Raw genomic sequence first — 142,479 nt, 5'->3', positions numbered from 1 at the left:
TCTACAGCTTTATCACAGTTGGCAAATTGACATTTCTAACCCTCTGTTAAACCATTACGTTTCTTCCAACTCTTCCAGGGATGTCCTTTGCGGTGAGAACTGTTTTTTCTCTGAAATGCTGCTTACCAACAATCTCATGCTTTTACCAAACTGAATCATATCTGATTTATCTCTGAGGTTGCATCATGTTACTGAATCTTATTGGAATTATAGAGCTCTCCTTCAGTACTGCTTTGCTTGCATATCTAAGCAGCAGGATACTAACTCCCTCTTTCAGATTAAATACACTGGGCAAAATTTTCAGCAGTGCTTGTATGACTTGAGACCTCCTCTCCCCCAGCTGACGACCAGTGAGACACAAGCTTCTTGGAAAGATTCGTATAATGGTAAACTTATCTGACATCATAGCCATTCCAGCAGTTATCTTCCCTATCTTGAAGATGTAATGCTATTTTTCTTTGCTTTGTTACTTACTTAGCTGCCATACCAACTTACAGAAACTAAAAGTTTAAGTTGATAAACAAGCACACAATTTAGTGGAAATTTAACCAAGCCATCAAGAAGAAGGAATTTCTGACAGTTTTATTGTGCGAAGATCTCTGTTCTGGCATTCTGCCCCATCCCCTTTCCCCCACCTCATGAACTCCTGCTGCTGGTGACAATGAATCACATTAGTCTGTTCTGCCATTTCCTCCTCATATTTCTATTTTATGCTGACGGGAACAGGAAAGAACAACTTTGTTATAAGGATTTATTTGAAAGTCAGTATCTCAGTTACTTTCCTGCATTTAGAATCGCATCTTCTTGATTCCTGGTTTCTCCCCTCCTGGTACATCAGAGGCGTATTAATTCAGTTCTCTTAACATCTACAGACACAAATGTAGTGTAGTAATGGGGGATATAGCAGTTAAGTTCTAACATCTTTAATTATTTTTACTGAATTGCCTCTTCTTTTAAAATTCGCAGTCTTGTTAAAAGTACATTTGAAAAAACCCACAAATTTGCTACCAGCCATTTCCAAGTAATTAAATTCATTAATCCAAACAGGAGCAAGGGAAATAAAACTACTTTCTCCTTCATGCTTTTTTCCCCTCCTCTTACTCCATAATTACAAATGCTCTTATCCCACTAAATATTATAGCCAGCACTTATTCATTCTATTTTTGCTGCCCTTATCTTCCTCTTGCAAGCCTTTAAAACAATAATTGCTCTGAAATTGGAAAGACAGACGGTTCCCCACCATAAACCTAAAAACCTCCCCCCCAAACCTAAAAGCCCCTCAGAATCCAGACTGTTTGCAGTTTCTGCATTCTTTACTTTCTACACATTCAGATTTGCAGTTTTGCTTTTTCTCCAGCCTACTTCCACCGTAACTCTGAGTGTTTCTTTGTTTCTATCATCACTGCCATGAAAGGTGTTTAGGAAAGGCGAGGCAGAAACTCACACATCCCCAAAACAGCCCTGTAAAGATGTATGGTAGCAAAGTCTAAGTGCAGGTTCTAAAGCCCACTCCAGAGCCGGTTGCACAGTGATTCAGTGACTGACTTCCCAATGAGACAGAGCCAGACTTGCACAGCTGTGTGTGCTGGCACACTTACAGACACAGAACAAAGAAGAGGACAAGATGGTGTGACCACAGGGACTTGCAGCTCTGCCACCCTGCACTTTCTGTCCAGCTCACCTGAGCCACAGGCCACACGAAAGCTCCATCTTCAGCGCACTCCAGCCTTGCTTAGCTTTATAGATAGATTTGTGCTCTACAGAAATAAACAGATTAGAAGAGGCCTGGAGATTGGTAGTGTTAAAAATATGCCCAAGAACATGCACACACACCTTGTCAGCAGCCACTGTGCTCCTGGAAGGCCTTGCACAGTTCCTGTTTACATACAGGGAAGTTACATACCTCCCTTCCTCAGCACACTGATTACCACGCTATGTTTACAAAGGAAACTGCACTTTTGTTCCTCCTTGATGCCCTGAGGGACAGCTTATCTAGGTCCCAGGCCTGCTGTCTCGTTCAGGAAGAGCTGAGCAGCTCTTCCAGTGGGTCTCTGGCTGCTTGTCCCCGTGCATCAGCCATGATTCACCCACCACACGAGGCATGGCACACGCCACACTGCTGCCCCCAGAGACAAGGGGCGGCCATGACTCAAGCCAGCACTGCCTGGCAAAACCACTTGCTGAACCATGTCCCAGGCAAACACCCTCGGTGAGAGAAGTCCTCATGGGCACACGCAAAGATGAGGCCTGTGGACACTTCAACCTATATATATAATAAAGCATGCCTTTTCAAAACACACTGATGTCTTGCTAACCAACAGTCCATTATGCTGCAGAGGACAAAGCTCTGGGCAACCACCAGCATTTTTTGCTATGTCCTTTCCAATCACCCTCACACTGTCAAGCCAAGGGGCTCCCACCTTGGACACTGAGGGTCAGCTACTAATTTTAGGGCCCACAGACGGTCAAGAGGTTGCATGAAGGACTCTTGCCTTTCTTGTTGGTATGCGAGCAAGACAACTCCCTTTGTTCTCTTGCCCCAGGGAACAAATGACCAACCTGCTAGGCCTGGCCTCCTCACTTCTACATCCAATGGAACTGGAGAGGAGATGGTGACTGTGGTGATTCTCCACTGGCGTTCAATGTACCCAGAGCCTTAATGCAAGTTTCTAATACAAACAACATCAGAAAGTGGAGAGTAAACTTAACAAAAAGCTAAGATCACTGAATACTGAACCAGAGTGAGGATAATGCAATGGAGAGCTGCAAGGGTCAGAAGTGAGTTTCAATATAGGAATTTTGTTTTTAAACAAGACCTTTTAAGAAGTACAATGATTTTGTGTAAGGAACTGCCATGAAACCTTGTGTCTGAGCACAGAAAGTGTTTTTGGTACCAGAAGAGGCCTGGAAATTCTCAGTCACTTTGAATTAGCAAGAAAGAAGGGATCAGTGACAGCAGCTTCACACCTAGCAGTTCACATTTAGGCCAATAAATAACCAGCTTCTTCACAACAGCAACAATCCACTTTTAACACCATCGAGCCACCTTCACCAACCCTTCAGGATTCAGACACGGCGGATAAAAAAGCAGAGATGGCCACAATGCAGCTTTTCAATTAACAGCCAGAACACCCTCCCCTCAAACCTGGGGGCTGTGGTAATCCCCTTTTTGAAATGCTAATGTCATTACAACCATAGCACCAGAAGACAAGTGGCGAGGCCTGGGTGACAGAGCCTCTGCTGTGCCCTTACACAGATGATTTAAACTGGGCCCTTTGTAACTCTCCCCCTTAGAGCTCCCTGCCTGGAATCATGCTTGACAGGAGCTGCAGCTGCTGTCCGACCCTCCCGACAAGCAGGGAAAAGTGGAAAGATCAACGCGATGAATTCATGCGTGTGGGGCGCGGGTCCGGGGCGCAGCAGCGGTGCACCGGGGCATTGTGTTCCCAAAGCATGTACGAGTCTAGAGATCAGCCCGGGGAAGGCTCAAAAAGAGGCAAGGCAAGAGGTTCCCAAATGCTCCCTTACCAAATGATTTCACAAAAGTAAGAATCATTACAGCTGGTCATTAGACTCGGTACAACAGGTACCTGTAGAGAGAAGCACGGCTTGAAGAAACATTATCATCATAAATACACCTATCCTTGCACCTCAGGAACCAGCTCAGCCTCAGGGAAGAAGCCCACCCATGGAGAAAGCTTCTCCAAAGGGATAGAGAGCTGTCAACTTTTCTGGAAAAGTAACTGGAATTAGTTGCTCTGAGGAGATCAGAGGCCAGACTGGGCTCCACAAGTTTGATCCTGCTGTCACATCATATGTAGCGACTGACAGGTGGTTACTGCAGGGCTTTTTAGTCTCGTTTTCAATTTATCGACTCTGATACCAGTCAGGGGATCACTACAGGATACTAGCTTCATGTAATGGTTGTTTTTAAATGCTACAGGATTTGTGAAAGAAAAAAAGTTCCCTACAACTTACTATCTCTTCTCTACTGCCACAGGAAGAGAAAGGTGACAGACCCCTCTGGGAAACGTGTTCGGTTTAATTTGTGCAGGGTGCACACTGTCAAGCAGCTTTGAAATGCTGCCACCAAACCCAAATCATTTAAAAAAGAAAAAAAAAAAAACACAAAAGCTTTAATTCTGCAGGCACCCTCCCTTGGTGCTAACTAACCAACCGAAGACAGGAGAGAGATTTCCTCCATTTAAAGCTGCTAATTAAGTTAAGAGTTCAGCGGATGGAAACAGACTTAGTGATAGATGCTTCCCTGCTGTCAGAGGATGGAGAACAGACATCGATTTTCATCCTCTCAAATTGCTCCGCAGTGCCTGATGCAGCCAACCATGAAATACTCCTGACCTGCCTCAGACAAGTGGCAGGTGGCCAGAGGTATGCAGTAAAATAGTTAAGCCTTTGCTCATCTTGATCGTAGCCGGAGAATGAACCTCCCCACAACACCCCTAATTAGCAGCCTCTGCCAGGCTCTCCCGGTTCTGCTGATGGCAAGAATCAGGGATGCTCAGTGCAGTGGGAGGCAGGCTGCAACCTCCCCTTCCCTCCATGCAGTCACACTGCTGCCTGCTCCAGCACACCAGTCTTCACGGCATCAGCACATGACCAGCACTGGAAAGAGGTAGTTAAAGTGGAACCAAGCCAGACCGAGGCAACGCTGACAGGAAAAAATATACATGTATAAAATAATCAGTGCTCTGAAGAGGTGCTGCAGCCCTGAGGAGTCTCCTGAGTTAGAGACAAATGCCAACACCATCAGTTCTCCGAGGTGCTTAGAGGAGACAAACCTTCTCACAGGGACTAACCTCTTCCAGCACAGCACTATCAGAGCTGAAACTGTCAACCTAAGGATGACATTCGAGTTTGAGAAATAAATGCAAATAAAGAGACTGAAAGTGGGAAGGTCTGAAGGTTAAAATTATGTTAGCTCAAGGACATCTACATCACAGCAATATTAATTTCTACTTTGGGCTGTCAATAACATTTACAGCAAAACTAGCTTGTTGGGAAGGCAAAATTGAGGACTAAAAATACAATAGTAAAAACAAACACTGCATCTTCATGGGTTTCACCAAGAATTGCACTCAAAGGCAAGCTCATGGCAGCCTGTGACTATGTTAAGATTTTTCAGCTTTTGTATTAAAAATTAATAATTTCCTCCCTTTAGAGAAAATAGCAGCTGAATCTAAGCACCCAAATGATAAAACCTCTATCTTTTGTATCTTGTAAGCCAATTACATCCAAGAAAGTGTTTACAACAAAACCAGAAGGTTGTCCTAGAGGAGTATCCCCCAAGGTTACTTTTGGTAGGGAAACTAAAACCAGTGACATATTGGAAGGGCCATCATTATAGTAACACAAAACCTCAAGGATATGGTCCTTTGCTTGTACTGAAGAGAAGCAAAGACACTCTGCAGCACAACACATGGCTCAGCACAACTCTGACAGTACCAGTCCTTTTTAATAAACAAGTAAGTTGGGGAGAAAAGGTGAACTACTGGAGACAGGTTACATAGCAGGCACATCCCCAGGAGTCTGAGTTTCAAGTTTGGCCACTATGATGGTAGGAGTGAAAGGGGCCAGATTAAACAAGATGAAAGGCATACTTTCCTCCCAGCAAGGATAAATCAACAGCTCTGATTTTGGTACGACACAGAGTTACTTTCCAAAAGACCTCTGCAGCATCAGGTAAGTCCCCTGGCCAGGCTCCCTGATGATGCTGGTGGTCCAGAACAGACACACAGCAAGCACCAGAAGCCCCACACCCCGCTCTGACACTCACTTCGTTCCACGCACACAGTGACACAGACCCTGCTCGGAGAGCACTGCCATCAGCAGGGAACAGTACTTGGTGTTGACAGGGATCCAGGGTCCAGCAGCTTTAATAGGTTTAACTTGTTTACAGTAAAGATTCCTCTACAGCGGGTGTAGCAGACAACTGCAGGATGGGGGAGAGGAGCAAAGCTGCTTTTAGCTATAAAACTGCAGACAAACTAAGAAAAGCAGAACTTCCTCAGAAAGTCATAGACATTTCTCTGAACACGGCAGCAACTTCCACCTGAAATTCCTCTTTGTCTTTTGTTTTACACAGAGGTCAGAGCCCTTGTGGGCAGACAGCCAGGGCTCCAGTAACCCCCATCATCATCCTGCTCTGCTCCTGCCTGGAGGAGGCTCCAGCCTCAGAGCTTTGGTCCCTGGAGGGCACACATGCTTCGTAACCCTGAGTTCTTAAACTCTGCCACAGTCTCATTAGTCAGTCAGTGCTGCTGCATACAAAAAAGCCTCAAAAGCCTAATGCATTAAAGGCATATCCCTGTATACTCCTGCATTAAGACACTTACCTAACCATTAAAAAAAAAGTATATATTTCTACTACAGTTCTCCCTCTCAAGGCTGTACTATTCTCAACCACTCTAATCAGCTTGCATAACTAAAATTAAAACACCACCTTCTTTCAGGACTTACACTACTTAATCACCAAGCCACTAATTGGCTTTTTAAACCACCAGGATCTTTTCACAACTCCACCTGTGGAAGCCTTCACCTTCCTGCTTTCCTGAACTCCCTGTCCCCCTCCTCTCCTTCTGAGGATCTTCTGCTTCACTCACCTTCAGTCTACTCTGCCATCTTCCTACAAATCTCAATCTGTTTGTAGTCCATTTCTAGGCTCAGAGAGGCTCCAGAGAGGACTAGAATATTTTGAAGGAAATAGAGCTACCTAAAGCAGAAACACTTCTCAGCAGCTGACATTTCCCAGACTGCAAAGTTGCCTGAACAGCAACACTGGTAAGATCACAAAACTATTTTATTCTTTCTGATGCACAGATTTATGGATGCATAAGGGTGTGTCCTGCGTGAAACTCATACACCATGCTGGTCCTTTTCTCAGAACACAGAAAATGTTCCTCTAAGCTGCAAAAGCAGCTTCTGGCTTCCTCATTATACCTCTCCATGTATGTGAGGCCTATCACGTTCCTTCCCTGACCTTGGGCAGAGAACTCAATACATCCTCCAACAGAGCTGCACACTCCAATCTACAGGAAGTCCACATCTCTCAAATCAGACACGATTCTCCTTTCACTCACAAAGGGAAAAAAAAAAATACATCTCAAGAAGCTGCAGCAACGTGTCTCTCTGTTCACCAAAAGGACAGATTTTCCCCTCTGAATTACAATGATGGGCTAGACATAGACCTCTGAGCCCACAGCATTTAAAGATGTTCTTTTGTTACCCTTCTATTCAATTCTTTGCCTTATGCTTCCCCTGAAATGCTTCTCTTGCCACACACCAAGCAGATAAATGCACTCACCCTTGCATTCCTGGCACTGTCCGTCTCTAGAAGGAACACACGACCATCTCCATCCAGCACGAGGCAGGCCAAGGTATACAAGCACTAAGTGAGCATCCCCACTGCCTCTTGAGAGTCTCCTCGGCACAGGAACTCCCAAAGCTCCAGTCCTCCTTCCATTATAAGAGGATCACTGCACTAGGCTGGGCCAGAAAGCTCAGTTTATTCTTTAACAGTTTCAGTAACAACCCCCTCTAGCCCAATCCACCTGGCAACCCATCTAAGCAGTCGCATACCTACGGGAATATTTCAAATCCCTTAAAAGACTTCACATCTGGAAACAAACAATTCACCAGTCCTCCAGCTCCAATACAACACTTTGCAAAAGCAGAGACTCAATTACCTCAGGGGAATTCCTGCTTGCAGAGGAAGAGAAACACTCCCCAGAGGTTTTGTTCATTAAAAGGAAAATGCTTTTTTAGATGCAGATCAACACACACAGATAAACAGGTACAAACTCATAAGACATAATCCTGTCACTTGCACAGATGAAGGGGAATAGGTCCAACAAGGAAGGAAAAGCATTCAACATAACTGGAAAAAGCCATGCTTTAACTACCAAGGTAACCAATTTAGGAGTCAAAAGGGACACAAGCAGCAAAGGAATTGCAAATGGCACAAGGTAATGGCAAGGAAACTGTCTTCTGTCGTGTTGTAAGGACCTGCTTGGTGTGTGGCAAGAGAAGCATTTCAGGGGAAGCATAAGGCAAAGAACTGAATAGAAGGGTAACAAAAGAACATCTTTCCTATGAGACTAGGAAAAAAAAATAAATTCTTCCCAAATGATGGAGTCAAGCAGAGAAAGAGGAAGGACTCCGATAAGAGGAAGTGGCTTGTCTGAAGACAGACAAGTCTGTATCTTCAGCATAGCACGCAGCAGACATTAGGGGACACCGATACAGAGATGAGTCAGAACCTGGACTAAACTCACAAATAACTTTCTCTTGAAGAAGGAACCATGCCATACAACTCCTCTCCCTGCTCTCCCCTACAGTGAAACTCCTGCCAGTTTCCATCTTTCTCGTTCCAGCCCAAAAGCGAAGCCAAGACGCGTTAGCTGGACCAGCCAATGCTTGAGCTATTTCCTAAAGTAGCTTATTTTCTGCTAGAAACCCTGGCCAAGAACTGAAGGCACCTTCATACTAGACGTGTGTTACACCAGTCTTGCCAGGAGTCAAATTTAGACAGATTAAAAATTCAGGATTCAGAAGACTCCATCTGCTCTTTTTCTCCCCCTCCCACTTTGTGACAACCAGAATTTGGTAGGTGGTAAGATCACCCTCCCACACCTTTAAATAGTTCTTTGTGAATCCATTCCCATCGGACCCTGTTCTTGTCTTCTCTTTTTGTGGAGAAGGGGAAGATTCAGACTAAGCAGATCACATTTCAGAGTTCAACAAAGATTTACACAAATTTTTATATATTTAGAACAGATACAGACAGCCAAATAAGCTTCCCACTTCCTCCCAAAATCACATTCCTCTGTAACATGCATACAGGAAAGGTTTTACTTTTTCTGAGCACAGGAAATGAAAAGCTGAGTATCCAATGCAATATATCCAGTCGTGCTCCGTGATGAGATTTTCGCCTTTCTTGATTAAAGAAAACAAAAGTTTTCGTGGTTTTTTTTTGGCCTCAGTTTTGCCCTCCCTGCCTTCCCAATCCTCTCTGGCAACCTCTCAAAACTTTCACGGGCTTCATATCCTTCTTTTCGTGTTTTAATGAAATATTTATTCTATTTGGTTTTCCTTGAGTCATGTGAAGTTAAATGCTATGCGGATGCACAGAGATGCCTTCAGGCACAGTGGAACATAAGAAGTTCCTCTGAGGGCAACCATCCCTCCCAAATACAAGGGAGGAAAATAGAAATGAGCATCTCAGCATCCAACACAACACAAGTAAAATTGTGAATCCTAGCTTATTACTGGTTAACATAAGAGGTTAAACACCACACTTGGTTCTCACAGTACAGCAGTGAATGAGTCTACTCACATGTAGGTCCTTTGGACTTGCTGAGCCAACCTAAAAGGACAAACAAAAGGCAAATTAAGGGTTATTATTATGCTTGCTTTAATTCATCCTTCAACCATTAGAACAAGTTGTATGCCTACCTGAGATTCCTACTACATCCTTTACGTGAGCTGCTTAAATAGCACTGCCTAGATCAGTGCAGGAACAGTGTGTTACTTGACTAGATTAGTTTTGAGCCCATCCGCATCTTCCTCCTAGCCACCTTCACAGCCCAGACATCATTCTGCAGCTCCTCACCATGCTCTTCTGTTCCCCTCTACTCTTAATAAGCTCTCCAAAGGGAATAAAAAAAGGAATCACACCCAAAACTCCACCCTGCCCTTTTCTCTCTGTGGGGAACTACATACTTCTTTGTGCTGACCCAGTAATTTCTCCAAACCCGCACTTATATAAAGCATTAAGGTTGGAATTGAAGTCCTCTGTTCGTGCATGACACCTCCTCACATTTCTGTGTGGCTATCCAATGCTGCACTGTCCTTGTTTTCACGAACACTGAATTCGTCCCTAGCGGTATAAACGCCTTCCTTTCAACCGCGTAATTAGAGACAAAGGAAACCTCTGCTTCATACAGATTCCCAAAGAACAGGGACAAGTCTGGATCTGCTCAGTGGCTGGAGTGCACTCTAACAAGCTGTTCCATGCAATGCAAACAAACACCAGCGGTATCCAAGAGCTTCTGTGCAGAATAACCTTGGCACTGAAAAGACCTTAGCACAGCATGCAGCAGATTGGCTGCATTTGCGTCAGAGACAACACGCAGGAGTGAAGTCGCTTCAGTTTATTCAAGATCGATTTATCTCTTTAATGGCAACTCTAAAAATTAAAGAGCTTGCTTTATGGTATTTCACACGTGATCGGTCAACAAAAATCAGGCTGTGTTTAAATCTAAGTGCACTTCAATTCACCAAGTCCGCATTATTAATTTTTAAAGGTTAATAGCTAAGCTCTCTATGGGTATTGATATTTGCTTATTTCGGAATGTATAATACTTTTACTGACACCTTTACTTGCATTTCTCAAGACAGGTGGTGTTATTATCAGTAATGAAAAGCCCAGCCTACGTTTTGACAGAGCTGGTTATGAATCCAAGAGAAATTACACCATTTAGAACACACATGATAGGAAGCTTTCAGAATATTTTAGAGACTGCAAGTTAAAAATTTAATGAGCAATTTATTCTGATCCACTGTCACCCCTCCAGAAATAACCTGATCAGGCAGGAGGACCACTGTGAATGAGATAAACACACAAGGCCTTTGAGAGCTTGGGAATAACCTTTAAGGGACACAGAAGGGAGGCAGGAAAAAAAAATTAAAGCAACAAAGAAAGAATGGAGAAGCATTATGGTTCAGAAAAAGAGAGAAAGTGGCTGTTACTCCTTTCCAACACTTGAACAATTCCCTGTCTCTACCTATTAGGTAACCCAGCTCTCAGCTACATTCCAGACAAACCCTCAAAGAAAACAGATGAGAACAAGAATTAAGCCTTGGCATTTCAGATTCTTGCTTCCCAGGTCTCTTGTGCTCATTCATTCCTAATTTCCCTCAACTAATCTTGGAGAACTTGCTAGAGGGGAAAAAAAGACACATCAGTGATAAAGCTCAAAAAATATTTCTGAACAGCACTGAAGTCTTCCTAAATCCGTCTCTTCTGACACAGCTTAATTGTTTGCCCATCACCAAATGCTGCACTTGTTTTGTGCCAAAATATGTGCAGTGGTTATTTTTATATTTGTGATTATATTCCCGTGAAAAGGGAACAGTTTCCCCAACCTCTGCAGTGTGCTTAGTGACCAAGCAACTTATCATACTCATCTCGTGGCACTCAGGGATATTTGGATAGATTGCTTCAGACAAAGTGCTGAAGACTTTTGTTAGAAATCCATGCATAAATAAAGCCCATTTATTACCAGAGGAGAGACCAAACGTTTGCTGACTGGAAATCAGCCTGCCCTCTGCGTTTATCACGTGTAAAAGAGAACACGTTCCTGCCCAGAACATGAATATGTATCTAGGCCTCCTGGAAGTCAAGCAATAGCATTTCCAAAGAGCAAAATGATCGCAATACAATATGCATTATATGGTTTTAAGCATATGAATCGCAAGCTCTGCTTTGTCACTTCGAGCCGAGCCAGCCCATTGTCTCCATGCTTGTCTGTCTTTTTATGAGAACATTCTTCATCTTTTGTAGCAATTGTGAACATGTCACATCGGCCCCGCGTTTGAGATAAGCATTACCACCAGGAGATTTAATACAACCTCTTGCTTCACGTTAACACCGCTTCGCTCTGCGTGTATTTGCTACATAAACTAATAAGATGAGGATAGAGGGGCGGCTGGGGCAGGAAGATGAGGGAAAGATGATTTTCCAAGCGCCTCGCCAGCCCTCTTTGTGCCTCCATCTGGCCCCCGGCGCCGGGGCTGCCGCGCTCATTAGCGCTGCTGACGGCTGAGGGGCCGCTGCAGGTGCGGCTCCCCGGGCCTGACATGGCCGTGCAGCCCCATCCCTCCCAGCACCCCGCAGTTGGGTCGCAGCCTCCCCACCTCACAGCCTCCAAGCCTGTGGGGGGAAGGATGGAAGCTCAGCCGGCCCTTCCCCTCCTGCAGGATTTATTTCCCCCTTTGTGTCTTGCCCTCTGCTGTATGCTTGGGTTTCCCCTCCGCACGCGCTCACTTCTCTCACATCCCCCTGCAGGAAACGCTTCATGCCTAGCCACCATAATCCTATTTAGCCGATGATCTGCCTTGAGCAGTTTACCACAGCTGGTTTCGGGTCCTGAAGCGAAAGGCAGTACAGGAAGGGAAACAATGCAGAACCACTCTAGGGTCTCACCATATGCTTAACTAGTGCCTTTGTTAATATGACATGGGATGCCTCAGAAACGATCCCAAAAACATTTGCCAGCATCGTGGCTGCCCTTCCTCTCCTCAGCAGCCGTGTGCAGTGCAAGGCATTTGCATACTGATTACAGACTCGCTCTGAGGTGCTGCAGTGTGTAATTGGAGTTTCAGGCAGGGATGGTGCGTCCCAGCCCCAGGCGGCGAGGCGGATCTGGCAGGCCTACAGCTGAAAAAGGCTGTGGCATCAGCAACAGCAGCGAGGCTGCAAAAACCCAAGGACAGACCAGATTGAAAGAGACCCCGTCCCCTTCCCCCTCTTACTATCTGTTCTTGCCAATCAGTCACATGCACTTGTGCTTCTCTCCTACACCTCTCTTTACGTACAAAGCCAAAATCATGCCAGGAAGAGATAGAAATCTGCTATACCTCATTTCAGCAGCCTCTCCCTTCTAACCTGAAGAGCTAGAAATATTATAAGGAGACCAACTCCTCCGGAAATTTCCAGCACCAGCAGACATTTCTATACAGGATAACCTCTGCTTTCAGCGCATCTGGCCATGAACATTTATGCTGCTCTACCACACAGAGACCAAACCAAAATTCACTGGAGCCAAGGTATATCGGTCACTGAATATTTTCAGGTACCATATCTCAAACAAAATGGGACTTTTTAGAGATAATACTGAGAACTGAGATTTTGTTTTCAAAGATAAGCTGTTGATCTGCACCGCTACAGCTTCTGAAATCAAATCTGCCTTTTTAAGAATAACTTCTCTTATAGCTCTGTGCAAGAACACACACCTAAAACGCACATACAAACTTATTCCCTCCATCCCATGCCACTGCTCATCAGTCACCTCTCTACAGACAAACTGCATCACGGCTGAGAGAAAAGACCCTATTTCAGGGTATCATTCCATTGCACTGCTATTTACATTATTCATCATACTTGTCCACCAGATAAAGAAGTTAGCATGGGGAGGAGCAAAAACCCAAGCTGCAATGACCTAGCAGAGGAGTGTAGTTTGTGGTTGCTGAGGTGTTGGAAGGTACCGCTCACGTAAACACTGCACAGACTCATCAGCTGTACAAAGAGCTGAAAGACAGTCTGTGCTTCCAAAACTACTTCACACAAGCAGTAGCTACAGGGCATACAAGTAAAAGCGTCTACATGAGAATATCACTCAACTAAAATGTGGTCCATGCTCGCTCTTCAGACAGTCCTGGCGCCCCCAGCTGCAGTAAAGAGATGAGAATGCAGAGAAAAAAAGCTGGGGGAATCAAAACAGTAAAGAATGAGCACTCATTTTGCTTGTATGCAAGACTAGTTCATTTCAGATACTGCCCTTTGTTTAACAAGTAGTGGTCGAATTTTTCCTGTGAGTACTGAAAGGTGCATGCAAATACAACCACTTCCAGCTTCCCCATAAAAATAAGGCCATCTGCATACTTAGACATCTCCCCCTCCCTGCAGTATAGGCAAGCAAAGGTTTCACTTACCTGTGGCCTGTGCTTCCAAGATAAAGGTACCAAAGATAACTAGCAGAAGAAATAACCCATGGCTGGTCAAGGCAAGAGACGATCCTGTGTTGCTCTTTGGTGCTACCATTCCATGGCACATCTTTTACCCACCAAAGTTTCTTTTAAAAAATTCCCAAAAGATCTGGTTGATTAGGAGCACCTCAATCTAGAACAAAAAAAAACAAAGACAAAGAAACAGTAAGTGTTAAGCCAAACATCTACGACATCCAAGGGGAGGGAAAGGAAAATCATAAACACACATGAGCAACCTTTTGTATTTTCTAGCATTTAGAAACCTTACTAAGTAGGTATCCACAGTTCACATGGAAAAATAAGAGCAGAAGAAGCAATCTTGTGCATAAGAGATATTAAAAGGAGCTGTATTATAAAGAGACCAGCTCTTTTCACTCACCTTCTAATACTTCAGGTATGAAGGCTGCCTTAACTTACAATTAGTTTTAGGTCTTCCTTTCAAGATAACCCCAGAGGATATAGCATCTGGAGGATTTGTTCCAAAATAGTTTAAAGAAAGCCAGCCTTCCTACACCCCCCACCTTTCAGAAGACACAGCAGACTGTACTAGACAGCTAGGATAAATAAATCAAATGCTCCCTCAGCCACCTGGAGAGGCGCAGCAAACCTGACAGCCAGCCAGCAGGCAGGCAAACACACGCTTACGAGGAGGAATGTAAAACAGCTTGCAAACCTCAGGTACAGTGTTCTGACAGTACACAGCACAGTAATTAAAATTGCAGGATGTGACACTGCTCATACCTGAGGACTGACAGATTCAGCCAGAGCCTATCAGACGCTGTCGCACTGAAAACACATCAGTGTGCAAACACACAAAGCATAGTCGGGAAATTGAGAAAGCACAACCTGAACCCCAGTGCAAGCTGAACCCTATTTTTAATGAAGAAAGGGAGAATTTCTTCTTTTAATGAAGAGGGAGAAAACTGGTATAAAGCCAACTGGTCAACACTGGGTTAAAAGAAAAAACAGACGGAGATGCATTTCAGCGCTTCTATCATACTGTTCCTTACATGAACACACAAAGCTCAGGGGGAAAAATACCTAATTTTGCAAAAGTTACTGTTTCTTTACACTTGACCACAAGAATACTTTCAATTTTGAAGGAACCTCCCTTTCAGCCACAGCTTCTTTAGTTAACTGGATATTTACACCAAAGGAAGATTTTTTGGGGGGCAAGTTTCAAAATTGTTGGATAATTCCAAATAAATTTGAGAGGTGTAGAGGCAGGTATTTTCCTTTTTGATATCCTGTGCAAACAGATATGAGATCTGGGGAAGGCAGTATAACTTTTAGATCCTTACATAGTACTTACAGGAATTCACGACACACCAGCACTGACCAGAGATGCACATGATTCAAACAGCCATGACTGACATTTCAAATTAGGCAAAAAAAAAAAAAAAAAAAGGAAGTAACTGCATTATGGGTGGAAATACGTAAATTTGTTGTTATAACTGGAAGTCATACTAATGAAGAGGGGGGTTTCCCTAGCTCCATGTCACTACTTTGCTCATACCTAACTCACAAAAGGGCTGTCTTTAAAATTTTGATCTTTCAAGTCAATTAGCCTCTAGCACAGAAGAATTCTTTGTCTGTGCACACCCCCGCCTTGAAACATCATTTCAAGATGACATTTAAAATGCCACATGGCAAGCCTGGAACTGATGCTACAATCAACTCTGTGTCTGCCCCCTTGGTTTCCTGCCTAATTCGGAGGAGGAGGGAGAGAAATGAAGTTATCCCACTCCATACTTGTAACACTGCCAACAGATTTCTAATGTGTCCCACTGATGAGGATCTGATGCTTTGTTCACCAAGCTCAGCCCTCCTACAGTGCAGAAAGGATTAAGGATGCTGCCGCTTACCTGCTAGATTTCCTTCAGCAGCACAGACTGTGGCATCAAAAACACTCCTCTGAAGAAAGCCAAGCCAGCTACTCTGTACATTTTCCCCCTGCATGCAAGTCAAGCCTCCCACGTGGATTTTAAGTTCACATCCAGCTGGATCACGGCAGCATCTGGCCCGTACTCCAGCCCAACAGCTGGATGTTTTCTTCCCAGTGGCTGCTGAACGCTGAACTACAGCCCTCAATGCAGCATGCCGTCCTCAGCGAGTGGCCCTCCTGATTATATCAGGACAGGTCTGCCCTCTCCCTTCCAGTTTAATGAAGCCTTATTAGTATAACAAACTTTACAAGTCTTACGAATGTACCTTTCAAAGGCAGCCCTCCCTGCCCTCGGAACAGGGCTGGCTGGGTGACACCGACAGCAACTCAACAGACAGAAGTAGGGAAGACAACATACAATTAGGGCAAAATTCCCGGAGACACCTGGGGTGTGCTGCATCATCACAGAGGCGTTTTCCTCTTCCAAAGACTGCACGTGGAAGCCAGCAGTCTAATTTTGGTCTCTGAACAACAACCAAGCGAGAGATGCCTAAACCAAGAATTTCTTCTGCAGGACTCAATTATTGCCAATTCTTGATTTGCTAACAGATTGCTGCAAAGCACACGGCTGCTTCTCCTGTCTTCTACCGTCAGGCAGGGTTTCCCCATCTCCTTTCAGTTCCCAGTCACCTGAGTGCTCCTGGGTTATCAGGAATCCTGTCTGTCAGATGCTGGGCTGCCCTAGGAGGAACACCGTAAGCTGATGCTGCTGTGCCTACAGGAACATACCACTAAGCTGATTTAGCTCAATGGGGGAATTGCAAGAGACAAAGGCAGCAAAACAATTTTGTTGAAGATAGCATTGATAACCCCCTTGGAATTGTTAAAAGACAATGGGCACGGGTACTGCCTGGGAGAATCCTCCCTCAGGCTTCAGCCAGGTTACAAAACTTGTTCCCAGCTTTTTTTTTTTCTTGGCAAAATTAGAAGATGAAAGAGATTCTGGCTAGATAAGAAGGTATCCTCTCTTCCCAGAGGGGAGCTGGTGGTTGGGAAGCTATTTAGGCATTCAACTCTCTGCAAGTTGATTGTTTCAGCACATTGCTTGCACCTGCAGCTCAGGGGGGAACAGCTTTCACAACAACTTTACAGGCCTCCACCTCCAGAAGTTGGCTTGCAACATCCAAACCAGCTAGCTAAGGAGCTGCAGCACCACAGTGGCAACCTTTTAGTTCCCCCCCCAAAGGTAGCATTGCAATTTAATGCATATCACTATCTACAACTCCATGCTGCAAGCTAGAAAATTATCCTCTCTCTCATCCCTCCCTCCCCACGCCAGAGAAACCGAACCACCCAACTCATAGCAGCTCCTGCTATCTGGTCTGACCACTGTTGATAAAAATAAATAAATAAACAAGCCACAAAGAACCCGAGTTTGCTAGACTGACAACTCTTATCTCAGGGCCCAGCTTGGCGTGCTTCTGAGAGAAAATAAAAGCTAACAGGAGGAAAAAAGCCTTCTCCCTGTTCGAGCATTGCCAATACATCGCAAAGCACACACATTTATCAGCAGAAACATACTCTCAGGGAGATAGCGTAACAATTCACAGGTTCCTGTAAATCAAAGCGGTTCCCCTGTTTATACACAGGGCTAAGGAGCAGGCTGCTTTCCTAAGTGGGTCCTACCAACACGGCAGAAGCCTACAGTAGCACGAGGATAAGGAGTTGGAGCGCTTTGGACCTGTTTCACATGCCACAGCCTAAGCTAAGGGGTTATGGGAGAATTAAAGTTCAAACAGATGTTTTCCAAAATAGTATTTAGTATAGTCAGCAATTCCCTTAAATACAGTAAGGAGAGGAGAGGAGATTTTTCTTGGTTAACTACTTCAAGCCATAAAGGTTGTTTTCTTTCCAACACATGTTTTTCAAAACACCTAAATCCGGACAAGAAAATAAACTGCCCTCCGTGGCCGCAAAGCCAACAGCCCACGCCCTCCCGGGGAATGCCCTGAACAAGGGAAAAAGCATCCCTCGCTTCTGGGTACAGCCACCCCTGCTCTCCCAGCTTCCTGGTAGGGCAAGGCAAGGTTTTGCAGCACGCAGCCTCCCCAGTGACCCTCCAGCATCAGTCCCTCTCGCAGCGCCCCTCCAGCAGGAGCCAGCTGCTCCGACACCACACGGGTTGGCTTCTGCAGGAACACCCCGGAGCAGGCATTAACCTCCACCAAAATCACGCCAGCCAGACTTCCCACTCTCAAACCACAGCCAGCCCTTTGCAAGGATGACGCACTTGCACATGGTAGAAGCTAAGTTGTTTGGAGACCTCTGCCATTTCTCTTCTAGACCTTCAGAAGCTGCCAATTCAGACCCTTCAATACAAAATCACTTCATAAGCACGCACACATTTTCCCAGGATTATGACTAATTCTCTGATTTTTCCCCATTTTGTCACAGTAGCGCTCCTAGGTTGCCATGGAAGAGTGATCCTTGGGGGTCACACACGCTCAGGACACAAAAACAAAGAATTCGGGCAGTTCTGGTGCACCAACAAAGGACATGGGATGTTGGGGTGCAGGGACAGTCTGAGACACCCCAGTTGCTGGAGATGCCTGGCAAGGCTATGCCCTGTGTCACTGCTGCTGGAAAACAGGTCTTTAACCTGGATTCTCCGCAGTTTGCCTGAGAAGTGTTCAAGTATGTTTGGAATGCTACTGGCTTGCTTTTAAATACCATGCTTCAAATTCACCAAAAGAAAAGGAGTTATCCTCACGTGCATCAAAAAAATCTCTATTTTAACCACTTTGTTTCCCCCTTCCACCTTAGGGAATAACATTCAGAAACTGTTTGGTACCTCCTGAATGCACACCGCACAGATTGTACCAGCGAGATGAGTGCCTTGTATGCACAGCGTACCCTTTGAAAAGCTAAGCACGAGGATTGTTCTTGCCTCACGGCCACACTGCAAGTGGAACCTGACATGAGCACTGTGGTTCAGAGGGTTTAACCTTCACCCTCAATTGCTGTTTTTATTTTATCCTTATTTTGCCTGCCTTCAACAAGCAGCCAAGCTTTAAAACAAGAAAGTCATCCTTTCTGCTGGCTGGTGAGAAAAGTTACAGAAAAAAAAGTCTAAGTGACAGCAGAAGAAAGGAATCCTTAATGTACCTACTTCCCATAGCTAAACCAGTTTAACTGAAAGCTTTTAGAAACAGTATCGTATTTTAAACATCTTGGGATAACTTAACAGATCAATTACCTATTAAGTTTAAGTAGACACACAGAAAGAACAAAGCATTCACAGTTACCTTAAGGCTGTTTACCTTAAGAAACTATCTTAATTGTCTGACTCTTCAGCCCAGCCAACTCTCAGTTATCCAAGGTAATTGGAAAAGGTGGAAGAGGAAAAGAAGAAAAACTAAATAACCCACGTAAAGTCAACACCTCCCCAATAACCAGATAATTTAGAATGTGTGTGCTCAGCAACTTAAATTTACACCTTCACCTTTGAATTATAAAAAGGCAGATTTTTGCATAGGACAGGCACAGCATAAATGAGAGGGCTGAAATGCATTTATCCCCAGCTACTGTGCCAAATCTCTAGGACAGACAGAGCCACTTATGTCAGAGACTGGAATCAGAGCACATCCCCCTGCAAATAACAACCAGGCTGCAGCCTGTAGCGGGACCTTAATTGTTGGGTTTCCCACTTTGTTGCCCAACTGTGTCAGAGGGCCTGGTCAATGGCCTGCAATTCAGCTGTTTTGTTCATATTTTTATTTTGTTTTGCCATATAAGTATCTTGCTTAACCTGTTACCAAGGTTTCTGAAACACCAGCACATTGTTGCTGCAGAACTCCCATTTTCAAGAGGGAACATCAGGTTGCTCAAAAAAAGAAAAAAAAAAAAAAAAAAAAAAAGTCAACAACTTCTTGGAGAGCTAAATTCTGAAACTTCATTTTAATCAGAATCACAGAATGGTTTGGGCTGGAAGGGACCTTAAAGATCACCTGGTTCCACCCCCCTGCCATGGGCAGGACACCTCCCACTAGACCAGGTTGCCCAAAACCCCATCCAGCCTGGCCTTGAACACCTCCAGGGATGGGGCATCCACAACTTCTCTGGGCAACCTGCTCTGCCTGCATAATAATTAATTTCTTCTGAATATCTAATCTAAATCTCCCCTCTTTCAGTTTAAAGCCATTCTTCCTTGTACTATCACTACTCTCCCTGACTAAGAGTCCCTCCCCAGTTTTCTTGTAGGCCCCCTTTAGGTTCTGATCTCTGATAAAAGGCACACATCTATCTCCCCACAGCACCATTAAGGCACACTTACGTTTTAAGCCAGGGAACTGGGTTTTTCATTATCAGATAAACAGCCCATTACAGCTGGGAGAGTCGCAGCAACACTGCTGGCCCGAGTGAATAACCCTGCAAGATTCGCCAGTCTCACAGCTTATTGCCCAACCTCCTCCTCTCTACCCTTCCCACCAGTCTAAAGTCCTGTTGGCACCTAGGCCATGCTTTTGCACCACTCCCTTGCGTGCCTCCTTCTCTCACTTCAGGACATCATCCTGAGGTCAGCCAACCATATTTTTCTGTGGGCTAAGGGCAGGGACCGCTTCCACCTCCATCGATCCTCCTGCCATGCCAGCAGCTGGGTGCAAGCCTTTCTGTATGGGCTTCTCACCCACTGTGGCCCAGAGAAATGCACAGCAGGCTCAAAGAGGTTCCTCAGTCAATCAGAAATGAATCAGAAAAGCTGCAAAACTGAAATTGCAACAGTCCTCTTGTCAGTAAGGAAGAAAAAGAGGCAGACTTCTCAAAACAAGGTGTGCAAAACAAGGTATAGGGCCGCCAAGGGTACAAAGGGGCAGCATTCAGCACTCTTTACTCATCACGGGACAAAAGGTCTGAAGACAGGAGCTGGTAACACACTTGGGGTTAATCCTTCTTCAGCCCCATTTGATGGACAAGTGAAGTTTTAAACATAAATGAACCCAACAGATCCTGACATACTGTGGCTGCTCAGGGCACCTTGCTCGCCAGCTCTGTTCTTAGTTATTCAGCCAACAGAAGGGAACGAGAAGGAAGGCCTAGAGCCGCTCTAAGAAACTCTTGTGCACATCCACACAGCAGCAGAAAGAATAAAACTTCAGATCCCTTCTGCCTTACCCCAATTATTTTTATGTAGTATCCCGCTGAGAACCACAAGACACGTTTGGGCATTTTGAAGCAGCTTCACGTAGAGGAGGAATTGATTGGGGTTAAGCCAGCAAAGTGAGGAGCCCCTGATCCTCCAAAGAAAACCTGAGCAAGCATATTTTCACTGGCAACCTTCGAAGTCCATTGCTATTTCATTCTCAGTTGTAGTTCACAGATTTGCACCTCCTACAGTCTAAACTGCCATTTCATTCCCTGGGCACAGATTTAAGAGCCAAACGAGCCACACTACCCTGATCTTCTAAATAGATCTGTGCGCTGCAGCACTAAGTTCCATCTTCACAGGAAAGCATCAGAGCAGGCCTCTGAAAAATGCACTTTTCTCGAGGACCGAGTACATCAGACCTCCAGCTGCGGAGGACAGACCATTAGCGAGGTACTCTGAGCTGTCAGCAGGCAGTAACTGAAACACCATAGCTGCTGGGCTGTGAAATGGTTTCTGTTGAAGAGACTTGCTTTCCCATCCTGTGACAGAGTAAAGGGGACACCACAGCAGAGCTTGCTCCAAGACCTGGTTTTCACACTTGCAAATGGCACTCTCATACCTTTAGAAACAGAGTCAGAGACAAACAGGTATAAATTGTTTCAGCCTTGTGAAAACCCTTCCCCATTTTCAAGTGCTGTGGTTGACATGCCAGGTCTGCCAGTTGCAAAAATTTCAGGTTTTAGAACTGAAAATTATCTGATTTTCCTTGCCTTGGAAAGTCAGAGAGAAAGTCATAGAATCATAGAATAGAATCATAGAATATCCTGAGTTGGAAGGGACCCTTAAGGATCATCAAGTCCAACTCTTGACACCGCACAGGTCTACCCAAAAGTTCAGACCATGTGCCTAAGTTCACAGTCCAATCTCTTCTTAAATTCAGACAGGCTCGGTGCAGTGACCACTTCCCTGGGGAGCCTGTTCCAGTGTGCAACCACCCTCTCTGTGAAGAACCCCCTCCTGACGTCCAGCCTAAATTTCCCCTGCCTCGACATCATCAGGTGTGAAAGTCCTAGACATCATCAGCTCCTTAAGTTTTAAGAAGTTTCCCTGAAAGTCACAAGTTGTCACTGGAAAATCTTTCCATTTTACTTGGGAGGGTGCAGAGAAAAGACCAAATCTGATCATCCTTCCAAACCACGGAAGGAGAAGGAACTTTCAGGCAGCTCAGTTGCTGTGAACTTCCAGGCACCAGTAGGAAGGAAAAGCAGAGTGGTGGAAGGACAGGGGAGAGAGTTAGAGAAGTTAATATACACAACACCTCCAATGCACAGCAGATTTCTGTGCTGCTACAACAATGCTTATAGTGATGGGATCATGTCATCAATGAATGATGAGAAACTGGTTATTAAGAAGAAATACTGTATCTACTTTACTGATTTTTTGGGGGAACTTACTGGCATTATTATTAAATTACTGGGAATTTACTGGCAATATGGGATACAGTAGACACTGGGGGATAACGGAAAATATGTCTCAAGAAATCAGCTGGGAAAGATTGCATTTTTTTTTTTTTATAAATATGTCTTTATTTGGAAGAGCATTCCCTTTGGAAACTATTGTTTCAGCATTTTTCCCCTGCCGCACTGCATCACAGAGGCTTGGTTTCATATTTTCAGCTTTAATCAGTACAACAGCACATTTACAGAGGACCATATGCACAAAATGTTCCAGAAAGCTTTCCAAAAATAATAAGTCCTAAAAAAGAAAACTCACAGTAAACTGAAATGGCTTCAGGGAAGGAGAATAAAGAAAAGCCATGGAAAGGCAGAACCTCTTATAAGCACATAGAGGCTTGAAATGATACGTTTAGTAGGAACAGGATTCTCAAAGAGGCATTGTATTGGTTGGGTTGCTTTTATATCCAGGAGGTTTTTCTCATTTATGCAGCTGTGTTAATCTGTATCAGGGAATACACCACAAGGTGCGTATACACTAAAGGTTTATTTTACAAACCCTCACTGCCAGAATGTAGTTCTCCCCATCCACTTGTTGTGCTTCCATTTCCAGTAATGTGGCTAAAAGCATCAGTCTGCTGTACACACCAAGCAATACAGCCATTCCAGGAGGACATCCAGTTGGGAAATCTTTTTCCTAAGTCTCCATATAACTTCAGGAAGTCAGTTTTACATTTACTTAGTTATCCATGATTGTTTTTTTTTTTTCATTTTATTTTTTGCATTCATCCTTTATATTTATTCTTAAGAGCAGACCATCTTCAAGTCCTTTAGGAACTGCCATCCCATACACGAGAATGTCCACTCACCACTTCTAAAGGATGACGACACTCACTGGGTAGCACTTATTATTTGTATCACAGTTTATACAGAAAGTTCCTCACAACAGACATGTTCCAACACCAGACCCCTCCACGATAACAAATCCTTGATATCCGGGCATCTGTCAGCACAAAGCTGTTTTCAAAGATAAACGCACACAGAAACCGCTCTGAGAAATAAGAAATAATTTGCTGCTTCACAGTAGCAGCAACGCATTAAATGTTTCCTGTGGAAGATGCACCATTCTCACACCACAGCCATACACGCACTTGCTCCAAACGCTCCCTGTGACAGACTGGTTGCATGGGTGTTGGACACATCTCAATCTGCAAACCCAGCCACGCTTCTCTTTGGACAATGTGCAATTTAAAAAGGAAAATCCAGTTTTGCCTTCTCTAACTGTTTTCCCTCAACAGGCTACATTTAATTTGATTTTCTAACAGGGGATCAGTGTTAATTATATACTGATTTGAGGAGCACAAACTGGACCCATGAAACCAGAGAGGCACTCAGAAGGATCACTGCCCACTAATTCTCACGGGTGAGCATACACACACCGAGCAAAGGGGCTGGGTGCTCAGAGCAGAGCATCCAGCACAGGTCACTTTGCAATAGTGCAGCAAACTGTTTGTCCTGTGACTTACAGCCACGATTCAAAAGTTGAGCATTAAAGATTTCCATCATTCAGCTGGGGTGGGAGAAAAGAAACAAGCCAAAAAGGAAAGGAGTACGAGTCCCCTGGATAAAACCCGTCATGAATCCTGTAACCTGCATTTCAGTGGAGGCCAGTTTGATGCTCAAACTTCTCCCCTGTTTATATGGCATCAGCAGTCACTCAGCTTTTACTGACCACCAGTCTCATCCACCCCTTGCACATCAGTGCTGCCCTAACTGGTGCTGAGTTCCACAGACTTGCAGGGGGAACAGGGTCCTTGCAGCAGCACAGCACTGAGGCTGGTGGCAGCAGGAGGGGAAAGGCACAAAACCCCCCCCCTCAGCTTTGCTGCTCAAGGCTGCAGTGCGTGGAGCTGCTCCAGCTCGGGTGAGCAGCCTGTGCTGCCTGCTGGGCCGAGAAACCGCACAGGCTTCTTGTTCCTAAATCCTCCTCTGTCTTCAGGGCATTAAAATGTAGCAGAGAGAATTTACTGTGTGTTAAGACGCCCTAGATCAAAACCCTCCACCTAAATCAGGGCTCTGCATAGCCTGGTTTCTATGCAAATTAAAAAAAAAAAAAAAAAAAAAAAAACCTGGGTGAGAGCACTCCACTATAGCCAAAGGCAACACAGGCCTGCCTGGTTAGAGGTAGTCAAATGAAATCTAAGTGGGAAAAGAGGGAAAAAGTTACAGAAAGCAGGATGGCAGAAAACAGCAACTGGCTTAGGCAGTACAACTTAGGTTTTTGTGCAGCAATGCAAAAGGCTGCAAAGTGCTGCATAAAGGCAAAAGCAATGCTTGTGTCAGCCATCCTACGTCAGAGGAAGGAATACCCAAGAATTAAAGGACACGGGTTATTTAACCTTCTGCCTAGCACCTCTGCTTTTTCAGCAGACAACCCAGGACCACATAAACACCGCAAATATTCACCCAGCCTCCAGGGAAAGCCCTCCCAAAGAGCAGATTCCCTCCCGATACTCAGAGGGGTAAAGACAAACACTGGATAAAGCAGCAGGCCTCTTGCAGGGAGACCACAGCCCAGGGGTGAAGCACCCCATCAGAGAGAGCTGCTGAGCAGCTGCCTGCAAGGTGCCGCTGCCTGCCATCCCCAGCCAAGCACATCACCCCAGCCACTGCCACCTCTGTGCCCTGGAGGGGCTTATCTGGATTTGGAGCTTCCCCAAGCACCCTGGGCAACTACACTCAGGCCACCAATCTATTGTCACAAGACACGTGCTGGCAAAAAAATTCCCAGTGACCTCCACTCAGCTTAACCAGAAACGTGCAGCAACTCCTTTAAAGGGTTTTTTTTTTTTTCCCCCCAGGCATTTTGCAAACAGCTATGAAGCTCTTGCCTTGGCCAATAATCCTTAAGCAATTTCCTGTCTCTGGAGGCAAGATTTGCCCAGAGTGAATTGATTAAATAAAGGTTATTAAAATTAGTATATAGTAAGCTGGTTTAACAGTCCCCACTTCACATTTTTACCTGTAACACACTGCTCCAAGCAGGAGCACAAAGTTCAGCTATAAAAGCTTACAGGACAGCGGAATTAATATGCAAAACCAGCCAAACTGTAAGATGAAGATTTAAAATGCCTTTCAATGACAGAGGATTTTCATGTTCATTTAATCCATTTTCAAGCGAGTTTCTCAAAGGGAATTCACCCAATTCCTTCATTACTGTACTTCTAAGATTAAATTTGCTTCCCCATTTTGTGAATCTGACACGCAATTTAGTGTTAGAGAGTCAGCATCCTTCTCACCAGAGCTGTTCTCCTTTTGCCTCTGCAGCCTAAGACTTTGATGCAAAACAAGCTAAACCCACCTACTCCATCTTTCAGTATTACCAACTCTCACTTCTCTTAAGGCCAAACATTTTAAATAAAAGCCATGCAGGGAGACAAGTGTTAGCTCCTACAAATGCTAGGGGTATGCGTGGGGTAAGCAGTTAGCCTGACAGCAGCATCAGAAACTTGCTCAGCAGTCCCCTGACATTTCCTAAAAAGAAAGCAGTAGTCATCTGATGAAGGAATGAGAGTAAAATAACAGCACTAGAACAGTTTAAGAGGAACAGAGCAACCACTTAAGGCATGCTTTACACATACAACAAAAACCTGCACCTTGCAGATAGGTACAAACATCCACATATCAGCACCTGTCTTTCATGCACAGGTTTATGTAGATTTTTATTCCTCTCCACAAGAGAAAAAAATTAGGCAGTTTCCAGAAATGGCGTGTGCACAAAAACTGACAGTAAATATTTATTTTTTTTTAAGCTAGCCTCGTTTCTCTTCACTACACGAACAGAAAAACAACTGTTAAAAAAAATAAGGTGTTAGCTGCAGCTCCATCTAAGAACTTGTATTGTGCATGTCATGTACAGCAGTGCTCAGAGAAGCTGGTGGTCTGTCATTTGCAACTGTCCAGGCTTCCAACAGAGCCTTCAACATCGCTTAAAAGGCCACTTAACAAGCTTCACTTTGTCAGAAGGCGAGCTTCCATGTGTTTTATACGGATTCTGGTTCACCTAAAACTGCCTTTCTGGGTGAGCAGAGCATGACATTTAACAGATGTAAGCAACGCAGTTGCCTCTCAGCAGCAAACTATCTTCTTTGTCTGCCTTTGCACTTCTGGGTCTCCTTTCCCCATGAAGCAGTCATTGTTTCACACGCAGGGCTTGCCTGGGAGAAGGAAGTGGGAGGAGGACAAAAAGAATCCTGCATTGTGGAAAATAAATAGCTCCATTAAGGCTCCAAAGGATGCTGTAAGGCACATTTTGAGGAAACCACTTTCCTTATAGTACACTGCAGAGCACAATAGTTATAAGGAGCCCTCTTTCCCCAGCAGCCACATCCCCTTCCCTAACCTTTAGCAACAGTACTGCAGACAGACATCACCGCCCTCTGCAGCCCTCCCACCACCGCCAAAAAGTGCCTCTGCAAGTCACTGCAGAGGGTGTCTCACAACACCCCTGCAAACAGAAAGAGATCCCAGTGAAGCACTATTACTGCCCCTTGTCAAAGTGATAGATGGACAACCCGCTGCCAGCCCCATGACTTAATTTGGAGAGACAAAGGTCAAGTTTCACCTTCACTGCCAAGCACGACCATGCTTCATTTACACCAAGGGCACCCATAGCCTTCACAAGTTCCTTGCAAGTAAACACACTGATTCTAAATAAGCTAATTATACATGTATTTCGGCTGCGTTTGGTATGAGACAGATGTAATAGGGCAGGAGTTTCAACTCTTTGCAAAAGCACTCCCATACACCTTGCTACAGGGTGAAATGAAGATTTCTGACCAAGGAAAGCTGCTGGCTTCTGTCTTCAGACCAAGAGCAAGTTTCAGCCTCAGACCTCTGCATCACAGAACACCGAAAGTTGCTCCTGTCAACAGGTAAAGGCTCTCAGGAGGGAGGCCTCTGTAGAGCTGAATGGCACACCCTCAATAACACCAGCATCTAGAAAACACTGAATTATTCCTTGGAAACACTGGAGGTCCTTCATCCTGCAAGGACAGAAGCAGAGCAGTTGAAGGTCACGGTGTCAGCAGCTGCAAGAGGTCCAATTCCAAGTTTTCTCTCTTTTTTAGGGGGCGAGGGTAGGAGTGGATGGGAGGAACAGAAGTAGGAATAATCTCGACTGTTGGACTTTCTACCCACACACAGCCTAGAGACTCAGAAAGGTATACCACAGAAGGAAGTCTTGATGTGATGCAAATGATGTAACACGGGAGAGAGAGAACCAGCCACGTGAGGGCCTTGTCATTTCAGAGCACAGTAATGCTCGATCCCCACTGCACTTTCCTGAGAGCGCACAGTTCACCTGCAAACCAATCATCAAAAGCTGACTACACACATTAGGTCTATCCCTTGGCTTGCTCTCCTCACCTACAAGTAGCCAGCAGACATTATGCAAGCCAATTGTTTGACTAGAATAGAGTTGAAGATTTCCCCATAAATAACAAATGGGGGCAAAAAAGTTGGCAGCTTCCACAGGTCTACCAGGTCTGGTTTTCTATGTTTGAATGCTGACATTTTCCAAAAGAAATGAAAGCCACACACTTACTCAAGAGCAGCATCTCCTTTGCCTTACATAGACCGCATTTATTATATGATAAACTGGCTGTCAAATATAAAAAGAAAAGGTTACATGGCATTTTAGTCGCAGGATCTTTTCGTGCTGTGCATAAAAGCCCCCAAGTCTCTCACCCTGCTTCTTCCTCTTCTGCATGCATCTCCCTCATCCCCCTCCCAAGGAAAGCCTCTTGGCTGAAATGTCATACCCTATCCCATTCTCTTTAACACATGCTTTTTAATCTTTATGACACATTACAGATAATTGTTCTGCCTTGCTGTGGAAGTATGTGCAACAGGACAGATGCACACTGGAAGCTCAGGGCACATACCAAAGGATAAACCTTTGCTTCAGACAGGTATGTGAGTAGGGTAACAAAACCTTCTCGAGCATTTCTTGCCTCATTAGCATTTGCAGTGCAATGGGAGGCACAAAAGTCTGAGACTACAAATGGGACCACACAGTGCTAGGTGCTGGATAAACCCAGAACAAAAAAAAAGACACTGAGCTGCCATCACAGAGAGAAACCACTTGGTTAATCTGAGCCATAAGTGGTTCCCCGTGATCTTACTCTCAACAGCAGTTTCTTAGAATTTAACCCCTGGAGAAATCCAGAGCTATTTGGTCTACTGCAAACGTGCAGAAAGATCTGAGCCACGCCTGTTCTTAATGCTCTCTTTGTTCATTACTCTGAATTCAGAGGACTGAGAAGGAAATTAAAAGGTCACTCAGATAGGCGAGCTATTTCTGTCTCAGAACATGCCAATAACTCGGCTCGGATGCAAAATTCAGAGAGCACGACTGCTTCCTCAAATTCTTATCAGTAAATATTCAACTCCCTTTTTATTTTTACAGCTACAATCACTGACATCAGATTGATTCTTGTTAATTTATAAAGTCAGATTTATTTCAGGGATAAAGATTAGGACTGCATATGCATTACGTTCTTTGCCACTGGCTCTCCCTTTCTGGTTCCCAGCTCTTTCCCCTCACCTTCAAGCTTTAAGACAGCCTCACCACTGCTTTCCTTTCTCTTTTGTTTCTTAAGATTACTAACACACCCCCTTACCCTCCCCACATACACTTCAATACACGCTTCACACACAAGCAAACCTTCCCTCTCCCCCAGTTCCTTGTGCTACTTCCTCAGCTGAACTCATTAGCGAGGTCTCCAGGACTTCCCATGACTGGAAAATTGCCCCTGGGCATATTGGAATGAGTTTGTAAGGTTTTGAGGGCAGTTACTTTGTGCATTTTGCAGAGGTGCTGTGCAGCTGCAGCATTTGCAATCGAGGGACACATGCGTGCATAGCTCCCCCTCAGCTGTGCTCTCGATTCTCAGCGTGGAGATGTGCTGCATATTGGTAACAGAGGCTACACTCCTCCACCTGAGGGGTTAGCACCACCCCACAGGTATCTGCCAGAGGTTTCCCTAAACAAACACAACTTGGAGCACAGGATCCTCCTGTTCGAGGGAAAAAGGAGTAAGCCTGCTCCTTTCTAATGCCAGATGTACTTTCAGAGAGCCTGATGCTTACCCTTGTGCCATGGTATTTAATTTTTTTTTCTTAGTTGTTCCCCAATTTAGTTATGCCTCCTTAAGAGGAAGAACCTATGCACAGTCCTACACCCTCACCCTTGCCCGAGATGAAGAACTGCTACCGAAAATACCTTCCAAGGCTTGATACCAAGCCAAAGCACGGCTGCAGCATGGACAATAGGCTACTGCAATAGCAGTGGAGAGTAAAACACTCAGAGCAGTAGGACAGAAACCAAGTTCACTACTAACCACCTCCAATCATCTTGAATGTGAATCTTGTCCCTCAGTTTAAGCTTTTTTTGAGAGGTTGTACATTTTGGCAGCAGCACCTTAAAGACCTTTGTACCACAGAGGAAAACATTAAGAGATCTGTCTCTCTGATACCTTAACATTTATCTGGCCTCTACTTGCATTTCACCACTCCCAGTGTGGCTGTTCCTCTCCCGATTAAGGACAGAGATGAAATAGCTGCCTCCAATAGCTGCCTCCCTGCGTTTTTGTAACTGGCCCCAGCGGAGTCTGTAGGATCCTGGTCCTGCTCCCAAACACGGCTATCAGCAGGTCTCGCTCACGGGGTTTTCTCTTCTACTGAGGAAAGCATTAAACTTTTAGCGCAATCTATTGCAACCAAATCACTCTACCATTAATCCCGATGTCCCCAGATGCACCTTTCCTCCCAACAAACAGATCCCTAGGGTTCAGGCTCCTACACAAGCAGATACTTAACACAGCGTGGCCCATGGCCTGGCTCTGCCCAGAGGCCTGACCAGGCAGCCACAGTGCTCGGGGCCATCCGCAAGCTGCACCATTTTGCACCTGGACCTGCCTGCAAGAGCACCTTGCCTCAGCGAATGTAGCTACTACTAGGCCTCAAGTGCTACAAAGCTCAGCACAAGAGGATCACTGTGGAGCCACCATCACAAGTGGCTTACAGCCCGAAGAGAAGCCAGCCAGCCCCAAAGTAGCCCGAAGCTGTTCTAAAACTACCATTTTCTGAGCACAGACAGGAAGGGCTGTTCCGTACCACATCCTTCTGCAGAACATGATATGGGGCAAACCCCTTGGGCCCAGAGAGGACCATCTTTCTGTCCTTCTGGTGAAGGAAGCTGGGGAAGGTAGAATTCCTCCTCTAGAGGTCCATGCTTCCCTAGGGGGAACCAACCCACACCACTGCCTTCCACAGTAAAGCACCAGACAAGCATGTCAGTAGGCTGGGCAGAAAAAACAAGCTAGTGCCTTTTCTGTGCACTGTATCAGCTGGTGAGCACAGACACCCCTCTACACACACACACTGAACTATTCCAGTCTTTTATATATGGAGAAAGTTGGTATCCAGATTCCATAAAAAAAGGAGAACAAGAACTATTTAATATTTCTATTTTGCCTTAAGCATTCCCATCAGCAAACATCTTACTACCCGAGGGGAGAACTGTCCTGTTAAACCACAGCAGGTTCTTTGATAGTAACAGCAAACCCTCCTCCACATTACAGAAATCAAATAAATAAATAAATAAATAATTCTACCATCATATTCTGTTTGACACCTTTCTTAGTAAATACATCACTCCTGACACACATTGATCTTTACATGCAGAAGACTAGCAGGTCACATCCCCTGAAAGGGGGAAAGAAAGAAATTTTGACCAAGGCTAGATTTAAAGAAAAAGGGGAAGAATTGTCTTTATCTATACCTGGTCGAGATGCCATCAGCTCACAACCCTGCCTGTTCAGCTGTGCACACAGGTCAGCACGGCAGCAGATCTTTGACACTGTCTTGGGGGTGGAGAAAGGTGTCTCTTCCCACCGAACCTCCCCAGGAGATGCAATTTCTGAAGAGCTGAGTCACTCTCGCCAGCAAGGACCAAAGTCTCACTTGTGTTGTGTCAACTGCTTTAAACAAACAGGAACCCCACGCAAACAAAGACACCAGGAACAACTCCTCACGGCTGCACTCTTCCAATCCCTGCACGCCAGAGCGGGGGACGCTGCGGTCTGCTTGGCACTCCCTGATGTTTGTCTGCTGTGGCACATCACCACGTGCCTACCCTCCCTTACTAAAGTGGAACACTACTGACAGGTACAAACAATTATACCGGTAGGGAAAATGTAAAAAACAACCATTTGTGTGGAAAAATATACCCATTTTCCTCACTGAAACAACAGTGTCCTGGTATACAAAGTGAGGCAGATTCGCACAGAAACTGCATTCACAAGCAAAACAGAGCTAAAATAAGCCACCACAAGGAAGGTGGGGTGGAACATTGTTTTATACTGAAGAACAAAGTTCAGAGGCCATAAGTAGCAGGAAAACAGAAGGAGAAACTATTCAGCTGAGCACACTGAACCAGAGTTTCAGGGTCAGTTACCATCTATACACACACACTTCAGTTCCACAGCTCAAGCAACATTTTATGTATGTTCCCCCATGCCCTTTATTTTTCAATGCCCATTTAGAAATTCAGAGCAATAACCCGATACGCTGGAGCTGTGCTATTACAGCCCACTGCAGACAGGATAGAAAGAAAACAAAGAGAATTTGTGTAACAAAGCAAAACAGAGCAAGAGAGGAACATCTGCTACGTTTACCAAGAGCACCATATGGTCTGTATCTGAGGTACAGGGAATGAGTTCATTCATATTTAAAAGCAAAAGTAATAGGTCACTCCTTCCAAGATAACTTCCAAGATAAGAGGGAAAATGCCTATTTTCCAACTCCACTCCTCCAGTCCTATCATCCCCAAACCAGATTTCCAAACCAGATTTGGCTTTCTGAAGAACTGGTGCTGCCATTGCTCTGGCCTGGACAGCCAAGCTCAGAGCACTTCATTACAAGACGCCACGCAAGGAGGGTGAGAATGCCCCTTTAGTGGTTTTGTTCAGCCCTAACACAGCCTGCTTTATCCACAGTCCAGTCAGAGCTGCAGTGCTGAATGACTAAATTTTGTCAGTAGATTACAGCAGTGCTCTGGAGCTATGATGCATTTGGCAGGAGAGTTGATGGTTAGCACAGTAAATCTTAACTGCTATCCTGGAGCCATCTTTAACTCCTGAAAGCTCTGCCCATAATCGCAAATAGAGGTGGCTCAGATCTAAGCACCCAAGAAATATCCTTCTGCAACAAACGTGGCAGCATTGCTTTCTAATGTCCTGCCAAACACAGGCACAACAGCTGAGAAGTCTTCTGCTCCAGCAGTGCTACCCCACAGGGGTCTGCCACACAGCAAACTTATAATACAGGACACAGAAGTCAAGGAGAATGATCTCCATACATCCTCATCATCTCTTTAAAGAACACGTCGGTTTCAGTTTTCTTCTATTTTATCACCTGTTGGTAGGTATCACTTGGCTGTGAAAGTGCTCTGCAAGTAGGTAAGACCCCTGGTACTAACAGTCCCTCAACAGCTGTCAAGATACAGCACACAAGTTCATTCATTTTTTGTAGAGTCCCTTTGTCCCACTAAGGCCTTGCTATATTTGCTGGCTCTTTATTCTTCCCAAAACTTGACTCTGCACTTGCTCTCTGCAATTCAAGTGTTCACTTTGTCGATTGAGTTTTCATTGCAAGAAACGGATAGCAAAAAAAGGATTAGAAGGATTTTGCAGCAGTGCTGAGCAGCCTAAGCCACAAAGAATGGTGTACAAAAGCCTGCTCTGACAACCAAGTGCCAGGAGTAAATAAAATGGGAAATGACAGGCCAGATTAGCAAGCACCAGCGCTAGCTCCCAGATCCACCCAGGTCACAACATGTCCCAGTCTCCCCTCTCCATCCCTTTAAAGCACTCCAGCCTGAGTCCTGGTACACGGCTGCCCTGACTTACACATCGCTGTGCATTTGCCTCTCTGACCACGGAAGAGAGCTTGGCAAGAAACCCAGGGATGAACGCTCGTACAAAAAGAGCAACCCACAAGTGTCTACAGCAGAGCCAAGCGTTTGCTCAGAGGTACTCCCATGTTCTTGGTGTGCAGCTCTCATATGGACTTCAAGTCCCTTGCCAAGCAGCAAGGCAAAAAAGCAGTGCAGCAGAGATGCGACACGGACAGCAACTGTGCCTGGTTAACAGCCTCACTGCCAGGAAGTGCAGGAGGAAACTGAGACCCGATATCTGAATTTTACCTATTGCCAAGTATTTACTTAGAGGTGGGTGTCAGACTCATCTAAGGATCAGAAACTCCAACATTATGCTTATAAAGCCCTGTTTTTGATGATACTGTTATAGCATTAACTGTTGTTTTCTCCCCTGCTTCCTCCCATGTTTCCTTTACTGGTGATCCTGCTGCGAAAGGACACAGGTTGCACTGGAAAGCAGCAGAAGCGGTGTACTCCTGTGATTAGCAGCCTCCAGGATGTAGCTAGGGAAGTTGAAAGCTGAAAGCAGACTTCTGACTTCAAGGCCTTCTGCGACTCAGGAAGCCTGTGTCACACACAGCCTAAATTATCCCTGTAGAAGATTTGCCATGCCATCAGAAGTCACTCACAATCAATTTCTAGCAAGATCCATACTCTAGATTTTTTCCATGTGAAATGGAAAACCTACTGCCAGCAAAACCATCACAGAATTAAATGCATTTCCAGACTGGGAGGGGGAAGCAAGAGGGTGTAGGAGGGGTATGGAAATCAATAGTCTTGGAAATCACAAAGACTAGCACAGCTTTAAGCAAGTCAAAAGCCACTGGGAGAGATTAAATACAGACTTCCATAACAAACACTTCTACAGTCTCTTTTCTGTCTGGTATCATTAACTCTGCTTGTGGCTAACTGTGATAAAAGCCACAGCAACTCGTTTCAGAAAAAGAGGATTTTGTGGAGACAAAATCTAGGGCTTTTTTTTTTTTTTGTGTGTGTGTGTGTGTGTGTGTGTGTGTTTTCTATGTGGAACTGGGGATATCTTATGTATTACCTGAACCTATAGGTGCACGTGGTGTTCACACCACACTCTGCTGCAAGCAGCAGTGGAAACCTGAGAACAAAGGAAGGTCAGAGCAGACCAGAAGCTGTGTGGGTGACCCCACCACGTGCACACAGGACTGCAGGAAGTGGCAGAGGTCAAAATGACCGTGCACATGTGGCACCTGCCCTCTGCAAAGGGTGAAGGGGACAGAGAGAGAGGCTGGTATTTCACAGGGCAGAATTATTTCGCATTTTCTTTTCCCAAGCCTGCTTTCTCAGCTCTGCAGTCCCAACGTTAAACTTCATTAACAAAAAGAGGCACAATTATTTCCCACTTAAGAGCAGTTAAGCTTTGCCTCAGAAAGTCTCACTTTGATCCCCTAATTACTGTATGGATGACAAATAAAAGTGTTTTTTTTTTTTTTTTCTCCTCTCTCCCCATAAATTAAAAGGAGCTTCAGGTGTTAGAGATGCCCTCAAGCTGCTTGGCCATGGTCTGAACTCACCTGACTCCCGATTGCTCATCACATTGTGCAGAGTAGAGAAGAAAAACAAACACAGTCAAAGCCTTCAACCCTGGGAAAAGCACATTTATTCTGCAGGATACCAAAATGGCTATATCTGTGTCACTGGGCATACTATGATCTGAAAGGAGAAAGTAGCATTTCACCCTCCAAACTCTCACAGTCTTACATGAACAGATGTAAAGCAATTTTTCAGACAAAGGTAGGATTTCCCAGTTGATAAAGTACACTTAATAGTCACTGCCCACTAGACATACAGAAATCTCAGAGCAACAGGATTTCTGTTTCCTGAACACTAATTGAGCTTTCCTGGAGGAGGAAGCCATTCTGTTTGATGCAAAAGCAGATGAGGTCTGGCTTAGTGCTACTATGGGAAGAGGTACTCAAACCCACCTTTTCCCAGACCAAACACAACTACACCTCAAACTCAGGCAACAAAACAACAACAACAACAAAAAAAGGGACAAAGTATCTTGGCTTTTTGTTCAAGAGATTCATGCAGATCTTACTCTGTGGTATAGCTGTCCCATGCATGCTTGTATCCTAGATAAATTCAGTGGCTTATTTAACAGCTGCTATAGCAAAATGTGCATCTCCAGTCTGCAACACCACCAAAAGCAAAGTCAGGCACTCCAGAGCCCATCACCAGCTCACTGGCAGCAGTGGGGACCCCACTCTGCTTCTTCCTACCTTAATGTTTTCCAGCTGAGAAGAGCATTTCCACAGTAAGACCTAGTTTCCTTTCCAAGCCACGTAGCAGCCCCGTATTCCTGAGTTTGGCACTTACCTGAGACCAAATGACCAGATGAACGAAGACGTGTGCCCTGATACAGTGATGCCCACATCTGCCACCCCTCCCTGTGCACACACGGTGCACAAATTCTCATCCTCCCATGCAAAAACAGGGTCGTGGGCTCCCCAGGCACCACCTGGAACACCAGGGGTGGCTGGCACAGCCCTTCGCAAGCAGCTGGGAGCCTGGCAGCCTTACAGCCACACACTGTAAAAACCACAACATAATGAAGTTGCGCACCGCAGTAAAAGGCACGCAGCAGCCACACATTACACTGGAAATGGACGTTAATTGTGGAAGTAAATCCACATACAATTTTTATGCAATGAGTTCTAGCTTCTGTATTTTAGCCCTTCTTATCCCAGAAGGCATCAGAGAAGTTCATCCCAGGTTACAGAGGGCTACCTATAAATAACACAGCCAAGCTATCCAAGGGTAAGCCTCACCCCAGCAACATCTTCTCCACAGCAATATCAGGGAAAAAGAACAGGTTTAACCTTTTAAAATCAGTAAGCTAAACAGGATTGAATTGCTTAAAATAGCTTTTGCAAAACACACTAAAAAGGAAAATCTACAGACAAATAATACTCCTGATCCCTGGGTTTACCACTGAAAGCATGAGAGACTTTAGAGGTGTTTGAAAACAACATCTTTATACGTATGGAAATGCTTTATCTATCCTAACAGATTTATGTACTATAATGCTTGTTTTCATCGGAGGATGAAGGGGAGACGACAGGAAGGGAAAAAATTTGTCTTTCTGGGCAAACATGATTTTACATTATATGGGACAAGAACTTAAGAAACCTTTATGCACATAGAAGAAATGGGCTAGTTATAATTACTTACATTTTTCAATGCTCTTTTTTCCCCTCCCTTCCTTCACTGCATGCTACTTGCCTTTAATTGTCATTTGTGTCCCCGTCTGAGAGCATTGCCTAGCATGCTATAGATTACATCTCAATTACAGACAGACACAGAGCTAAGGAAATTGATCTACTGTGAAAAAAATTCATGTGATCAATGAGCTCACCCAGCTCATTGCTCCATTTCCTGCAGATGCCAGAGGCTTTGACTGGCAGGAAGCACGCAGAGAAGCCCAGGCAACAGCCACACAACATGCATGGCACTGTGCAAAGCTTGCATTAATGCTGCCTGGACTAATCACCTTTCCTAACCTCCCTTGTTTGTTTGTTTCCTTAAAGACTAATAGAGCCTCCTGAGCAGTCTGTTTTCAAAGTCACTGTAACTTAAATACCCTCCTCAGCATCCGATTCCTGGGTGGCAGGCCCAGCATCACCTACTGCTGAGCACACTCACCAAAGGACTCCATGTACTCTATTTCCAATATTCTCATTTATTTCTCTTCTCTGAAAAGGAGAGAGCATTTCCACAGCAGTCTTTCACGCATCACATACAGAGTGTAACAATCGCCTTCACGGTGCAGGTCTGAAATAACACTACTGAATTCATGGGCTCATCCCAGCATAACTAATGAGTTAAGCCAGCTTCAAAAGGCCTGCTTAAAATACCTTATCACCTCCTCCTTAGCCTCACCCTTCTCCAAAAAGTTGCCTCTACTTGAAAAACAGGCTGCCTGCTACACTTACAGCAAATTCTACTACCATCACGTACAACAATTTTGGCTCTGTATCCGAAAAGGACACAGAAAGAATGCTAGGATGATCGTGAGTCCTAGAGGAAACAAAATAGATAGAATTTATTGATTTCACATTTAATATTGTTCTTCATGTCTTGAACGACAAAAGAAGAAACTGCACTCCTTACTGCACCCATCCTGTAAAATCTCCCACCTGTGGGCATTATATGAACAGAGCGCCTAGCATGAAGTTCTGAAAGTGAATAAAGTGGTGATGCTTTGAACTTCTCTGAGGTGCTGTACAGCACCTACGTCTATACCCACACAGAATTCAGGATATGTGCTTGTCCTTGTTAAGGTGCTGTATTGCCTAAGCCAAATAATATCTCTCAATAGCTTGAAGTACCACTTTACATAGAAAGGTGGTGCAAAATTCCTCTATGTACTTGGAGCCTGTTAAACACTTGCAATAAAAAAAAAAAAAAAAAAACACATAACAAGGTACACTTGAGACAGCAGGAACCTGTTATGCCACAGTCACATGAACACTGGAGGACTGTTACATACCAGCTTGCTTTAGCAAATATGGTTCCTTGTCACTAAGTACCTCAGAGAAATCACATCTTAAATTCAGTAACACTTGTCTGGAGCAACACCTGGAGAGGCTGCAGCAAATGCACAATTCTGCAAAAAGCAGCATTTCTGATCAAATCCTCCTCTTCAGTCAGCGCCTACCAATGCACTAGCACCCTGCTGGAGATGGCAGAGAAGAATGGGCACAGGTATGCAGAGCAAGCAGGGCAACAGAGAGGGACTTGCAAGAGGCAGCGCACACCCAGGCATTACCTTCACATCCAGGTTGAGAGAATCCAGAAGCATGAGTGCCAACTGTTTAACATTCAGTGGCTCAAATGCTTCAATTTCTTCCAATTTCAGAGTTCAGTCCCTTTCAAAAGTCTTGTGTGTATACACATCTACTTTCCCATCTTCCTGTTCAACTTCACACATTATGCAACGCAGCCTCGTTTTAGTTCAAAAGAGCCCAAGTTTTTCTGAAGAATCTAACAAACACCTCCTGCAAATCATCCATATTAAAAAAGAGGCAATGACAGGTTTCAACCTACACTGCAACAGACCTATCTTCAGGTGACATACCTCTCAAACAGGAGATTTACTACAACAGGTTTCTGTAACAAGCTGTTTTTCAGATGAATATTTCACATCAACGGCTTCCTCCCAGACTCTCGCTGCCATAAAACTGCTGCTCTACCGATATAGAGGTGAGTTTCTGCTCCCAAAACCCCTCTCTATAAGTTACACATCAATAACTATGATGCCCATTAACAAACAGCTGTCTTTCTTTGCAACTTTTATGACAGATTTGCTGAACCAGAGAAGTCTGCATTTTACCTCACCGCAGAGCCCTTCCTGTTGGAAAAAAGAGAGGATTCAGACCAGTAAATGGCAGACCAACCATACTGCTGATTTCTGTGAGCAGACACAGCAAGGACATGGGTGACACCCATTCCCCCAAGCACCTTCATGTGAAGGTCCCACCCCTTGTACAGAAGAATCAAGTCAAGCTATACATCTCACGTGAACCCAGGTCGCCTCACCACAGCTTGTTTTAGAGAGCATAGAAGTCAGAAGCACGACTCCCTACCCAAATCAAAGGGGAAATACCACCCTCATGTTGTGCTGAGTCCCACCTCCCACCCAGAGGTGAGGTGAGACATATTGCCACCCACGTTGACCCTTGATGTGTTAGTTAATGGCTAAACTATGCTAATTAAAAACTCTAGCTTCCCACTAAGGGATAAATACGGATGAAAAATTAAAACCAAGAAGAGTCTGTAGGTATGTTTGGAGGGATGCTGGTGTGCCCACAGCAGAGCAGCCAGCACTGATACACACACCCAGGTGTTAGGCTTTCCATCTCCCACACTGATAGAGCAGACATGGGGGGAAAGACATGTAAGTGCAGGCTAGAGAGCATCCGAGGCCTTACAGGAAACTCTGAACAGGGTCTGTTCAGAAACGCTTCTGCCATCTCCCTTCTGTTCTCACTTCACAGGGTAAAAATAACAGGAAAGAGGAATCCTGTCTTCTGCACTGCAGCCTCAAGTTCCTTCTCTCTCACACACCTCCACCCCATTTCAGGATGGGTGTTCCGTATCGTACAAGACCAACATTACGTTGAGAAGTGATAGATTGCTATCTGTAAGCACAGGGCTCGCACTCACAGGAAATGCCCTGCAAAGGCCAACTGAGAGCAAAGGAAAAAAAGATAAAGCCCAGCCACACATACGCATCAGAATCAAAGAAAAATTCCTGTTCAAAAGTGCTCATAAACCCCTTCCTGCAGCTAATGCTTCCATGCAAGTTCACTTCAGGGAGACACTGAGCTCCTCACCTGTGTACAGTCACTAGCAAGAAGTTTTGGCTCTGGACTCCCAGCCCCAAACGGTTTAAGTCAGTCTCCTCAGATGGGTCCCATCAGAAGATGCTTTTCTCTCTCCTCCCCAGTACTCTTTCACACACTTGGAGTTCAGCTTACCTAGACATTTCAAACCGCAAGTTTTTGGGCTACGCATACAGATTTTTATATCATCACTTCATGCCTTTCCAATTCCGCATGTAAGAAAAAAGCTCCATCAAAACAGAACACCAGGCTGATACACATCTGCTAGCTGAGCGGATGCACTCAGTTGCTGTCTTCCAGGGAAGCTCTTTAGCCCGTCTAAATCCCTCCTGTCCCGCTGTTCAATGCTGACACTACAGAGGGTCTCAAAACACCCTGCAGGGAGAACAGTCCCTAGTGAAAGACAGCAAACCCCCTTACAAATTCACCAGAAGGCCAGCTCAGCCGGACTCAGGACAGATTATCCGCTGAGGATTGTCACCAGCTATTCCCAGAGAACCTGCTATCACAAACCAAGCAGCTGTGCTAGGAGACCTGCTCTTACAAGCACAAAGATGATCTTCCCCTCAGCTTTGTACTGCAGAGGAAAGGCTAAAGAGGCTAACTGGGTACACTTCAACCCTTCCTTTCTTGATCTGCAAGGTATTTTCCTAATGCCTTTGTCTGACCTTCCATGGCAGCCCTATCCAGTGTCTTCTCTACAACCTCCTGCCCATAGCCACAAACAGAAGTTGGTGAAAAGGCATGGTTTTTAGTAAACTATTTTTCTGTTAAATGCTAAGTCATATATCACTATATGCCTAGCATATAAGTTCTTCTCTCTACTGCCATGCAGGTAATCTTTAGACTGGGAGGAGATCATTGGCATAAACATAAATACATAAACATAAAATACATAATATGTAAAATAAAACAATACATAGCTTGCATATACATTCCTCCTAGAAAGACTTAGAGGCCTTTGGAGTCATGATCAAAAGTTAGTCTCCTTAAGGGTTTTTAAAAACATGTGAGAAACAATACCTGTTTGCTCTTGCCAAGGAAGGAGGAAAGAGACAAAAGGAAGAATGCCTTCTAAGTTTCACCTACGTGCCTACTTGCATTTTTTCAGTCGCATGTCCCAACATGTAGCAAAGGATGCCGCTACCTTCAAGCCCAATGTAGCTTTCATCAACGAAAAGCTATTTTCTCACACAACGATATGAAAAATAAGCACACACATCCACCAAGACGTGTCTTTAAGTGAAGTGTACAAGTACCTCTCGGAAGCATCCAGAAAATCTCTAAAGATTTCAACGAGCACTCCTAGCGAGACCCCTCAAAACTCAAGTTAAGCCTTTGCACTCAAGGTAGCTGCTGCAGAAAACAAGGACAACAGGCCAGCACAGCAAGAGGCAGCAGAGGAACTTAATGCCTCATCGCTGCTAGCAGGATCTGGGGGATGAAGGGGGAACAGGAGGAATTATCCCTATTCTGATTAGCATCAGGACAAAGGCTCACATTAGTTCCGTCAGCACCAGGACTCTCCTAGAGCACTGAATAATAACCTTGTTGAAAGCATTAGAGGGATTTACTCCCCCCTGCTCATTATACATCCCTTCTCTTAAAAAAAGTCCAAATTGTAAGGTCCAAAGAACAGCTTGATATTTAATTCCTTGAAAGACATATCCAGGTAGTTTCTTGCCACTGATTCACAAAAAAAAAAAAATAAATATCTTTCTGTGGCATCTTTTCAAGGATAGCATTTGGAAGCAGGCACACACACAAAAAAATATTTTTTTGTTCTACGGAAAAGATCAGATAGGACAGGTGGCTTATCATGCAAGGTTAACTCTAGAAGACAAAGGAGGTCAACAGCTTCTACACCACCACCAAGGAGTGGTAAGGGGTAAAGAACACCAAGGAAAAAAACATGTTGTGATACTTGTGATAGCCAAACAGCATAAAAAAACAGGTTATAGAGGTATCAGGAAAAAGGCTGAGGCATGGCTATAAAGGAGTCGGTTCCTAATAAGGCATTTCAGAGCACTAGATTTCGAAACAGGAACTAATGCACGCAGATGTCTCGTCACAGAAGAACAATATGGAAGGCAGCACAGCGTGACTTTACAGAAAAGTCATCAGCATTTGGACAAAAGTTTAAAAAGCAAAGAGGAAAAAACAAGTAAGCACATTAACTTTCATCTTACCTGGTGTTGACACGAGCTGGCATCCAACAGTTGTCAAGTCAGTATGATAAAAGTGACAATTCCGTGATGATAGGTTGATTCGCACACCTAGGAATGCACAAAAAAAAAGTAAGTATCAGCTATGAATATATACATAAGGGATAAGAGCAGCCCTGGCACATAAAAGAGTCACAATGCGGTGGGTAGAAGCAGTTCTATTATGTTTTTAGGACACAGGCGCACAGATATGCTTGATTCAGGCATTACCCACAAAATCCTTACCTGGGTTTGAGATTTACGGCACAAGTTATACACAAAGAACATTCAACAGCACCCGCACACAACCCATTTAAAAACCTCAGGAGGGGAATGGATCATGGTTTCAAGCACAGCAGAGAGTTACTGAAAGACGTTTTTCAGCAGTACCCGAGCTTCATGAATTTTTTTTGATGGGACAAACTTCTGAGAAAAGTTACCCAAAATACACAAAGTAGAATTGCATCAAGTCCAGCTACCAGATACACATACACACCTTCACAAATAAAAAAAAAGGAGCGACCACAAATTGCACATACTTCCCAAACAAGCATAGGAGAAAGGATATTTGCTTCTGTGGAACCAGAAAAACACAGGTGTAACTTACAGAGTCTTATCCCCCCACTCTTTTATTTTAGGATTAATACTAACATCTCAAAGAGGTGAAGAGAAAAGGTGGTTATTAGTAAGGCAACCAGGAAACTTTCTCTGCTGTGGAAAGCGCAGCATCTGACGGCAAACTGGGCAAGCCGAGTGTCCAAAAGCGAAAGTAAAAGCTCTGCGGCTGGAAGAAGCAATTTCTGCCTCGCCTGTTTAAAGCTCTTGTTTGTTAAACGTCCCATTATTTAATGAAACGTGACATTATTTAAATGTCAACTTAGTGAGTTTCAGAAGCATGCAAGTCCTGCAAGACAGTCATGCAGCAAACCAGCAGCTGACTGGAGCTGGTCCCGCAGCTAATGAAATTAAAAGCAAGCTCCTCTTTGTGTCTCTCACTCGAATTATCATAAGCTTACCAAAACACACACCCCCGATCATACAACCCAGCTCCCCACACCCACAAAAAAAGAACAGATCTCTATTAGCAGAGTTGTACGGTTTTACAGCCTCTGCTCTCAAATCCTACGATGAATTTCCAGCATATTTTTTGTTGCACATCAGAGAAGCAGCTTGCAGCATTTCAGGATCACACAGCTCTTTGCAATAATGCCGTAGTTTTATAAGGACATACCATTAGATTTCAATTACAGGAAAAGCAGGAGCCTTCATCCCCTGAAGCAAGCAGGATGCCCCTTCTGCACCTTCAAAAGGAGCGAGGGGCCCTTGGAGAGCAGCTGGGTTCAAAGCATCGTCCCCCCACGTGCAGCCACTGGGCCATCAGTGGCACACGCAGCAGCAGGTGGGCAAGTGAAGGTTTTACACCCTCAGAGTGAAAGTTTTACATCCCCAGAGGGTTGCTCTGGACTTTCTGCACTTCTCTTTTTTAGGCAGAGACGTCAGTCGCCCTCGCAGGCCTGTGTCGCGGTGCAGAAGGGGTTCTCCTCAGGCCACGTGCCGACACTGAGGGAAAACCTATACAGGCTATTTTTGCAGCAGTTTCTGCCTCAGCTTTCAAGTATGATGTACCCACACACAGCACAGGATGACAAATTACTGTAAGTCTTCTTCACTGAACATCAAATTTCTTTCACATCTGGGATCATTCGAGAGCAACACACACCCACCATGCATTCCCCCCCCCCTCACCTAAAGAGGTTTTAATGCGATTGTATCAGGGCAGGCTGCTTCAGGATCTATTCCTTGAGAACTTTTCAGAAGTTATTTACAAAGAAAAAAATCATGAACGTTTTAAATGGGTTAAGGACATTCAAGCATTTAATTAATCTATACATTTAGAACTAGATATCCAAATTACAACTCCTTTCAAATGCAGCTACCTTAACAGCTACTGCTGAAAATGAGACAAGGTACAAATCTATTGAAAGGCCTGTATTTTATTTACAGCATAAGAACACCACTCTCTCAAGCTCTCTTAAAGAAATCAGATCTTTTTTTATTTTTTAAGACCATAGCATAATCAGGATTTCCCTCTTAAAAGATACATTCCCTTACAGTCCTGCAGAGTGATCCAGTATTCCAAAGCAATTTTCTTTGTTCACCTATCTTCATCCTCAGGCAAGATTCAAACTTGGTTTTGATCACAGACTCTTTCAATTCCCACTCACTTTATTACAAAGCCCCATTAAACCAATGCAAGAGACAACCAGGAGCAGCAGCAAACCACAGAAACGTTTAACTACAAACCAGAAGGAAAATGAGTTGAGAGAAAACATAAACAGTTTTAAAGTTTAAACAAAAATCCAGAACCATTTTGAAGCAGTGTAAGCTGAGGACAGAGATGGCATTAAACCCAGTTCACTTCTGAGCAGGAGGTTAAAATGGAGCACACTTCAGCCTAGCAAGTTCAAGCATCTATGAGGAGAAGTCATTCACAGAGCAATGAGTTTACATCGCTGGACCGAAAGCCGTTCTAGTTCACAGCATAAATACGATGCAGTGTTTCCCCCAAAGGCTTCCAGAAGGCAGCTCCCCTTTTCCCTGCTCCTACCATCTCCTAAGGCTGCGTTTCACCTTGCCTAGCACATTACGGCTGCAGAGGGGACAAACGTCCCCTTCCACTTACTGCCCACTTGCAACTGGGAAGCGAATTTACAGCTGGGTGGGCTGGCTGCCAGGCTCGCCGTTTCCCTTGGGGAATCACCAGCATGACACGAGACACATTGATCCTTTTTGCCGTGGAGAAGGTTCTCAGTGCATGCTCCACTTTCCGGGCCTGCCCATTGTTCAGAGCTTCAGCAGAGAAAGCCAGAAGCTGGGGGAAGGGGGCAGTGGAAGCCAAGGGCAAGAGGTAGGAGTTTTATACCTCCAACTTCTGATCCTGCAGCTCTTCTACAGCATGATCCTCCTTATTAAACTGCCTTGAATTATCACAAATACCATCAGTTTGAAACAAATATATTAGGAAGCAAACAATAGGCCAGGCTGTCGCTGGTCTTTGGGAGCCTTCAGAGGAAAAAAAAAAGGCATGGGTCATGCCAAAGCATGCTTTGGGCATTACCACAAGAAAAATTCTCTTTATTAGCATCGCTCGGCTCTGTCTGAAAACACCCTGCCTGCAGCCTGCACCACAGAGCGCAAACACCATGCTTCCTGCGAGAGAGCACCAGTTTCCACTGCTGGTACCAAGACAAACAGCACACAAATGCTGGTACAAGTATTTCTTGCTATACACAAAAGCTCGCTTCCTGAAATTTATAACAAGTGTCTCCACTGGCTAAGCTTACAATCTTAACCTTTCTGTTCAGCAAAGAAGCCTGCTAGCAGAGTCCAGGAAAATGCTACATGACTACAGAAAGGCAAAGCCTGGAGAATTACACAGGACTGAAAGACAGAGAGCACTTCGTTGAAGCCATCTACCTGTCCCCAGCTACTACCCCTGCATTGGGGGTTCAATCACTGCACCTGGAATAATTCCATTAGCACCCAGAGCAGCTTCAAAACAGATTAAATGTGTATGATGGCATTTCAAGAGACCTGACACTTGTCACGACAGTTGGATAAACATAATTAGAGATCACTGTATTTCTGGCAAGAGAAATCCCCTGCGACTGATACCACACTACGAGCTAACATCTTTGCTACGCATGCACTAAGTCTTCCCCTTTCCTGCTCTAAGAAAGGCCTGCGTGTCTCTACTCACATGCTCCTGAAGCAGAAATCCACCCCCGCTACCCCTTGCCCCCAAATCTTTCAGGAGAGGAGCCTGCAGAAGCCTGATGAGCTGGGATCAGCTGCCTGCTGCAGCCTACTGGGGCTCAGCAGCCACGGGGAGCCCCTGCAGCAGGCAGGGAGCTCGGCAGGAAGCGGGCTGGAAAACACTGGAGGAAGGAGACTTGCGAGAAACTGACCTTTCACGCGGATCCTTGCAGGCTGCTCTGGGAAGATAGCAGATTAGCGAGAACAAATACAAAGGAAGAAAGGAGGAAAAATAAAAAAAGACAGCGGTGGCGCGACACAGACTGTGGGTGCTGTGTGAAACCTGCCTGCGCTGACAGGGGCTGGCAGCTTTTATCTGTTTTCTCACAAAAGCAGAACAAGAGACGCATCTGGGTGGCGGGGCAGCTGGTAGGTGTGGTATGAGCAAATACGGTGATAAAAAGGAGAAGTGATGCAAGGGGAACAGCCGCAGACAGAAACCCAAGCAGCTAAGGGGCTGCACAGCGAAGGAGCTGAGGTTATGACCACTACAGATTGCTCTTGCTGAGAGCCGAGGCAGCTCTCCAGGCAGGAATAAAGCAGCTGGAAGCAGGCGTGATCAGAAGACAGAACTAATCCCATCAAAACCACTACGCTGCGGGCAGGACAAACCTCCAGTGACTTCAGCACCCTCTGCTTGCCGGTTCCCCCAGCAGCTCCTGCAAGCTCCAGCAACCTTCACACGCTGCTGGTAGCTGCCTGGGAGCTGTTTCAGCAGCTCAAGGACACCCAGCCCTCCTCAAAGACCACAGGTGGCCGATTTGCATGACAGCAGAGAGAAGGTGGCAGAACCAAATCCCCCCCCACTACCGTAAGGCAGCTGGGAAATTTCAGCTTGCAGGTCATTACTTTCCCAGGCTTTGAAACATCTGCATATGCTAAAAGCTGTGAAAGCAGCAGCGCGGGGACAACCGGGTTTTTACGGGGACTGCTCCAGGAGGAGGCTGTGGCTTCGCTGTCATGTGCTGCCCTGCTCTGCGAGGAGCTGCGATACCACCGAGCGATGACAGCCACCTTCGGCTTTAAAAGCCGGCCAGAAAGAGGCAGCCAGATTACATTACGGGTCCTCCAGGCACACTGCCTTCATTCCAGCTCCCCTTAAAGAAACACACCTTCCTCCGCCGCTCCATAAAACACCCGTTTATGTAACGAGCGGGTTGCGGAGGGCAGATCAGTCTCCAGCAGAGAAAGAAGTTTATTTCCGTCTGGGAGCTGTGCTCGCCAAACCCTCACCGGGAGCAACACGCGAGTTATAACACGGCAGGAGCGGGACCTGCAGGGCTGCCACTGCCACCGCCGGCCGCCCGCCCGCAACGCCGGGAGGAATTGGGAACGGAGACGGGCACAGCGGGGCACGAGGGGAGGAAAACGGGTGGGATGTGCCAAGAGGGCTCCGATAAGGCACCGGAGGAGGAGGTGGGGGGCAAAACCAGCGAGGAGCCGCAGCCTCGGCAGGCAAATCACCGATGCGCTGGGGCAGGTCCCAGCCGGGGGGAGCCCCCTGCGCGCAGCACCTCCCGTTACCACCTTCTCCCCCGCCGCCCTCCCCGCTCGCACACCCGCCCGGCTCCGCGTCCCCCTCTCCCCGGTGAAACCCAGCCGCGCGCCCCCACCTTCAGCAGCTCCCGCCGCGGAGCGAAGGAAGGACGCAGCACGGCCACCGCTCCCGGTCCTGCTCCCGGCCCCGCTCACCGGCCGCGGGGCTGGGGCTGGGGCTGGCGCTGGCGCTGGGCGGCCGCGAGTCCCGGAGCCGCCGACCCGCGACCACGACGCCGCCGCCGCCGCCAGGTCCCGCCCCGCCGCCGCCGCGCGCCGCCGCGCGACACGCCCCGCCCCGCGCGCGGCGGGCGGGGAGAAGGGCTTAAAGGGGCCGCGCGCGCTGTGCCGGAGGTTGGAGGTTGTGATTTTTTTTTTTATTTTTTATTTTTTATAAACTAAGTAGGCTTTTGGTTTTATTTTTTTTTCAGGAGGAGTTGCTACGCTGCATCGGCACAGCGATCCGTGTAGGGCGCTGTACTGTTTCCAGCGTCGGAGTGGAGTGGAGAGGAATGATGAATAGGAATAGGAATAGGGATAGGATAGGATAGGATAGACTAGACTAGACTAGACTAGACTAGACTAGAATAGAACAGAACCAATTGGAATGGAATGGAATGGGGAAAAAAAAAAAAAAAAAAAAAAAAAAACCACCTAAAATTGAACAGAATGCAACGGAATGGAATAGAATTAGAACAGAACAGAATGAAATGGAATAGAATGGACTAGAACAGAGTAGAGAAGAAATAGAATAGAAAAGAAATAGAATACAAAAGAAAAGAAAAAAAGAAAAGAAAAGAAAAGAAAAGAAAAGAAAAGAAAAGAAAAGAAAAGAAAAGAAAAGAAAAAAAAAAAAGAAAAGAGTAGCGTACAGTAGAATAGAATAGAATAGAATAGAATAGAATAGAATAGAATAGAATAGAATAGAATAGAATAGAATAGAATAGGAGTAGTTTGGTTGGAAGGGACCTTGAAAATTACACTACATTACAGCCAGGTGCAGAGTGCTTGGAAATCCACAGGCACCGCTATAGGGTGAGTAAGGCAAACAATGGCTGCACTGAGGGATAATGCCAATTTCGCTAAGGAAGATCACTGAGAATAGAATAGAGAAGTTCATTTGGAAGGGACCTTCAAAGATCGAGTCCAGCTCCCTGACCACCTTGGGGCTACCCAGAAGTTAAAGCACGTTACTGAGGGCATTGTCCAAACACCTTCTGTCTGCTGGCTTATCCAGGGCATTAACCACCTCACCAGGATGCCTGTTCCAGACCCTGACTATGATAAAAGCATTTTTTCAGCCAGCAGCCAATGCTCCAGAGGAATTCAACAGAAAGCACCTGCCCCTGGCCTTGGGGAAGGTCTGTGTCCCCTGGCAGCCCCCTCACACCCATGGCTTGAAACCAGCCGAGGCAGCATGGTGCTGGGCAGCCAGGTGGCCGATGAGCATCCAGGGCTCTGAGCTGCACCATACAGAGCACAGGAGGGCACTTTTCCCAAAGCATTTTGCTTTCACTAGCCGAGCACATGAAGCCCATGGGCAGCCGACACCACAGGCAGGTCACAGCGACTGAAGCAGGAACTCATGCCCAGGCCAGCGGTCACAGTCCCACAGGCAGCCCCAGCCTGGGGAAATGCGGCCTGGATCCCATGATGGATCCTACAGACACTCTTCATGTTCAGCAGGGCACTGCTTGTTTCTTAATACTCAGGGCAGGCGCTCCAGCTGTTCAGAAAGGATGCAGAAAGAGAAGCTCACGGCCAGCAGGGTGCTGCGGCAAGGCCCAGCTCGCAGCCCCAGAGCCCCTAGGGATGTGGGGCTTGGAGCCATGCAACGCTTGTCATGTACAGAGAGGCCTGAACCGAAGGAGCCTGCAAGAAAATCCTCTCCTGGAAACTACCCAGAGCTTTTCTCTCTGAGGGAAACAAACGAGGCCTTAATTAATTTTCTTTCAAATACAGCAAATTGACTTCTGCTCCAGTTGTGCTAGATTCAAGCCACTCAGCACAATGGTATTAATTCCACTTCACTTAAGGGCTAAATGTTCAGAGCAAGGAAAAGGGAGTTTCCTGTACGTCTTGTTCTCATTGAAGTCAACAACCACACCACGCCGGCTTTCAGGGCAGAAGCTTCTTCAGAGGCTGCATTTCTGAGGGTGGCTGTGACATGCCTCTGGGTTAGCACGGCACAATGCAGGGTGCATTAAAGGCACTGCATGAACAAGTTGTCTGTTCCCATGTGGATTTTTAAAGATCTACCACATCCTGCCTCCGATTTAATTTTTAGAGGTCTTTTTTCAAAGATATCTGTTAGGACACTAACAGGACACTTTCCTAAGGCTAGCCTTATGGTTCTCTGATCATCTTAACTATCTCCACCATCTCAAACTTCATATTTAGGCAGAGTAACAAAGCAAAGGACCGAATCTGTCCCTGTCTACTACCCATCATCCTAAACCCTTCCTTCTTTACAGTGAAAAGTACACGTTCAGGTTCTCCCTTGAAAAGTGCCCAGTTTACTCACAGGTTCTCCTTTCATCAAAAACTATAATTAAAACATCAGCAACTGTTGACATATTCTTCTTCAAAATGAAAGATAGTTGTAAATATTTTTCTATTGCAGAGTAGATTTTTGTTATGGGACATTTGTTAACTTCTTGGATTCTGATCTGTTCTTTCCACATGACCTTGCATCATCTGGCTACATACAGTGACTCTTTATACCTCAAGGAAGTGGTAGATCTTCACTTTCTTTCAATAAAAACTCAGCACTTTTTAAGCTGCAAAGCTGTATATTAAAACAACCGTCCACTGATTTTCATATTTCCTGAGACTAAATCTGGCATAAAAACTGACTGCAAGCATGGTCAGTGGTAGGAAGATTTCCTTCCAGAGGTCCTCCAGCTGGCTTTATTCCCAGGTACCAGTCCAATAGAAAATAAAAATCTATTTGGCACCTTGCGCCATTGCAGTCTCTCACTTTTCTGGTGGAATGGTTTCCTTTCCCCAGGAGGTTTTGGTGACGTGGGACTTGGGTGGCAGGACATTAGTCTGTAATTAATCAGAAGCACTGCTGATGGAGTTTACCTGTACATGTAGTCAAGGAAGGCTTGGTAGCTCCGGTTCTCATTAACCAGTGTTTTATCAGCAGGGGCAGCTTTGCCCTGGGCAACTGTATCTCTGGGCGTGTGATGTGACTGCCCATGTGTGATCACTCTGCCCCTGTGAGTGTTATGTTTTTCTTTAATTTCTCCTGAATTCTGCAGGCAGGCATCACAGGTTTAACACTTCTTTGCCTTTCTCCTCAGGCTGTAATTTACATCCATGCAGGCTGAGTGCAACCTCCTGTACACTCCATATGCATGGCTATACACCTAACCAAGCAAGGAAGGGGCCAGCTCCCAACTCCTGACCCTGCTGCCCTTCACTCCCAGATGAGAGCAGCAGCAAGTGGCAAATCTCCTCCTGCTGCCTCCGAGCTCCTTGGCAATGCACCATTAAGCAACACTAATCTAGGAATGCATGATTAGCTCATATTTAGACCAGGACATTAAATGCTATACCATGGAAAATCATGTTTTGGTGGTGGCTCCTGTTAGGGAAATAAGGAGGGATGGAATATTTTTGCAGTTGCCCTGGAGATATGAGAGAAATATACCTAATCGATAAAATCCATGCCATGGTCAAGGTAGAAATCATACAGGAAGAAGAGAAAGAATCTTTTAGTATTGGGCTAATAAACACCTGAGATTAATTAAAAGTAAAACAATTTAAAATCTCCAGTCTTAATCTAACAGTTTATTCTCTTTGATTACACTTAGCATTTTGCTCCCCCTGAAGAATGTCACCAGCAATGTCATATTTCACGGTTCTTCAATAGTTTCACGTTGTGATTTCCAGGCTGTGCTAGAATAAATAGCACAGCTTAGAAACTGAAACAGCATGGAAGACCGATCATTTGCTCAAAAACAACAGTTTTCAATTAAATGAATGGAATGGAATTGCATTTCAGCTTCAGCTTGAAAATGTAACCGGAGTTAACATGCATTATTCGTGTTGATTTTATACTCAATAGCTCATGCTTATTAGAGACTGTTTGGTGTCAGTGCTTGCTCCTAATCTTATTGGTAATGGGGTTACAGTAGTGGTAGGACCCCAATCAGGGATCAGAAACCCCTTGCTCTAGGTGCTGAACATCACTTCCACAAAGGCATTCCATGCCCAAAACTAAGTGCCACACTACAGCCCTGCCTACAGTACGGATATTTCTGCACATGGTACAATGAGGTCTGTCCAGACTGGATTTTGATGAACATTAAAATTAATAAAACCCAACAGAAAATTTGCCTTTTCCCTAATGAAAAAAGCAAACCACAGAATTTCTATATGGACTCCAGTGCTACACTCTGACCTCTCACATAACACAGCCCTTTAGACATCCTCATGCTCATTTCTGAGTGATTCATCTATTTGTTTGCCGCATCTTCAGTCTGCTCTGTGACCTTGGGGAAAATCTAGCCTCCGTGATTCACTATGTGCAAGCACACCACAACACCCTCATGACTGTGAACTCTCCACAGCAAGCTCAGCCTGACCAGGAGAACTGGATGCATGAGGGTCAGCATCATCATCTCCAATTTGGTTTGGTCCAAAACACGCCAGTATTCTAATTTCCCCCAAAATAGCCACTGGCAGTGGAATATCCCCAAAAGCAAATAAAACCTACTCCCACATCTATACTTGTTTCCATGGAAATATGCAGTGACAAAGTTTTTTCCTTCATTTTCAGAATTCTGTCTGCCAGCCTACCGTATTTTTTCACGCAGCCCAGGTAGCTGCATAGGTTGTACCCAAATACAAAGAGTACTGCAGGTGTGCCAAACCTGCACAAAGCCAGGTAGGCAGCTGCTCGGCGCGTCCCCAAGAAGCACCAATTAGATGCTCAGTAAGACGCTTTTTTGAGCAGAGATGAGATGCCAAACAGCACATTGTAGCATTATGCAACAAGATAAATGCTATTAACAACTCACCATCAGCACAGCTTATGTGCTAGCCTTAGACTCCGACTTTACATTACAGGGAAAGACATTGTATTTGTAATACAAGTCTGTCCCCAGTGGCTGCCAAACATTTTGCTGCTGGCGGTGGCTCTGCACTGTGTCCCACCATATGTCGCTGTCTCCAGCTACCCCCTCATGCCCCATCTCTTTTCTGTGTCCCTGTTCTGTGCATCTGTCCATCCAGAGGCTCCATTTCCCTAGGGACACATAAAGTGGCTGAGAGCCAGCCACAGATGACAGCAAGAAGCAGAGCCTCTGGGCTATGAGCAGTAGGGATGATTCCTTGGCTTGGGACAGTTGGTTTGCAACAGCCTGGCGGGGGGCTGCAGAAAAGTGCCTGCCACCCAGGGCAGGAGGGAGGCTTTGCCTGCATCGTGTGGGCAGGCAGTTTGTGGAACAGGAGGAAAGCAAACACCCATCCTGCCGCCTGCAGAGGAGAGGAAAGCCAGGCTGTGCCACGTCTGCAAGCAAAGCAGAAGCAGGGAGCGACAAAACAAGAGGCCAAGCATGGGAGAGGATCAAAGGAGATGGGACTGAATTCTCCCAGAGGAGGACTTTGGCTGTTGTCAGGTTGTCACACAAACATTGTGGCACGCTGACTTTCAGTCCCTGGCTACCAAACAAGTCTCACAGGACTTTATATTCAGCATTAGCTTAGAGGAGGGCTGCAAAATGACTCAGCTGGACAGGCTGTAGGACTGAAAGGAAAGGGTGATGGCAAGTGGCAAGGGACTGTTCAGAGGGAAGGCACCAAATGTGTCATCGGGATGGGGATTGGTAAGACCTTAGACTCAGTGCCTAATGAAGTCTTGAACTGGTACAGAAAGCTTGCAGCTGACAGAGGAAGGCTGTGCTGCAGACACTCTGCTGTGTCTGGGAGTGGTGCAGGAGCTGCCCCCATGCTTCTTACACTCTGCTCCTCAAGGCTGTCACCTTCTCCCATCCCCAGGGCTCAGGAAGGAGCAGGACTGATCTGGTGCAAAACCAAGAGGAGTCTGAATGGGAGAGAGCAGGGTGAGAGCTGGAGTGGCTGCACAATAGCTAGGTCAGGGCCCTCCCAGCAACGGTTTAAACAACATGAGAAAGAGAAAGCAGAAATTGCAAACCAGATGGAGACAGGAGTCCATGTGGAAAACAAAAGCTAGTTAGCAAGGAGGAAAAATATCACCAGCTAATATCCCTATGGCAGAGGGCGGAACAGTCCGAATGTGCTGAGCGAGCCTTAGGAGAGCTAGCAAATTAGAGAAGGGGAGATGTGAGAAGGAGAAAGGCACCGGCACCAGGGCTGCGTACACAGATGCTCTGCAGGAGCCCACTGGCAGCAGCGGCCAGGAGGGCCTGACGCGCTGGCAGGAGCTCAGAAGAAAGGCGATAGCTGGTTGCACAACCACGGGGAATCGGTTCACAGCGAGGATATGTTTTCCTTGGCTCTGGAGGGATATGGAAACGGTTTACAAACATTTGTAAGGCACAAACCCAAGCAGTAGAGAGGTGTTTAGCCAAAAGAAAAAAAAAAAATAAATATAAAAAAAAAAAAAAGCAAATTACTTACAAGAGAAGATAAAATAAAAAAAATAAAAAATAAAAATAAAAATGAAGAAAAAGGAAGCAGAAAGTAGCTAATAACAGTTTACCAAGGAGCTCTCGTAGGTTGTGAAATAGCTCTTCCAAGGAGACTGGGGGAAAACCCAAGTATAGGCAGTTTTAAAGCTGGACTGGAAAAGATTAATTAATACATGTGCAATGAAGAGCACACAGAAGAATTTGTCAGCATGATATAAATATTTCCACCTCCACTATCTGTAGTCACGATTTTCCACTGCCCTGCATCTATAGCTATCATTAACAGCGATGCAAAGGAGGAAATTGTTTATTAAAGCAGGAGGCTACCCTTACAGTACTGCTCAGCCTGCATGCGTGGATTTCTCTCATTTCCAAATAAAAGAGAATTAGGGTTTATAAGCGCGTAAGGGAAAATGACTCATTAGCAGTGATCCTCTACAGCTCCTCCAGAGGTCTCCTCCTGCCCCATCCCCAGTCTCCCTTATCCTGATGAGATGGGGACATGACTCTATGTTTAGACCGTATGTGCTAATATCTCCTAAAGTCCCTTCTGCCTGGTTCTCAAGCTTTCTGCTAACCTCCCTTCCCGTTGCATTTAGGAGACCACTTAGGGGAATCCTAAAGATCCACAAGGAAACCTGAAAGATCAAGGCCCAACTGCAGCCCCGTTGCAGGCTGAAACAGCAACCTGTCAAAAGCCCCAAGAAACCCTCACCTTACCTGGCATGCACACTTACCAGCTTAATATTTTCCATAAAAAAGAACACAGGCACAGCTCGACAGCTACCGTGCTGCAGCTGTTATTAATGGTTAGCACTATCAGTCAGTGGGCTGGGCTCTTCAGACAGCAGAAAACTCTTACCTGGCCTGAGGATTTTTCACATAACTAATCACCAAGCTTTATAACCATCCCCTACAGACTATGCTGATGATGAATGAATGAAATTAGATAAGTCAATGTGCTTCATTGCTGGAGTTTGCCCACTCACTGCAGATGCATCATCACTGTGTGCATCCATCGGTACAGGGGATGAGCTCGATTCAAAGTCTTTACCCACACAGTATGAAACCACCACTGGGCTGCAGCTCTCAGCTTCCTCGCAAGGACTCTGTAGCCCTTTCCTGGCTCTTTCTGTCTCTCTCTATCCTTGCCTTGGGCCATCCTGGAAGCCCCTTGATGAGTGCCTCATCCTTCCTTATTAAAACACAGTAGATTAAGCTGCGTCTTAGCAGTTAAATGACGGATTGATGAAAAACACTGAAGTGGTAACACAGTGCATTTGCTGCTGCTGTCCTCTGCCTGACTAAACCAGTTGCTCCACTGTGTGGCACAGATGCTCTGCAGCTCCGCTACCAGCAATGATGCCCTCTGTGCTGAGAGGTATTTCTACCTCTGCTGAGCCCCGGATGGCTGTAGGAAGAGCAGGTCTGAAATAACTGTGAGGAGCCTGCTCCAAGTGGGTGCTGTGCTGCCTCCAGCACCGCTCGGGTGCCCTCCGCCTCGGTCCTGGCACATCCCTGCAGCGAGCAGTAGCTTGCATTAGCACTACAGGGCAGGGGGTCGTGCCTGCAAACTGCTGTGCGCCGAAATCTGAGCTCTGCACTCCCCACCCCAGCCCTGACACAGACCCCCCTAAGTGCCCCAAGGCGGGCACCTTCATCCCTGGGGGCCCCGTTCGCCATCTGTAACCCCGCGCTGCCCCCCCCCCCCCCCGCTGGCACCCCCTTGTCCTTGCTCACAGCGGCAGCAAACCGGGGGGCACAGCCGGAGGGCGCCCGAAGGACGAGCCCTGCGGGGCGTTGGGGGGGCCGCCAGGGGACACCCCCGGCCGGCCCCAGCGCAGCGCGGGGGCTTCGGGGCGGGTCCCCCCGGGGCGGGTCCCCCCGGTGCCCGCCCCCGTGCGGGAGCGCGGCTCGGCGGGGCTGCGGCGGGCAGTGCGGGGCGGCCACCGGGCCCGCCGCCGCCCCGCGGCTGCCATGGAGGAGCCACCACCACCATCAACATCACCATCACCAGCATCACCATCACCAGCCACCTGATCCCCGCCGCCGCCGAGACAAAGCCCGGTGAGTGCCGCACCCAGCCCGGGGGGCTCCGTCCTGCGCCGCGGGGTCCCCCCGCAGCCCCCCAGCAGCAGCAGCAGCAGCCCGGGCACCCCCCGGCACCCCCGCCCGCAGCTCAGCCTCCCCCCGCCCCGAAGACCCCTGCCCCGAACAAAGTGCCCTGCCCGCAGCCCAGCCCCTCTCCCCCACCGCCCAGTCCATCACCATGCACCCCACGGGAGCCCAGCTGGGGTAGGGTGGGGTGTGGGGTCCCGATCACTGCATGCACCTGAGACCCCCAGCACCCCCAGCCCCTGCGCTGCAGCCACCCCCCCTGCATGGCTCCCAGACACCCCCGCACACCGCAGCATCCCCACTCCGCTCACCGTCCCCATCCCCATGCCCTTCCCCATCCCTGGCGCCATGGCTGGGGGACAAAGGGGACCGCGGGCTCACCGCCACCGCTTTCTCCCTCGCAGGCGCAGCCATGGTGGAGCCACCAGCGGAGCCCCCTCCGCAGCCATGCCCGGCACCCGGTGGGGCAGCAGCAGCAGCAGCAGCAGCCCCCGGGGAGGTGTCCCGTCCTGGGGAGCAGTCCCCGCTGCTGCACCTGGACCTCTACAACTTCGACTGTGCGGCGGCGGAGGGCAGCCGGTACGTGCTGACCAGCCCGCGCTCGCTGGAGGCCTGCGCCCGCTGCGCCGTGCGGCCGGTGGAGCTGCTGCCGCGGGCGCTGGGGGAGCTGCTGCGGGAGGCCCCCGGGCGCTCCATGCGGGTGGCCGCCGGCCTCTACGAGGCCTACGAGCGGGAGCGCCGCCGCAAGCTGCAGCAGTGCCGGGAGGAACGGGAGAGGATCATCCGCGAGGAGAAGCGGCGCATCCTCGCGCCCCTCGGCAGCCTGCCGCCCTCACCCGCTGCTCGTCTCGCCCCCCGGGCTGCCACCTCCACCACCACCACCACTGCCGCCACCAGTGGACCCAGTCCCAAGGGGAAGGCTGGGGCGTCAGGAGGTGCCAAGGCCAAGAGCCACTCGCTGGACTCGCTGCAGAAGCGCCGGGAGGGCAGCTGGGGCAAGACCTCCTCGGAGTCGGGGGCCTCGTCCTCCTACAGCGGGGAGAGCCTGAGGGGACACGGGGGTAAGGGGCGCGGACGGGGCCGCGTGGCCGATGGCTCGCTGCTGGGGCGCAGCTTCAGCCTGGGCGACCTCAGCCACTCGCCGCAGACGGCCCAGAGGGTGGAGAGGATCGTGAAGGAGGTGAAGAGGAGGAAGGGTCTCTCGGAGGTGCCCGAGAGGGACAAGAAGATTGCGGCGCTGATGATCGCCAAGCACCAGGAGGCCAGCCTCCTGCGGGAGCAGCGGCAGGCGGCCCACCTGCAGTGGGACAGCCAGCGGCGCCTGGCAGAGCAGCGGAAGGAGCAGGAGGAGAAGGAGAAGCAGAAGGCCCTCCTGCAGGGCCAGAGGATGTGGGAGAGCCAGGTGGAGAAGCGGCGGGGGAAGCTGAGCCAGGAGCAGCAGGAGGCCGCCCTGCTGAAGCAGAAGCAGCGGCAGGTGTGTGAGGAGAGGTGGCGGGAGCAAGCGGAGAAACAGGAGCGGCTGCGGAGGGAGAAGCTGGAGAAGGCCATCCAGGAGGACAAGCAGAAGAAGCTCCACCAAGAGCACAATCTGAAGGCGAAGGAGGAGGGCAAGAAGGAGCACCGGGAGCGGGAGGAGCAGCTCCTGCAAGAGAAGCTGTCCACGGCTGCACAGAAGAGGCTGAGGAAGGAAGCGCAGCTGCAGAAGGAAAGGAAGCAGCTCAGCCAGGCAGAGAAACTGAAGCACGAGGCCTTGCTCAAGGAACTGGCCAAGCAAGAGGCAGAAGAGAAGGAAATGCTGAAGGCCTCCCTGGAGATGAGTTTGACCAAGGCTCAGGAGAACTATGAGCAGCTAATGGAGAAGAGGAACCAGGAGCTGAGGGAGAAGGCCAGGCGGGAGGACATGCAGATCCAGAGAGCCAAGCTGGCAGCAGAGAAGAAGGAAAGAGAGCAGAAGGAGCACTTGCAGGCCCTGGCAAAAGAGACAGAGAGGAAGCTCCAGCATGCTGCCCAGGTGGCTGAAGAGGTGGTCCAGGAAAAAGCCCGCAAGGTGGTCTTGAGCCGTCTGGAGAAGGAGAAGGTGCAGAAGATGAACAAGCAAAAGGTGGAACAGTACGAGGACTTACGGCGCCGGGAGATCCTCCTTTCTATAGAGAGGAAACTGGAGAGAAGCGAGCAGATCTTCAAGGAGAGGAAGACAGTCTTAGAAAACGCCAGGTCTGTAGCTCGGGCATCCTTCCACGTCCGGGAAAAGGTACGGGAGGAGACTAACATGCGCACCTTTGACAAGATGGCCTTTGAAGCAGAACTGCATGCCAGCCTGGATAAGAAGTGAAAGATCTTTTCGTGGATGAGTAGGGATATGTTACCAATTGTCCATCATAATGCATCAGAAAGCTCCTCTGCATTAACACTTCAAAAAAAAAATAAATTTGTTATTTAGGAGGAGCAGGGTACCGCACAAAAACATGGCAGCTATTTCACATACTTTTTTAAACATGTTTTTGTTCTGGGCATGTTTTAAGGACCAACCTCCATCATCTGTACAGAGGGGGAAAAGAGCTTTTGCATCCTCCACCCCACAAGCACACGTTTTCCCAGAGGGCTGCAGAAGAAGTTTGTGTGAAACCTGTGAGTTACTGATTGTCTTAACTGGAGCTGACAACAGCTGCACTATTTTTAGTTGCAAAAACAGACAATAGAGACTACGGGCTACCATTAGAGCCTACTGACAAAGAACCAAAACCAGCCCAGCTGATTCTGGTTCAAGTGACATTCAGCTGATTCAAGGCACGGGATTGCATTTTCAAAGCCACTGCACACCCATGAAGGCATGGACTGCTGTATTGGAGAAGTCCATGTGTCCCTGGACGCGCCTCACCTGCTGCTGATATCAGACATGGGGGGAAGAAAGCATGGGTCAAGACTTCATAACACCTTGTAAGTAGACATTGTGATCAGAGCTGGGCAGAAACTGTTAAAGGTGTTTACAAACACCACGGTTGCACTTCTGCTGTGTGCAACTGTGGCCCCTCCCCGGTATCCTCACCCCTCATTTCCAAGCGTCTCTTTTAAAGGTCTGTAGAAGTTCCTCTTTTGAGGAGGAAGTTTGTAGGCAATCAACAATCTGACAGGCACAACCCATTTGTTCATTAAGATATAAAAATTAACAAATCTGTGGAAGCTGGCCTTGCAGATCATTGTAAAATGGAAATCTGTGGACAGATTGCATAGATGGGCTGAGGAATCTCCACGATTGGAATTCTTCAAACTCAACAAGATCCTGAGCAACCTTATCCAGTTCGGTCTGCTTTGAGCAGGAGGCTGGACAAGGTGTGCTCCAGAGGTCTCTTCCAGCCTAAGGGTTGCACGAGTGGCTTAAAATGTTCACCCAGCTCTTATCATTGTCTACTGGGCAGGGCAGCTTTTATCTGTCCACTGGTGCTAACAGTTATATGCTTATTTTAGGGCACAAGAAGGAGTCGATGCACAAAATAGTGTACATTACGGATCCTCTTAGATGAGGATAATGGTATTTTTACAACTGTAACTCAATCCCATTTATAGGGAAATGAGTCCTTCTGACATTAATACACTGGAAATGTGAAAAGCCTACCTATGCCCCATGGACAGCGTTCAAGTCAGTGTTCTGTTCCAGTTTTCCACATTTACTCTGCTGGGTTGCAGTTACAAGCACACATCCAAACCAGGCACTTTCTGCTGCTTTTTTTCTGGCCCTGGGCACCGCCAGCACCATGCTCCACCATGCGTGATGCCATGCTGGGTTGTTGTAGTGATGGTGTCAAACCCAGGGCAAGGGGGAGAAGCAGCACGAAGAGCCAGGTTCTCATTTACTTGCAGATGTCTCTGACATACAACGCAGGGGATGAGAAAACCCGAAGAAGGTTGACATATGACACAGGCATGCGGTTCTGCATGCATAGATCACTTACCTCTCAGAAGGCTTTAAGAAGGTGTTAAATGACCAGCAACAACAGCAGTAAACCAAGCACACCCTGGTGCCCTGCAAGGATGGAGACATCATAAAAGCAGCAATGGGAATGAAGCAAGTAGGGATCTCTTTCATTTTGATGGAACTTGCTCTCTTTGAATCACAGAGCAACTGGTGCTGTTGAGGGCAGGCAGCATGAAAAGTAGGAATTAGGGCACCTGAGTTAAGTTTGCTCAGTCAGTCGTCAGCTCACTGTGTTACACCAGGCGAGTCCTTGAGGGCTGGCCCTGCTCCTATTGATATAAAAGGAAGCAGAGTCATGCTCTGGGGACTGCTGTGACTCGCAGGAAATAGTAACATTTGGCTTGGCAAAACGCGTCTAAGACTCTGGACGAAAGATGCTAACAAAGCACAAGATACTGTTTTATTTATTTATTTGTTTGTTTGAGCTGTTATTAAAGTATGCCTGTTGGCAAAAAGCACCAATTAACAACAAAACTTAAAAACATGCACAACTCTGGGAAGGACAGCAGCGTTACTCTTTCCAGCTAGGAGCCTGTCACTGCACCCTCGTCCTCAAAACTACAGTCAGTTTGAAGAGTGGAAGCAATCCTGCTGTCCTACGGTAACACCAGACAGGGTCCTTCATGAAAATACAGTTGTGTGCATGTGTTATTTGTACTGCAGTGCTCCACCTATGCCCTTGTAGCATCGAAGACCTGGAAAAGAGATGCCCAGTGGCCCAACTACATCCTGCATAAAATCTCTCCCTCTCCCTGGCAGCATTGGAGTTGGGATAAAACTTGCACTAACTTCTGTATAGCCAAGATTTCATTTTGTTTGTAGCCTTCAGGGCTGCAGAGAAAGCCTGCCAGCGCTGATGCAAAGGCCTGTGCTCCCTGCTTCATTGCATTATGCTTGAAGTTCACTGCTTGATCCATTCAGCAGAGAGCTAAGGGGAAGAGCTGGGAACTGTAAAGAAGGCATAATGTAAATCTAATGCATAATTTGATGAGCAAATGAGCAGCCACGGCCACTAACTGGAACAGTAGAACAGTATTTTTTCCCTGAAAGTCCACTGCATTCTGCCCTCTGACGTGGTATTTCCAAGGCAGACTGAGAACGTTTTTACAGCCCAGGAGAGACACCTTGGCCACTGACTGTAATTACACCTTGGGTCTATGCTTCCAAATGAGTTTGACACCTTGGGGCTACAGGCAAACTAATCAAAACCCATCTACATGGTGGTAATTGGATTGGCTAACTGCTGTTTCTATACTGTGCAGTGTGCAGCTCAAGTTTTGAATGTGCAATCTACGGAAAAAAATATTTTTTTTCAAAAGACATTAATCTGTGTATGGACTTCTTTATTTCTGTAGTGGTTCCAGTCCAAAACCTGTGAAAGTCAGCGGAGTTTATAGTTACTTAAACTTGTGACATGGAAAATGAAGTCAGCTAGTTGGGTGGAGGCATGAGAGGTATTTCTTGGGTCTGCTTATGCTTTGTTTATTTGAGAAGGAGTTTAACTGCCGGGTTTCTGTGGAAATTGAAATTAAGCCCTGGTATGCATACAAAAAGAATGGCATTTTTAAATGAGGCTTGATATTGAGCTGCAAGCCAGAGAGAACTAAAAATGAAAGCAAGAAACATGCAATCTGACTGCTCCGAAATAGATCACAGCTTACACAGAGCACAGGAGCAGCTGATGACATTTGGTCAGGTTCTGCAGAAAGATAACTTAGGTTGGGCTTCTCCTGGGATTAGAAGACACATTTTAGGCTATTGGTCTATTATAATCATGAGGTTATAATAAAGAATTTGCTTCTAGACCGTGTGCACGCCTGCTGCAGAGTGACTGCTAGACCTTGAAATACCTGCACTGAAAAGTAACAAAGGCCATTTACTGGCAAATTTCTGTGACCAGTGGCACATCTTAGATCTAGCTAGCATCAAATTCCCAGGTGTCACTTCCTGAGCACTTGGAAAGCCTCGCTCCAGATTTCATGTTAGATTCCATGGATCTAGTGGGACAAGCCAAAATCTAGGTCCGAATGCTACTAAACTTTTAAATCTGAAGCCAAACACTAATGCACACACACACCTGGAACTCCAGTTGAAAAGCACTGTACCCATTAGCACTAGCCTAGACTAGAACTCCTCCTGCTAGGATGTGACCTGCTAGAAATCACTTTGAGGGGTTTCTGAAGTTGAGGTATTGAAACATTAGGGAGAAAGACTTCATTATCATTTCAATGTTCAAAAAAGAATTACAGGATCAAGTCCTGAGATTCATTTTCATTAAATAATGATGGGAGTTTTACCTTTTGCACGATGATCAGGCACATAATCATGGGAAAGAAGAGACTGCCACACTCTCATCCATCACAGAATAAGGCAAGTAATTTCAGAGGTCCCAGAACTGTGCAGCCTGGTTTTCTTGGGCTGGTGCCCAGTGACTGGCTTCAGCGAAACTGAAGCTACTTGTATTGGACATCAGAGAACTCACACATGAGGAGAGCCACTGACTGAAGGGCAGTTCCTGTAGCATGGACTCCAAATGAAGCTTTCACACACTTTGAGTCTTTGTTGACTATGTCATTTATGTGAATTATCTAGTTTTTAACAGCACCTGGAGTAAAGCTGGAGCCCTTCAGTGCCCATGAGAGCCCCAAAAGTCTGTCTCTTCTGCATGCTGCCTCTTCACACAACATTCATCAGTAAACCATGATCTCTCTGTCAATGCTGAATTTGGCACACACATTTAAAAGCTATTAGGAGGAGCAGCTGCATCCCCACTAGTTAATATTTCACGAAGTATTTTAACCAAGTTTATCATAAACACTTTCACAGCATGAATAAGAGAGATGTGAGGATGAGATTTCTCACCTTGGCTACCTACTGTGGTTCTCTTATGGTGCTTAGGAAGCTCTAAACTCATTCTGTGCTAAGATTTCTCTTGATACTGGGGAAATTTTGTTCACCAAACTGATGCTGAATATGCAATATGCACAGGTCTGAGAGGAGACTTTTTCAGTGTGTGTGTCTTTACTAAGCCAAGCCTGGACAGGGAGATGTAGGGAGCACAGAATTTGCAACACAATGTCCATCAACTACTAGTTTTCCAGAGGTTCTTCTAAGAAAGGCCCCAGAGCCACCACTAGTAGCCATCATCAGAGGTGACTGCTTCAGAGAAGTGACACTTTCTGCTCCTTTACTGACCTCAGAGAGAGCCAGGCTGACCACATCCTACCTGAGAACGGCTTCTCATCACCACCAGCCATTACGCCATAAGAAAGGATTTGCTTTCATCTCTGGGTCTTCTTCTTTTGGTGGTTAATACATAATGGTTAGAATGATATTTTGCAAGTCTTTTTTTTTTTTTTTTTTTTTTTTCTTCTTCTTCTTAAAGCGGGTGCAGGGAGGTATAGGGATGAGCCACAAAACTAGTTGGATGCAGGTTGTGGCTACGGGTTGTGGTTCTCTACACACAGTTCTGTTTTGCAGGCCTGGGACCATGCAGTTCTCCAAGAGAGCAGAGGATCTCTGGGGGGGATACACCTGCTATCAAATCACACAGCCTTCATTCAAAGCATGCAAGTGTAAGCTTGTTAATGCCTTGCTGGGTCAAGGTCCCAGGGAATTAAGTTTGTTAGGTTTGGTCTTAGCTGTCATAGTTGAGAAAGAAAGCTGTCATGGGCAAAGAACGGGAAGTCCCAGTCCCTCTGGAAATGAGCCGCATGATGTTTGCTTTGCAGCACAGTCCAGGCTTGTTTTAAGGTGAGCCGATGGAGCCCTGGTACAACTTACCATGGGAGCGCAGCCCCACAAGCCCTCTGCAAGCAAGTAGCACACACTTTAAACAGCCAGTGCTGAGACACGGTGAGAAAATCAGAATGCTTCTGCTTCTAGGCGGGAGGCAGCTCTGCCCCTCTTTGCGGTGAGATGTTACTGGATGGTGCCCTGATGGGAAAATACTGTGAACAGAAAGAAAAAAAAAAAAAAGCTAAATCACAATACAAGATACCTGGAAACACATTATCCATTTATGTACAGCAGCCAGCATTCAGTGGAAAGCTAGCATTCAGAGCCTTCATACTGGGATATGCTCCATATCCCATATGCCTGTTAATGCTAGGACATTAAAAAAAAAATCAGTTCTAGGTCTGGTTCCTTTGTCCTTAGCTCGTTCATTTTGGCATGGCTTTTGCTGTGAAACAACCTTGTTACAGTAAGATTCTGGCGTAAAAGGACCCAAATCCTCCTCTTGCAACTTTGCATTCATCACCTACATCCCTGCCATTCAGCAAGAAATCTCCCACATTACAAAATCACACTGGCAGTAAGAAATATCCTGTATTACAAAATCAAACTGCCAGTGCAATTTTGTACTTACATGCTTTACGCAGCTCCCTGCGTCCAACCCCAGGACCTGACTGTGAGGTAAATGAGTTATTGCCCCTGGTCTGAGTACAGGAAAACTGAAGCAGAAAGAACGAATGTGCCTGGCCCCAGGCCATGCTGGCACTCAGCTGAAGCTCTCACATCCTCCCTGCTCCCCCAGCAGTGCCCTAATTAACCTCCCTGCTGCAAGGGGAGGCTGTCCCTGAGCCTCTGCTGCAGCAGCTCCTCTGTTTGCTGCTCTCCAGCTGGAGCTGCACGGAGGATGGAGGTCTTAAGATGCCAGCCTCCACTTCTAGCCGCTGTCCTCAAACCTTGAAGCACTTGAAGGGCCTGTAAAATATCTCTTTATGCTTTCAAACAGGGGGCCTGAACATGAATGGTGTGACTGAGAATCCTTGAACCATCCCGGCTGACTAGAATCACCTCTGTAGATATGACAACATGCAGTAACACTATTTCCTCCAGCCCACCAAAGTCACAACTTCACCTCACTAGTTACTTCGCTAGAGCTACTCCAGGAACAAATGCAGCCTAGATACATTATCCTTTCTATTATTTATGTCAATCACAGTGTGTTAGGATAAGCTATGCCTCCAAGAGCCTGCTGGAAATTTCCTCTTGCCTGAATTGTACCCAGGCAATGGGACAGTAGGGTCACACAGCCTCTGGTATTTTTAGGCACAGAGGAGAGCCCATCGATACCCATCTGCATGCAGCATTCCTGGGTGTTTGCAGAAAGCAGCATTTGCTCGAGCAGCTCAGGGCAGCTGGCACAGAGGCACCTTGTCAGACAGCAAGCTAAACAGTGGGGAATAAATAAGAGGTTTGGCTCTCTGTCAGATGCTGTTGGGAATGTTTGGGGTTTTAGGAGGGTGATGGGATAAAGTCTTCTCATTTTTAATCACCTCCCAAGTAAGTTGTGCTATTTTTAACAGTTATCTAATGATTTATGAAAGATGGGAAGATAAACGAGGAAGGGAGCTTAAAACACAAATGTGCAGGTAAAGTGGAAAGACATTTTCCTTTCCCACCTGAAAAACCCCGAGCATTATGAGAGCTTTGTTAAAAGCCAGGCAGCACACATTGTGTTCGACCCCAGGAGGTGGTCTGCTCTGTTCACAGCTTTGCTGCCCGTGTACCTGTCTCCTGCTCACTCCCAGTACCAGCTGTTTCCTCAGACTTCAAGGAAAAGGTGAGATTAAAGAAGCACAAGATGAGCTCCTTGAACAGAAGGGCAGTATTTTCACTGCAGAGGGGTCACTACACGACTGTCCTGGCAGGACTCAGCCCAGCTCTGACACGAAGCCAGCCCAGCAGGGGAGCAACACTTTTCTCTCACAAGTGGGTTTCTGCAGCCCTCGCCAATTACAGATGCTGTCTGAATCCAGGCTTTGGACCTTTGGCTGGCGTAGACTGAAAACCTACAGAAGAACTAGGATGTTGTGGAATGGCAAAGGGATGCAAAGGGATTTTTAAATAGCAGCACCGCTGCTAGTTTTCTTCCCTTGTGTTGTTTTCCCAGTCAGCGTAACATGGGTGGGGAGAACACTATCAGCACCAGAAACCATGCCCTAAAACACAAAGCCAAAAACCACGGCCTTTGGTAGTAACACCAGTATGAATATGAACCCTGAAATTGGAACAACCCGGCATGTGGGGCCAGGAGGGATTGGGGCGTTGGTGTGAGGTTGTCCTCGTGTCTAAGATATGTCCCTCCAACACTGCAATTACACTGCCTCCAGCACTGCAATTACTACCCCAAGGATGTGGCTATAACCAAGCAAGTTTCAAATGGAGCAGCCCAAGCTCCACTAGCTTAACCACAGCACTGCAGAGCCTAGCATGGGCTAACCGGTCCAGTGTTCTCCACCTTCTCCTGATGGGCACTGAAACCCATCCTGAGCTCTGCTGAAACACGCATGGTCAGCTTATACTGGCCTGCAGGGCCTGTCATGACAGGAATTTTAGAAGTCTCTTAAGAACTCTGAGTTATGGCATCACTTTTTCTGCTAGTGCTCTGTGATGTCTCACCTCCTGCTGTGCAGGATGCAGTAGAGCCAGGGAGGATTGTTTTGGAAAGTCAGAGCCGACCTGCCTGCTTTCAGAAAACACAAGGCAGGTGGGTGCACTGAGGGATCCTTCAGTGCTTTACGCAATGCGAGTTAGAGCACCTGGCATCCTACATTTGCTCTGTATACACTCCACATCACTTTGTACAGTAGCTGTCACTTCAACTCATGTCTCTTAGATGTGGCAAGTCCCAATATTTTCTAGGCAGAAGGGACTGCCCAGAGAAGAAAGGCAGAAGTTTTCTGTCATTACTACAACATTGCAAAGAACCTGCTCACCACTCCTTGCCCAGTGAAGTATCCCAATGCATTCTCTTTATGGCTCCATGAAGAAAAAATTGTGGCAGTAGGAGGTTCCTGAAGGCAGCAAGGTTCATACCTACAGCTACTGGCCTCTTTACACGTCTCTGCTCAGCATGTGCTGTGCTACACTCAACAGATTTCCTTTGGAAAGGAACCTGCAGAGCCCTCTCTCCAGAGACACTTTACTATAATGCAGATGCCACATGATTCAGTCACAGCCTGTGTTTCCCCAAGTGCATAAAAAAATAATCTGTAATGCAGCTACCAGGGAATTTCTGCAGAGTCTCCTGCAATCTGCAGGGGCCCTTTGCATCCATCCCAATGCCCACGCTCTATAAGCTCGCAGGCTGTACAGTACTCACTGACCTTGTAGTGCTGGCTGAATCCTCCCTGTGACAACACACTGCAACATTTGGGTACAGGAAAGCATCCTGCAAGCAGGCAAGGCTGGCCAGGGAGTCAGTATATCAGATCTATAGAGTATAATGTTAGCATAAGTCTTTTCCATGGGGAGGTTGTTGGCACAAATGCACAGGAACAAAGCACCTCCCAAGAGGAAAGGAAAGAGCTGCTGAACATGAGAGATAAGAGGTAACTGGCAAAGTGGGGGATTTAAATAACCTCCAAATCATAGGTACACAGCTTATAGGCCTCATGCAACAGAAATGTGCATAGCCAAACAGGTTCTTTTGCATGATAATTTGGGTACCCTTGGGGAAGGAATGACGGTGGAGGGCACTTAGGACCAGAGGTAAGAGAGGAGAGGTGTTTTGCAACACCAGGGAGTACCAGGAAAGCTGAGTGAGGGGACGAATGCAGAAAAGCTGTTCTGTAGATCTCCAGAGATGATGGCTCTCACACCAGTACAAAAAGGAAAAGAAAGAAAAAAAAAAAAAAAAAAAGTGCCATGAATGAATGGTGGGCATAAGGAGGGAAAAGAAAAATCTCCACAGAAGAGCTGCTGGGCTAAGCTTAAGGCCCAAATTTAACATCAGGCTGCAAGGAGCTGGCAGAGCCCCCCAGCATGCTCCCAGCCCAGCTCTGGTCAGGAAGGCAGAGGTGTCTGAGCCCCTCACCAAGGCCAGGGCCAAGCACAGCTTTGTGTACAGACATTTTGATCCAGTCACCAGGCCGTGGGGCTGGGTTCCTCCCGGTAGGGTCAGTTGCCCAACACGGTGACATCTAGCACCTTTCTGTGCCCAAGCTGAGGCAACACCATGGCCAAAGGAAACCCGAGGCTGGTGCTTGTTCAAGGAGGGCAGGGTCCTTCTGAAAGGGAAGAGGCAGGCTGGGAGGGATTCATAACCCTCAACTATGCACTGCCAGCATGTGAAGAGAAGGACACTCATCAGGACGTGGGAGACAGGCAGCTGGATGGGAGGCTGAAACCTCTTAGGTCAGGCCTGGTCAAAACTCTCCCTCTGCTTTCACTTACAGGCAGGACCCTAAGGATCACTACTGAGGATTTGGGCCTCAACCCTCAATGACTTGTACAACCCTGAGACCTGGTCATGAATCCATGCACTGATGCTTTCTATGGCCCAGACAAGCCAAGACGCTGCCTGGGTGCCAGGGGTACGAAGGGCAGGTTGGTCCTGGGCATAGGTTCAGGAGAAACAGCTTTGTTCACCCCTCTCTGGGCCAAGTCAGCAGAACTAGTTAGTAATTCAGGACAGAGCAGAGGAAAAATAATTATAAACCTTCTTTCTATATACGGCAGATAGCAGACAGGATCAATACACAGAGGGACTCCCTGATTTCTGACAAGCCTAAGCCCTCAGACAACTCTGTTTTTTTTTGCACCAGATGGCTCCATCACTCGATAAAGTAGTGCCCTAGATATGCTGGTTGTTTTCCAATCTGCTACCGAATTAACACAGGGGGACGGGCACGTACAGCCACGGCTCCCACACTGTTACCACACCTCCTGAGGCCCCCCGCAGCAGGGCGCTGCGTTTTTGCAGCCCCCTCCCCGGGAGCAGCTACCGAAGGGATTAAACAGGGAGTGTTATCCAGCGCAGTGGCTTAATCGCTAAGCAAAGTGCTCATCCCCTGACCACGAGGTCAGGGAATTATCTCCCTGACAGATAATGCAGCCAGGGTTTGGAGCAACCCGAGTGGCTGGACTGTCACTGCCAGCCCACAGCTTTACTGCTGCTTCTGGGAGAGCAACGCCGCTAAGATGCCATCAAGGTGCAGCGTGGCTCTCCTCAACTGCCCTCAGATGCCTCTTGCAAACGTAATTGAAATTCAGCCTTGTTGCCCTCCCATAAAATGCCCCCAACACCAAATCTCAGAGGGCAAAAGGGTTTGAAGGCTGAATGCATTTAGCGTACTACAGGGAGAGCATTATTCAGGAGGAGCTCCTAATAGGCTGTGAAGGACTAAGCAGGCTCTAGGCCTGGGCCAGAAAAGGAGTGACACAAGCGACTTGGGGGAAAAAGCATGTATCTAGAAATACACAGAAGGCAGAAGATCCTGCTCCCCATAAGCCAGCCTATTGTGGCAGTGCTCAGTGTGCACAAGGGCAGCCCACTTGGCTCTGACAGGGAAACCGAAGGGATCGGTGACAAAAGTCTTTAGACACTGAAGCATAAGGAATCCAGGTCTGCTGCCACCAGGAAAGAGCAAGTGGAGTTCTTCACATACACAGCTACAAAACCAGATTCTTGCTAAGAGATAACATGGGGCAGGGGCTCACGCTTTACCCCTAACACCCAGCCTGTGCAAAGTGCAGGTGCCTCACCTGTGAAGGCCAGGGGGCACCCTGCAGCCGGGGGTGATGTTCCCCTCATTCATCCCACCATGGGATGCTTCCTGCAGCACTGCTGAGGGATGCAGGAGCAGCTCCCACCTCAGGGTGCAAGCTTTGCCCAGAGTCTGCTCGGCAAATTCCACCTTCCTTCAGCTGTAAATAAAAACAAAAATGTTTTTACTACTTCTAGCGCAGAAACACGAAAGGTGAGCTCTCTGTGTCTCTATTCAGCTCGGCTGAAAGGGTCATAACAGTGGGGAGGTAAGAGAGGCAAAGCAACTGCCAGCATTTCATTTTCTTAGGAAAGCAAACTGGATTTTCTCAGAAAGCCAAAAAATCCCCACTGAATCAGCACTGGATAAATCATGTTAAAAACAGCTTTCTGGCCACCAGTCTCTCATGCTGGCCAGAACAAGCCCTGTCCTCTTGCTGTCAGGGTTATGTGTGGGTCACTTTGGCCCTCTTTAGAGGAGAAAGCCACTGACTATAGTTTGAGGGTGTTTATCAGGTGTCCACCATCCCAGCCTCCCCCTGTGGCCCAGGAGACCACGTTAGTGAAGGACAGGAGAGGGAAATGCAATCCCTTCAGAGACCTTCCTCTCAAGGTTCTCCTGCAGGGAGGTTCAGCCACAGCTACCATTAGTGCACATCTCCCTTCTGCTGCTGCTCTGTTCCCCTGGCCCAGGGAGGGATCTGGGCTGGTGGAAAGGCAGGTCAGATAGCTGAAGCTTTCCGAGCTGGTCGCACCATGCCCTTTTCTCTCACATAGCACCCCAACAGCTACAGCCCAGCTGCTTCAGCAAAGGGACCAGAGGTATTTAAACAAATAAAAAGCAGAATAAGTAACCTGCCCCCCTGGGAGAGCTAGCTGCAAGCAAAGGTCTCTCCCAGTCTCTCATCTCAGGCAAAGGAGACAAAAACCCACAGTGCTCCACGTGGAAAACGGAGCACTAATAAAAAAAAAGCTTCCAGCTTCCCACACCCTGCTGAACCATGGAGGCTTCCAGGTCAGAGCCTGCTTAGGTGCACGTTGGTCCTGCACCACTAATAGAGGTGGGCAAATGCCCAAGAGGTGGCAGAGATCCCATTCCCCAGTATGTCCAGCCACAGATTAGAGTAACACTAGAACTGGCCATGTGGTGAGTAGGTGAAATGTACTCGTCTGTGGCAGACAAGAGGAAAGATTAGATGCCGTAGCATTCTGTCTTAACCTTAAGCTTTTTGATAAATCTCCAAAGATTAAGGAGAGAGGAGATTCCGTAATATAAAATCTGGTTTGTCTTTAGCTCAGCTAAAGATGAACACTTGCTCCTCCACATCCTGCCTCTGTATACCTCACATTTCTGTGTGCATAGGCTCCAGGAGGGGAGCCGAAGTCAAGGCCTCTCTGCTGTTATCAGCGCCTGGGATCGGAAAACATTGAGGAAATTTCTGTCAGGACCGCTGTCTGACCTAGTTTATCTACATGCCGAGACATGCATTTAATGCACAGCATCCCTTTACGTATACACACGCATTTGCAGATAAGTACATATATATGTGTGAGTAGGGGTGCTGGCTAGTAGCTTGGAAGGGAAACCCACAGCCAGCATGGAGGCTTAGGACAGTTCAAGGGATCTCTACCTGTTCTCCTGTGCCCACAGGGCACATCGTGACTAAGCCTGTCCCACAGACCCCAGATGGGCCCATGCTGGTGGGTGGTGGGCAATAGGCCCCCCACATCACACCTCTGCACCTACAGGACGTGCCCAAACCACCCATGAGGTGGGCTGCGGAGTGGTTAGCAGAGGTTAACACCCCGGGGTGTTCTCTGGATAATTCTATGCATTTTCTGCATGAAATGCTCAAGTCTGAAAGACTTTATGGGTTGGATGAGAAATATTTTCTAGACAGAAATACGGCACTATGAAAAATGCATGAGCAGCTGCAGCTCCCTGTAGGCCACATCTCACCTCCCGTGCACTCACAAGCCTCAGCAGGGTGGGCTTCCCTGCCACCAGCAGCAGCACCACAGCCCTGCCGCTTGGCACGGCGTGCTAGGGTGACGCTGATCCCAACCTCGGGCAGATATTCACCGGTAGCCAAATGGGAACAAAAGTAAAGTCGAGGGAGAAGGCTGGGGGAGGTGGGGAGAAGCTGTCCTTTGCAGTCCCTCTGGGAGCTGGGGAGCACTGGGTGAGCAAGGAGGGAGAGGCAGAGGATGAGCAACTGCTGGGGCTTGGGCAAGCACAGCAGTCAGCAAAGGGCAAATCCAGCACCAGCACCATCATTCAGTGAAGGCAAGAGGGAGCCCACCCTGTGTTTATTACATCTTAATATACGCTATCTTTGGTGACAAATCTTATTTCCCTCCAGCTAGGAGGTGCCCCTCCTTTCCCTGCTGAGATGAGTGTGTGGTTGAGCAGGGAAAATGATCAGAGGCTCTGAAGTCACTGATCAAAAAGGATCCTCTGTACCTGGCCTTCCCAAGCAAACACCACCTTCCAGGGTCCTCACCTGCTTGCGGGAAGGACTCCCCACAGCAGTGTACAAGAGTCACAGGCTGAAGTAATTTAGTGCAGTCGTAAGAGCAAACACGCAGCATCCATCCATCTTCACTTCTCAGCAACTTTTCTCTTTATAAACAAGCAGCATGCTCCTTGGGAAAATAAATCCACTGCAACTCCTCCTTCAAACACACTGCTGCAGCCTTGGAGGGACCAAGCTGGACAACTGGTATAAACACCTACAATCCCATGACCACACTGGTGCTCAGCATGATTAGCTGCAGACCCCTCATCCCTTATTGCTTTCTTATCCTTAAAACTGGCAGTAAGATTTTTGCCCCAGTCCGCTGTGGATCTGGATCATGCTAAATATTCTACATAATGAGCAGCCACCAAATCTAACCGCTGGTCACTGCCAGGAGCCAGCCACCAGCTAAAAGGAGAACACGGGCTTAGTGGGCACATTCTCTTCTGGTTCCTTCAGCATCAGCTGAAACAAGGGCTAGAACATCCTCTTCAGACAAAATCATTTTTTCACTCACTGCTGGCTGGCTCCATACTCTGAATGCAGCGTATCCTGCAATTCCTCCTCACCCAAGCTTGGTGCGTGAAATAAGCGCGTTTATTTTGCCCATCTACAGTACCTTTGAATGGCTGGGAATTTTCTGTCCTCATTTCGGAGCCCACGTTCCCCCTACATAGAGAACAAAGCCAGCTCTGCTTGCACAGGGAGCCTACGTAGTTTCTCTTAATCTAAAATAAGTTCCACATTAAAACCTACCTGCTCTGTATTTATGTGCAGGGAGAAACTATGACAAGAGAAGTTCATCAGAGAGGAGAGGAGGAAGCCAGGGCCAGGTTTCATTGCTCTTTGTCTGATGCAGGAGGACCCAGCTCATCTCACAGGCATGGGGAGGGCCAGGAAGAGGAGAGCCTGTGTTGGACCTGGCATCACCCAGTGGGGCCATGTAGGTGTGAGCTCGGCTGTGCTTTCTCACCAGGTCTTGCTCAGCAGCACAATGCAAGGAGAGGAAAAAGGAACCATAGCTTCAGACCCCTTTTCTCCAAGCAGCTGGGGCTAGATGCTGGTTGGGACTGGAAGTGGGATTTGCTCACCAAGAAATAGGACAGTTGCATTCTGTATATTTAGATACAGGACACAGCACACAAGTTTTTGTTTTTCCTTAAACACACCAACCCACTACCGGGAGTGTTTTGGTTGTTAGGCCCTTTAGCTGCACTCCCACGTCTCAGCCTTGTTCCTGGTGAAGCCTCCTCACCTTCTCGCCTGCAGCAAGCAGGAGCTGTGCCTCTGGCAGAATGAGGAAAGGAGAAATGAAAGGAAAGGTGCTATTCCCAAGCAAGGTGCAATCTCTTCTCTCCGACCATCTTTGCAGTAAGCCTGCTCCTCCAGCTTGCTACAGGAGCCACAGGATTCTCACCCTCTTAGCTGCTTTTAGCTTTTCTCACCACCTCACCTGCTGCCAAGATCAGTGCACCCACCCAGCTGTGCAAGGACCCTTCATCAGCAGGATCCTTGAGCACTTGTGAACCCCATCACTCTGCAGTATGTGCTATTGCCCTGTTTGTGGCTCTGCTTTGGAGCTCAGAACAAAACCAGCACAAAACAGAACCCACGTTCCTCATGCCAGAGCTCCCCTGCCCACAGCACCAATGGTGAAGAAACTGACAGGAGCAGCAGTCCTAGGAGAGGACCCATCCCTCTGCTTGTGAGTACTTTTCCACAGACAGGTATGAAGCAGGGCACAGCCAAGAGGAACTCAAGCAGTAAGCAGAGTTTACTTCTTATTTTAAGCAATGCAAAGCCTGCACTTTTCATAATACAGCAGAAGAACAACACATGACCCTGCCGTGCTATTTATTGCAACACCTCTGAGTTAGCAAAAGGTGCCTTTGCTACCCTCACAAAATGGCCTTTGTCATTTTTCTTCTTCTGAAGTGCCAGACCTGCCAACGCTGAAAGAGATGTTGTTCCCAGCACTGCAGCACGTCCTACTCTGGTGCTGGTGCAAAAAGGAACAGAAAGGACTCACGGACCTGGCTGAATCCTCAGTTGCATCTTTCCTCGTTCCGGCTTTAGAGCTAAGCCTACAGTAAGAAGTAAATGAGTTACTTAATATAGAAGAAGAGACGTTATCCCGGCGGGCAGAAAGACACCATGGCTGCTCAGAGAACTGTCACCATGAGGGCCAGGCCTCCTCGGACCCACACGGCTGCTCTCCGGTGACTGACAACAGCCCAGGCACAGCTCCAGCCATCTTCTGTCCCTCCGGTAGCCACAGGAAACAACTGCACGAGAAAGCAGTTGAAACAGACTGTTTTATGTGAAAAACTATTACCTTTTCTGCAAAGAGCCTTATTAATGCCAGGCTAATGTCCTGAGCAGAAAGCCTGCCCACCCTCTTCAGGTAAGAGCCATGCTCTGGAGCTGGAAATTGCCACCAGCCTTCATCCCGTGTGCCATGCGCAGTCACGCATAGCACACCATTCATCCTTTGTTACTGACTTCTGACCCCAAGGGCACTTTCCATTTCTTTTCCACTTTCTCTGCTTTAGAAGCAGCAAACACAGGCAGCAGTGGGGCCGGCGCTGCCTTCCTTTCTGTCATGTACTACTGAGTAACAGCAAAGGGCTGGGGGAGCGAGTGCCAGGGGATCTGCCAAGCCCCTGCCCATGAAGCAGGAACCTCTTCTGCACCAGAGAGAAACAGCCTGGAGGTGTCCTGCAGCTCCTGGACAAAATTAACTCTTACCTTGGCCTTAGCAGGAGATGCTGTGAAAAAAAAGTAGGTAAGAGAACCAGCAGGCTTCATGTTTGGTGTGTCTGCGCATTAAACCATTTTTTTAATGCGTCTCCAAAGGGGTGAACTGGGAAAGTCACCAGAGGGAGGAGAAGTTCCCAGATGGGATGACTGCTAGGGAGCTCACAGGGTCGGGGCTGGCAGGCTCCTCTGCAGGGCCACTGGCTTCAGTGAGGTTGCAAGCACATCGCCACAGGGAGCTGAGGGCACGGCTTGGTGCTAATGGGCACCCAGCCTGCCGGCTTTGGGTAAGCAACCAGATTTCTGCTCTAGATTTCACATATCCTGCCTCCAATGCTATACACATTTTAAAGTGCAGAGGCTCAACATAGTAAATAAGGTGGAAGCAGGTAGCAAGGGTGAAAGCGTTTTACGTACAGTCCTTTTGGAGGTGATACTCAGCATGTACAGCAACGCAGTGAAGCGCAGCAAGTACCCTGGCAGTAAATGTGTGTCACGGCAATTTGTCTCAACTCCTGCAGAGGCAATTTAACGTCATTTCAGTAATGGTGTGTCAAGAACACGCAGGAATTCATTCTAGCATCCACATAACTTTTATTTATTTATTTATTGCTGTCAATATGCAGGGTAAAGGAAGACCCGCTGTGGCCACCTCCTGAGTACAATAATTGTGTAAATTCTGATGTTGTGGCATTTGATGGTAATAGACCAAAGGGACTGCATTCACAAGCCACTGGGTGATTTTCCTAACTGCCTGGGCTGCAGATGCATTCTTTGGCTGTACTCGTCTGTACTTTCCAGCACCACTCAACAAAGACCTTGTAACTGGAAAATAGCCAGAGATGATGTTAGGGCAGTGCAAAGGGAAAAAACAGCTCTGGACTGGTAACGAATTAATTTGGTGGCCAGAAGCACAGCCTGGGGCTGGCCTGTGTCACAGCCCACACAGGGCAGGCTATTAGCCCCTTGGTGTCACTTGGCACAGAGGGCATGTGTGATAACCAAGGGAACTGGTGAGCATTACAGCCCTGAGAAGCCCAGTAAACCTGCATTTCAGATTCCCAAGCCCCTCTACTGCTAGATTCATCACCTTTGTATCTTTTATGGCTTTGTTTCCTGATTTTTATCACAGGGATAAGTGCTTGTCACAGGCTTTGTAAGCACTAAGCAGTGCACAGATAATTACTAGGCAGCTACTTGCATAAAGGAGTAGTGGGAGAGGCTGTAAGGTTTGCACAGCAAAGCCATCCCTCTTTTGTAACACACAAGATAACCACCTGCAGGCCAAATCCTCCGCTTTAATAACCTTGTGGTGAGCACTTGGGAACACACAGAGGCCAACCAGAAGCCCACCTCTGAACAAGCTGCCCCCAGCGCCTCTCCCATTCCAACCTTGACTTGCTGGAGGCCCAGGCTGAACCAAGATAGCCCAGGCTGCAACTAAGAGAACTGGTAGAGAGCAGTACAAAGTCCTGGGTACAGACCATTCACTGCAGCCCACACAGAGGTGGATTTCCCCACAGCTGCACTGCCCTGACATCCTGCTGCTGACAGTGTTTAAGTTGCAAAGTGGTGGCAGGTTTCGTTGCTGGACAGTCCTCATCCACCTGTCCTGAAGCTTGTTTTCCAGAGGTGATGAGGAAGCCATCAGAGCTGAGTCAAAGACTCCTACACATTGAACTTGCCTGTAGATAGCACCTTCTGTACATAGCTGTGCTCCTCCTCCCAGCAGCGACACAGCCAGCTGTTCCAGTGCAAAAAAGCACAAAGGTGGCCCCAGGATGTTGTAACCACAGCCAGCACAGGATTACCCTCCCTCCAGCTTGCAGCAATGCTGCCGAGTTACCTATAGGATCTACTTTGCACGTGATTCTTCTTGAAGCCAAATCCACAGCATCCCCAGGTTGCCTTCACCTTGCACTGCTGTCGCTTGCTTGAGATGTTGCTGCATCAGGAGCTTGCCCCGTGGCTGATATTACAGGCTGTGCCTGGGAGGCTGGGGCTGCTGCAGTCTTCAAGAAGTGTGCCATGAAGCATGCCCCATGGAAGTGCTGATGAGCAGGGGTGCTCAGCGAGCCAGTTCCTAGCAGAGATCAGGCAAAACAGGGCAAGCTCTGCCGGCTCAGGTGGCTGCTCCAGCTGGACCACGGGCTAACGACGGGTTTCTCAGAAGCACTCATGTCGGGCAGGCAGACTAGGCAGGAAAGAAAAGAAGAGGCACTTCCTAAGCTAAGGTCGGTGGTCACTGTCACATGGTATCTTGGCAAAATGTAAGCAGCTGAAGCTAAGAGATGTGATCTGCAGTGGTCAGCAGGGAAGGTCTGCCAGGCTACGGGGAGCATCCAAAGTAAAGCAAAGCCACTAACTGAGGGAATTGCCTACACACAACTTCCCCTCACCTTCCTCACCAAAGGCATATCTCCCTTCTGACCCTAGTGCCTGATGGCTTAGCTTTTGCAGAGCTGAATGGCAAGTTGAGATCAGAAGTCCCCTCCCAGCAAGAGTCACTTTTCGTTCCCTGAAGCTGAATCTTTTTGTGACCTCATGATTTGGTAGAGAGTCTCGCGGAAGTGCTGGTGCCGGCTCAGTCTTTTGGCTGCCTCCTTCAGCTCCTCAATGTTTTCAGCTTCTGCATGCGAGAAGATGAAGGACTGGGACTGCTTCACTGAAACAAGAGCAGCACAGAAAGGTCAGCACGCTCAGCCAGGGACACAAACCCAAGTTTCAACAGAGCACACAAGCTTCTACTATCTGAAGTAGATAGTAGAAGCTATCTACTTCTGCAGGACATGGAGGAAGAAGTTGCCCGATACCTACAGTCATTCCATGAAGTGCTGGTTCTCCGGCGGTGAAGGCGGCAGCTCTTTATGCGGCGAGTGGCAGCCTTGTGGATGTACACCGAGTTCTTCATGATCACAGGCATCTTGGCCTCCAGCTCAGCGTTGCGGATGCACTCTTCAAAGAACCCTGAGGAGAGGACACCACTGTGAGCAATGAATGACACTGCAAGCAAGGAATCAGTCAAGAGGGACTGCACTTGCTGACAGACTGAGCCAAGTGATGATGTTCAACACTTGCCCAGATCTTCACAGACAAAAATCTATGAAGCTCCAGAACATCATCAAGTTTGGAACAACAGAAACCTCCAGTGCCATAACTCAAATTAGAGAAAGAATGGCAACCATCCATTCCCCCTTAATCTTTCCCACAGCTTTAATGATTTAACCGCTGGAAGGCAGTTTACTCTCTCTGATATTAAGATTAAACTTATCAGCTCTCTCAAAACTCTGAACAGCCTGGCTGGTTGCATTTTCCTTGAAGAAATTCTAAAGCCAGAGAAGCCTAGCTGGGGAAATAGAGGAGTTAGAAACACTGTCATGCACACCCAGGTGTGCCGTGCATGGCCAGGGATTTCTTAATAGCATAGCAAATACGAATACATGCACGCGTTACAGGCTCTGTGCAAAGCCCCACATCCACCAAACTCAGACAATGCTTTCCTGTCCATAGCAGTTGCTTTTCTTGCCCAGGTTCATTTCCTTTTTCATTTCCTTTTTCCTGCCCAGGTTCATTTCTTCCTATGGCCTTTTCATGGTCTAATCATTCTCTGCAATTCCTCTCTTGCTGCCCTCATAGATTCCTGCCTGTATAGCTGGTCATCTTGCTGTTCACAGGGCTCAAATGCTAATGCTCCCCAGCTCTGCTGTCAAAGGGCAGCAGAGAGCTGCAGCAATCACCTGCAAGGACTGAGCAATCTGTACTGGGACTGGTACTAAAGAAAACATTGCTCTTTTGAAGAAAAGAGCCTCCAAACTTCAGAAACGTGTGTCAGGAGACATTCAGTGCCAGAGGTTACTCGCAGTTGCCCTGTGCAGGTAGCTCAGCTCTGATTGAAAGCTGAGCTCAACACAGCCATTTTAGCTCTGTATTCTTGCCATGGCTCCTAGCTGCTGGCATGAAGTTCAAAATCAAGTCCTTTGCCTCAGTTTAGGAATCTGATGGAGAAACTACTGAATAATGTTTTATATATACATATAGTGCTCAGAATGCCACAAGACTTTTTGATTTTTTCCCTCCTGGCCCAATACATCCACGTTTCACTGCAATGAAGCCTTAACTGTACAGACACAGCATCTCTATAATGGCTTCCCCCTGCACTACACTTGAGGATGGAAAACAAGGAAGACTTCTCCCAGATTAAGCTGTTGATATCAATTCCCAAACATGGCTCAAGCCAGATTCCAGGCCAGCACCCCATCTTACAAAAAAGCAAACAGACAGGGATAGGCTGCAGGGAACCTGAGGCTTACACCTCACCCGTGGGTTGCAGTTGTCTCAGCACAGCAATGCTGGGCTGATGCAGTGATTCAGCTCTGACTCAGGATCCAAAGTTTACCTGCTTGGTGACCTACCAGCACATTGCTACAGCAGCCGTGGTGCTCCTTACACTGCTGATGTTCCAGGAAAGAGGGTTGAGAAAAGAGACTGGGGGAACCAGAGGACTCCCATAAACTCAGGCCAAGTCAGTCTTTCCAGCTCTGCCACAACTTCCCTGTTTGACCTTTTGGAAAGCATTTACGCCTCTTTCTGCCACTAGGTTTCTCTTCCACCACACAGGGAAGGCTGGAATAATCTTTCACTGCTTTGAGGATGAAACACCAAGTGTCTGCATAGCACATTTTGACTCCTCCAAAGGGAGGTGGAGTTGAGGTACAAAGAACCGGGAGAGAGCACCAGGTGCAGCCTTGCTAATTTGGGAACCTCTTTTTGAGTCTGGAAAGATGGGTACAAATATTTCCTCTCTGGGAGCTTGCTCATCAGTACAGAAGATGGATGATTGACTTACTTCTCAAATGGCTGACATCTGCTTTCATCTTCTCCTCTTTCTCTTTGTTGCGATCCAGAGAATTTAAACCTTGCTCCAAGCGCTGCAACGCTTCCTCAGCTTCCCTCAGTCTCTTCTCCAGATCCATGCGCACCTTCACCTCAGCCTGAGGAAGATGAAGAGAACAAGAACTCCTGAAAACAGCTTGTGTATCTCTCCCTGCAACTCACAAGGCTTGCAAGGGACACAAAGCAGATGAAAATTTAAAAAAAAAAAAAAAAGTGAAACGAATAGAAATAACATAAGACAACAAAAGAATTGTACCTCGTGTCTTCAGATAATCTGAATTTGAAGTCCAGATTATTTTAGGAATTCTCCCTTACTCTGAATTTTCTTTTCACATCTGCACTCTCATTGTATGAACCATGTGGAATCAGAGATGGCATTTCAGCACATGAATTCATACCTATGCAAGTAGCTGAAGCTGAGCAAGAACAGGAGGCCACCTTTTCATCTGAGATGAACTTGAGATAAAGGCAGTCAATTCCCAAAATGGGGTGGGTAGTTCTTAGTTTCAGAAAGAAAATACAATTAATAAAACAGAAATAAAGGATAATATGAGTAGTAGTTCAGCAACTGAGAATAACTCATACAGCTTAGGTCAACTTAGCTTTAGTTTGGCCAAGTGGGATGCTAAAGGATAAGAAAATCTTGGAGGTGCAGGGAAAAGATGAGATGGGGGATGATCTGAAAAGGAGGTGCGAGACCTGGATATGTGACAGACACAGGCGGTACCTTGAGGTCCCTCTCTGTCTGCTGCTTCTCCGCGGTCAGCTCTGAGAGCGAGTTCTGCAGCGCCTGTGACTGGGAAGAGTAAAACTCCCGCTCCTCCTCCAGGGCTCGGGACCTCTCCTCGTTCTCCTTCATCCTGGTGCATAGCACAGTAAAAAGAAGATCACCATCCCCACACCCCTGCACAACTCACAGAGAGGAAGGGGCTCGATGCCGTGGTGAGGCACATTTAACTACCTGGCTACCCTGAGCAAAGAGGCACTAAAGGGAGCATTATCTGCCTTCTGCTTCAATAACACAGGCCTGGCTGGAAAAGTAGTCAGTTCTTGATCTGTGGGGTCTGTCCTCAAACTGCCCTCAAAGAGGTCCACGAGCACAAGATACTTCTAGTGGACAACTGCATGAACACTGAACAGATTCATAAGTCTCAGTCCTGATGTGAAACGTGCAGGCCCAACGGCAGCAAGGAGTTCAGTGGCCCTTCCTCACTCTGCCCATCCTCTCTGAAGCATTCACAACCTGAACTCCTGACGTAGGAACTAGACGGGCTTCCAGCCTTGTTCTGTGCTGGCAGCTACAAAGTAAGTCAGCAGATAGCTACGTCATTTGGCACCACAAATCCTGACCAAGGCAGAAATGTCCTCTTTCCTTTACCACAGCCAGAAGTTGAAATTATGAAGTCTCTCACCTGTCTGCAGGTCTCAGGGTCAGTATGGGAAGAGTTTTGAAGTGATCCTAGTTTAAAGCCTGGAAATATTAACCATACTCTTTATGATTGCCTCCCATCTGCCATGAAGAAAAACTACCTCTTTCCCACAACGCCTTTCCCACTGGAAGGCATCTTGTTCCACCTCCCTGTCTCCATGTAAGAGCCCCTGACCCCACTTCACCTCTTCTCTGCCAGGAGTTTCTCCTCCAGAAGCTGTTGCATCTTCTCTTCAATCTGTCGCAGGCTGCAGTGCAGTCCCCAGCTGGGGCTTTGCTCCTTGTTAGGGCTGGTTGGAGGTGGGAACTGGTTTTCATTTTCTTCCATCATCTCCAGCATTTGCTGCTTTTCCAGGGAGAGCTCCTTGAAGAAGGACAGAAACTATGAGCATCAGTCAACTCTAATATTTCTGCTCCTTTTCCTGCCTGGCACCTTACTGAGTTCCTCCACACTTACATTCACATTTCTCATTCAAATTAAAACCAGAGCAAAAAATCTGTTGTTTTTTTTCCCCCTTAAATCTGTTTTCACCATAGCCTTTGCTATGCAAGTGGAAGAGAACCTGGAGGGACCTGGAGTAGAAATGCTCCTTCCTTAACTTTCCAGATCTTTTTTCCTACCCACAACTGTGGGCAAGGAGAAAACTTCAGGAGGAGCATCAGATTTTGGATCAACTTTCAGGATCTAACAAGATCATTAAAGATGACATTGAGGCTTCAGCAGGCTAGCTGTGTGGAAACTTTGCAAAAATAATATTAATTTAGAAAAGCCACTTTTCACCTGTCCACCAGAGCAATACTGAGTAAATAAAGGGTTTTATATATGAGCACTCCATTTCCTAAATTGCTGTACAATATATGATTCCCTGGGAACCATGATCCAGTCTATGAATGAGGAATGCCTCACGGCTGCTCTAAGTCAAGGCTTATGGAGCTGCTGTTCAAAAATCAGAAAGCTCTCACAAAAGATTATAGCCTTGTTGGCCAGAAGGGCTCTGGGAGTCTTTAGTCCAGCTTCCTGATCAGAGCAGGCCTGTCAGCACAGCAAGATTTGATCAGCTGTGGCTTTGTATAGCTGAGTCTCAAAAAAACTTCCAGGATGGAGATCCCTCAACCTCTCCCATTGCCTGTTTGGTAGAAAATCTCTCCCAGTGTTCAACCCGAGCTTCCTAAGCTACATGTTATGGTTATTGCCCTGCATCGCTTCATCTGGCACTGCTGAGAAAGGTTTGGCTCTGCTGGGCTCCTCGTCACTTCCAGACATTTCTGAAGAGGATTTTGTCCCTCATATCATCTACTGAATGAATTGGTTCATCTGCACGGGGCTTAACTCTGACACTAGCAGATGCTGGATTCATTCCACGGACAGCACTGCTGTCAGTCCTGGTCAGTTCTCAAGGGCTGTTCCCGTAATGCTGCCATTCAGAGCGGAGAAGCGGTCACTCACCTCTAGGGTTTTCTGTAAAGACTCTGTCAGGCTTCGCAACTCTTTCTTTTCTTCCTCCACTCCTTTAAGGGAGCGGGCTGTGAGCTCTAGCTCCCTAAAGAAGCAGAAATGGTGACAGCTATTGCAGGGGAACACTAGCCCCGCACACTCGGACTGTGCAGGCTGTGGACTTCTAACACAGGGCCTGCTACTTGTGGCTGGTATGGGCACTGTGAGTCAGGAATTTCAGACAGGAGTGTGCCTGACCTGAAAGCATCACACCTTGAACACACCAGAGGCATCCAGGGACCTGGCTGTGCCTCCTAATGGTTAAAAGAGAGCAATGGCAAAAAATGCCCTTTTCAACACTCAGAGAAAACCACTTGGATCTTCCCTTTTCTAAACATTTGTTACTACTACTTTGTGTAGTGTAACTCTCAGAAAGACAAAATTATTCTTGAATAATTTATTATTCAAAAATTATTCTTAGTGAGACAACTTCAACCTCCACCCAGTGTCATCCAGCTGAGCATGAAAAACCAGACTGAGATGTCTGGAGCCTGCATGGCTGGCAAGAATACAAGTTGTATCAGGTGCTGAAATTCTCCAGCACCTGTCACTTGCCATACTGCCCCAGCTAACCTGAGGACTGCTCACGTCCCAGCTCCTTGGAAATGATGTTGCTGAAGGCCTGAGCAACAAACAAAATTAAGCTGTAAACTACTGGTCACACAGCTGATGGCAAACGCAAGTACTCATATCTCAGCCATTCATCTTGTGGTCAATAGTGCATTTACCTCTTTTGTACACAGACAAAATTGGTGGCTTTTATGTGTGGCCTGATTCACAGCCACACTAGTGCTTCTACTGAGGGAGCTGGTGTCCTTTCCCTGCCCTTTCCAGTTTGCTCCCTTACCGCTTGATCTGCTCCTGCTCCAGCCGCAGCTCCCGTACCACCTCTTCAAACTGCTGCTTCTCCGCTTCCAGAACCTGGTTCAGGCGTTCCAGTTCCTAGACCAAAAGAGGAGACAGGAGGGTACTCTGCCAGCACGCTTCAAAGTCATGAGCAGCTTTCCTGTTAACAAAGCCTGTCACTTTTCACATGCACTATGCAGAGCCATCAGGTATCTGATTTCAGCACACTTTTGTCCAGGGGCATTTAGAAGGAACTAGAGGTTGGTTGAGGATTTCCAGACATTCAGAAGACCCTGACAAATCATCAGGCACCTGGAAATCCAACACATGCTGCCTGCACAGATCAGCTCTGCTCCATGCATATAAAAGGTCCAAAGCCTCCTGGGAAAGGTGGGCTCTACACACACATAGCCTTTCCTCCAGGCACCCACATGTGCAGGCACAAAGCCTGGAGAGGAATACGTCAGGATGGTACTTGTACCAGCTCAAACATGGTACTCGTACCAGCTCAACCTCGTTTTCCATTCCCACTGGGACAGGAAAAACACAGACTGCACAGTTACAGCTTTGCAGTTCGGTCAGCCTGTCACTTTGGACTAATAAAGCACTGCTTAAAGATTTCTGATTACCTCAAGCTAGCCACATGGGGTGAAACAGTCCCTTCTAGTCTAGGAGAAGCTGTCATACCAAGACCTACCAGGGGCATTTACCAGCCTTCTCTCCATCTGCAGAAGAGGAGATGGGGACAAAGCACAGCAAGGGTCCACCTCCTGCCTTAGCTGCTAGGCAGATCTCCTGCCGCAGGCCCACACAGGTCACAAAACAACACTGGTGCCAGATAAAACTCATAAGACTCTTGATCCGTGACACGCACGTGACTCTTGTGCCACGTGCAGAGGCATGGTTCAAACTGCTTTCCCAACATATTGCTCTGAAGCCTCCAGGCTCACAGCAGGTCAGACCACTGCAGTCCTGTGAGCTATGTAGTCCTCCATCGCAACAAAGTCCTTCATGCTAACCTGGCCCCATCTGCTCCTTGTGGGCAATGAAGATACCATGAATGGCTTTGTAAGGACAGGGATTTGTTCCAGAGTCCTTGGACAAGAACATTTCCCTCCCTGTGGCTGCAGGTAGTGCAGCAGGCTACCTCACCAGATAGGGATGTCTCCTTGTAAAGGCAGAAGTAGCTTAGCACTGGAGAAGTGTCCAAGCCACCAACTGTCCTTTAGCTCTACAGAAATGTAGGCAGGAAAAGCATAGGCCTGAGAAGTCTAGGTCAGTATTGCTGTCTTTTGCCAAAGAGGGGCCACAGTTGTTCAGGATTAGTTGGAGAAGAGAACACGTGGCAGTTTGTAAGGCTGCAATATGGTGATCTGTGTCCCTGAGAGCCATATAAGAGGAAAATCAATTTGCAAAGCAAGTTTGCAATAACTTTACGATAGTGGTATGAAACCTAGTATAGATTTGGTGTAAATACATGAATGAACTATGCTTACTATATTAAACAAAAAGGTTAGGAATTTCTTGAAAAACAATAATAAGCGTGATCGATTAAGGTATAATAGTCACATCTAAAGTGCTGGTGCCCTGGTCTTTCTCTAGAGCAATGTTTGTTATTCTTCCCATCTCTGTTGAGTCCAAAGAACAAACCTGATTGCTTTTTGTTGCTCCTTCTTTCTCACAATGGCATCCCTACACTAGAACAATGTCAGGTCTGTTTTCTAACTCTGTAGACAGACAAGTTGATTGTCACAGCCTTCTTGAATCCAGCAAAGAGCAAGCATTCAATTCACCTGGAGACATCAGCAGGTGAGGGGTGCAGCAAACATGCTGTGTGGAAACAGCCTGGGACTGGGAATCAGGGACACTGCTCCAGGGCTGATCCCATGGCACAGCCCTTATTTCTCTTTTCACCCACAGTGCCCAGGGAATGGCAGGAAAATTTTGGCTCCACTGCCTCCCTGTCTGGACTCTGGTGTGCCCTCAAACCAGCAGCAAACCTCCCAGCCCTGCCCCATGGAAGCAGAAGGGAATTGGTTTGACACTCACCTCTTTCTGCTCCCTCTGCAGACACAGCTCCTCTGTTTCTTCCATCAGCTTATCTGCAAACACACACACACAAAGGCCAAACACAGAGAAAAGCAATTTATATCCCGGGGATGTTTATAAGCATGAAGCACTGACAGGAGCTTGTAAGCGCAGCGCTCCCTATTGCTCCATGCATATCTGTCTTAGAGGCTCCAAAGGCTGAGATGACACTAATGGGATGCTCGGTAATTTCCCTCCTGCCAAATAACTTAAACTAAGCAATCATATTAATGTGTGCTCCATCTAAGGGTTCCTCCCAAGTGCATTAACAAACTAACCTTCACCACCCTCTAGCTGAGCTAGGAAAACATCCTCAGCTCCGCTTCACACATAAGGGAGCGGAGGCACAGAAGGGCTAAGTGGGCACGCAGGGTCATTCACAGCACGGCAGCAGGCTGTTCTCCCCATATGTCTCAGTGCCCTGCCCTTGCCCTCCCAGCACATCACCCTCTCCTTTAACCTCTCTAGATTAAACTGGGAGAAGAGGTCTCACAGCCTCCCCCAAGTCTAGAGGGGCCTCCAAGGCATACTCCAAATAAATTCTCCTGAACGCACGGCGGGCTGCTGCCCATACAAACAAACCTCTCATCATACTAAACCTCACTAGATTTACCAGATTTTACTTTACTAAATTCAGTGAGAGAAAAACTTTGCCCTGAAGTCAAAGACCTATGGGGTACATGATGAAACGTGTGAAGTAGACAGGCACATGGGTGGTTTACCTTGGATAAGGAAGGTATTCAGGTTTGTTATTAAGTTGTAAGGTAAAAAGCACTGTGGTCTGTTAGAGTTACAATATGCTTTGAACCAATAGGAAAAAAAAAAATTATTCTGGTGAAGTTTAAGTTGTCCTAACCATGTTTATGTGCAATGTTAAATAGAGACAAAAGTATAATCAATTGTTCTGTGATATGAGTGTAAGGGGAGTTAAGTCAACAGAAAAGAGCACTGATGTTTTATTCTGGTGATCCTAACTCATATGAATCAATCTACGTAGATGTTAGATGGCTTGAGACTAAAAAGAGGTGTTAAATAACAACCCTTTAGAGCTATTCCCCGCAGTGACGTCTGAAAGCCTCTTGTTCATCATGTTCCCATTACACACGCTTTGAGTAGAGGCTTGCTTGTTTTTAGAACTGACTTTGGGTTTAGTCATAAAGATTGATAGCTGGGTTTTGTTGTTAGGTTTCTTTGTTTTGTTTTACCATACGGACATAAATATCCAGGATGGCTTTGTGTGCGATTATGAAGAAGGATTATCTTAATATATTTAAACAAAACTAACTGCAAATAGATTATAGTTGCAGAGCCTGGAGAAATCAATCCTCTGGGAAACCTGGATCCCAGCTGGGCGAGGAGGGGAGATGGAAGGTAACCCCATGGGGATGCAGGAAATTCCCCAGAGCAGGGATGAAGGGCAGTGTTTCTGTTCTCCAAAGATCCTTGAGCTGGTGCCAGTAGCAGCGCCTGACCTCAAAACTTAACTACAGGATGGACACAGATCACTGACGATGAGGTTAATGAGGCAGAAACGTCATCAGTTAAATAGGAATAAATATAGAATTGCTGTCAAAAGAAAGTAACCAACTGTGAAAATTCACCAGCTGAGGATAATCTTGTCAAGGACCAAAAAAATACAGTGAAATATGTATTTTACATTCCAAGTAACTCTGGTTTGCCACAGAGTGCTTTTTCCTCTGTTCCTCCATCACCTCCTCTTTTATCATACTGTGATCCTCTTCAGCCTTAAGCAATTTTTTCTGCTCTGGTGTTTGCAAAACAACATTTTAACAAAAGTTTCTAACTTTCCACCTGTCTCTCCAGGTCCTCCTCTCAGCACTCCCTATTATCTCTGTGATCAATGTGTAAAGTGTGGAGCCACAGGGCAGAAAGGCTATTGCACCTCTCTTGAGGAACACTCCACTTAACTTAGGAGGCATCTGGGGTAAAGAGGCTGCTGCCCCTTGGCTCTTGCTACAGGCAATGTGGGGAGTGACGGCTGCACCGCTCAGGGCAGTCAGAGCACCCAAGGTATTGCTATCCAGAGGTTGGTTTCTGAGTAAGGAATTGGACTACGTAACTTCCAGAGGTTTCTTCTAGCCAATTGGCTATTTGGGGTTTTACAGCATTTAGAGGCAAGAGTTTCCTACCTAAATATTCCTGTTTCTCCTTGGCCAGCTGCAGTCCCTGGGCCTCCAGGCTCTCGATCATGGCTTCTCCCAGCTGGGCATTCTTCCAGGTACTAGAGAGAGCAGACAAAGCAGACAGTAAAAGAGAGCTAAGGGTCCCACAGAGAGAGGCAAAGGGCTCAGCCTAGCAATCTACCAAGGAATTTAAACACAATCTCTCAGTGGGGATTGTGATTCTCTAAATTTTTCTCTGCAAGTGACTTGGAGAACTTTTCCTGATGTTCAGTAAAAGGAAGTTTACAGGAGCTGTATATCAATACCACACAGCTACTCAATTGTTTCTCCAGTGCTTTGGAGATTTCTATATTAAACCTAGTCCTGAGCACCCTCCAGACCAACCCAGCACATGCACAGCCTCCAGCTGCAATAGGATGTACCTGGAACGCACTAAACGAATCCCAACTTCTCATAGACCAGTGGCATTGTCTTCTGCTTTTCCAATATTTTGCTGGTTTAGCTACTTTTCCACTTCAAACATTAACTACGTGTTGTCCCCTTCCCACAGCCTTGTATCCTCAGCCTTTCTGGTATCCATCCTGGAACCAATCAATCCCTCCTCCACTCAGTTTGTACACCACTAGAATTTGGTGCCTGGCCCTACATTGAGGTAAGTGCCTCTCCCTGTGAAAGCATTGAGGAACCAAAGATAAAAAAGCCAGATGAGAAACTGGCAAGTACAGAGAGTTAAAGGTAGCAGGCGTTTTCGAAGAGTACCTTGCATTATTGCAGCACCACTGGCCAGAGGATCTCAAGGTCTCTTGAAAACATTATGAAACTAAGCTGCATAAAAGGCCTGTGGAGCAGATGCCCATTAGGGACTGCGTTGATGGACAGAGTGGGCTTCAATACAGAGACTAAGTAACGAAGGACACTGACGTACAAATCAAAAGAGAACCAGAGTTTGCTGTTCACTTCTATCCACGTTCCATTAGCAAACAGCACCTACATACATAAAATACATGAAATGCATATGTAAAATCAATTCCAATCTATTTATATAGGTGCACATACAGGAACAGCAACTGCTGCCCAGAAGTTTTGTCATCTTTGTTAAATCATAAGGGAGCCTATGAATATTAAATACCTGTAAGCTTTCCTGCATCAGGCCTCTTTGTGAGCCATTGGAGACTGTGGCCTTTTGGAAACTGTAAGTTGGCAACCTCTTACAAAACAATTTCAAGGCAGCCTGTACTTCGTCTCTTGCAAAAGCCAAATACATTAAACACACATTACCCTAGGGACCAGGCAACTCACACTACTAGCAGCCCAGACACTACCTTGTGCTCTTTGCAGGCAGCTGGGTTTCTTTTCAGCTAACGAGCATCTAGGATATTTCCAAAGTGCAAAGGAAATTAGAATGCTAATTAAAAAGGTGATGTTTTGCCCACAGGTAGACATCTTCAACCTGAGTGAGAATATGTGGGTGTGAATGTGTGTTTTTCCACTAATGTGCTCTGATGTAGGAAGAATCTGATCCCAAAGAAGCCAACAGCAAACAACTCAAGCAGGGGAGGTAGAGTTTATCATATAATTACACGGAGGGTTTTAAAATGGCTGCAGCTTTTAAGGGGTCTATTCATTAGATTCGTTTTTTCAGCGTTCCCTCCCCAGCCTGACACGTTTCCCTGTCTGTAGCTCAAAGGTAGCAACACCCACTGCTGTGTAACTTGCCAGATGTAGCCATAGCACTGCAGTATTTAGGCTTTTATTCCTTTTATCTGCTGGAACCAGTGCCTGAGTGCAACCACACCTGTAGTGCTACACAGATGCTCACTATGGCTAAGGGGGCAGCAAACTAGTGATTTGTTATTTTGTTCTTCTTACCACATGAGCTGTTGTTGGTAAAAGCCATGTTGCTTGAAGTGCTGGAAAGCACAGCATCAGAAAGGCTGATGCTCCTTTTGCAGATGGGCATCCATATTCCAGTCCTTTTGAGGTGGGGACACCTCTGCAGCTTTGCTGGCATTTTACCTTTCCTGGGAGCATCCACAACCAGTTTCTGGAGGCACTTAGTACTTTGTGGTCCACAGGACACGTGGACCATGCTCCCTCTACCTAACACCCCCGGCTGGATCATCATCTGTATATGGGGGTGAGGAGACAGGGGACACAAAGTATGGCCCCACAGGGAGACAGACTATCTGAAGGCAGAGCTGCCTCAGTAGGTGGCATGAGGGTCAAGAGCGTAGTTTGTCTTAGAGCAACAGAGATAGGGAAGGGACCTTTGCTTAGGAGACAATAGGAAGCAAGTAGGAAACGGCATCATGAGGGATTTCACACACATCTAGTCAGCAGTTGAGGTACCTGAGTCTGAGTTGGCTCTTACCCTGAAGTAGCTGCAAATATCTTCCAGAAAATGAGGGAGGAACAGGGCAATCCCATTTTTTCCTCCTTTTTTTTTTTTTTTTTTTTAATGTCAATCACAAAGCAAAATAATTTCAGCAGCACATCATGTGGTATGGCAACGGTTGGCACATTGCTCGGAATAAGCTCTCAATCTTATCCTCAGCTGGCCACATCCCAGCTCACACCTTTCTCCACACAGAAGAGCTGGTGATTTCTTTCCCGTTGCCCACCAAGTCTCCTGGCAGGCTGTGCAGGGACTGCCACCATGGGCTTTTGTACTCCCACATTGGTGCTTTTTACACACTAATATAAATCGTGCAATCACTGTTTGCTGTCACACAAAGGCCATTATTGGCACTAACCAAGCAGCACAGGGGCTGCATCACCATCTTTCTCCCCTGCAGGTTGCAGAAGCAGAGAGGGGAAGCCACCACCCCGTTGCCTGTATTAAACTCCAGTGCTGGGATATTGGGGCAAGGCCTGCAGAGGAGAATGGCTCTAAAACGAGCAGCTGGGCAGGGCTTGCTTGTGAGAGCCCAGATACACCCCTTCCCTCCCTCATGCGCTTTGGAGGTGAATTTGGCCCCCAAATTACTGCCTATATGAATGGTAGGTTCTGCCCTACAAGTTTCTTGCTCTGCAAGTTTCTACCCACCTGGGGAAATTCACATCCCTTTTTAAGCACTGCCTCTTCCTGCACCTGCTGAGACTCAGAGCTTCTGCTAAGCCCCAGGTCCCACATCTCTGAGACCAGGGAGAGGGACAGCAGGTGCCAGGTGACAACCCAGGTTTGTTAGCCAAGAGTCACCACACTGTACGCCGACACAGGAAGCTTTCTGTCAGTTTTACGGTGTTGGTATTTTAGGAAAGGATGGACCCAGGAGGCAAGTGAGGGTCTCGCTAGTCTTGGGGAGCTTCTCTGCCTCCCCAAAGTCCTTCTAGTCAAACTTTTTCCTCTTTATCCCTTATATGTCTACAGAGCAGATCAAAGAGAAGAAGGAACAGAAAGCAGCTTACACTTTTCCAGACTCCTGCAGCATCTCCAGCCACTGAGCCTGCTCAAACTCTGACTCGGCTGCTAGAACAATGTTACCCTGGAAGAGGGAAGGGGAGGGGAAAGAAACCCAGATTAGAGAGGCTGGTGCCTTACACCCAGGGCACGAGCTGCACACAGCTATGGCAGGAGGAGGCTCACACCTCTGCGGGAGGCATCACGCCGGAGCAAACATGGCCCAGGCCTACCACATATTCGTGCTTGAAAAGAGATGCACACAGGAAGAGCTCGTAGAAAGAATAAAGGTATAGGGGGGAAATAAGGGGAGATGAGCTCTTGGGCTTCCAGATTTCTATCTACTGGTTTGCTAGTATACTAAACCCACTGTCAAAAGGAGGAAATTCCCTTGTTGGCTGTCAAAGCAGGGGCAGTAGTAAAGCCTTGAGGGGACTTTATATGCTAAGCCACCCTCCCTCCCAGGATAGTTTGCCCAGAGAGGGTACACAGACATTGGCAGAGTGGGAAATCCAGCTCTGCTCATGAGCAATAAGTGTTTTGGGGTTTTGTTTTCCTTGAGAAAGAAAAAAAAATCTACTTACGTGGAAGTCTTCATGAGAGATCTTTATGGCGTAAGGCATGCTGGGCTCTTCTTTGGGTTCCACGATGCAGCCCCCTAGGGGTATGACACCCTGGGGATGAACCAGAGCACTCCAATCAGTCAGCAAAGTCAAGTATCACCCTTAATTAATCAGGAACTGAACCACCACCCTTGGTCACTTGTGGGCCCCTGCCCTGCCTTGGACATCCTGGCGTGGTGATACACACAGCTTCTGAAAAGCAGAGGGACTCCCACCACCACCACCAGGAGACCTCCAAGTGGTATCTGAAAGGACATAAACACGCATTCAGCTTGGAGGGGAGGTTGCTGGTTAAAGCACAGAGGTGGGAAGGTGTTCTATCAAGGAGAAGGTGATCTCTTGACAGGGGCAGACGCTGTGGAGTGGTAAGGTAGCACAGAAAGGTTGTGCATCCATTACCCTCGTCCGTAGGTCAATGCCCCAGACTGACACAACTCTCACTTTTTTTTGGAGGCTTCCCCAGATCTGCAAGCTTATGCCTTAGCTCTTCTTGACTTGATAGTCTAACGAAAAAGAGAAGCTAGAAACAGCGTAACCCTCTCTACCTTACAACCACTGCTAACCTTGGGGTGGATATTGAAGTATTTATTGCTTTCAAAGTTCTTCTTCTCACTCTCAGCATAGTAGAGCAGGAAACTCTCCTTAATGATGAAGAACCTGTAAGACAGAAAAGAAACAAAACTCTGCTAGAACAGAGCTCTTGGTTCACAGCACAAATGCCCACCTATAGCTGCTTTCTGAGCAGAGAAGTTGACCAGTCCTACCTAACCTTCATGCGGGGTGCCTCAATTTCCATCCAAAGGCAAGTGCCAGTGCTTAACAGTAAGCTCTAAGTTCCAGTGCCTTGTGCTTCCACACTGCACACGCTGGTGTTGAAAACAAACTATGGCATCATTTACTGGCAGGGGAATGGGACAGCAGTCTGCATCCAAGACAGGATCCCAGCCAAAGTGTTTTGATGTCTTGACCTGTGTGTATTCTGTCTAGCCTACATGGTGGCTTCAACCTCTTGGAAGAGAGCTGCTCCTTTCTTTTAAAGGCTCTCACGTGGGCTAAAAGCAACTAAAAGCTTGTTTTTGCAATCAGTTCCCTGCTGCCCTTTGTTCTCTCATTGTCCCTTGCCAGCATAAGCCAAGAGGGAAGCGTTCCCACTGTAACACTGAGTCATATGGCAGGGAGAGCCACAGGGGAGCATCCTCAAGCGACTCTCAAGGCAATGCATTCGTCATGAGAGCACTCAGAAGCAGAAATAAATTTTAGAGATATTTTTAAGCAGAGCTGTTGGCAAAGTCTCCTGACACTGGCCTTTGTAAATAGAAAGGAAATTGAATTTTCTTCTCATATGCACCACATTAAGATGTGCCTTGTTGTACACAGTTAGCCTTAGGTATGTTCTGACAAGCACTGCACGGTAGCCACAAAACACCACAGCACCTGTAAACCAAGCCTCTAATTTACTGGAGCATGTCCTAAAATTGTAATTAAAGGAGTTCTGCTTTTAGCCTAGTTGGATGTTCAAAATGCCCCTAGGAGAGTGCCTCTTAGAAAACTGATGTTGCATTTACCCTGCAGGCAGTGGCACAGGGAAGAGAGATTTGACGATTCTGTGATTCTGTGATTCAGTTCAGCCTAAATATCTGCAGCCCTCAAACATGCTGAAGAGCAGCTGGAAGGATGGAGACTGGTTTAGTAGGGAGCTTTCAAACAAGTAAATGACAAAGAAAATGTTTTGCAATGTTCTGTAGAAGGACCTGCAGCAAGCTCCGGCTGCGGGCCTGCTTCAAAATGTTTAAGCGTGGCCGTCATTGAACACATTGAGCACATTCACACCCAGGTACGTTCACAATGCACAAAAAAAACAGCAGAAATTCAGATGCCCTGAGTTTTTTTCCTTCTCCTTGCCCACTCATTTGTATCCATTTGTGTTGACAGAGGAGGTGGGAAGGAGCAGCCAGCTTGCTGCCTCAGCAGGACACTCTTCTCGCCTGATGCTCCAGGAACATCACGGTTGACTGCCTGAACTCACCTCTTGTTCCCGACCACAGCCTTGCAAAACCTCTCTGGACAGCACAGCGTGACAGTGCAAAAAACACTCTTCTGTGCTGAGCTTAGTTAGTTAGGAGAGGACCAAAAGGTTGCTCGTGCCCTGTGCAGCCAGTCCAGCAAGGTCCCTGAGGAGGAACAAGTACCACTCGCCCTAGTACTGCATCTCTAGCCAGCAACACAGAACAGTTCTCTCGTGACAGCAGGCAGGGACATGGAGGAGCATCCCAGAGAAGGGGGGCAAGCAGCTCGCACAGCTCTGAGACCCAGGCAAACACAGGCCATTTGGCAGATGTGGCACTAGGAGACATGCCTGATGGAGTGGATTCACCCAGGCTCCACCTCTGTGTGAAACAAGGATTGGTATTTTCTGGTATTTTTGCATTAACAGAAAAGGCAGCCGTGACTCCTGCATCAGGATCAGAGATGGATCATACTTTTTTGGATTTTCAGTGTTCCTGATAATCCCCGTATTACAGGTTATGCTCCAGTGGAAAAACAAACCAAAACAAAAACAAGAGCAAAGCCCAGCACTGATCTCCCAGAATTGATGTGCCTCTGGCGGATTGATGAACTTTCAGATCCCTGACCTCATGGATGCAGAGAATCCATGGGGATTTGGAATGAAAACAGACTAAATAAGAGTTTTAAAAATGCAATAAATAACAGGGGAAAAAAAAGGCAAATAAGGAAGAACACTGTAAATCTGGTTAGCTGGTGGGCTGCTGCATTTGCTTATATTCTCTTTTCTATCCTTACCGGAAAGGCAACACCTAAAAACTCAAGACCACCACTTCAGCTTTGACATTCAGGACAAACTCTCTGTACAAAGATGCAGGGGTAATTGCTAACTGGGAGAAGGGAAGTTGCAGGACTCCAGAGGCAGATGGCTGCAGCAGCACCCAGGTGAGCAGGAAGGCCAAAGATGACCGAGGGGGAATGGGAGAGACACCCCAAGGAGTGGGCCTGCAGGGCTGGGGATGCTGGGCTCGTGTCTGAATTGAGCACAGGTGTGAAAAGGAAAGAAGAGGGAGTGGAAAGAAGAGGGAAAACACTGAAATGTCTGTGTAATTAAACTGGGATGGGGAGGGACAGCAACAAGCAGTGACTTGGTCTGCCAGGATTAGGCCTGCCAGACCCATATGGCAGGCAGAGATACTGATCTCTGGAGATAGAGCACTGTCTTTGTATCACAGAGGGCTAACGAGATTAATTAGCTAATCTTTGAGAAAGTTTTTGAAGTGACAGTGGCCCAAGCTAAGCACTTACATTACCACACTGCAGCAAGCTGGCCACGGGTCTCTGGGCACCAGCCCAGGAGCACACGCAGCAGATCCCAGCCCCACTCCCTCTCCCTCGGGACAGATTGAGAAAACTACAGGAAAAGGACACAAGTGCTGTATTTCCCTCCTTCCAGTAGCAGCCTGGCACCTCCAGTGGGTATCAGCACATCTCAGAGGTATCAGCACACTTTTCCTTTTGTTCTGTACTCTTTTCAGTTCCCTGTGTTCCTCCTTGCTGTGGACAGCCACTCAGCAGGGACACACCTCGGGCTTTCATTCTGGACTCCACTGATGCTGCTGCCCATACAACTTGTGTACCAGGGAACAGCCTGAACTGTGTGCTCTTGGTTGGAAGGAAAAGTGAGTGCAGCTTTATGGGAAGAGGAGGAAAGAGAATACAGCTTTCTGAAGCCAGAGAGCACTACTCTGAGAGATAGGATTCTGCTAATGAAATCTCCAAATCGGGAATTTCAATCACTAAGTCACCACAGCTCTGGACACTGTGCCTGGTTGTTTTCCTCTGATTTTATTTTTTTTTTTTATCCATTCAGTCTCCACCCTTCCTTTAAACAATTGGTTTTCTTCTCAGCATCTCCTGCAGCACTGTTGCTACAGCCAAATGAATGGGATCGAGCCAGTAAACATAGTGCAGCTCTTAAAAGCCACACGGAGTAAGTTGCATGACTGATGGCCTGACATGATCGATCCTTCTGCTTTATCTCCCTTCACTTGGAAAGGCTTTCCTCAGGACAGGGACTACTACCTCTGTCTAGTGCAAAATTATTTCACAGCAATGGCACAACCTGTAAATACTAAATAGATAAAGTGAGACAAAATAGATAAAATCCAATATTTCAGGACAAAATCTGCATTCCTCAGAGATCAGATCCCCAACTGTATCTAGCAGTAGTTTGTTTGTTTGTTTTTTTCTTAATTTAACCAGAAAGGAAACATCTCTTCTTCTTTTCATAGAATAATGCACTTACCCAGCTGTGCCTTGCTGGGTGTGTGGGGTAGGAAATGCATGAAATGCTCCTCATCCCCCACCGTAATGACTGATGGACAATGACATGCAAGACTTTTGAGTTTAGAGCGAACCAGTTCTGTGCCAAGAACTCTCTCTGCTTTCAGAGGAATTTCAGCAAACCCTCAGAGCTTGTGGCACGGCACATCCCCAGACACGCTGTGCCAGAAGCTCTGGGTTCCTCGCGCAGGACCAGCACCCTGCAGCCCGCACCCAGCTGAATACATCCATGGTCTGCCAGGGCCCAGGAGCCACCCCACTGGGTCTGATGGGGCAAAAGCTGGGCTGCAGAAGAGCCTGATGTGCTGGGGCTCCCCCAGGTAAACCTGTGCCTTCTCTGGCCCCTCCGACCCCGAGGCAGGAGGGCACCATCACACTGCTCCGTGTGCTCCCCCTGCCCTGTGCCGAAGTCTCCACACTCTCTGCTGCCAGGATCAGCCCATCCTTGGACCAGCTCTCCCTGCCCTCATCACTCCTCCAGTCCCACAGGCTTTTTGCTGTGGAAGCCACTCCTTACCAGGAGTCATCTCCCATTTACCAAACACATTTCTGTCCCTGCTCCCCCAGGACCCTCAGTGGCCATGCTCGCAGCCAGCCTTCCACACTGCCCCACGCCTGCCTCCCCACATCCTCCCTCCCGCCATCACTAAAATATTTACAACTTGCTGAAGATGGGGATGACTTCTAGGAATAGAACAGCACTAAATAAATAATGACAGAGAGAGAGCAGAGCTGGGCCATTTGCCTGTAAGAAATTTTGATTAGGAAAAAAACCTTTTAAGAATGTGTCCTCCATAGCAAATTACCTTTCCCCTATGTTATTTTGCCCATTTCTCAGCAGCACAGTCACGTCAGCTTCCAGACACCATTCATTTAAATAGCAGTGCTTGTGAGCTGAGCAGGGAACACCGACACAAATTCTGTCCTTGGTGAAAACAGGCCATGCTTTCAGGAGAAAGAGCACAGCATAAAACCTGCATGAGTCCCAGATAGCCACAAGCACAAAAGCACTACTAAAGTACACTTTGATTCCTTGTGTCGACACTTCAGCAAAAGGCCGTGCTGCTTTTCAGCCCCAGGGGTAGCTCGGGCTTCCTGGGCCGCCTTTTGTTAGCAACTCATTTCTGCCTTTTCCCAGGGGAAAGAGGGGAAAAAAGGAAAACAGCATTACTTTGTGTTTCTGGCACAGTTTCCTCTGCTGATATCTACCAGAGGAGGTAGTACTACCAAGCTACCGAAGGAGGGCCAGTACTATTATCCTCCTTCTAAAGTTCATGACAACAATCCTGGGTCACAAAATCTCTCTCTGACAGCAGCAGGGTGAAAACACAAGTTTCTCGGCTGCTGGCCGTGAAACTGAGTGGCTTGCCAGTGACACCTAACAGCAGTGACATGAGTCTGCCTCCCAAGAATGCCAGAGGGCTTAATCCCTTGGGTCATGTACCCCCAGTGAGCAACGAGAGCGAGCCATGCCATGTTCCTGTGCTCGTACCCGTACGTGACCAGCCCTACCTCATCATTTGACAGCTGCTCTCCCGAGAGGCCCAGTGCTTCACGTACAGAAGTTGTGCCAGCTTTGCACCTCAGGCTGACCCACCACTTCGGTGCAATAGGTTGTACTTCTGCCCTTGGCAGTGTGCTAGCAAACCTTTCAGACCCCTTTCAGGATGCCCTGTGGGCAGAAAGAGGAGAGCACACTGGGGTCTGTGAGGCAGGCACAAGACAGCAGGGAAGCTCTGCCAAAGCTTCACCCCTCGTCCCTGCCTGGCTGGCTGCACTTGAAGAGAGTCTGAGCACACAGCCAACTCAGCCCAGCACCCCTTGGCTCTGTATTTCACCCCAGCACCCTGCAGCTTACCTCCTGGACCACTTGGCTGACTGCCTCCCGAAGGGTCTCTTCCAGAGCACGCCGTACAGCTGCACTTTGGTGCTGATGTCCAGGGCATCCGAATCTGCCTGGTCCATGGACGGAGAAGGGGACACGGAGCTGGATTTTGAAGCAAACATCGCAGATGGGTTTGGTTCCAACTCCCCCCTCTGCTTGGCAGCTCCGGGAAGCCGATTAAATGCGGCGAACCAGAAGGATGCAGCCAGCCACGCCGGGCGGCAGGCGGAGAGACTGGGCTACGGTCTGAATCAATACCGTGGCTGCTCAGCACTCAGTCAGTAATTCGCCCTGATGCACAGATGATGAGAGTCTCCTCATTGCGTATGGCTTCCCGATGCATTAAAGGCAGAGCACAACCCAGCCCAAAGAGGGAAGAAAAAAAAAAAAAAAAAAAAAAAAGGAGCAAAGAAAGCCTGAGATCAGGCATACAGGAGGCAGACAGCTCACCAGACAGAAAGCAATACCATAAGCCAAAGGACCTCTGCACCAAAGGCAGCCTGGAAGGTTATTTCACTTGACATTGCAGCTCCCCAGGCAGGAACCAGGGCAAGGCGTTTTGCTGTCAGGCATCCCTTACTCTGACGCACACCCCAAAATCTCACGCTTGGAGGCAGCTGCTTCTCATTTGTCCTGCAAAAAAGGGGAGCAGAGCAGGAGCCAGCGAGCTCAATCAGCTTCTCTCTGCCCTGGGGAGGATTTTTCTGTGCCAGGCTGGCACAGCCCACCCTGGGACATTGACGTGGCTTCTGGGTCTGTGCTGGGCAGCATCCAGGCTGCGTGCCTGCCTCATCCTTAAAGGGCTGCTCCTGCTGGGAGGCCGGGGATCAGACAGCTGCCTCCCCCTGCATTTTGGGGTCTGCATATGGCAGGCACAGCTCCTGCCCTGCTTCTTGGGTTCCAGCTGCTCCTTGGCCACAGCAAAGGTGCAGGAATACAGCACAGGACTTGGGTGAGCCTCCATTCATCTCTGTCAGCACTCACACAATGAGATTTTGGTTCTGCTTCCTAGACACCTCGCTTTGGGGTCTCATGTAATCAGTACAGATGCATACATGCTGTGAGACAACCCCTCCCATTTGGCCTGTACCATCCCATTTGTACTGACGTTGATTGCCAATACACCAGCAGTGCTGTTGTTCAGAAGCAGCACCCCGCAGCCCTACAGTTTAGGACCAGGGGATGTGCCACATCACAGCACTGGACAGGGGCCTGCTCAGCTTTGCCTGGTGACAGAAAGCAGGAGCTTGGAGAGCGTGTGAAGCCTCTGAAGCTGAGGAAACAGCCTGCCTGCTGGTCACAGGCTGCAGCTGGTGTGGGAGAAGTTACAGATGCAGGTCCCTGATAAATGTCGCTATCAACAGCCTGATGAGAGTCAGCAACCCCAGTGCTTTGTTACTTACCCTGGCTTTTTGGACCATAGAGCATGTGTCAGGTAGCATCACAGCTCAAAGTGGCGTTGAGGGACAGGGTGGAGAGCAAGGGGCAGCAGCATTTACTGCCTCATCTCACCTGAGCCCCAACTCCTGAGCACCTCGCTGTGTCACAGGGAAGCAGCATTAGTGCTGTAGTGACCATCCCACCCACTGCACTAAAAAGAAAATACTCCTCATAACCAGAGCTTCGGGAGAGGGGAAAGTTTCCCTGGAGTTATATTGCACAAATATAATAATAATAATAATAATAATAATAATAATAATAATAATAATAATAATAATAATAATAATAAAAAAGTATCCTGGGCCCAGCAGCACCGCCTTAACTTATAAGTGCACAGGGAAAAGCCAGAGAGCCCCTGCATAAAGATGTCTCTGCCCCTGGACACCAGCACCGACACAATGATTTATAGCAGTGACCTGGAGCGAGGAAAAACAGGCCTTCCTTCTTTTTATTTTAGAGATTAAGAGAGAAAGGATGGCTGTGGCTCACAGTGCTGGAAACACAGGTATTGTCTGCCCTGAGGCCTCCAGGCCAAGCAAGGCACGGGGCAGTCACAGCACGCTCATCACAGGAGGCAGCTCCAGGGGAGGGGAAAAAGCAACTTGCTTACATCAAGTCTCCAAAAGAGCTAAAAACAGGCAGGAACTAGCAATGCTAGGGCAGGAATTAGCAGCAGGGTGAGTTCTGTAACCACTGATGCCCGGGACAAAGCAATTTGTAAAAACAGTGGCACACAGCATCTCTGGGGTGCATGTGCTAATCCAGTTACATCGGGGGCCTGCTTGAGGGAAAACACAGGAAAGCAACCCAACAGGTTGCAAGTAAGGCAAGCAACTTCTCTCTCACAAACAGAAGGTAAGGGCCCAAGGGCCAGCCTACAGGTTTCTTGGCGTAACTTCTGCCAGGTGCCAAACTTACTTCCACCAGCCAGGAATTAGAGATCAAAAGAACAGCCTCATAAAACCTGGTAGGGGAAAAAAAGGATCCACCACAGGGCAAGCAGGGGGAGCCAGGTCCTGCAGAAGTGTCCTCTCCAAATCCCAGGAGACAAAGGTCCTTCAGGAAGCACAACCGAACAACCTTGTTTCTGATATAATATCTTGGTGAAAAATAACAGCCCCAAAGCACGCAGACAGTTATATGATCAGTTTGGGGTTAACCTGGGGGCTCATTTATAAGGGCAGAGGAGGAAAACCCAAGCATACTGGGCCTCAGCAGGATAATCATTGAACAAGTGCAAAAATCAAAGCATGGTCACAGCCTGCACTGGAAGTAAGGGAAGACCCCAGGCCCACAGGTCCCTTCAGCACTGCTGTCACCACAGATTCCCTGGCCCCAAAGCGATGCAGAAGAGGACTTGAGGGACGATCGCAGGTAGAGCTAACCCACAGCCTGACAGGAGACTGGAAGCACTTCACTTGTTTAAGTGAGAGCTGAGGGGAAAAATTGACTGCTCTCAAGTTTCAAGAGCTCTTTCCCCTCTTAACGTATTAGCGGAGGTCGATGCTTGCAATAAAGTGAGTGAGCGAGCTGGAGTTGGCCCTGAACAAGCGAGTGGATGTGTACCCACCACGGGCAGGGGGCTGAGGTGCTCGAGCACACGACGAGAGCGGCAGAGGTGGAAAGCCATCAGTGGGCTGGATGCTACAAGCACAGCAGCCTGAGGCGGCCGTGCCTTCCAGGGGTACGGATTAGGCCTACCCTCTTTCTCCAAAACATTTGTTGCAGAGTAATAATTTAAAGACTTTCGATGGATGTTATACTCTCAATGGCTCTGAGGGAAAACACAGCTGCATGGCCTGCGGAGAAAGCACTGGAGCTTCGCTCAGAAAGCCTTCCTGTGGAAGAGACAGGTTGTACTGACAAGCAAATTATTTCCCTGCTGCTGTCCCTGGGTTTCCTACACACCAAGCCAATACAATTTTGCTTAAACTACTCAGAGGCAAGCAGCAGTGTGAGCTCGCAGGGAAGCAATGCTCCATTGCCACAGGCCACCCTCCGGCTAGTGGTGCCCCCTCTCAGTTTAAGGAAGCACACGCTGGATAACCCCAGCCGGGGCAGAGCCTTGCAGTTTTTGAAAGTAAGAAGTTATTTCTTTATGTCCCGGGCAGCCTTGCAGCAGCACTTTACAAAGATTTTACCAGTCCTCAGGTTGAGGCTAGGAAACTGAGATTTGGGTAAAGCTGCTGCAGTCAGAAGGGTTCGGCTCTGGCTCTCCAGTTTGGATTCATTTTCCTCTCACAGCTTTTTTTTTGGCTGTTTCCACCCAGAGGCCCATTAGCAGTTATGAGAGGTATTAGCAGGCATCTGGAGCAATGAGGAGACAAAAAAAAAAAAGTCCAGCTCAGGTTTCATTTCTGATGTAACATTCCTGCAAAGGTAAAATGCCACATTTATGTACAACATGATGCTCCAGCTCCCCAGATACACAGCTGTGTGCAGGGGCAGCTTTAAACACAGCAGAAGCAACCAGCACCAATCCATCTCTTTCACATGATCCACTGATAGATTTTCTTTTGCACATGATTAAATTTTTAACGTCAGATGGGAACTCGGAGCTGTCCTGCAGAGCTCAAAGCAAATGGGCATTAAGGCAAAGAGCCTTTGTAGATTTATAACTCCATCTGACGTGGCTCCACGGTCTCGGTAGAGTGGTCCAGACAAAGCCCTCCATGAGCCCCTGCCATTCAAACCCTCCCAGATCCATTTTCAGCGACCCCTGAGTCATATTAATCAAATCATTAGCTGGGGATGTAAGTACCACTTGAGGAGGCTTACAGGAAGACAGAAAATAAGATGTCAATTTACTGTTTATTGAAGAGCGAAGGGGGTTGATAGCCAGCAGCTCGTCCAACAGCTTTGTGAATGGCAAGCATGCACAGCCTGGCTTTTTTGGGGGTAATTTGCTCAGGGATTGACACCAAAGTCCATGACTCTTTCTCTCACCATCTAAAAGGAGACTGCTTTGTTGTTGTTGTTGTTCGTTTGTTTTTGTTTTAATCCTACTGAAAGATCTCTCCTGGGAGAAGACTCATTCGCTCTGGTGTTTAGTAAATGAAATGTTTCTGCTAAGCAGACATTCCCAGGGCCTTTGGAATAACACATCAGAGCAGTAAGGTGCCTCTGAAAAAGCTCCTTCTAGAGGACAGCCCAGAGTCTTCTTGAAACATTCACGTGGCCTGTATGAACAGAAAATGCTTAGCACTGAACCAGTTAGAGAGCTTCCAACCCACACCTGGTTCAACATCAGTCAAAAAAACAAAAAGCTCCTGATTAAAGCATTGAACCCAGTAGCAGGGGTAGGAAGTTAGAGAGGAAACGTTTGAGGAGGTTACACAGCTCAGCAGCAATTGCTTGGTGAGATCTACAGGAGGCTTTCTATATAGGAAACATACAAGTCACGCTAAGGACTGCACACAGCATTCATACACATGCCACAGCAGTAGCATGGGCTACTGAAACACATGAATTTTAAAACTTCCATGCCCCTTGCAGCCTGTGTGCCCAGACACTCAGAGACCTCACAGACAGACCAGAGACAAGGCAGGTATGTGGGGCAGCTGTCCTGGGGACAGCATTTCAAAGGGGCAATTGCCTATTCTGTCCTGTTAATTTTGAGCACAGAAAAGCACTGTGTTTGTGATGTGGGCACTGAGGCAGGGCTCTGCACACCTGGGCTCAGTTCCCAGCCCTGGCAGGACGTCCCTGCCTCAAGCACATAACCTCATTTCTCTCACAGCCCCTCACATGCGACACCAGTACCAACACCCAGACCATCACAATCACACACACACCCGCAGTAGCTTGGATCCAGTGGTGCAGGGCTACTTTCTACGAGGTGTTTTTCAGCTGCAAGAAAATTAGAAATTGATTGCAGTCCCTTTACTTCCACCCACTTTGTACTGTCTGGTCCAAAAGACCATTAAAATCCACAGGCTCCAACACAAACTGTGATCATGTATCATAAGCAATTACTGCAGACACAGGACGGGCACACAGATACAGAAGCACTTTTCCCCTAATAATTTTACCCTGGATTTCAGATTACCTAAATGCTGTATATGGTTTGGTGTCAGTCATAATGCAGCTTACTTTTCATTAGCTCTACATGTTTTCTGATTGAGGCATTTTTCTTGATCCAAAATCCACTGTTATGGCTTGTTAATCTCCAGACATTTTAGACAAGAGAAAAATTGCCATGGTAAGAAGGGTGAACGCTCCGCAATGCTGCCTGGAGGGACATTTGGATGAGGTTTGCACATATCAGTAGAAAAATGGTTTAATTTGTAAGCTGGAACAATAGATGACAGCTCATCTTCTTGCTGCAGTGCTCATCCCTAATGAGTCTGATAAAAATGCTTATGAAAAAACATTTTTTTCCCCTCAATGATGGAGCACTCTACAGTCATCATCGGGATGCCTGCAACACCACGGTTCCTCCATATTTAAGCTTTCAGGGGTAAGTCTTGTAACAAACACCCCCTAAAACACTTCCTCTTTCCCCACAGCTTCACAAGGATGGACACCAGATCACTGCAGTTAAGTCTCCAAATAGCCAGAAAACATTTTTATTAAAATACATTAAAAGTATGCTAATATACTGCGTAATGTTTCAGCATTAAAACAGCTTTATTTGCAGAAAAAAAACAAGAGCCTATTTGATTAAGTGCTGGCTTCTCATCTGCCTGTACCGGGTACAACAGCAAAACTGCCATTTGTTTCAGTTCTCTCACTGACTTCACATTAATCATGTTCTCCTGTAATTACGGCAGCACAAAGAGATGACACCTTCCTAACCACAAGTCCTATGAGCTATCAGAAAAAAAACAACTCAGAAGACTGCTTGTTGCTCGAGTAAAAGAGCTAAACCGTTCCAACCCTTAAGGTTACAGGATCTTAGATAACCTTATAGATAGCAACCACAGGAGAAAGAAAAAATCATTATTTTTTTTCTGTTGAATTACTTCTAAATTACCTCCACCGAGGCTATTATTTAAAGGGATGCCTGAAGGTTCTTTGCTCTGGGAAAGAATACCTTCCCCGGTCCCTAATAACATAATTCCCCTTCCTCTGAAAGGCTATGCCTGATAGCCAACCCTGCTTACAGGGCAGCTGGAGGGCAAGAATATCAATAAAACAAGTCAAGCCAGCATCTTACCCATATTTCTAAAGGCTGACTATCACAAGAGAGCTATGCCTAGATGGACATATGTGAGAGCATCCCACAAAGAACCACCAAGAAGGAGAAGGAAGTGTAGCACCTCTCCTTGTGAGAGGGCCGGGACTGTTCAGGCTGGAGCAGAGGGAGCTCAGGGGGATCTCATCCATGTACATAAATAACTGAGAGTCCTGCATTACCTCTCCATGAGCTCCTTAAGGGGTTGCCTCGCTCCCTGCGTTGCTCTAAGCCATTAACATTTCCTGAATTGCCCCAGCTGATGGCTTCTGGTGTTTTTATCACCAGAGGTCAAATGACATTTTCAGACCACTTACTTGCTAAACCGCTCCTCCCGGGACCTATACACAGCTGTGAAACGCCTGTGCAGGTGTTTCCTTATGAACTGTCTCATGACCTGCAGCCAAATTCCTATTTGTTTCCTACTTAATTCAAAGATCCCAACTCTACTTCTCAGCCTTGCACTAAATCCTGGCAGTAGCTGTAGCACCCATCTTCCAGAAAGTCACAGCACACAACGCACAGCTGCCTGGATTTCTGCAAATCTTCTAAGAAAACCTGCAAACCCTAAAAATGTGCCCTAAAGTGTCCTGTAGCAAGAAAAAAAAAAAATCCTGCATGTTTTTGCTCGATCCATTTTCAAAGCTCTCCTCATATCCCCTGCCTACCCACCTCTTAAAAAAAAAATGAATTTGCAACAATTCTTTGAAACTCAAAATTATGTCAGAAACAAATAAAACCCTTCCAGAGAAATTCAGGAGCCTGAGAAGACAATTTTTTCTTCACAGCAGGAACAAAATCTGCTCTCAGTTAAAATGCCTACAACTACCGGGACTAAAGAGAAAGCTCACATAGCTGTGGTTTAACACTGCCTTTCGTTTCATTGTCTGGCAGGAAGCAGGTAGGCTGCCTTCAGGAAAAAATGTGACAATAGTGAAGACTGACAACAATACGGAAGAGCTGTGAACAGGTAAGCAGCAGGATCCCGTGGCAGACACATGGAAAGCTGAGCTATGAGAAGGAGCCCAAGGGGGGAGGAAAGACACAGCAGGGGCAAGATTTCACAACAGTTTTCCCCCATAACACAAAAACCAGGCTAGGGTTTTCTCCAAAGTAGGGGAACTCACATTTTTACCTACATATCTAAAGTTGACTAGTCACCCACATCAATACCAGAGGCTGCTCGGTTACAAAGTACCTCGCGCTGCATTCTTCTGGTGAATGTTGGCATTTGGGGTTGGGGGCTGAGATGACTTCATTCCAACCTGTGCTCTGTTTGCTTTAGACCTAGCACGTCCTCGTCAGCAATCTTGAGCCAGTCATCTCTTTCTCTTCACGACCCTCCAAAGACATCTCTGCCTTGTAAGCATCCCAGATTTTCCAGAGGGTGGCAGAGAGCTTCAGAGCAACGCCAGCTCCTCAGCACTCGGTGGGAGACAGAAGTTGTCAAACGCCCCTCTTAGGCAGAGCTGTCAAATCCCGTCTGTATTTATACCTCTAAAATCATTCATGCCATGTCCAAATCAACACGCTAGACTGCCTCCCAACGTGCAGTCAGCTTCATGCTTCAGGTTTCCAAGTGGTGCTCAGACATTACGAGGGGAAGCTGCAAGCACAATCATACAGAACTCAGACGTGCTGTCTGCAGTGCTTGCATCCCATTTGAGATTGTCATTCCTCTGTTCGAGCTGTCACAAAACCCCATGCAGTAAATGAAAAGCCAACTCTGAAGCTCTGCACCTAGTAAAAATTTAATATAATAAAACAAATTGAAAACTGCAACATTATTTTAACCATTCACAATTAAAGTGGAAAAATTATAAGGCAGCCATTCATGGAATGATTTTGTGTACAAATGGTTTGAAAAAAGACATTAAAATTACAGTTCCATACAAGGAGTCCGGTAAACAGCAATGACCACGCAGTGTTCTTCCCTGGAAAGCCAAGGCTGCTAAGAGATTTAATAAAAAGAAAACCAGAAATAAAAGTTTTGTTTTGTCGTCGTTTTTTTGTTTTGTTTTTGTTTTTTAAATTTGAGGTGAACAGGAATCTGAAACTCAAACTTTCCCACCACACCACAACTCCTCCTCCTCCCACCCCAAAAGAACACACTTCCTCCTCTTCCTCCCAAGCCCCACGCAAAGCAGCAGAGAACAGGACGAGAGCAGCAGCAGCATTTATTCCACAGCATCTCTGTTATTCTGCCAAGAGCTGGTACCGCACAGACACATCTGCTACTCTCAAAAGCTCCTTGAAGGCTCTGAATTTTTCCTGAATAAACAGACTTCCTGGGTCTCCTGGATGCCATTCTTTTACACAATCCACCTAGCGATGGTTCTCTGAAACCAGAAGTCAGCAGTGGGTTTTTGTGTTTAACATCTGAAATGACAGGGAATAATTATCAAAGCCTCCTGTCTCGGCGTGGCAGATCTACCTTCCTCACACAAGTTAAAGCCAGAGCAGCCTCTGCATCTGCCACCAGGTGCTGAAAACAAAAGATTTCCTTTTTTATTTATTTTTTTTTAAACACAAGGAACAATAGAAGAATTAGAGCAGTAGGGAAAGTACCTGAACACACTGGGATGAAGAGAATCACAGCTTTAGTCCAATCAATTAAGAAATCATTAACTGGGAAAAAAAAAAAAAAAAAAAAGAGTGATGAGAAGATTATAGGTTTCCTAGAGGGACTGACAGAAGAAAAAGGGGAAATGCCTGGCACTTGGTTAAAGTGCTGCCTGCTATTCCTACTGCCACCTACCTCACGGCAGAAACACAGGCAGAGATGGCCACTACAGGGAGAGTAAAGAGGAACTTGCTTGCAGCAAGGTCCCCTGAGGAACAGCAAATTGTACCAGATGGCCTTGACTACACGCAGTGCTTGGATTTATTGTGACAGATGGGGAGATAGGTAAGAACAGGGATATGATAAAATGCAGAGTAATTTAATGAGGTAAATAAAATATCTCTTCTATAAAATAATCCTCCACGTGGACCTAATGATTTGAAAAGGTTTGGTCATTTAAGATTTACATCCTTCCTATGACATACCCAGAATCTTCCTTAGTCATAGTTTCAGCTACATAATTGAAAATAACTGTTCAACACAGAGATAACAGAGGCAGCAAAAAGAAAACACTACTTCCAAATAGGTAAGAAAAACTTTCACAGAAGTCTTATATCACGTAATTGAGTGCCAAAATGAAAGCTGTGTTATCAGACTTTTTTTCACCGATTTCAAATTGTCGATTTTTAACTTTATATATCCCTTGCCTGCTGCTCTAACTTGGCCTCCATAGTTCATGAATGATTGAATTGAGTATTACCATTCCTGGTAGTTGCCCCATCAACACGAAACATGACCTAAGGGATGGGGGAAAACCAAAGACAACAAGGCTTCTCACCAGTGGCACCTGTTATGATTAACATGCCAGAGGTTACACCAGCAGTGAAGCAAACTCTCATCCATACAAAAAGGTACTACCCGCACCCCCCTAAACTGCTGCAACTGTTGTGTACAAAACAAGGCTGAAGAGGAACAGCATCAGGATAGCAGTGTAACTAGCGGAGTCAGGGATCATGTGCAAATGGCAGATGATAAAATGTGGCTTTACATAAAGAAAAAAAAAGAAGAGCATAGTACTTTCCTGCTGCCATTTGCCACTGGGACTCCAGTTCAAACGTTTTCCACATAAGGGCTGCTGGAGCAGTATTTGAGAAACTCAAGTTTCTCCCAGAACACTGCAAGTTAGAACAGGTTCCCTACATCCTGCGGCATGCCAGCATCACCCATCATGAATCAGCACTCACGTACATTCATCAGGCTTATTGAGGTTTGCTCTTTGGATCAGTTTTCAAGAAACAGAACTCATCCCTCCATATGAAAACTGTTTCAGGTCTAGTGGGAGAAGGACTCAGCTTGCATACTCAGGCAGATAGCCTCCAATTTAAAAACTGTTCTACAGAATTCAAGCACCTGTTGCTGCTCTAACTTATTTCCTGCTTTTGCTTTTTTACAGATCATGCAAACTCTTCAGCTCCTGGAAACAAAAGGAAGGGTTAAGCAAGGTAAAATAGTGACATCATGAAGGAAGAAGATAAAGAGAAATGAGGAAGAACACCGGGAGCTCTGGTGTAAATACCCCTGTATGTCATTCGCATGTGTCAGTAACCTGTTCACTGAACCTTTTAACAGATAACAACTAGTAAGTTACTTGTTGCATACATATGTTGTAAAAACAGTTTAAGGATGTGCAGCAGAGGATCTCATCTGCATCACTAATTTTGCAGTGACTGTTCAAAACGGGATTAACTTTTGAAGCTCTAATGCCAAAGATGATTGTTTAGGCCTGAAATTCTATCTGAAAATGGTATCTTGTGGGAGAAGATCGTTTCTAGTAATTTTTCAACGATACTTAAGTTCATCTAACATATTGTAAAATGCACAAATGCACAAGCACTCCTGGGGATCAATACTGGGTGCACTCCTGGGATACGCCTGCATTGTTACAAAGCCAACAGATGGAGCATCACTAGGCCAAGAGCCAGGCCATGCCCATTACCGGGCTATTAGACAAATAGGACGGTGACAAAAATGTATGGAAGTTAAAAGGCACAATGGCCTGTGTAGTATAAGCAATAAATGGCATGAAAAAAGACACGCTCATTCAAACTGAAACAATAAGCACTTCAGGAAAGATCTCAGGCTTTGAAAATCCATTTTAAAAAAAATTATTTGGCAATGTTAGCTTTAAAAACTGCAGAAAAAGTATAGCTCAAAAAGGGTACAGCATTAAAAAATTTCCCCTAAAGAAATAATTTTATGTTGAGTCTGTGCACATCAAGCATTCCTGACTTTTCAATGCACTACAGTTATTAAAGTGTAATATAATTTGCATAAGAGAAAAGGTGCCTGACAAGAAAATGCTGTGGCTTGGAAAGGGATGGATCTTGTATCACCCATCTGCAGTGAGAGGCGTCAGCAGTTGGCAATAAGTCTTCAAGTAGATTCACCGAATCTAATGATTATCAGTAAAAGGTGAAAGCAGGATTCCCAAAGGAAAAGCAAAATGTCTAACAGGTCCACTGGAAACCCACCAGGTTCTGCTTGCTTGCCTGTTCTTTTTTGTTTGTTTGTTTAGAACTGCGTTAGAAACACTTTGTACTCTATCTGTAACATAAATATTTATCTATAGATCTTGTTACATTAGCCTTAATACATTTTATTTGATGAGAAACACACACACCACTGATCTCAGTGGTTCAGACTCTTGAAAATGAGCTAGTAAAGTTCTCTGGTCCCTCAACAGCTGCTTCCATCAGAGTTTTACTCCTCAGAGCCCAGAACAGCTTGATTTCAAAGGACAACACGGATCTCTCTCAAGAGTAGCAGTAGTGTAATCACAGTTACAAATACCTAATTCCCGCTAACATTTTGGTGCCTATGCTTTACTTGGCAGAAGACCATCTCCCAGTAAATACTGCCTGTTTAAAACTCATTAACAATTGCATAAATAATCAGAACAATACTCTCCTTGCTTCTATCCCTTAAATAATGGAATACACTGCAAAATTCATTTCTGCACTTTTAACCAGCTGATTTCCTACTCTAATCCTACGCTTTCTCTACAGCATTTCATTCCTATCAATGACACCTGTCACAATAGCACTGTTGTCCAGAATTCTGAGTGCAGCCCGCTTTCACAATACAATTAATGACAAACATTACAAGAACCGTTCACGTTGCCAAGACAACATGGAACCGATGGGGGAGAGCCCCCTTCTTCATTAGTAAGAAGACTTCAACCTCTCAAAAGGCAGCCATCCTTTGTTTTTGCTCTCAGCTTTGAAAGCTGAACTGCAGGATACTTTGGTGATTGCAATTTCATGATGAGTCGCTATGTTCTTCCCCACTCACCTTTCTCAAACTCCAAATTCCGTCTTCCCTGAGAATAGGGCCAGAAGTAACAATTAAAATAGCAAATGTCTTCAGAAGAGTTACATAGAATTTATGTCCGGCTGCCAAAGTACATTTTGCTACACTAAAAATTTTCCCAGTATTCCTCATTTTGCAATCAAGGTTCCCTCTGAACTCCATAAAGTAGATGGGATGGATGATGGATAAGACAGACAGTGATAAAGGGAGCAGCCGACATTTACTGCTCATGTCAGATCAAGGAGGAGAACGGTGAAATTCGCGCTCTTAGTGATGGTGTCCAATGGACAAAACTAGAGGAATAAGGCATCCTAAGACTAGGGCTGCCACCTCCAGACGGCTGAGTCCTTTTCCTCCAGTTGATTCAGGTTTGTGGCTATGAGCAATTCCTCCTACTTCTGGGAGGACGTGAACTGTGGCAACGTAAAGAAAAGTCCCAGCAGAAAAAAGCATAGCAACTCCGGTGGCGTTGACTTCTGAAAGGGCTTCTTTGCTACTCTGAAATGGGAAAAAAACACAAAGAGCGAAAAATGAAGATGAGCAGAAGTTCTTCAACCAATAATGAAACAATTCTATAAAGGTCCAGACACAATAGGACTTCTATCAAATCTCCTTCTCTCACAGTGACAGTAGTTCAGTATGTTGCTTAATGTCTTCCACGTCACATGAGGATAGTGACATTATAAAGCTGATGGGGCAGAGAATTATGAACCTTGTATGATACTCCTTTCCCTGAACTCCACCACTAACCTATGTTTTGGGCAGGACAAACATCGCAGACCCACCTTGCTTAGCCCCAGGTATGTCACCATGGACATAACAGGTGCTGCCAATGCGAAGACCAGCAAGTGTTTTCTAATTCGATTCCGTTCCAGCCCAGCATGCATCAGGAAGGAAACCAGGCCAAAGGCAGCCGGTGCCTGCAAAAAAAATACTATTTACTGGTAATACAATTCATTCTAAAATTACCTAAAACACATGATAAAGATTAAGTTGAAATATGACTTACTTCACTGAAATGCACAGATTTTGAAGAAATTTGGGGAAGGCACTTACATGTTTCAGTTAACCCAGATAAACAAAATCCTATACAATGCTCTGCCTTAAGAACACTACCTAATAGAAAGCCATGTTCTGCCTATCATTCAAGTAAATTATATTTTGTATTTTCATCAGCCTACAAACTATTTTATTTATTTGTGTTGCAGTAAGACACAAAAAAATATTTAAAGGTCTCCAGAAAAAAAGACATGTGAACTGTGAGTTAAGAAAATCCTGTCCATCTCACCAAACTGCAGTCCTAGCCCTGTTTTATGACCCATCTTTTTGGGGGTAGCAACACATTTTAGAAGTTTATTCCATGAATTTCTTCGTTATAAACTCCAACTGCAGACTCTCAGATATGGATTGCTCTACTTCTATTGCCAATAATTTCTTTGCAAAAAGAAGGGATAGAAGCAAGAGTTTAGACTATTCTCATGCTGATTCTAGAGGAAGGTCTGCAGTTACAGATTCACAATGTTATTCTATTAGTGCAACACTGGGAAAGGTACCACAAGTAAAGATATTTGTGTAGTCATAAATGCTCAGATGTTCATTCTGACTTGAGTGGTTGCTATACTCCCTAAATTTCCATTAACTTATGTAATTTCTTTTTTTTTTCCATCCTGATATTATGCATTCTTAGATTTATTTTTTTTATAAAGTTGAAACAGAAAAAAATCTACATTTAAATGGAAAGGAAAAGGTTCCCAAAGAGAGATAGCAAATGAACAAAGACTGAAGAGCTCCTTTGGTTTGTTCATCATTCTGTTATACTTTTATTCCCACTGTGAAGCAAATACTTTTGTATTCCCCCCACTAACATCCAGTTTCTTATTCACAAGGTGTGGCTGTCCTGCTCATACAGTTTACTGTATTTTTACTCACACACAGACAGTACAATTCCACCTAGACAATACTATTCAAGACCAACTAATATGTATTAGCACTGGTTTTATGTGCAGTCTTTTTTTTTAAAAGAAATAAAAGAAAGAAAATGAGTGAGGGGAAAAAGTGAGAAAGATGACCATCAATCTGGATCAGAAGAAAAGAATCAAAAAATGACCAAAAAGAAACTCTTTAAATATCACATATTTCTTGATAATCTTTTGGGGAAAAGTTCTCTTTTAAAATTGTGCAACTGCAAAACTTAAGAAGCCAGTTAATTTGAACGTTACAAATAAAAGAGGAAAAATTATGTCTAGCATTAGCTGTGAAATAAGCTTCACAGCAACATGTGACATTGTTATCACCACCTTTGAAGAGGTTTACATGAAGAATGGTTTATTGCATGAACATTGAACAGAAGACGTACTAAACCTGAATTTCCAAACATTTTGGGCATATAATAATCCAAAATTGTGCTTGAATACACACATGACTAACTATTGTAATATATGTATGTATTGCCATAAGTTATGTGCATCAGCACACTTATATAGCCAATCTTTGAATAAACATTAAGGAAAAAAGATCTTCCCATCTTCACTGCTTGCCTGTTATCATTAAAAAAAAAGTTTCACAGTTTTTTCTTGCAGAAGCGTCATGATTGATGTTGAAGCTACTACAATAACACAGGTAATCAGAAGTTATTTTCTAGCACTCCATTATTATGTAGTTTCAAAAGACTAACCCCATACACTGTGAAACCCTTCATAACATGAATATCCTTCTCACTTTTTTGAGAATAGAGGCAAAAAAAAAAAACAGTGTAAAAAAAAAAAAAAAAAAAAAAAGCTGTGTAACAGCATAAAAATATTTTGTGTCCTTGAAAATACTAGCATATAATCCTGTGGTCCACCATCCACATCTTGCTTGAAAACATCTTTTATAACAACAAGAATCCTTAAAGAAAAAGACAGAAGAAAAAAAAAAGAAAAAGAAAAAGAAAAACCCATCCCTCCCCACCAAAAATACTATCTAAAAGAACACCAAAACACACCTTGTTTCAAAAAGTAATGTGAAGCTGCCATATTTCTTAATGAGCTGTTCTTCTATCCCTGCATTTGGGAGACTCCTCCCAACAACTACAGACAAATTAGGCAGTAAGAAGTCTGAATTTCTTCTCATTTGCACCTCATTCAGACTTACATCTATCACTTACTGTTCTGTCATACACATACCAGTGCTTTTTGGTCCTTGAAGTTGTACTGCCAACCTGTTCATTTCAATGGGATGACACACTTCCAGATCACACCATCAATCAAATTTAAGATCTTCAGTAATGCCTGTATGCTTTAACAGTTTTTAATGACTAAAGAACAGATTTTTGGTTGTTGACTTACCTTGTGCAACATAATTGCAACAAACACTATTAACTGGACACTAGTCTGAGAAGTAGAAGCTGCTGCTCCCAACGCAACACCATCGGCTGAAAGAGAAGTAAAAGTTCCTGGATTATTCCTCCATGTAAATTTCAGCTGCCCCCCATAATGGCTGGGATCACGAAACATTTGCGAAGTCCCATTACTCAAAATACTATTAAATAAACCAGCTCAGCATGTCATTCATTCCCCTTTGTTTCTTCAGGTAAAACAACTTGAGTATTTCAGACAACCCACAACAGGAGCTGTATCACTTTCCCCAAGCCCATAAAAATTATAAGGAGAACGTATACAGCATTGACAAAGTCTGACAAATTAGAATCAAATAACAACTTTACTAATTTTATTTTTCTGTGGTAGAAATGCTGTCTGTATACATTTTTTAAAGCTGCTTTAGATTCTTAACATTAAAAGAACTTTAATTACTATTCTTCAAATGAATGTTTAAATACATTATTTTAGTACCATTTAACAATTTTATCATCTAAATGAAATAGGAAATAGATACTGTATTAATCCGTACTATGTAGACACTTCATTTAGTGACATACCTTTTGATCAAAATTAAGACATTTACATGGTAACTGTCAGCAGAAGAGATTAAAAGGTATCATATTTACACTACAGATATATAATGAAGGATTACAACATGAACATGGGCTAACTGCAATACAAGTTTAATTTTTTCAATCCCTGTAAATCAACATAAATGTTTCAGTCAAACCTTTAAGCTCCTCCTTATCATTTCCTTTTTCCACATGATATTATTTTTTATTTTTAAAAACACATCTCTACTGACGAGAAACCCAAATGTATTTCATCCTACATATTAAATGAGTATGCACGTACTGAAATCCTGCAGCTACAGCAGCCAGCGAAGGACAGGCAGAAAGCGTCACACAATATTTTAGACTGGAAAAATAAAGAAGGGAAAACACAGCACTCAAAATTCTCTGAAACATTCTGAGTACTGGAGTATGTTTTCTTAGCCACTTTTGGTAAAAAGCCTTAGTTCTTTCCCCTCTTTTTTGCTTATAAAAAAAAAAACACCTTCTAAACTAAAATGCAAGCGTTTCTATTGCACCTAGGGACACGCCACAGAGCAACAGAAGCCCTCCTCAAGCTCTAACAAGAAGTCCCTCATTACCTGCAGCATGGACCACTAATCCCAGTGTTGTGGTGATCTTGGAGTTGCCCGATCTAGCAGCTTCTGGATCTGAAATGGTCATGAGGAAAGCAAACATAATGAGAACAAATAAACAAATTATGCTGGAAGAAAAATTATAAGTATAATTGCACATCACTTACCTGTGCTAAGCAGTTTAGGCAGCTGTATTCGAAACTATCAGCTCTTGAATTTCTGCATTAAATTTATTCTAAAACAGTTTGATACTTATCACCTTCAAATAACCCAAAATTCCATCAACAAATAACAGAATCATAGATTATTATTTGTAACTTACAGGATCACTGATACAGGCAATACTAGCTGTTTTTCTTAAGCTCCTGAAACTGAACCTGGAAGTTCTTTGCTATCAAGGGGAAGAAAATTTAGCTTTCAGATCCCAAACTCAAGTTACTCCAACGGTCAGGATGCTTCCCCCCACCCAGCCCAGTTTTCCTTCAGGTGACAATCTGTGACAGTCCCTGCTGCACTGATTCTCTGGGAATTCCCAGTAAGCAATAAATGCTACTTCTTGTGGGGGCAGCTGCAAAGATTTCAGTAATTTTCCTGACCCAGTGCTTTGACTGCAGCTGTTTGACAACTACTCTGAGGACATTTTCATGTCAGCTAATTATATAGCCCAGCACATACATCCACTGTGACTGCAACCAGCAGTTGCAGTGAAAGACAGTGAAAGTGATACGAGGAAGCTCCATTGTTTATCACAGTGATGCTTCTATATTTGCATAGGACTTACATTATTCAACTGTTTAATTCCAGAATAGTTAAACAGGAATTATTTAATTAGACTGCAAGCATGCTTACACAGCTATTTTAACAAGTCTGCACTGCTGCCAAAAGAGAAAAATACTGTTCCTTTCCTCCTGAAGTCTCATATCAAGGAAGTGAGCTGGCTAAAAAAATTAACGTACTCTCTTCCATTAGATTGGTCTTCCTTATGAGGGAGAGCCTACATGAGCAATTGCACCAGATGACTGGGATGGTATACTCGTGTCAAACAGGAGATCAGTCACAAAACACGTTTTCTCAAGTTCTTCAACTGCACTGATTGATCAGAACTAAAAGTCAAGGGGACAGTCACATTTAAGTTCGTACCTCTGTTCCAGCCTCCAGAATTTCTCTAGTTTAGAGAAAGACACAGCCACTGAACTTGCCTCATAATTGTCCCATCACACTGACCCCATACAAGCATTTGTGCAGCTGCACCATGAACTGCTAAGGATCCAAACAAAACATTTCCCCACCCCAGCTCCTTTTTTCTTGTCGTATGTGTTCCTTAATTTTGGAGGGACAAATTCTACTAACAGAAGAGACTACGTGGGGAAAAAATGAGCAGCCAGAGGCAATAAATACCTTTCTTGATGACAAAATACCTTTGGAGCATTTTAAGCTACAGTCTGGGCCTGAAGCTGCAGCAAGAAACAAGGGCAACTGGGGGCATTTTGAGAATCTTGCAGTAAGTTGAGAAATCTTTGGACTTCACAGGAAGTGAGGCTGTAGACTTAATACAGGAGCCCAGCCATGCAGTTACAGCAAAGGACCAGAGCTGAAATGTAGTTCTTTCTGCAGTCTTGTGATAATTTTTTTTTATTTTTTTATTTTTGCAAATTTTGCCTACACGTATGACAATTAAGTAGGAAAAATAATGATGGTAAGACTAACCTGAAGTTTTTGGGAAAGCCACAGAAAAACCCTATGGGTGATACTGTAAAACAGACAATAACTCCGGTGTCAAGTCACCCTCCACGCACACAATACACATGCCTGCAGTTATTTTACATTAATGAAGCAAGCTCTCAAATTATGCTGGATTCCAGGACAGATTTCCAGCACAAACATTTCACACAGACCCTGCTTTATGTTTGAACAGCACCTACTGAAATTCTGGATGTGACTGGTCAAATTAAATCCCAGCAGCATAGAAAAAAGTCGCACCTTGCTAATTAGAACTAATTAGCAAGAATAACCGAATGTTTCTCTACTTACCATCTGTAGAGTGCACATGAGAGCTGCCTATCTGGTCAACCAGGAGCATGAAGACAAAGCCAAGGACAAGGGAAACACCAATGTAGGCGTGCAACCTGGAATGGTCGTGGCCATACTCGTGTACAACTGGGATTTCTGCGACCTTCTCAGACTCCACCACGTGCTGCATCTCACTCACTGGGCGATGCTTCCCTGCGGCAGCCAAACAAACAGATTAGGAGACAGTGGGCTAAACGTGGCATTTGCTGTTGGCAGAAGGAAGGCCTAGACATAAAGAAATACACTACTTGAAAGGCACAAGCAAAGATCAGGAATAAGAAATTTTGAATCAAGTCCCCAGGTACTGCATAGTACCCAGAGAGAGGACAAGAGTCAATAGGAACAAACTGAAACACAGGAGGGTCCCTCTGAACACGAGGAAAAAAAAAAAAAAAAGACTTTGTTCATTGGAACTGTGAGCGAGCACCAACACAGGTTGCCCAGAGTTTGTAAGCCTTGCAGTTGCAACAGGAGATCTTCAAAAGCTGCCTGGACATGGTCCTGGGCATGCTGCTCCAGGTGGCCCCACTAGAGCAGGGGGTTGAAGCAGATGTCCTCCAGAGTCCCTTCCAAACCTCAGCCATTCTGTGATTAGCAGCAATTAGCAGCTACTCTAAGAGACATCTGGGCATCACTGGCAAGGTACAAACATGTCTCAACATTTCTCCTACTTGAGCAAATCTTTCAGCAAATAACTTGGGGAAGCAAGGACAGGATCACGCTGCCCACAAGCATTCAATCATGCCTTATGCATATACAGCAATACTTTTTTTTGTTTATTTTTAACTAAGGGGAAGATTTGGAGTTTATTGGTATTTCCAATCTCTTCCTCGGGTTCCTCTCTGCTGCATTTGCTCAATCCACACGATCCAGTTGTCACTCCTTATGTATTCATCACTTTTGCTACCCCTTTTAAATACTATATCAAGTTTAGAATGATCTCCTTGACCTTATCCACCAGTTGTACTCCCCACCTTTAAAAATCTTTTCTGAAAAAATGACTTGAAACAGTAACACAAACACCTAGGTTTCACTTCATAGTCCTTGCTATTACACAGGGCAGCAATGCTTTGATTACAATATCAAAGAGCACTGATTAAGCAAGTTTCCATCAGCAATTCTCACTTCCGTCAGAAATTTCCATCAGTTTCCATCAGAAATTCTGAAGTCTTCACTGTAAATAATGTTACTGATTTTAGTTTAATTTTAATCTCATTTAAGGGTAAAAGGACTAACAGGATTAGCATACAGCACTTAAGGAAGTAGAATATTAACTAGATTGTTTCACTGGTCTAACAGCAACCAATGTTTTCTCAGTATGAGAACAAGCATGGGCTTGGAAGGAATTATAGTTCAGCTCTGGAAAGCTTTCTGACTTCTGAAGAGCCAATTTGTTGTGCCTGAATCAAGGTAAGGATGTAATGAATCGAGACGTGAATAATCACTATACTTCAACACAAAATCTGTCTGCACTTTTAAGGTTTATTCTAGATATGCTGCTACCTAAAAAAAGTAGAATAATATCTCTCACCTTTTTGAAAAAAGAACAGCAAGAAACAAAATGGAGCACAGCACATCATGCCTTTTCTAACATCTGTGGTGTAAGTGACAAAAGCAAAACTGTCATTTTGGGCAGGTTTTTTGGTTGGCAGCTTCTGAAGTTTTAGACACTAACAGCAAAAACGTGACTGATTCAAGTCATCTTTATGCTGGAGTATTCACACGTTCTTGGATTTGCCTCAGTCGTACCACCCTCCTGCACAAGATGTTGGCACCATGCCATTACTACAGACAAAGAGCACTAGAATCTTTGAAAGATTTCACCAGCCTCTCTTTGCTGCACAAGATCAACCAATAAATCAATTTAGACCAAACAATATTGTTGCCATCTCTATAAAAAAAGATAGCATCGCTTCACATTATTTCAAGATTTAAGACGTCGTGGGTAATTCGCAGCAACCAAAGTCATGCAGTTTCACCAGTTAAAACAAAGGACCGCAGTCACCAAGGAATTTTATGTATTGGTAATACTTGGTTTCACTACGTACATACGTGCATAAATAGGTTTATGAGCAAATACTAATCTGATTCATGGCATGCTGTTTGCTCTCCTTGAAGCCTAAGAGGTCAAAAAATGAGCAGTTACTTATTCTGCAGCCTGAGGGAAGATACAGAAGGGTAAGTGACTTTTGTAACAATGGCAAACTCTTGTACTGATAACAGGAAACCAGAGCTAAATTACACTTGGAACTGGGCAAACACAGCCCACATACATACATGTGTGTGTGTACACCATATACAGCCTTAAGCCTCAGTGTTCCCTTCAGCACCTTTCCAGACTTAGTGACGTAAATGGGTACGTTGCAAGAGCTGTAATGAAAGCTGATATGTTCTAAGAATCTTACGCTTAACTTTGTATGTCCTACTTCTCTAAGAAAGGTATCACAAGTATTTTTGTAGTTAAATCCGTAATATCTGTGCATTTTGCCTCTCTGCAATAAAAAATGAATAAAATCTCATTTTCTCTTGCATCTACAAGAAATGAAAACAATGACTTAGGTTTTGATTAGCAAGTGTAATGTGTTGGACAAAATTAAACTACAAAGACGACCACAGAAGGGAGAATTCTCTGGAAAAGATCATTCTCTTAATGTCACTTACACGTTTCTTTACAGACAGAATCGCTTCACCCATAATACTGTGAGCTCGGAATTGAGCCTGAAGTCATTCACAGGAAAAAAAAATCTTTTTTAGTAGGTAAATACCTCTGACATTTCCCCTGATAATGTATTATAAAAATATAGATTAACAGCTCTAAACATCTGAATGTAGATATTAAATGTGAACTGTACACCGTATTTAGTGAAAAATATGCAAATATTCACAGTAATTGTATTTACTGCTATCCGTATCATTAGAAGAAAATTTATTCTACTTTGAATTAAAATGGAATGAAGAGCAAGCCCACAACTACAGCTCATTAGAGACATCCTACATTGGAGTGCACAAATTACAGTACAGTATAAAGGCATAATCAGAGGTTCTTTTACTTCTTGATAATGGATGATTTTATAGATTTGAAGTAAACAGAAGATAAGTGAAACACCATATAAATTTTGTGGAAACTAAAGCACAATAGATGAAAGCATACTCCTAAAAAGAAATGTAAAAGGTTGTTGAATTAAGAAAGATGCAGTAGCACACAAAAAACAGAGTATTGCAATTATCTCTCAATTACAGATTAGGACCAATGGTACATCGGACAATTGCTGATTTCTCTAGTCTCAACTTCATAGGCCTTACTCCTGTGACCGTTAAGTTGTTGCTGTTTACCACTGCATGTGTGATACCTCCCAGTGTGCTCAGATCAGAAAGTTGTCAGAAGGTAATGTGATAGCACATCACGCCAAGCTAAAGCAAGATTCAAAGGGCACTGCAAACAAAGGTAACAGGCCCCAACTATTCAAAATAAGGTCATAACCTCAATCTGAGGATTTTCCAAGACTTCTGGGTACAAGATGTATTTATACCACCCAAGATAGAAATGCCTCCTACTCTGTGAATTAGCCCCACGTAACCAAAATTTTCAGTCAGGTGCCTTAAGTTATCTTGGTTCCTACTTCAGACCATTTTAACTGGCTTGGAACAGCCCCCCAGCTTGCTGTGGGCAGGAACAGCAGCTGCCATCCAGTGTTCTGTCTGTACTTCAGTAAGTTCTTCAGTTTCAAAAGAGAAAACTATTACATGGCAAGTACACGTAGATCCAAAAAGCACTTCCAGCAATTGCTGAAATGAGAAGTGATCTACGTTACAAAATGCAACAGCAAATAGTCGATGAGTCCATTCTCACCCAAAGACATCCCTACACCTCATCAGAAGTTCCGGTGAAAGTTAAAGTTTAACTCTCCCCACAATAAGAAAAATTACACATGACCCAGCGTAATGTGTTATGGTTCCATTAGCAGTCTGTTAAGCTGGACCTGCAAGCAACGGGATCGCTTAGCAAGAATCACCCGATCCCCAGCCTGATCACACTCCTCTCCCAAACCACCAGAAACGTACAGTATCTTACCTATGGCAGTTCTGTGTTTGTATGCTGGCTTTGTGCCGTACTGTGAAAGCCCCTGCCAATCTTATGTTAAAAGCCCTACAAACAGGCCCCAGTAAATAATAAAGCTGTGGCCTAAGTTACCTTGAACAAGGCTATCTAGAGCCATAGTTTTGGTTCTTACCCTCCAAGATGTCTTCATAAAGTGCATGTACTCCTTCGGGCACAATGACAGCCAAGGCAGTTCCGCACAGCAGCCCGGCACCCAGAACGGTCACCAACTTTAATCTCTCCTGCAAGCAAGCACAAAACAAGCATCACCTTTAAGAATGAAAACCCTTAACCACTGTTAAGAAGGGAGAGTAAGGGAAACGGGGTAGGGACAAAGTGGAGTGGAGGAGAGAGAATGATCCACAAAACCTCTTGCTGATTCGTATTCAAGAGATCCAGTTGTATAGTCCTGTATTTCTAACAATTAACTTGCTGAAATGTGAACGCACCCAGTGTCCACTACAAACAGCTGAAATAGGCAATGAAAGTTGGAGACAGCCCATTAGACTGGCAACATCAGAGAAGTGAAGCGGTGCATACTTGACAACAGCCAGAATTGTTATAATTGACACTAATAGTTATTTGGGGCTAATTCACGCCCAAGACCTCAAATTGCAAAGCCTGCAGAGACAAAGGATCATGGAGAATACATTTGAAGTGCAGCATGTTCACAATTCTGTACTTTATCTCTGCTCTGGGTTTGTTATCAAATACCCATTAAACATCCTTCCCACTAGAAACCTACTTAAACTTGTAAGTTCCCTAAAACCTCTTGTAGGTACAGCACAACACAGGATAAATCACCCATTCCTGAAAACGTCAGACAAAATAACAAAGGAAAATATATAAATGAAGCAAATTGCCAAAAGACAGAAAAATGAGAGATACAAAAATATAAACGCCTCTACAGATGCAAATACGTTGGTCAAATAAGAGTACAAACCACAAAGTCAGCTATATTTAGATAACAGAAAAAGGCTAAGAAAAGCTTCAGGACTGCAGGAAGAATAAAAGGAAGATTTTAGAGCACAAAAGTCACCTACAAGTTTTGAGAGACACAACAAAGTTAACCTGTTACAAGACTGTTACATGAGATGAACTACATTTCAGTCTCTAAAACAACCCTTGCACAAAAGTCTGTCCTAAAACTGCCATATTTTAATGGCATTGTGTTTAATACAGTATCACTGAAGAAGAGCTTATTTAAAAAACAGTTGTGAATAAAAGATAATTAAAGAGAAATGTACTTTTGTGTATTTGAAAGATCTGATGATGTGTTCCATGTATTCAAAAAGGCATCAAATTAAGTTTTATTCAGTAAGTATAAACTTACTGAATTACAAACCACAGCCATCCCTCTTCCCCCCCCCCCACAAAGAGAGCTTTTAAAATACATGCCAGTTGGTTGGTTTTGCAAATTTGTAATTAAATCTTAACAAAAATTACATAAACTTAATGCTTTTAAAGTACAGTAAACAAAAATAGTTTAGTTTATACTCCAGAAAAAGTTTCAACATGCTTAAAAAAAAAATCACAAAGGGTAGGTAGACATTCGATACCATAAGTAACGGCTGTTTTCCTAGTTATATTCTAATTTTGGACCAAACAAAACATAAAAGCCAGAGATGCTCAACTTAACTGCAGTACTGTTTGACCAAATTCTGTTTCACCAACATAAGAACAGTTTGTAATATTTTTTGCTTCCCTGTGAACACAACATTGACAGGCTAGAGTCAAAGTCACGTGCTGAAAATGCAATTATATAGGCATCATCTGCTAGACTGCAAAATATGACAAATTGCAGAGGTCACTCCTGAACTAGGCTGTAACACAGTGCGTATAGTAACCGTGAAAATTAGGTCCTCCTAACAATCGGGTATCACCTATTTTGTGGCAAAACTATCACCTTCCACACACAAGAGGACTGCGTGCCGCCAAATAGCTACCAGAGCCCTGGAGACAAAGGTCTGTGCTCAAATATTGTGAAACCACTTGTAGCACAGACACGTCGTGCTACCTGCCCTCTTTATCTCGCCTACACAGGTGACGTTGGCATAGAAAAACAGCACAACCTCTCCACAACACAACCAGCTTTCTGAAAGGAAGCCAACTGGGACCATCAGGAAACAATCACAGCATCACTGGGGAAAACGTGAGTACTAATATGCAAAAGATGCCAAGTTTCCATCAACATGCATGGTACAGTTGCATGTATGACAATTGCACTTGATAAATCATTAAGCAGTGCCAATCTAGATGAAAAGATAATCTTCCACACCCACTGTTCCCAGAGTAGTTTTGCCAAAATATGATGTTTCAGAATGAAAACAAGATGATTTTTTACTGCAGCACTATAATCTCTTTTACACTGTGTGCATGCATTTGTGTGTGTGCATTTACCAAAAAACACCTCAAGTACTAATGCTTTATTACTAGTGCAAATACGGAGCGCGGCTTCAATTTGGACATCTGTGAATTTTAAAAATGCATTAAAATAATAAACACTAACAAATTACTATTTCAAGAGAAGTCTGCATTTCTTTTTCAATATGAAATACTTCAAAACAGTGAATACAGCGACCTAATAACTGCAACTTATCCTGACAGGGAAGTCATCTAGTTTAATTCAGGAAGCCAAACTATTTCAGTTCCAAAAAGTTCCCGGAAATCAACTATTTCAGTTCCACACCACTTGTGTGTCTCTTCTTAAGAACAGCACAGTAAATGCTGTTAAAAAATACATAGGGAAAACCTAAATTCCTCGAATCAGCAAGCTGTTCCACAGCTCAGTTATTTCTTGGTTTAAATGTTCATGACACTGAAACTCTTACTTGGACCTAGCAAAAAGTAAACAGTCCCATTCCAGTCAACACTGTGAGTCTTTGTTACCCAAGGAAAAGATTCGAACTACCTGAACAACTTGTTTTTATTTTGAGCATTTAGGCTGCAGCTTCAGAGAGCCTCAAGTACTGCTAGAGTGTGGTTTCTGGCCCACGGTTAGCCTCCTAGAGTACTTCATGTAAATCGGGATTAAACTGAAAACGTACAACTGCCTGCAGAAATAAAGCAGAGAGCTGTTCGTCTGAACCTTTTCATCACTGATGTTTAGTTATACCTGGCTTTATTGGAGCTTCATACTCTCAAGAATATTCAAGCGTAATTAAAAGAATAGAAATATGAAATCAAAACACAATTAGGTCCACAGTTAAACTCATCTGAAGAAATGTATTAATTAATAATTCTATTGTTCTCTATCATCTGGGTTTATTACGTACAGCATTAATTTGATTTGTACTTAACCATGATAAGTACCCAGGGGGAGGAGGCGTTTTTCTCTAGCATCACCTAGAAAGCTTTCTGCAGACCACGTAACGCACAGCCCAAAAACTCATTTCAGTTTAAAACTACTCATGTATCAGGGGCCTAAGCGGCTATTTTAAACAAAACGATTGTAACTGCTAATCAGACGCTTCCAGGACTGGTGTCTGCAGATAAAACGAGCGCAGAGACACAGCTCCGTTGCTAAACCAGCCGAGCAGACAGCTCCTTACAGCACCAAGCTTACGGCAAGCGTAAAACCGAACCGAGGCCATAACCTCGTCCGTACACGTCAAGGACCTGTCAGGGAGCGCCGAGCCCCGCTCCCCGCTGCGCGCCTCAGCCCGGCCCGGCCCCCCCGGGCCCCGCTCACCTCGGAGAAACTGACGGCCAGCGGGATGATGCCCGCCACATAGCAGGCCAGCAGCATGGCGAGGGACAGCAGGCAGATGGCAGGGAAGTCATCCATGGCGCCCGGCGGCGAGCTGCCCGCCTCAGCCCGGCTCCCCTCAGCCCACCCGGGTTCCCCTCAGCCTCCCCTCGCCCCCCTCAGCCCTCGCGGCCGCCCCGGGCCCCGCAGCGGCCCCGTCCCATGGCCGCCCCCTCGGCCGAGCGGCTCCGCGCCGCTTCCCCTTCCGGGCCTTCCCGGCTCCAAGATGGCGGCCGCCCGCCGCTGGGAGGCGGGAAAGCGCGGCTCCCTCATCAAAGATGGCGGCGCAACCCGCTTCGCCCCCCTTTCCCTCCAGCGCGTCCCGCGCGGCGCCCTCAGCGCTTCGGCTTCAGAGGGCGCGCGTGCGCGGGGGGGCGCTCTAGCTCCCTCTCGCTGGTGCGGCCGCGGGGGGTTGTGGGGGATCGGCGGGCGCCTGGCGGTGGCGGAGCTGAGGAGCGGGAGCCGCGATGGTGAGCGGCGGGCTCCGGGGGGGGCGAGGGGGGCTCGGTGAGGCCGCACCGCCACCGGGGGGGACCGGGGAGGACCGGGGGGAGGTGGGGGAGCACGGTAAGGCCCGGGGGGGCCCGTCCCGGCTGCACGTGGCGGGGGGAGGCCGCGAGCGGGGGCCGGGGCCTGGCCCGGGGGTCGCCTCCCTGAGGGGTGCCGCGGGGCTGGCGGCCGCGGGCGGGGCCGGGCGGGAGCTTTGCACCCCGAAAAGGGGAAAAAGTCACCGAAATCGCCCCTCCTGCCTCGCCTGGGGGGCTGGAGGGCCCCGAGTGTGCGGTGCGCTGCCTCGCCTGGCCAGGCGCCTTGCCCTCACAATGCCTCCGCCTCTCTCCCCTCTTTTCGTCCCCGCGTTTGGGGCTCAGCTCGGCCTCACAGCTGGAAAATGCCTCTTCAGGCAGGTGCTGCCCGGGTCCTGCTCCTGGGGCTGCCAGCGCTGCCTCGACTGTTTCTGCGCGGCTACGTCTGCAATCTTGGACTTGGGGAGGTTTCTCAAGGGCGCTCTGGGAGCTGGAAATTGGAGGGATATAAACCTTAACGACAGCCAGTGCAACTGCCCTCCAAAAGAAAACACAAAAACACACAACAGTGCAACACAATAAAGAGTCCTTACTGGGCTCTTCCATATTACCTGCTCCCAAGGCATGACATCTTCACTATCTTCCTTTGTTTTGGTTTTCTTTTTCCTTACAATGAGACTTATACTCAGAAAAAACAAACATTTTATTTACACTGACTTTTGTCCCACGTCACCTAGGCACATATTCAGCGGGGCAGGTAAAACTTGGAAGAAACCTCTCAGGTTTATGAACTTGTTGCATCTCTGGTGGGAGAGGAGGAACGATTTTAGTAAATCAAGCTAAATTGGGATATTTTTATTTATTTATTTATTTGCCTTAAGGTAAAATAATGGGAAGTTCCTAAAGAAACTCTTCAGATGTAATGCATTAATCCTGCAATAGAGGTGATCCCAGTGGCAGTAATTTTGGTAGACCAGTTAAGGTGGACAAAGATCTTAAAAGCCATTTTGTACAATATAAACATGAAAGAATTGATTCTTTTATTCTTTGCTTTACTTCAGAGCTTTTAGTAGAAGCTGAGACGTTAGTACTTGTTAAAAGGAGAAATTTAGTTGGCAGTAACAGGATCAAAAGAAATACTAGCAATAATGTAGACTTTTTTGATGTTATTGTAGTAATTATTCTTAGAGACTCATGATCTATTGGTGTTGCTTTTAAAAAAGCTGAATTATTCCATTTTTTTGTACAAGGCAATTAATAATCTCCAGGCTGATAAGGATACTGAAAAAGTTGCGAAGGGAAAAATGGTTTCAAGTCAGAAGTTCAAATAAATTCTAACTTGAAGTTCTGAAAGAACTGGCTTATGTGTCTGGCTCACTGATACTTTTTCTGTAGTCTGAGTATTGAGATATCTATACTTTTAGGTTTTGTCAAATAAACCCAACTTTTTCTTCTAATATTACAGTTGAGTTTGAAAGTACAACGACCACAATTGCAGTTTGCAGGGCATTCTGCTGCTAGAACACACAAGATTTTATCAAACACACTGAACTGACAGACCCCATTTTTTATTAATAAGGGGTTCTTGCTCAGATGCTCCTGGGAGATCAGAGTTCCAAGCCCTGGAAGTGAGCCTGGTCGTAAGCAAATAAAAAGGACACTGCTGGAAGTAGTTGTGAATGGATTTGGCAGTCCTTTGACTCCCTGGTAAGGCGTGCCTGGGGCAGTGCAGCGCCCTTAGGAGCAGCTGGGTACCAGCAGCCCTGGAGTCATCTTGTTTGCATCTAGTGTCCTCCGGTGTGCAGGGAAGCAGCCTTGGCAGGCTGGTCTCCTTCATATGATTTTCATTGTAGCATGATAATACACTTCAGTATTTGTTTCCAGTGTGTCTTACTCTGCAGTTCCCTGCATGAATTTTAGAAGTTGAGTACTCACTTCATATATTAGCATTGAAAGTGCTGGATTAAATTAGCAGCACAGGCAATGCTGTTTTCTGGTGTGCTTGCAAACTTCCTATGATGTGTAACCTGTTAATTAGGTCACAGGCTGTATACACTTAAAATCTTGTTTGTTTAAATTATTTGCTGCATCCAAGTGAAAAATATTACAGAAATAATGCAAGCCACAGACTGTACAATCATCAAAGCCTTCCCTGCAGAAGAGCGAGTTTACAGGCTGACATTTGGAACAGTTATCTGTGCCATAATTACCCTTTCAGTAGACTTGCTGAAGTGTTAAAAAAAAAAAATCAGCACATCTGATTTGCAGGAAATAATCTTGAGTACCAAGTGCGGATTTGTTAAAGAATGTGTGTTATCTTGAAGCTGAATAACTCTAAATAGCTGTTTGTGTTTAGATCTTCAAGGTGAGACTGACAGCGATGCTAACTTGGACCCCATTTTTGTTTTCTAGCTGGGGTACTTAATTCATACTAACAGCTTGCCCTTGGAATAAAATAAGTAAATGTACAATGGGATAGCTTCTAGATGTTGACTGCATCACCTTGCTTTTCTGTTTAAGTAGAAACTACAATTTCCATGTTTGATTTCTTCAACACAATAGCTGCTTTACTGATGATTTTACATTACGTATTTTTAAAAGTTTATGAGAATTGATAGAACTGATTGAAAACAAAAAGTAACACAGCTTATATGAAAAGTATTATTTGGAAAACGTCTGTGAACTTGATTGGTAATTCCATGTTTAAAGCTGTACTAATTTTTTAAGTTACTTAGCCTGGTTAGTTCTGAGAAGACCGTGCTATCTTACTCCTCATAATTAACCTTTACATGCCAAAGATGTGTGGAAGCATCACAAAGTAACACTGGGAACAGCTGTGGTATGCTTCCCAGTTTGTGTAATGATTGGGTGGCCAAAAACAAAATTACAGCTTATTTTTCATTCAGATCAGTAACTTTAATTTAAAAAAAAAAAAGGTTTTGAAAAAATCTTGTTTTGTTTTTCAGTCTCACACAATTCTACTTGTTCAGCCTACCAAGAGGCCAGAAGGCAGAACATATGCTGATTATGAATCGGTGAATGAGTGCATGGAAGGTGGGTGCAATCATTGTAGTTTAAAACTACTGTTAAAATCCTGGTTTTGACATATTCTCATACTTCCTTGGTAAGAGTAAGCTGCTGTTCATGTATTCCCAAGATAATTCGCAAAAAAAAAAAAAGTTAAAAAGGGTCTTATGTTTTTAATTTACTAGTGCTTTAGCAAACTATTATCCTTGTTTCTAAAACTTCCTTGTGACATTAAATGTCTCCTTCTGGCTTAACTAGTTTGAACCATGTTCAATTCATGGAAGCAGGCAATATTCGTGGTGGGGCTGTGCAACAGACCAGGCTGAACATATTTCACTGCACAATCAGATTCCAGCCTTCTCACAAATTTTGGTGCTAACCATGTAAAGGAAAGATTGCTACTGGAAATAATATATAAAATAAAAGCATTTTTGTAGTTGAAATGTAGTTTGCAACCTGGTGGCTTCTGTGCCAGAAAAAAAAAAAGTTCTGTGTGACTTTAAGAGATGCAGTGAGTTGGAGAAAAGATTGAAATACTACAGCTGTATAATTTAAATGTAAAAGTTCTCTTAGCATTAAAATCTAATTCCAGGAAGCTTTGCAAGACAAACAAAAGCACAGGAGAGATAATGTAAAACCCCCATGCTCGTTTTAATATTACATTCTTTTCAAATGTATCTGACTTATTTATGGGCTAGCTTAAGTAAAACTTATGTAAATGTACAGACTTGCTCTGTCACTCTTACCTCAGTCACCGTGTTTGACTATTTCATCAAGAATGACCTCTTCTGAGACTTGACCAGCTGTATTTAACAGGACTCCTTCTTTCTCAGGTGCTTGTATAGTAGAAATACATGTTGCAATTGCTGTTTAAAAGTTATTAGAGTTCCATATTGTATATGGAACTTACTCCATAGAACATTATATCCACAACAGAACTAATTTTTTTTCCTTTAGATGATGATGCTCATCATGCATCTTACCTAGTTCTATAGCATTGTGTTCAATGCAAACAGCTAAAACAAAAGCATTTCAACAACAGAAAATCTGAGTAAGTTCATATCTGTTTTCATGGTACTCGCATCTAAACTTTCTTGGCATCTGGTTCAATATCTGAAAAAAAGTACAGCAAATACAGATTTTTTTTTCTTCTTTTCTCCAGTGCTGACATTATTGCATTATTCATCTGTTTTTTTCCCCCCTCTGTAGGAGTCTGTAAAATGTATGAAGAGCATCTGAAGAGAATGAATCCCAACAGTCCATCCATTACATATGATATCAGCCAGTTGTTTGACTTCATTGATGACTTGGCAGACCTCAGCTGTCTTGTGTAAGTTCAGTTGTATAAATCTGTGTCAGTGACTCACAAAACTCTTCTGTATAAACTTCTACATATTTTAGTCTGGCTAGTCTGTTTAATCTCGCTCTCTATGGGTACCTCAAGGGAGGCTGTAGCGAGGTGGGGGTTGGCCTGTTCTCCCACGTGCCTGGTGACAGGACGAGGGAGAATGAGCTTAAGTTGAGCCAGGGGAGTTTTAGGTTAGATGTTAGGAAGAACTTCTTCACTGAAAGGGTTGTGAGGCACTGGAACAGGCTGCCCAGGGAAGTGGTGGAGTCACCATCCCTGGAAGTCTTCAAAAGACGTTTAGATGTAGAGCTTAGGGAAATGGTTTAGTGGGGACTGTTAGCGTTAGGTCAGAGGTTGGACTCAATGATCTTGAGGTCTCTTCCAACCTAGAAAATTCTGTGAAATTCTGTGATTCTGTGATTTGGGACTGGATCTGCCTTTATGCAGTTGGTCTGATTCTTAAGGAGGCAGAATGATTAATGAATTGTATTCAGCTGTAGGATTTAACATCAGTATAGTGGTAGTCTATAGAAGTCACTTGCAACTGTTTACTTTGATTAAGACACAGCAAGATGGAAGCTTCTGTAAATCCTAATTAAGTGACTGAGGAACCTATTAATCCTGTTGAGCCCCCTAGCTAGTGGTTTGAGTGCCCTTGTGAATATATCATCTCTGGTTCTCATCTGTGTGTTAAAGTTGTGAGGAAGCAAAGGTGGTCTTGTGTGGTTTCCACTCTGACTGGACTGTGAAATCAAGTGTTAAACTTCAGTATTTAGAATGTAGCTAACATTGTGACCCAACCAGTTAGATCCTGGCTGATTTCCATACCACACCTTTCAGAGTAATGGTTTGAGGTGATGGTGGCATTGAATTTCATAGAAATTATGTAGGAATATGGATACAAATCGCACATTCAGATAACCAAAACCACTTCAGTTTGCTCAACTCAAAATTCTAGGATCTCTTTTTAAGCCAGTGAGCATCTAGTGTGGACATTAAGTCTTAAATCCCAATATAAGTACTGTGCAGCTGTACAGTAAGCAATCCTTGCCAATTAATAAAGTTTAAAAACACAAAACACATTGGATTACTTTCCTTTGCATCTAGATGTACATACGGAAACAGATTGTTACTGATGGTGACTTATACAAATGCCATTCACCAAAGATTTCAGTGGAATAAATAAAGTACTATTACAATTTCTGCAGTTACCTTGTTCTGCCATGTCAGGTCTCCTGGTGTCATCATACTAGGCTGATGTGGTTTGAAAGCCAAGCTTTGTTTTAGCATATTTAACAGACTGACGACTATTTGTTTTAAGAAGTAGCGACTGATTTCTAGTACAGTCTTTCATATTCTTTAATAAGGCTTGTAAACTTAGTGTCACACTACTTCAGCTTCGAGTTTTCCACCAGATGGCACACGTAGCACATAACATACCCGACAAGCCTTGTGCTTGTGGAGATTTGTGAAGTACTTGCTATCTGGTCTTGCAGTGTAGCATTATGAGTGGATAAGGTGGAAGGGAGGGGAATAAATCAAACAATTCCCAAAACTAACATTTCTTATACTGTAATGAAATCGTTAATATGTTAGTATAGAATAAAACTCTTTCTATGGCTTTGAATTACTCATGCTAGGTTTTAAATAAGGTTTCCTTAAAAACAGTATGTTCAGAGTTCTGTTTTTTAGAGAAAGAACTGCAAATTGTTCTGGATTGAGTTAAACAACTGGATTTATACTCAGCTGCTTGTCAGTGACCTCCTTACTGTTCTTACCTGATACAAAATTGAGGGACTGGCTGGGACATTCACTGAAAATACCATCTTCATCCAAAAAAAAAAAAAAATCACCTTTAAGGACTAAAGGGGGAAAGGACAGCATGAATATTCAGTTAGCTTTATATGCTTTGCTTCTATTTTTCAGTCTAATTCTGTTGCAGTTCAGCAGTGTCTTGAGTAACCAAGTTCTTTAGCCCTGACAAGAAATCTTGCTAATGGTCTACTTCTATCACCTGTCCCTGAGTAGTAAAGAAAATTAACCTGTAGGTTCTTGTTTTCAGTTTGCTTATTATGAAGTGTCCTTGGTTAATAGATGCAAGCTTTTCCTTGCTGCTAGCTGGCAAGAATCATTTGTCATCCATCTATTAGCCTGCCTTTACTCCTGGAAAATTGTGCTTTTATTCATTCTATTTAAAAAAAAAATCCAGGCAGAAGTGGTACACTTGAGAAATTACATGAACACTTGCTTGAAGTTAAACTGAGTGTTTGGCTCATTAAGACAAATTAAGTATGGTTTCCTGGTGGAACTATTCTTCTTAATTCTGAGCTCCAGAATACCGAGGTGCTCTGTTTTCTTTCTCCCATAAGTAATTACATTCATGAATTTAAATGCAAAGTGCAGTCTCTTAGTCTTTGGAGTTCCTAGTTGTTTCAGCTTCTTACTGATCTGCTGGGTAACTTGTAAGGGTTTTTTGTTTTGTTTTGTTTTTTTTAGGAAACAGAACAAATCTTCTAAATGGCAATTTCCATTCACCTTTGATATTACTGATGTTCTGTATACGACTTTCTGCCTTGTACACTAGAGGACACTTAATTGTTTGTGAAGTCTTTGTAGTAAGCGTTCCGTGGGACAGACCAATATTACATGAGTCCTTTTCTTTTTTCTAGTTACCGTGCTGACACTCAGACATACCAGCCGTACAATAAAGACTGGATAAAGGAGAAGATCTACGTCCTCCTCCGCAGGCAGGCCCAGCAAGCAAGCAAATAATGGGGACACCATCCTTACGTGGGGCTGGGGGAGGGCTTGGACAACAGGTGTGTACAGAGTGTAGTAGTGAAAGTTTTGTATTATAGTCATCCTGTTGCCATCTTGTTAAACTCTTTAGTCGGGACTGAATGTATTGTTAGAGATGCAAGGATTTTGTTGGATTGACTTTTTTTTCAGTGTAAATGGGGAAGAAACTGCAACATCTTCAGCAGAGTTTTAATTTTTTTTTTTCCCACTGGTTAGCTAATGGTCTTACCTTATTTGAACCCCTGGGGCTGTTCACATTGTACTTCACCACATCCACTGTATGTGCCCTTCCGTGGGGTTTCCAACATTTAGTTTTGTCCTTGAGGCGGTCTTAATGGGGAATAAAAAAACTACCCTTTAGTTAAATTTGAGTGCTGAATTGTGTGTTTTTTCATGCTAAACAATGAACTAAATCTTTCTTGTCCATTTGCTGAAGAATGGGGTTTGAAAGCATGTATGGACTGAACACCACGGTTACTTGCAGGGTGGCTCAGATTCTGACCTTCCAAAATTAACTTCTCTGGCCTATATTTGGCTGTCTTTCCTGGGCAACTTTGGGAAGCATAGCAACCCTCTTGTTCTTGCACTCTAAACTTGATCTTTCTTAGAAGGCATTTATATTCAGGTAAGTGTGCCTGCTTGCTAGGACAGATGATGGCTAAGAGCAGGCTGATGTATCGCATCACAGACCCCATGAATAATTCTACTTCCAAGCTTCCCCTGAGAAAGGAATGGGCAAAGTGAATTATTCTGACATGAATCTTGCCCAAACCGTGTTCCCGCTTTACAAAGGATAAGGACCTATCTGCTTGCACGTTCTGTAGAACAATACCCTCCCCCTGCCTAAAACAGATGCTGCAGTGTTTATAATCTTGCTATACTGAAAAAAATAGTGCTGGAGGATATATTGGACCAAATAACAGCAGGTAGAAGAGCAAGGCTAGACTTAGACTGGTACTTTTTGCCTTTGTGTTAACCCAGAGTCTGTCCACTGTGGGTACAGATTGGAATCAGACTCTCCAGGTATGCCCAACCAGGAGTAGTGCTAGGGTTAATGGAAGAATGTCTCCAGTGTGCTTAACTTCCTGAAACACATTAATATTTTCCAATAGACTTTACAGCAAATGCATTGGCTTAAAAGAACATGAGTTTAAATGGACTGTGTATAGTAAAGCTTTAATGAAAATAGCTTCACTTAAGTGATAAGTAAGTGCTGCTGAAGACTTGGAATCAAATTACAGGAGAGAGAAAAATTCTTAGACATATCCAAGGGGAATGTTAAAACTTTCTCCAACATGAGTACAAATTGGAGAGTAAAGCTGCTAGTTCTATGATTGTAGCAATAAGGAATCGATTCAGTCTGCTAACCTCAAAACAGATTTTTCAAAGCAGGGCAGGTTGAAGTGTATCAACACATGATTACTTATATCTGGAAGTATTTCTGCGTGGAAGCTTGCTTTTATATCCAAATGCAGCTTAAAACAAAAATAATTCGCTAACTGTTGCCCCATATAGTGACATTCAAATTAATATAAGCAGTGTTATTCAAGCATCTTGTATAGTTTATCCTCCTATTTAGGAAGTACTAAAATAGCACGTTCTTTCCTATATTTGGAAATATTTGGGTTTTATTACTGGTAAATACTTCGTTAAAACTCCACTATTCTCACAGTGAACCAATCTAGTGCATATTCCTCTAATGTGCTAAGCAGGATGCAATACTGCCATCTTTAAGTGAAGTCAAAAATCCCTTCTCGCTTTCTGCACACTAGAAATGACTGATCAAGTATTTTTTATCATTTTGTGAGCATGGTTTTACTTAAAGGAAAAAGAAAAAAAGGCATGTGGGCACTTTCCTGATTTTGAAAAGTACAAGGATTGTGCAGAATCTATAGCAATCTGGGGCTTGGAACATAACATCTCTCTTCCTTCAAAGATAACCTGAAGTTTAGTCTGATTTAAAAAAAAAAGTTTTTGACTGTGATGTAACAGCACAAACTAAGGCTGATTAACAAGTACAGAGGTTCTCATGTCAGAGCAGAAACTGGGAAGATGGTACTTTAAAGCAGGTAGCACTAAGTTTCTCCTTTATGAAGGTATGGGGTTTCTTAGAACATAGAAGGCAAACAAGCTTTAACTTCTTGAGGTTAATTCACAAGAACGTTTTTGCACTTCTGGTTATCTCAGTAATTGAAGTTTAGCAGAACTGGAAAATGTAAGTAAAGTTCCTTTTATACCTGTGGAGCCAGACTCAGCCTTCTGCTGATAGAAAAGATAGGGTCGGTAGACCGCTTTAAGAGAAGGGACTTAAACATCTATTTTCCCCTCAGCACCTAACTATAGCTGTCTTTTTGATTTGTTTTTTTTTGGGGGAGGCTGCTTTTTCTTTCCTCCTGAAATAAGCTACTGGTTAAAATTCCCTAGTGTGTAGTTTCCGAGTTGCCATTCTCCACATTGCCTTGGGTTCGCCTTTTACTTGATTAACTATTCATGAGACAACAGAGAAATTGCTTAACTGGGCAGCTGAGTGCAAAAACACTTGAAGGAAAGAAGAGATGCTGCAGCATCTGCCTGACCTGTAACTGATGAGAAAGGCGAATATGAAACTAATCTGAAATCCATCTAACTTGCTTTCAGAAATATAGTAAAGAAGAGGGTTGTGAGCATTTGGAAACATAGAATATGCCAGTAGGCATTCTATTGGCACTCTAGTAATGTAGTCTGCTGTAGGAGGCCAGGTGAAAAATTACTTCTCAATTTGCTGCTTGGCAGAAAAAAATCCAAGTCGTGTATTTTGTTAAAGCTTTGCGCCCCTTCAAGCTCTCATTTTTATCATCTAACTCTGCCCAAACCTTACAGCATGTGTCTAAAACAGGTGAAAGAAATGCCAGACTGTACCCAGAAGATGGGTCACTGACAGTGCTCTAATGCTCCCTTAGCCAAGCTTGAAGTATCAGAGTGGTCCCTATGGTCAAAGCCACAACTACAGGAGGATTGGGCCTAGAGCAAGTGACTGCTTCCAGATCCAGAGACACGAGGAGTCTCGTGGTGTTTCTTTACTAGCTCCTTTCCATTAAGGGGCGATAGCAGTGTTCTTAGGACCTTCTCCAGTTGCACCTGTCCATAAAGGCATAGGACAGCAGTTCCACTAACCAATATCAAACGTTTATTTGCCTGAGTTCAGCTACTTTACAATTAAGGTTTGTTAGCAGTGTTTGGCTAGTAACCTGTAACTAAGCTACATGATTACAGAAGGTATGTCTGAACAGAACCCGTCATCCTATGCACGTTTTGCCCTGTGGCAGCCTGATGCTTCCTGCATGAAGGACATGCATACGTGGCAGTGTTGATCATAGCAGCTACAGTGTGGGAGTAAATGATAAAGGTAAATCATACTGACTGTTTCTGCAGGGGAACAGTACAGTCTTTTAAGAAGTGGGAAAAGAATGGAGTTCAGAGAGAGAGTATTTCCAAATACTTGATTTTTTTTATTTTTTTTAAAAAAGTCCATCAAGCAAGCCTAGCCTCGCTTCAGTGGAATAGATGAGCCCTCATCCCTTGCCAGGAGCATGAAGCATCTGAGTTGCTTGCCTGACTTCAGTTTGGCTTATGGAGCCATGAAGCATTCTACATCTCATCTAATCGTTAGTCCTCATGCAGACCCTGAACTGCCTGCTACTGATCCCAGGTGTGGCAAAACCAGAGCGGTACAGCTCATTTCACGGCATGCCTGTTCACCAAGCAAATAAGGTGAAGTTCCATGAGATGACTGAGTTGATCTAACAGTTCACTGCTATTGTAAGGGCATTACGCTGCTCCACACTGTAGTTTCTACACTTGTAGGTAATACAGCTGGTAGTGGAGAGACACTGGGAGTCACGGGAGAAAGGCAGAACAGGGCCTGCCACTCAGCAGCCATAAGCAAAGCAGTTGGTTACTTAATCTCATTTGTGCTTTGACAGCAAGATCAAGCAAGTAAATGCTGTTTCAGAAAACAGTAGCTAAACTGCTGTATACATAAAGGACCAGTTTATCTGCCATTGCACATTCCTGTCAGTTGTGATGGACTGGGATAGAGGGAGAGGATGCCTGACATGATTATATTGTGTGTTTTGGACCAAAACTTCGCAGCCAGTTCAAGGACCTAGGTCTGATGTAATCAGAATTTTAATCCAAGTGGGGTTACATTTCACATCACAACATTAACAGGATCGCTCTCTTACAAGAATCCCGCTCTGCAGCCACCTTTCAGAATTCTGAAGACTCAATGCATCACTAGTTCATGATGCACTGAAAACACATGGAAACTTCTTAAGAGGAGTTACCTTCAGAGGGAAGAAGGAAATGCTCCAGTTACTCTTCTTTAGAGTACATAAATAGAAACATTTGCCATTCCCACTGAATTGCAAAGTGTATTGATTTTGTGATTGTATTTAAAGAGAGCTTTGTTGGAAGAAATTCACTTACACAGTCCATCAAGAAAGATAATAAACAGTGAAAGTCAACAGTCACTGGATTACAAGTATAAAGTAATTTCAAGCTCTTGCTTTTCAACCCCTGTGAAAAAGAATGGTCTGCTGGAACCTAGTATTGTCTCTTTGTTGACTCTGGAGAGTATTAAATACATCCAACGTCTTACCATTAATGTAAGTTTGTTGTGGGAGGAGGGAAGGAAAGTATTTGAGGGGTCAGGGAGCTTCATTTAGCAGCCCCACCACGAGGCAGGTTGTGGCTGAGGCTAGTAACTGAGCTCAAGAGTGTCAGCATCACCAAGTATCTGACTGCTTGTGCCTGACGCTTGGAACCATTTGCTTCAGATTTGTCTCAGTTTTACCCTGAGCTAGCAGAAGTTACATATCAAAACTGTAAATCTGTTTAAAATAGAGAACTATTTTAAAGCTCTGCTATATTAGCCAGTCCTCTGAGTTCTTCCTACACGGAGTGTTGTCTGTTAGAAGGCTACTGAGTGCTGGCTGAATATAATGTGCCATTCACTGAAGTAGCAGGGGAATGAATTGCCACTGAAATGCACTGAATGGAGAGGTTTGATTTTGCACAGTACAAGACAGTTCTCTGTTCTGACCCATGAATAAAGGTTTCGTCTTCACTTCATCTGAAAATCGTCCAAGTTAAAGCAAGCCCCGATTGGATTTGTCACAAAGAAACACTGGATCCTAGCGATGTTTTCTCATTACTGCAATCTGAGCTATGGATCTGTACGAACAGTTTATCTGCATGAGTTTCAGGCTCAGCTCCAATCTATAGCTTTTCTTTCTACTCTTTGTGCTTAGCTTGCAAATGACACACAAGCGAAACTTGCGTGCCGCAAATCCCCAGTCAATGCCACTGCTTGTGAAGCATTGGCAGGAATTTTGCTAATATTTTTGTACACAGAACAGTCAATTGTCTCCTACAACCCCTGCAGCATTGAACTTCTTAGTCTTTCCAAATAAACCGTTACTTTGCGCTGCTGTCTTAGCATCAGCAGTCAGTGACACGCACACAGCTCCTGTCACTGCACGTAGCTGCTGCATGCCTTCTGCTTGTGCCACGTAAGTCAATGAGACCAGGAGGAAAATGAGCCTGCGTGCTTAAGGTCTGCATTTCTGGGCTTAGCTACTGGCTAAAGAGATACTTGCATGGCCCCGATCTCTAACGCATCAGTGCTTCAACCTAGTGTCTAACTCCTGTTCAGTGTCTCCATCACTCCACTGACTGTGGGAAGCAGGCTCCTGAGTTTAAGCTGCTGCCTTGTTGGTTGCCTGGGGGATGGGATTTTGCACACTCCAACACACGCCTGGTGCACAGGGAGCCTGGGGAGCAGCCGTGCTTGGAGATATTCAAGACACAACTTGACATGGCCCCAGGCAACCTGGTCTGGTTGGACCTGCTCTAAGCAGGACGTGAATAGAGGACCTGGGGAGCCTCCTTCCATCCTAAGCTATCTGTCGTTCTATGGGACTCATTACTGGGACATCCCATCTCAAGAAGTGGGAAATATGAGTTTTGAATCCCTACTGTGGCTGATTTCACAGAAGCATCTGAACTCAGTGTTCCCCAGCCTTCCTAGGACATTGCTGCAAATGGCAGCATATCGAGTACTCCTAAATGGGTTTGTATGACACATTCACTGGGCTACAGCAGGTACTGTATGTACTTGCTGGGTAGTAGTTATCTTAACTACTAAGAAGGGTATGGACAGGTCAGATTTGATCTTGTTTCAATATTTTCTGTGCAGGAATGAAGGTTCACACATGACACAGAGTAAAATCCCTTATTACATGGGTGTAGTCCTGGGAGGCCATCAGACCTTCCACCCAGACACACCTCTGCCCCCCCCAAACACCCACCCATATGCTTTTCCAGCTGTCAACAAACGTAAATATTTCTATATAAAAGGCATAAAAAATCCGTAATGTTTTGATAGGAAAAGCTCAACACTCCCTGCCAACCTCAAGGGGAAGCAAAGGCATCCTAACACAGTACCCGGTGAGGTACGTGCTGGGGAAGAAGTCAACCCCACTAGGACTAGAAACAAGCCTTGTGCCGTGTTTTGCTTTTCACTATGGCTACTTCCAGGTTCTAAGCAGAAGAAACAATTATTTTAAAATAAAATGAAAAAAAGTATTAACATGATTTCTGAGGGGGTTCTTATCTCCTACACCTATTCCCCCGTAACAATGGAATGCAGCAAAACCACCAAGACATCAGCAGCCTGCAGCAAGCAGAGTCGATCATCCAATCCTTCTCTTTGAAGGAGTGCATTTCTCAAACCAGAATTGTTTCCATTCCATCCCAAACGTCTCCAGAAGTTTAGCCCATGCTGAATTAATGCAGCTTTCCCTGCCAACTAGTGAGGCTACTCCAGAACACCTTCTGCAGCTCATTCCAACTCTAGAACAGGAATCTTTGCAGCTCCAGAACCTTCTAGATTCTGACCTAGGAGAGTTTATGGTCAATTTCTATTGACTGTGTGCCAGTAACAACATTTTATATTCTTTCTCCAGGTACTTCTCCCCTCATCTCCCATGAAAAGTAACCGTTCCCCATTCCAGTGTTGCTAAATGAACACTTTGTGATGGGTAGTTTCCATTCTGGGCACCTACCATTCTGAATGAAGTTTACCAATCTTTCATAGTGTGTTAATGATATCTCCCTAATCCTAACCAAGAATGAATCATCTAATGCCTCTAAACAACGCATGTGTTGTTTTAATGTTTGCAACACTTCTATCATTCTGGATAACTCAGTACACCCCCTATCTCTTCACCCTGTGATCTCCAAACAGTTGTTATTTATGCAAAATGAAACTTCAGCTAGAAAGAGCCATGCAAGGATAACCAAGTAATTAGCCTTAATTAGGACACTCACCAGGACGTTTCAGAGGACTCAAGGTCTCTCTGAAATGAGTAGAACAGGGACTGTGTTAATCCCAAAATTGTGTTGTTGTGCCTTGGGAGAAAGGCACCCAAATCAGGTCAGCCACAGCTCCAGGAAGTATTTCCCATTTGCAAGTCCCCAGGAAAAGAAGCACCTCCCTCCATCTTTTAATTAATGAGCCAATCATCTCGTTAGCACATTGCATAACCTGGGCACCTGCTCAGCGTGGTGGCTTCTGTCTATCTTATTCTTCAGACCGCATTCCCCCCAAGCTCAGGCTACTCATTTGGTGCCCTACATTTCTCCTGGGGTGGAACAGCAGCCAGTAGAAATTTTATTTTAAGACACCCCCCAACACACACACAATAGACCTCAAGTAAAACATGTTAAGCTCCACAACTCCGAGTTCTCCATTTAAACTGTACAAAATTCATGACTACCTCTAGGCGTGCTGTCACTGGAAGTTAGATGTTACTTAAATCTATTTGCAGAGAGAATGAAGGTCCAGCCTCAAAGGTACCTGACATATAATTCAGACTGAAAATAATCTGCCTTTGTGACTTGTCCAAGCTCTCTTCCAGCTACTGGAGTAATGTAAAAATAAAATCCAGGTCCCAGCCCAACAACAGCTTCGCACAGTTTCCCCCATTTCCTTCACTCACATGTGTATTGACTGATCTGATATCTCCTGCCCTAGTTTCCACCAAACACTGACTCACCATAACTAGGAATAACTATTGCTAATTAAAGCAGAAGATCCCATGAGGATTGAAATACACCCTTCTTCCTGTTTACTTAGACAAGCCCAGTAAAGAGAAATCCATTAGTGGTTGTTAAATTCAAGGATGCTCTCCCTGGCTCAGGCTGTCAATAACGCAGGAGTTATTAAGGGCCCTGAGAGTGTTTTGGCAGACTAGCACCATTCAATTGCCCTATTCCTATTTTTTCCCCTAGACACTTGGTTTTGGTCACTGACAGAAACAGGCTAAGGGACTAGGTGGACACAAAACCATTTTTTTTTTTTTTAACTTAACTATTTTTTTTCACAGATGTTTTACAGGGAAGATTAAAGTGTGTATGCAGACCTAAGGTAGATGAGGAGCTGCCATACACACTGTCTTCCTCCTTGCTTCCACCTCTTAGTGGTTCGTACAGGCTATCCTGAGACTGAGACTCTGCAGGAGACGACACGGCTCTGGCTGACAGAGTGACTGGTTAAGAGCTGTTTGCTTGGGGGCTTCATGAAGACCTGGGAAACACTTCCCCCAGAATGCAGGTGGTACTACAGATGAGTTGAACTATCCACTTCATGGCACTGAGTGGTTTTTAAAGTGACTGTTAACATGGCAGATAACTTTTTTGTAAACTAAAATGCAATTAATAACAGTGATTTAGCCACATCCATGTCTCACTGAGGCCTAATACTTCAGCACTCTGGCAATTACTTCTCTAGATGAGTTCTGGGGGCCTTGGCAATTGCTCGCTGCTGCTATTTTACTTCTATGCCCTGGGAGTATAAACTCAGTTGTAGAAACTCCATCTGAGGCTGTTTAATGAACTACATGAATCAGAGCCCTGCAATAAAGCCCAATTAGAAATGAGAGCACAGAGAATATTGATCCACTTAAAACCTTTTAGAGATTTGCCAGCTTTCAGAATCTGCTTGGTCACTCATTGCTACGGCAGGCACCGAGCCTTTCATGCTATTTCCCTTTCATTATCTTGCTGGGATTATGGTTAAATTAAGATGTGATTGAACAGATCAGCTGGTGTGGGCTCCAGGCTATGAGGGAGCACCCCCAAATAACCCTTCTCACACATGCTCACCACCCTCTGGGACGGGTTTTATTACTGCCTAATTCAGAGGAAATTTCTACAGCAGCTCTAGCTTCTCCTCTGAGCAATCTCAAAAACCTTTGAGAGTGTCTAATCCATTTTATTAATGGGACAATGTTGTCTGGAGGTTCTGGGCTTCCCAGAAGTCACAGATGATAGCATTACCATGCACAGCACACCCACGAAAGGGTCTCACTAACTCAACACCTTCAGCGTTATGTGTAGTATATTACAGGCTAAAGAGCCCCTGTGGTAATGAAGCACACATTATTTAAATGAGACATTTGATCAAGATTTTCGAGAAGTGTGCATTAAGATATATGAGGAGGGTATGGCATCCCATCCTAAAAACGGGGCTTAAAGGTGGATGACTTCAGACTGTTCCAGGCGGGGTGATGTGTGGATGATGCAGGGTGTTCAGAAGTCCAGATCCAAAGGATGTGGGTGACATCTGAACGCTTACAGCTCACAGGGGAATCCGCAAAGCCTCCACTCAGCTGTTGTCCAAAGGTAGATTCACCTTCACTGCACACCTCTCAGTTCTCACAGCTCAGCGCATGTTAAAGCATTGCCTTTGCTGACAGCTGGTCCCCTCCAACCTTACCACGCGCTGCAGCATCACAGTAAATGTGGTGAAGCAGGCTCAGTTCTGCCGTGACAAAGAGACCTCTCCTCCCCAGGCACTGCCTCGTTTCACCAAGTTACACAGGCTCTTCTGGGGCTGATGGGAGGCATTAGAGGGCAAAA

General features: G+C 45.5%; 5 protein-coding genes and 2 long non-coding RNA genes across 14 annotated transcripts in view; 3 read left to right on the top strand and 4 right to left on the bottom strand.

Moving 5' to 3' along the window:
• SUSD6 (sushi domain containing 6) overlaps positions 1-47,450 on the bottom strand; it is a 77,794-nt gene extending 30,344 nt beyond the window's left edge. The window contains exons 1-4 of one of the 4 annotated variants that reach the window (XM_084519494.1): positions 47,286-47,449; positions 41,842-41,928; positions 13,732-13,918; positions 9,353-9,382 (exon numbers count right to left, since the gene is read on the bottom strand). In XM_084519494.1, coding sequence (XP_084375620.1) covers positions 9,353-9,382; positions 13,732-13,852 — 151 coding nt within the window. In that variant the 5' untranslated portion in view covers positions 13,853-13,918; positions 41,842-41,928; positions 47,286-47,449. Of the gene's footprint in view, positions 1-9,352; positions 9,383-13,731; positions 13,919-31,115; positions 31,265-41,841; positions 41,929-45,824; positions 45,982-47,285 lie in introns of those variants that run through there. The other 3 variants (XM_084519495.1, XM_084519497.1, XM_084519496.1) reach the window with 3 other exon arrangements.
• An 8,319-nt stretch (positions 47,451-55,769) lies between these two features.
• On the top strand, positions 55,770-61,244 carry CCDC177 (coiled-coil domain containing 177). Its single transcript, XM_084519883.1, has 2 exons — positions 55,770-55,898; positions 56,354-61,244. The coding sequence occupies exon 2, from the start codon at positions 56,362-56,364 to the stop codon at positions 58,279-58,281; it is 1,920 nt and encodes a 639-aa protein (XP_084376009.1). The 5' UTR covers positions 55,770-55,898; positions 56,354-56,361; the 3' UTR covers positions 58,282-61,244.
• LOC311437074 lies at positions 60,827-73,429 on the bottom strand. 2 transcript variants are annotated; one of them, XR_014693282.1, is made up of 3 exons: positions 72,694-73,423; positions 69,418-69,579; positions 60,827-63,872 (listed from the first exon to the last, which is right to left on the bottom strand). It is a non-coding gene; the product is annotated as an uncharacterized lncRNA (long non-coding RNA). The 2 variants fall into 2 exon arrangements; XR_014693281.1 differs by lacking the exon at positions 69,418-69,579 and having other exon boundaries at positions 72,694-73,429.
• A 1,285-nt stretch (positions 73,430-74,714) lies between these two features.
• Positions 74,715-99,474, bottom strand: PLEKHD1 (pleckstrin homology and coiled-coil domain containing D1). 3 transcript variants are annotated; one of them, XR_014693933.1, is made up of 14 exons: positions 97,821-99,474; positions 92,176-92,269; positions 91,574-91,663; positions 90,998-91,074; positions 87,596-87,687; positions 85,407-85,459; positions 83,359-83,453; positions 82,464-82,557; positions 81,202-81,380; positions 80,315-80,447; positions 79,541-79,685; positions 77,512-77,661; positions 76,541-77,359; positions 74,715-75,209 (listed from the first exon to the last, which is right to left on the bottom strand). XR_014693933.1 is itself a non-coding variant. In XM_084522218.1 (13 exons), exons 1-13 carry the CDS (start codon positions 97,967-97,969, stop codon positions 77,199-77,201), a joined length of 1,512 nt encoding a protein of 503 aa, XP_084378344.1. In that variant the 5' UTR covers positions 97,970-99,474; the 3' UTR covers positions 75,265-77,198. The 3 variants fall into 3 exon arrangements, 1 of the variants encoding a protein (XP_084378344.1); XR_014693934.1 differs by lacking the exon at positions 74,715-75,209 and having other exon boundaries at positions 75,265-76,888; positions 77,094-77,359; XM_084522218.1 differs by lacking the exon at positions 74,715-75,209 and having other exon boundaries at positions 75,265-77,359.
• A 4,352-nt stretch (positions 99,475-103,826) lies between these two features.
• Positions 103,827-124,932, bottom strand: SLC39A9 (solute carrier family 39 member 9). Of its 2 annotated transcripts, XR_014693935.1 has the most exons (8): positions 124,762-124,925; positions 121,204-121,312; positions 116,933-117,124; positions 114,908-114,976; positions 113,722-113,807; positions 111,181-111,315; positions 110,378-110,893; positions 103,827-106,203 (listed from the first exon to the last, which is right to left on the bottom strand). XR_014693935.1 is itself a non-coding variant. In XM_084522219.1 (7 exons), the coding sequence occupies exons 1-7, from the start codon at positions 124,855-124,857 to the stop codon at positions 110,663-110,665; spliced, it is 918 nt and encodes a 305-aa protein (XP_084378345.1). In that variant the 5' UTR covers positions 124,858-124,932; the 3' UTR covers positions 107,710-110,662. The 2 variants fall into 2 exon arrangements, 1 of the variants encoding a protein (XP_084378345.1); XM_084522219.1 differs by lacking the exon at positions 103,827-106,203 and having other exon boundaries at positions 107,710-110,893; positions 124,762-124,932.
• A 215-nt stretch (positions 124,933-125,147) lies between these two features.
• On the top strand, positions 125,148-132,882 carry ERH (ERH mRNA splicing and mitosis factor). Its single transcript, XM_084519493.1, has 4 exons — positions 125,148-125,288; positions 128,309-128,396; positions 129,579-129,699; positions 132,387-132,882. Exons 1-4 carry the CDS (start codon positions 125,286-125,288, stop codon positions 132,487-132,489), a joined length of 315 nt encoding a protein of 104 aa, XP_084375619.1. The 5' UTR covers positions 125,148-125,285; the 3' UTR covers positions 132,490-132,882.
• A 2,854-nt stretch (positions 132,883-135,736) lies between these two features.
• Positions 135,737-141,296, top strand: LOC311436922. Its single transcript, XR_014693173.1, has 3 exons — positions 135,737-135,901; positions 136,023-136,266; positions 140,946-141,296. It is a non-coding gene; the product is annotated as an uncharacterized lncRNA (long non-coding RNA).
• The last annotated feature ends 1,183 nt before the right edge of the window (positions 141,297-142,479 follow it).

This window comes from Aythya ferina (genome assembly GCF_964211825.1).
Source record: "Aythya ferina genome assembly, chromosome: 5".
NCBI classification, from domain to species: Eukaryota; Metazoa; Chordata; class Aves; order Anseriformes; family Anatidae; genus Aythya; species Aythya ferina.
This window is presented reverse-complemented; position numbering and strand designations above follow the sequence as displayed.

Excerpts from the sequence above, each read along its gene's own strand:
- PLEKHD1 (XM_084522218.1), bottom strand. The coding sequence starts at position 97,969 with ATGTTTGCTTCAAAATCCAGCTCCGTGTCCCCTTCTCCGTCCATGGAC. Across the intron at positions 92,270-97,820 it reads TCAGCCAAGTGGTCCAGGAG|GTTCTTCATCATTAAGGAGA; the intron begins GTAAGCTGCAGG and ends TCTGTCTTACAG. Across the intron at positions 80,448-81,201 it reads AAACTCCTGGCAGAGAAGAG|GATGAAGGAGAACGAGGAGA; the intron begins GTGAAGTGGGGT and ends GCTATGCACCAG.
- CCDC177 (XM_084519883.1), top strand. The coding sequence starts at position 56,362 with ATGGTGGAGCCACCAGCGGAGCCCCCTCCGCAGCCATGCCCGGCACCC.
- ERH (XM_084519493.1), top strand. Across the intron at positions 128,397-129,578 it reads GGTGAATGAGTGCATGGAAG|GAGTCTGTAAAATGTATGAA; the intron begins GTGGGTGCAATC and ends CCCCCTCTGTAG. Across the intron at positions 129,700-132,386 it reads GCAGACCTCAGCTGTCTTGT|TTACCGTGCTGACACTCAGA; the intron begins GTAAGTTCAGTT and ends TCTTTTTTCTAG.
- SLC39A9 (XM_084522219.1), bottom strand. The coding sequence starts at position 124,857 with ATGGATGACTTCCCTGCCATCTGCCTGCTGTCCCTCGCCATGCTGCTG. Across the intron at positions 117,125-121,203 it reads TTATGAAGACATCTTGGAGG|GGAAGCATCGCCCAGTGAGT; the intron begins GTAAGAACCAAA and ends TGGCTGCCGCAG. Across the intron at positions 114,977-116,932 it reads TCATGTGCACTCTACAGATG|ATCCAGAAGCTGCTAGATCG; the intron begins GTAAGTAGAGAA and ends TGACCATTTCAG.